Consider the following 144,179-nt stretch of genomic DNA (forward strand, 5'->3'; position numbering starts at 1 on the left):
TCTCAGAGTTCGATGGACAGGTATTGGGACAGTCTAAACCCCGACTCCTGAGGATCAAGCCTTGTTCTAGGGATGATTCTACGACTCATGATTGGACCTTGTTATCTTTTATCAAGTATCTAGGTGTTCTATCTAGATCCTTGAAGGTTAAGCTTCATTCTGGAAATAATCTTCTAAATGCTTTTAATCTCGGGTATCTAGGTGTTCTATCTAGATCCTTAAAGATTAAGCTCCGTTCTAGAGATAATCTTCTAAATGCTATCAATCTCAGATATCTAGGTGTTCTATCTAGATCCTTGAAGGTTAAGCTCCATTCTGGAGATAATCTTCTAAATGCTTTCAATCTCGGGTATCTAGGTGTTCTATCTGGATCCTTGAAGGTTAAGCTCCGTTCTGGAGATAATCTTCTAAATGCTTTCAATCTCAGGTATCTAGATGTTCTATCTGGATCCTTGAAGGTTAAGCTTCGTTCTGGAGATAATCTTCTAAATGCTTTCAATGTCGGGTATCTAGGTGTTCTATTTGGATCCTTGAAGGTTAAGCTCCATTCTGGAGATAATCTTCTAAATGCTTTCAATCTCGGGTATCTAGTGTTCTATCTAGATCCTTGAAGGTTAAGCTTCGTTCTGGAGATAATTTTCTAAATGCTATCAATCTCAAGTATCTAAGTGTTCTATCTGGATCCTTGAAGGTTAAGCTCTGTTCTGGAGATAATCTTCTAAATGCTATCTATCTCGGGTATCTAGGTGTTCTATCTGGATCCTTAAAGGTCAAACTTCGTTTTGGAGATAGTCTTTTAAATGCTTATCAATTTCAAGTATCTAGACGTTCTATCTGGATCCTTAAAGATTATGCTCCGTTCTGGAGATAGTCATTAAATGCTTATCAATTTAAGGTATCTAGGCATTCTGCTTGGATTCCTTGGGAGTAAGCTATGTTCTAGAGATAGTCCTTAAAAGTTTATCAATTGGTCTTCATATCATCAACTTCGGAACCAATCTCATCTTCGCATTTTTCTTTCTGATTTTTTTCTTTGAATTGAATGTGCTACACCCACATTCATTCAAAGAGGGGCAAAATGTAATACCCCAAAATTGGCTTATTGCCATGATCACCAATTCTGGTCTATTTCTGATCGATTCTAAAGTCCTATGTCACTAGGCAATTCTTATTCTGCTACTCGCTACTTGACTTAATTGTCAAATGCAGAAAACCTAAATCTGCATTCATCATACTATTTATTTAATTCCTAAAGTATTGATTCATATTAGTCACATTAAATCTACTTATTACAATTTAATTTAATTTAAAGCATTTACACTTTAATTAAATTAAATTATGTCCTAAGGCTAATGTACTAAGGAATTAAATTAATTTAATTTAATAAATACACCTATTTTTAATTAATTAAACAAAATTATTTAATTAAATGGAAAGCTATTTCTAATTAATTAAACAAAGTTATTTAATTAAATAGGAAGTCATTCCTAATTAATTAAATAAGAAAAGTGTCTCTAATTAATTAAATAGAATTATTTAATTAATAAGAAAAGGTAATTATGAGAGCATATCTCAGTTTATTAAATTAAATATCTCTCCAAAATCTCTCTTTAGTTCAAAAAAGGGAAATTCCTAGTTCACTACTGATCAAATTGGAAATGACTCGGATCACTTACTCTAACACTAAAGTCTATCTAAGTTGACTAACTCTTACACTCAAATCTGAGTCAGTTAACTCCCTTTGATTTGGGAATCTTCCTTTATGACTGAACTTCATCTTCAATCCTGACCGTTGATTGAAATCGATCTCAACCGTCGGAGGTTTTTAAGAAAGTCTATTTAAGAGACCCTCATCTCTTCATTTTGGGAGGATGAATTAGAATTTGCATCGAATTGCTGCCAAATTGCATACTCATTTAAGCTTATCACATTCTCATAGATTTTCATTGTTAGCTTAATTCTCATCTAGATCTAATATGCATACATCTTTAGCATAGTTTCTTTTATATGTTCTTAGACTAGTTTGCATATCTCATTTTATATTAATTTGCACATTCATCTAGCTTAATTGCATCTCTCAAATCCTTCATTCTTAGAGGGTCTGGTTGCTTACACCTCAAATCTGGGGATATTAAACAGGCAAAATCCCTTTAGATAGAAGGCAACAGGTCGGCTTGTTGGATGATTTTCAGATGGACAATCCAATGTTCATTCCGAGTTGAATCCTCATATAAAGACTATGTTGAAGTGTGTGTGTGAAGCATAAGGCCACATTCCGCATATACAGGACCATTCACCTTTAGATATTCCTAAAAACTCTCTGCACCCACTCGCTCTATTTTTTATAAAGCCCCCTCCATGGGACCCTAGCCTAACCCTTATCTCATATTTCTCTCTTATCGATGTAAAGAACAAAATTAATTTGTATGTGTACTATCTCTACTTAAAATAAGCTACTCAATGCACATTTATCTTTATTTTCCAAGTTCACACAAAGTACATATGTTGAAGATATTCAAACAAACAATATATATAGTTGACACCATTACATGGTAAATGAATACATGAGATATATAATTGGTCCATGTTTGTATTACCATCCCAAAAAACAATCGCACTTGTACTAATAGCCAATAGCTGATCATTTTTTTAGTTTTCTTCATTGTTGATTGGTCCATTTGTGCAAAAAGTGCTATTTTTTGGTTCTCTGACTATTGAAGGGTCTTAGTAGTGGGTTTCAGAGGAATGTTTTAAAATGACACTTGTAGACCACCTTGCACTCTATGAGTTCCATGGAGAGCTCTGTAAATGCAAGAAAGCCTAAAAGTTAGCTTTAAGCTCTCCACTCACCTATGGAAGTTCACCGAAAAAATTGACATACAAATTAGGAACTATAAATGTGTGAAATCAGTCTGAACAGCTACTAAATCATTTCCCTATTCATTTTCTTTAAATATTGATAAATAAAAGATAATGTCCACAGCAAGTCAAATTGTGCTATTCTTTAAATATGTTGAACTTCACGTTGATATTCTACCCCAGTATCCTATTTTGTACAAATACGTGTTTTATGAGAACTTGTTTACTTTGAAATACATGTTTGATGACATTTCATAGCCACTTCATAGTGGAATCGAAACGCAATGCTAAGATATGCATAACCAATATAGGTGCATTAATGAGTCGGTCGGCCAGGACTTGACCTCTCTAGAAGAGGGAGAGGAAGCTTTTTTCCTAAAGCGCTGCCGCTATTCTCTTTGGCTATGGGCACTCTCTTCCTTTCGGCATTCGACCTTTTTATTGATTAGTTAGGACCGAACAAGCACTCCAATGGTTAAATAATTTACAAGGGCTCTGGCACCCGTCAGTGGCAATGGGAAACGCCCACGTCACTTGCCTCTACTTTTCGAATAATTTTGATGGAGTCTTTTAATATATTGATGAATCTCAATCTTATGTGAAGGTCAATTCATTCTCTGATTCAATATGCATTCCCGGTTACATATATGCAGATTGTCCGAACTGATCCTTATATGCATATATTTCTCTACGTCTACCATTTATTACATCTATTATTACTCTCTCCCCATACACCTCCTACATTAGCATTTTCTTGTTACAAGTGAATCCAAATTTTGGGGTGGACTGAAATTTCAAATTTCAAATTATTCATCTTTGCCAACTCTCACCTATTCCACTAGCTATTTTGAGCCACTAAGCCTACCTTGTACAACCAATTCGTATTTCATTCAGTATTATTCATTGCCATCTAATTCATATTTACACATCTCTCTCCTATTCCACTAACTATTAGGAGGCACTAAGTAAAATCTTGTACAATCAGCTGCTATGTCATTCAATGTTATCCATTACCATATAATTCATATCTGCACATCCAAAGCACTTAAAAAAGAAAATTCTAGATATATTTCAATTTGGAGAACCTAGAAGTAATACAATTTGCAGCACATGCATATAGCAACCCTGCATCCCCAATTGCTTTGTTCAATATACTCATGCAACCGCAGAGTTGTGATCCAATCAGAGAGGTCAACTTAGGATAAGAAGACAACAATTTGCTCAGGCATTTGTCAGCACTACTGGTCCAAACAGAAAACGCAGCTGACTCATAATGTGTATGATCACTTAAGTGGTTCACTCGTTGCTTCCGCATGCCAAATTGTCTCAACCAAGGCCAAGATTAATCCCACAATGCGTACTCCACCCACGAAGAATTGCAAAGAATTTACAAAACGAAATGTACCTATTTTCGCATTATAGATAGTTGAATTCTATTTGGCACCAAATTTTATCAGCATTGTTCCACAGACGGAGTACGTATTCCCCATGTTACAATTTATCGTTCCATCTATTTACCCAGCTCTGATTACATAAGTTACATGTGTTCTTTGGTAGTGCAGTTATGTGCCTGGTCTTTGGTTATTAATCACTCTCAAGTAACAGAAGGGCAAGTTTATTTCCGTTTTCTGTATGTACGAATATAATTGCCTGGGTTAACTGGATTGTGATAGCATTTCATAAAATGCCCTGATTATATGTATAAGAGAATTTGTATTTTCTCTTGATGTCTGTACGAGGGCTGAGACTGTGAAGCGCCGGAGAGCTCAAAAAAATTAGGGGACCAAAGAAAACAGTTTAAGTGGTTTGTTTTTTAGCCTTAACTCAGAGGTATCCCCATGTATCAGCCCAGCGTCCAACCTGCCTTTGGTCTAACTAATTAGTCTTTTAATTACTCTTATAAAATGAATTGATGACTCAAAAATGTTTGAAGAACTTGTTCAAAATCTGTAGAGTGCTAAAAGGCCTATTATAAAGTTCATGAATCTCTGGTGCTACTCATAGTTACTGTCCGTTTTAAATTCGAATTAAAATCATAGAATTTTGTGCATTCAAGAACTAAATATGTTTATTGAATATTAGTTTTGGATACAAAGACAAGGCCACATTATTTGGCTCCCTCTCCATAACTGAATACTTTGTATATTTTGTAATTTACACCTCAGAATATTGAGCGTAAATTAAAACCACAGCAAGTTTGTGTGGTTATACTACATCAAGGATCTAGAAACTAAATGTTGGTTTAGGCTACATGGACATAGAACTGGAATTGGCTCCCTATCCTGAACTGCATCAATGTAGTATATTTTATAATATTACACACCTCAAAGATATAGGTTTGTTATAATTAATGATGCTTAAAACAATTTACTGTATTATTATATTCAACACATGGTCAAATATTACAAGAAATTAAAAGACTGACTTTGTTGCTGCAAACCCAAAAGTTAGTCCCAAAATCTGCACAATTGAAGGAGAGAGATGGACTCAAACATATTATTGTTGTAAATACAAAGCCCCCGGGGTTGAGATGTAGCAGTAAATTGGTGGCTTCCGACCCCAATTATCCAGGTTCAATACCAAGCAGCCTTGTACAGCTTTGTCTATTAAAAAGAAATCTGTCAAGTAATTTTGAAAAGCTATACTTAAGTTACAGCATAGTGATCTATTTTTGCCAGCCGATTTCCCCAGCATTCTTTCAAATTCATAAATCAACAGATCAGGGTTTACTTTAGTGGCGAATATTCGCCAAATGGTGAATCTCACTCATCAGGGACCCTGAACTTGGCAAATTTATTTGCACTTTTGTGGTGGTGACATTGCCCGCAATTTATGAAAACTAGGTCCCATGCTCAGACCAATCACCAATAATGATACATAATCATTTTTATTTTGACGATGACATGGCCAATGGAATCTAATCTTTCCACATGGTAAATTAAATATTTTCGACCACAATTTCTGAGGCATGTCTTAATAGATGGTCACATTCGCCAATCTATAGTAAAACTTTAAGTCGGGTTATATGTAAAGTACATAGATTTGACAAGTGTCTCTATTTTGGAGACTTTCTAAGGAACTTTTTATCCTTCTACTCTTTGGCCCGAAATAGATTATACTGTGGACAAGTGTCATTATTTCAGAAACATTCTCTGAAAATCATTGTACTTTAACTTTTTAGCCTGAAATAGGATTTATACTGTTAATTTAGGATCATCTAACGGTCATTAAAAAGGGTTATTGTATCTTGGATGATACAAATTTATGGTTTCTAGATATTTTTACTTTTGGTCGTGATTTTCTGAAATAATTTAAGATTCCCCAGTCTTACAAAATTTTCATACAACGGAAAAAAATGGCCAATAAAATTAAATTTTTCCCTATTTTGAAAAACAAAATCACGAATACAAATTAATTTTTTGCCCCTAAAATAATGTTGGATTTGCCACGATTTTATACATTTTTCCAAAGGAGGATTTCTTAAAGTTATCCCTGCAACAGATTAAAGGTCAACAATATCTGACCACGTACTCATTATCTGCATGGATCTCTGGACGTAAAAAATCCAATATTTGATCACTCTTTCGAATTGAAACTTTATACATCATTTGTGAGTTTGCAATAAAAGGAGATTTGCATAGAGACTTGCAAAAGATTCTGCAAGTAATACTGAGAGGTTGCTTTATTATGTTTCCATTCTTTAAGTTCATACTTCAATACAGGTTGCAGGAATAATCTAGTTATCTAATTCGGATACAATTTACCAATAGTTATTGCAATCAAAAATGTAAACTCTTGATATCTTTTATAAAACAGCCATACGTTGGTTATTATGATACAAAATTCTCAGAAACAAGAGCACACATTTCAAGGTTGCTCAACACAGCTTTAACTTCTGAGATGCCTCTGGTTACTGAAAGCTAACCACCATGTGGCAACAATGAGATGGGAAATTCTTGGAACCCATGCAAAGAATCTGGTGCTTTGTTGATTTCCTGAATAGAGCAAAGAATCAAATGATAGTCTTGGTCAATGTGCAAGGTCAGTGATCAGTTGTGTTGATATCTGAAGGTTGTCTCTGAACTCTTCCAAGTGATTTCTGTTTATACCCAGATCTTAAGCGTTCTAGAAGCTTTTCCTTGCTTTTCCTTTTCTTTTCCATTTTCAAGCGGTAGCGTTCTTCACGTTCCCTGTCATATATCCCTTGCCAGTAGACCTCTCCCGTTAAGGGCCATAGCCACCTCCTGTTTGGATGATCATCATCTGCCTCTTCAGCCAGATCCTCGTCCATGGTCTTTAACAATGTAAAATTGAAATATTTTTCCCACATACGGCCCCTGCGATCTGTCAAACTATGCTGCTCTTCCATTGACCCAGTCTGAGGATCAAGATATATCATTTTTCTGGAACTGTGATAAGCCCAGACATTGACTAGAAGTTCCAGCAGACGGCAGTAGCACTGTTTTTCCTACCATACAACCAGAAACTATTTAATTTCTCACAATAGAGAAAACCTACCGAATCATGATGATGAACCTATAAAAAGCTACACATTGCAAGAGAATTGGTTATTTGATTCCAGAAACCAGAAATATTAAAAAATGTTTTCCAATATTATTGGCCATAAAACAATTGAGAAAGTAAGAAGAAACAGGGAGACAACTTATGTTTTTCATTTACGTTGAACATATCCGTAGAACAGTCAGATATTTTAATTAGTTTTTTTTCTTGAACTTACATGTCAATTATTCATGGAAGTAAAGACGAAATGATAATGTCAAACTACAAACAGAGGAGGGTCAGAGAGATCAACTCTTTTAAATGTAAACAATCAACTTTTCTTTCTTAAAAAGAATATAGTGTCAGTTGCTGGAGTACAAATTATAGTGTCAGTTGCTGGAGTACAACTAATTTGTGTTCAATTGTCAAAAAAAACCATTAAAAAAAACCCTTGTGGATTGATTGAGTTCAACAAATATTTGTATCCAACATGTGTCAGCAATAAGATTGCAGACTTGTGCAATTATGACAAGGAACCATCAACTGAGCAGCTAAGACCTTAAAACAATTAAAGCACATAAGTGCAGAAAACAAAAACCTTGGGCATGTGATTGAAAAGAGTGCAAATGTTGATCATGGATAAAGGGTGTAAATAAAATTGACCTAGAAAGCAATGTAATCGCCAATATGAAGTGGGATCAATCTAGCTATGAGAAACATTCTTAAAGTGGCGTACTTTTTTTGTATGCAAATTGTGGTGATATATTGAAATAAGTTTGCAAATGCATCAGATGCTTGCGTAATAATCTTCCACATTCAAAATCTCACACTAACTAGGTCTTCTTATAGCTCATAGCTTTTCAGGAAATATGTACCTCTCTTCTCGAAGTTCCTAAAATGCACGTGCCATTTTCATGATGTTTTTCATAAAGTTGGGCATCCAAAGCATCAACAAACATTCTGCAATGCAACACATTATTAATATTTAGATTCATAAATCTGATAAACATGTTACAATTTTCTCATGCATGAAGATATTCTTACCTGGAGAACATTACAAATTCAAGAAAAGAGGGTGTTGGCATGGCCCAGCTATGGAGCACAGACCAAGAATCTCCATCATGAGGCATAGGTGGGAGCGCAGTCCAGTTTGATGGGAGATCATACATTTTCCTAAATGTATTCTCAAAAACAACTCTGCATAAAAACATAGAGTCAGTACATTAGAGATGCAAACAGGAAATAGTACACAATCTCTTTATTTAGTAAAGAAGTGACAAATTTAGCCAGAAGCATTTCAAATAACGTCATTGTCACCTTTAAGGGTAAAAAAATAGACACAATCTCTATTTGTATGAACACTAAAACAACTTCCAATTCAGTTGTTTTGAATTATTTTCTTAATGTTTTCTGCCAGCGGCTAAAAGGCTTGGCTGGTAGAGGGATGGGCCAAAATCTCTATTAATTACTAGTGTTTGTGCCTTCTGTAATTTTATATTTGATTTGCATTCATAGAAACAACAGAAACTGATATTACTATTTTTTGTGATCTTTAAACTTGATCACCATGTCAATTTAGAGATTTACTCTTCTCACTCCTCACAAATTTCATTTGTGCAAGAAGTTTATGATGGAACAACATAGAAGCAGAGATGTACTGTGACAACAGGAGGAGACAAGTGTCAACTAATCAAAATCGAAAAGGTGAAACTGTTTAACTAACATGACGATTACCTTGATCTTTTTAGCCTCATATTTTCACCAAGTCTTAAGCTCCACATTCATGATTTAGATTCTCGTATGGTGCTTGTCAGAAACTTTCAAGTTTGTTTGAAATGACAATGGCATAAGAAGACACAAATTCAAGAACCCTCTTGTGAGTTTGAATTTATCAAGACTTTGCACCTACGTTACCCGGGGCCATGTCCTGCCCAAAAACCCGGAGTTTATGGAACAGGGAAGTCCCCAGGACAGGGGAGACAGGTATGGGACATCCCCCCACATCCCAGAAACTGAAAATTTTCCCAGGACATTTCAGAAAAGCTGGGACATTGCAAGAAAAAATGTGGGGCGGCTGGCCATCCCTGGTACAGGCGGGGAGGTCATAGACGTCTGTCAACTATACCAAGTACAGTTGGCCGTCCCCGGTGTAAAAGCAAACAAATATTTAAAAAAATTATTTTAACCTTATTTTAACGCAATTTATCTGGCCATTTAGTGAGGCCCGCCTCCCCACTTGCCCTTAAGGGTAAAATTTTAAAATGACCCTCATATGCCATTGTTTGTCATTTTTTTTGTATTTGGAGTTTATACTAGCAGACTGGGGTTTCCATTTTGCAAGAAGAGAAAGTGATTTTTTATTTTTTTTTATTCCAAGAGCTTGTGTAGCGGTTTGAGCAAAACCAGAATATGAGCAGCAGTCAGCTTCATTTTTCTATATTTTGTTTTTTATGTTGAACTTGAACATGATGGAACTGCATAGCAGCCCTCTATAGCTTTTGGGCATATTTAGATTTTCAGATTTCTATGATATTTTTCACTACTAAACTTATATATTTGTTCACATAGTGATATGCCTACTGACAATTGAAACTGTTTTATGAAATGCATAATGGACTAGAGTTAAATTTTAATACATATTGAATATTGAATTGGTTATTACTTCCTAAATGACATTCAAATGGTGTATGTTAAGGTTCTATAATGTTTAAATGACATGTTTCGTGCTAAGTTTCATATGAATGACATGTATATTTGCAAATTTCAGTGTATATTTTAAAATTTCCCTATATTTATATAGTCGTTCCTGTTTGCCATCCCCCTTTGTCCCCAAAATCGGCAAACATATTTGCTGTCCTGGAAAACTGTCCCACTGTTCCATCCCCATCCTAGAAACTCAGAGTAATATAGCTACGCAACATTCAGATTTGAATCTCATATAATAATCAACCTTCAACAGAAAGATTGCCAGATTGAAAAAGATGAGAAGCTGACATTGTTAGTTAATTCAAAGTTGGGAGATCCATATTTAGTCACTTCTATGCTGGGACACTTGTATTAAAAAGAATGCAGTATCATGGAATATGATTATTGTGAAATATTTTATACAATGGTGATTGAGAGTTATTAACAAAAGTAGTAGACATGAAAAACCATAGAAAAAATTTGATTTCCACTAAAAAATAGCATACACCATGACAATTTGTGTAGTTTTGAAAGCTATTATTTGAGCATGGTGGTAGTTCCAGCCCTCAACCCTACCTCTGACCATGACAAATGTGCCACACATCATATGGCCAATTAGAAATTTCATTACTCTACTCTCAATCTTTGTGACACCAACAAAATATTTGTTGGTGATAATTATTCTTTAGATGTTTCAGAGCAGGCAATATTAAGGTAGATATGGGTTGATTTGGCAATGCTTTTTCTGCACATGCATTGCCCAAAAAATGTCAATTTATCAATCACCAATTCGGGAGATGTAAAGCCATTGAGTTTTTGCCAAATGGAATTTGCAAATCAAGACTTGAAATGTGAAATTTTCAATTCACCTACATTGTCATCGTATATTTTGATGATTGATCAAATGACCCATTTAAGAGATAGCCATACCATATAATTTTTGCTAGATGGAGTTGTAATTTGAGATCTGAAAGAGCACACAGCGACTGCCACTAGCAGGGTTTATGATTTGTCTCACTGTACAAGTTTGACAACTTTGGGCCTTCACCATCATCTTGGGTCACTTTGATCAAGCTCCCATGTGTACCTCTTCCAGTTTTGTCAATAAACATTTTCAACTCTCAACTACTTTTGAGGATGAAGACAGATTGAATAATAAGTTTTTGTGAGGATGCCTCTCTTCCTCCATCTTTGAGCCATCAACTCCTGTATCGCTGCCTACTTACAAGCCACTGTGACTCTATTTGTTGAGACCATCAATGACACATAATAGGATGCACTAGATCTTCTCTTGCTGACATATGATTCAAGAGGTTGATTAGCACCCAAGGAAAATTGATTATTTCAATTGGGTTCCAAAAACCAAGTTTGTTGCGGCACAATACTTCATGAACCTTCCAATGGCCTTGTTGGAAATTTTCTGTGATTTACTGAAGCGAATAACCTGCACCTTAGATCTCAGTTTGGGTAGAAAAAAGTAAATTCTTTAAGGGGGATACATTTCTGATTTCTCATTCCTTCTTTCATTATCACGAGTCAAATTTAAGGGAGAATGTTGATGTGTAAAATTTACACACCATAGTGTTCTAATTTTATTTAAGCTACGTAGGTAGCTTAGATTAGATTATTTGATTATGCAAATAATTAAATTTGTAATTCACACCTCATGAAGTCTGTCCTTGTTGGCATCACTAATTGCCACTCTTGATCCCTCCTCAGTTGATCTAAGCATCAAATTAGATGAGTGAGTTCACTAGACTCATATTGTGGGTTGATCTCTCAATCACCTTCAATGGCAGGGGTTAAATCTCATTAGATGTAGTCAACGATGAGTCAGAATCTCACCCTAATCTCTCGCATACTTGTATATGCTTCAACTAAATTGCAAAATGCTATAACTCTAAAATCAGCTCTGTCTATAAGAAGATAGAATGAGTAAGCAAAAACAGATATTATTGCTATAGATATGATAACATGAAAACAGCAAGGATTTGTCAGTAGAGCCTTTATTCATCACGAAGAGAAAGTACCTGCAAATCCCAGAATTGACTGTGTCACAAAATGACCAGAAATCATTATTATCATCATGCCCTGTTCCCTGAATATTAGTATTCGTGTCTCTATCCATTCGGGCCCAAAAATACATTGTGTCCTCATTGCTCGCTGACTGCACTGCTTCTGCAAGAATATTTTCAGCTTCAGTTGACAAAGAAACCTGCATCAAGACATAAACTAGTCAGGCATGATCTATTTGTTCCTTCAGGTCTTGTTGGCACTCCACCCCTTTCAATAAAAATGCCACCACAATTTGAAACTAACAAATGCTAATAAATCAATCCCAAACATACACCACCAGAAAAGTCAAATTTTGCAATCACTAGATTGATCTAGCAAAGCCACCCTGTTAAATGTCACATTGAAAAAGACTAGCTTTGTAAATATAGTATAGTTTATCCTCCATGCAAATTCAAGTATAAATTGAGATGACAAGGCATTCTTTCGGAAACAGTGAGAAACACCAAAACAGATGCCAAGTAGTTTCAGAATGGCTGTGCAATACTTTTTTCAAAAATTGAAAGACTTGAAGAAGTCTCCTCTGTGATAATGGCATTTCAAGTAGTTATCAAAGGACTGTTAAACATAGTAAACTAGATGTCAAATCCATTAAAGATGTAGCTGCAGTGGGGAAATCTTCAGAATATTCCTTTATCTGTACATTAAAGAAGCCGTAACAAAATGCAGTCTGTCTAGGTTCTCTAAATACAAATTGTATTCAATATTTGCCCGTGTTTGCATGGAAGAACATTCAGCTCAAAAGGGGTTGTAATTATGAAGGTTTGTGACTCTTCAAAAGGGCTGTGATCATGAAGGGTGGGGACTCTTTGAAGGGATTGTAATTATAAAGGGTTGTGACTCTTCCAAAGAGGGAAAATTATGAAGGGTCAAGACTTTTGCCAAAAGGCGGACATGACAAAGAGGTGTGAACTCTCCCTCATATGGGAAAGGATTCATTAGAAATGGGCATCCAAAAAGGGTGAAAGAAATAAAAAGGAAATAAGTGCTTGTTCTGTAATCAGAAAAGGAGGAATCAGAAGTATAGATCCGATTTAAATAAGAAATGTAGATCTGATTGTGAAAGTTGTGTCCTTTTCAAAGGGCAGAAATGATAGAGTTGCCCTCTTTCAGTGCTAATGGTGAAAGGTTGTGTCTCTTGCCAAAGGGCATTTATAATAATAAAGTGTGACCTCTTCCTCACATTGTGAGATATAAAAGGTAGAGAAGGTTTCATTTGAGGACATCCAAGGGAGAGAAATTTAGTTAATAATATATAATTCTCAAGGCAACAATGAAAAGTGGTCAATCAAAATTTTATGAAAGGTGGTGACCCTTCCACCAATAAAGGAGGATTCATTCCAAGCATTCGAAAGGATAGATTGTGTTGTGAATCAAAGGGTAAATAATCAAGACTCAATCAGTAATTGGTACTCATTAAGATCAGATAAGAAAGTAACTATAAGCAAATCTGAGTCTAGGGTGTTACATAATTCTATTACCAATAGTGTAGAAACAATGATTTATTTATCGATGTGATTTTATAATGCATCTTGGTCTATTAATAAATATAAATACATGAACTTAATCTGACAATTGTCTGATAGAGGGACTGGGAGAAAGTCTGCAGCTAAGAGAAAACCACTAGAGGCACCCTATTGCAGTGACAGTTAAGGGAGAAGCTAAGAAGGCACCCTACTGCACTGTGATTGCAGGAGAAATGCTAAGGGCACCCTATTACAGTGCCAATTAGGGAAGGAAAGCTACGAGGGCACCCTATTGCGTTGTGATTGCGGGAAAACAACTAAGGACACCCTCTTGCAATGGTAGTTAAGGGAGTACAACTAGGAGGGTACCATACTACACTATGATTGAGGGAGAACTGCTAAGGGCACCCAATTGCAAGTAACTCCCCAACCCGTAGGTCAGCAGACTAGCGGCAAAATATGGTAAACTCTAATCATAGGAGAATGTTGGAGGATGTAAAGAGGGAAAAATGTGATTGTAGGGCACCCTACTATGCTTCCTTACTCCACATCTTCTATAATTGAAATTCATGTATAACTTATGCACGACATGACTATGACGACTGATGAGGCCAATTTAAGGCCTATCTGGTTCATATTTTTATATGTTTTTATGGCTAAGACTTGGGATCTTTATGAGTTTTTGATGGACTTATTCAGACTGCTTACAATTATACTGTTATATATGTGTGCACTTTGACATTTCTGAGATTGGATGAATATGCTATATATATTATATGGTTGCATAGAGTGGATGATGTATCTTTCTATCTTGCATTGATTGGGTAGTTCTTCTTGTAGTATGTGATAAGAGCAAAGCTAATATAAGAAAACTTATTATGAATTTTATCGAGGATATGTATTGCAATGTTTGCATGTGCATGCTAATCTTTTGCAGGGAAATGGCGAGTCAGCAATGGAAGAAATCAACATTAGAAGATAGTGTTGATAAGGAAATGGTTGACTGTTTTGAGTTCATAATGATCCCATGACTTTTCAGTTATCAGCAGTTATTGTTTCAGGCTGAGTCAAAGCAGTTATCAATCAATATGGCATAGATCTAGAAGCCATGAACTCCTGAATTCATATGCAAATTAAGCGCAACCTATTCCTGTATTAAATGGTGTTGTTTTGTATCTTCAATGGTGTCATATCCCTGATGTTGGAGGATCCTAGATTTAGGGCATTATGTTTTATGTTGATGTTATAAATAAGCTGGAGTTTAGATTCCTAAGTTAGTTTTATCTATGGGAAATTCTCTTGTAATCTAGTAGTAGTGATAAATACAATTTGTTGCTACAATATGGATTAATGTGTTGCTCATGAATGAAATGATATTTACAAGTTTTAATCTCTGAGTTGTTATTCATTCATTCTTCCATGGGGGCCCACGCAGGAGGTGAACTTAGTTCATAGCTAGGTAGGAATCAATCTTCCATTTCAATAAAGTAGAAGCATTTTAGACCTCTGTTGCTCCTGCAGCCATCTAGTAACAGAATTGTTGGTTGTTTCTTGCAGTTTCACGCTTGTAGCGTTATTTCTAAGTGCTAGGTTAGATTGTTATTTCATTCCCTAGCTTAGTATTTCTTTCAGCATTTATGTTGCATAGTTACAATGACATATCAGATGAATTAGAGCATATACTTTGCGGGCATCATTTCAAGTTTACATCCCTAGTCGATAATTTAATGAGTTCAGCGTGTTATTCTAATATGATACTTGGCATTGTTGAGATGCAGAATCATTATAAGGATGTAAAATCCTTAGTTACAGAGTCATTATACTAACCAACCATTTTTGGCGCCGCTGCGAGCAATGGTGTCAATCTAATCCATTCTTGAAGTCATTGCCATAGTTTAGTTTGTGCATTTTTATGCCTAGAAGAAGAAGAGATCATCTTGGTAGATTCCTTCCCCAGAGTATTCAAATTGAACTAGAAGATATCTTTAATCATAAACCTGAGGAACCCCAAGTTGAGAACAAAGAAGAAGAACTATTTGAAAATCTATTTGCTAATGCACAAGACCAATTACCTCCACCATCTAAAGAGTCACTACACCTGAATGATCTTTTTGATGAACCTGAGTATCAAGATAATCCATTTGCCCTTGTTATTTATCAACTCCGACAACCAGTTCCCCCAACCAAGGATGGCTCAACCTACATTTCCTTTCCTCACCCTGATTTGCATGATAATAATTATTTGAGAAACATACTTGCCTCAGCGCTTCCGAAGTTTTATGGCCTTATCACCGAAGACCCTAAAACCTTCCTTTTTGAATTTGATATACTCTGTAGGAGCTATGATTATACAACGGATGCTCAGAAGCTGAAGTTGTTTCCATCTACTTTCAAAAAGGCTGCTCTAAGATGGTTCATGGGATTAGGTGCCAATGTTGTAAGAGATTGGGATGCAATGAAGAATATATTTCTTGCTAAATACAAGGAGTATTGTAGGGGTCGTGATATGAAGGGAGATGACATCTTCAAAATGTCACAAAAAGAGGCTGAGACCTTGGAGGACTATGTCTCAAGCTTTATGTTTAACTTGCAGTACAATACCCAACACTAGTTGAATGAGGAATCACAGAAACATCTTTTTCTAAAAGGTGTAAATGATGCAAGTATAGAGGCTTTAGACCTTATGGCGAGAGGAGACATTACTTGGAGGAACTGGACTGATATCCAAAGTATATGCTTGAATTACTCAAGAGCTACTGTGAAGAAAGGTAGAGGACTCAGGGCCATGCCTAGTAAGTCTAATGGTTCAGGAGTATCTAAGGTGGAGTTGTCCAATCTTTTGTCTAATTTCAAGCAAGACATCATTAATGATGTTGCCACTCAGCTGGACAACATGCAAGCAAACGAAAGAAGGAAGAAGCCGAAAATATGTTAGTTGACTATTGTTCACATTGTTGAGAAAGGAAGAGGACTTGCAAATGCAAGACTGTTGCAAACTTGAAGCCACAATCAATGCCTACTAAATTCAAAGCTATTGATGAAAATGGAGAAGTGCTTTATGTTGCTCAATGAAGGCCATAGGCCCAAAGACCAAGTATGCCACAAGAACCTCTTCAAAATTATGGTAACAATAGTCAATGGCAAAATTATCATAATATAGGTCCTCAAGGCTTTAGTGGGAATAACAATTCGCAACAACCTCAGCAAGGTTGGCAGCAACCCCAACAAGGTTGGCAGCAACCTCAACAATGGTCTAACCAACCCAATCAGCAGGCCTTAATGCCAGCTCCTCAACAGTAGGCTATAATGCCTCCTCTTGCAGCCAATAATAACCCGACTAAGCAAACCCAACTACCAGCTCAGCCCAATCCTAATCCTAATAATAGCAAGCCACTAGCTAAGCAACAAAGTTACGCTATCTCTCTAAATGGAATCCATTTAAGGTTATGAACCATTCTTGCTTCACCTCAAGGTCGTATAATCACAAAGGTTGAAGATCCTTCTGCTGAAAAGGCGGATGTGCCCACACCACAAACTTCTCCTGCAGCAAAAGGTCCCTCGTTTCCTCAAAGGCTTGTAGACCCAACTGTGCCAATACAAAACCAAGCTGTAACGGATTTGCTTGATCAGCTGAAGCATATGACTATGAAGATACCATTACTAGATGCTATAAAAAAAATTCTTGTTTACACTAAGGCCATCAAAGAAGCTTGCATAAAACAACCAGGCAAAAGGAGGAAAGATCCTAAAACTATTCATGTCTTTGGACAATTGTCTAACCTTATGTTAGAAAAGTTGATAGTACCTAAATATTTTGATCCAGGGAGTCATGTAGTTACTGTCACTATTCATGGAATTCAAGTACAAAATTCCCTGGTTGATTTAGGCGCACTTATCAATGTAATGACAAAGGAAGTCCTGTCTCACTTGCATATTATTGGCCTTAAAGAAACACCAACCATTTTGTAGCTCATTGATAGTTCTACTATTAAAACAAATGGAATGATAGAGGATGTTATAGTGTCACTAAACTCTTGGGAATATACTATAGACTTTGTTGTCCTTTCCTCAAAAGCCAATATGGGCGGGTATCCTCTCATCCTAGGGAAACCATGGTTAGCTACTATAGATGCTTATATAGCTTGTAGGTCTAGGAAGATGACAATATCTAATGGGATGCATACTAAGATCTTACCCCTATACTCTCCTGCTCAGGCTTTGTTACAAGATGACCAAGCAGTGTGGCCTGATCTAGGAGATCATGAACCAGAAATTAATTCACTCCACCAGCTTATGATGATAAATAGAGATCCATTTGTAACCCCTCAAGAAGATGATGATGTTATCTCATCAATTGTCACAAATGAATATGGAGTCAATTCTCAGTTGTGTTCACATCGGGACTGTACCTTGGAAACTATTTTGTGGTGTAGGGCACCTCCCCTTCTTAGCTTGTTAAGCTTGTTATGTGTGTTTCTTGAGTTGGATTAGGAATTTTTTGGTGTGTGTTTGAATAAACAATGGGATGGATGCAAAGGTTAATCCCTTTTAGGTTGTAAGAGCCTATATTGCTCCCTAGGCCAAATGTTGCTATTTTTGGCTTAGGACAGGGGAAGAGTGTCATTGTGGGGTAGGATAGGTTGGAGTGGTGTTGTAAGGCCTTCTACATCCTATCTAAGGTCAAGAAGGTCATATCCAACCACCAAGTTGACACAAAGAGCCATAATGCTCTAACTGAAAAAAGTTGTCAAAAATGTTACAAAGTTCCTTGGGCAACATTTGAAACTTTTGCAAGATTTAAGATCAGTTGTAACCGAATGCAACCACCCCATGCTTGGATATAAGCGTGGAACTAATGATTGGAGAAGATTAATGAAGATTTGGATTGCTTTTCATATTTTTGCCATACTTGTATGGACGTTGTTTACAGAATTCTAGAGTATTTTGTTTAGTTCCTTGTGGTGTACAATCTGGTACGGATTGGCAAGGGTGATCTAACTTCATGGCAATGTAGTGTAGTTCAATACTTTCATTTGTGTTGATTTGTTTGTTTTCAAGTGTTATGTGCAATAGTTAAAGAAATTTGAAGGTCTTTGTCCTAGTAAAGGTGTGACAGTGTTGACAAGCCTAAAAATGGCTCTAACCTGAGAACCCACTAGTGGAAATGCATGAAACCATGGGAGTAGCAGGTCTAGAGTCTGTACATAACATTTTGATTTTTCTTTTGAGTGTTGCAATCCTTTTCAAGGGCCAAACAGCAAGCCCTATGGCTGACTGTTAGGAACAGGTGAGCCAGGACAAGGTAAACAATAACTTGGTGCAAGCACCCATAGGCTAAAACAAGTTGTTGAATGGTCTGTGGAGATGCCCTAGGTGATTCCTTGACTCAATCCATGAGTGGAAGGAGTGAGAACAAGGTGGGAAGCAATTGGGAGAATTATTCATGCTGACTGGTCCAGAGGCCTAATTAATAGGCTTGAAACTAGAGCCTGATGGTAAAGGGGTTTGTGGGTGTAGCTAGAAGCTCAAATTTGGAAGGAAGAAGGCACTCACATGTACCTTGAAGGTTTTCAGGGTCTTGTATGTGGTTGTTTGGAAAAATTGGGAGCTTGAACCCAAAACAGTGTGGGTAGACCTAATAGAAAACTAGGCAATTAGGCCTCCTAGTGCTAGTAAGACCAATTTGACTTGGTAGATGGTTTAGAAGTGTGGGAAGGGATCCAAAATAACCAAGCTAGGCCACGAATAGTAAGAAGGACCTAAGGAGATGTGTGGAAGATCATAAGGCAGGGGATTGGGATTCTAGGAGAATAACCTAGTAAGGAAGGCTAGGAAGTTTGAGTGAGCTAGTTGGATTAGTGTCACCTTTTGATTGGGAATCTTCAGTGGATCAACTATACCTAGGAGTAGAAGTTGATAGTGGGGGTCTTGGAGATCCTAGAGGAAGAAGAGCCCGTCATCACTAACCATTGGAAGGTTGGAGTAAGGACAAACTAGAAGCCTAGAATCCTTTGCACCATTTTGCCAACTCCAAATGCACCTCAATACCTAGCATCCTCCCAATTCCTTCATTCATTACTCCCACATGAGATGCATTGAGATCCAATTGCTCAAATATCCATGATGGAAAAAGTAATTAGGGTTGAAGTGAATCTAGGAAAAGAACTGGATATTAGTAATGTTGTCTCCTTCACATCAAAAATGTACACTAAAGTTGTTGCAAGTGTGAGGCCTCACCCCGACCCATCATAGCATAGATATTGTATTTTCATTTTGTTACCTAGATTGGATATCTCGACATATATTTTGATACTTGATGGACAGTGAATTTTGCTACTTAACCGATGATATTTACCTTGTGGTTTTCCATTATGATATGTATTAGGACATAATTGGCATAGTGGATGAATTAATGGATATTTATTCAGTACTTCATTATTATGTTAGAAATGAGTTTTAATGTTATTTTAATGCTTAATGTGATCTTGTTAAGGAAGTTAGTAAAGTACAATTCTTGAAGGCTAATGATTATATGTAAATGATAGAAAATAGAGAGTTGATAATGGAATGTGTTATATACAAATTGTAGAATAACAAAGTTATCATGTACTTTTACTTTCATATATATTTTATATGTGGCTTTTCATTGGACTGTTGATGCTCAAATTTAGTGTGCAAGAAAGGAACCATGGAACATTAATGAGGAAACAAGGTATAAACACATGTAAATATGACTCTGCCAAGGTGAATCTTTATATGATTCGTAAACCTCATTGTGATGTGTCTATTTTGTAAACATGAAATGTATGTGTGTAGTATGTGTTTCATGTGTAGATTTTGAACGTGTCGGGTAATGTATAGTGAATTTTGTTTGTGTCACTTGACACTTGTACTCATTATGTGAAGATGACATGTTCTTTGATGATGGATCATGTAGCCACCTTACCCCAAGTTAAATACCTTAGTTGAGAAATTTGACTTACTGTCTTAAATTAGTAAAGAGAACAAGGTTACCACCATACGGAAAATTGAAATTTGAACTTACCTAGCATTGTGACGGCCATAAAATAGCTCTAAGGTGAATTTGTGATAAAAATAAACCGTACCCATGTTAATACTTTAAGTTAGGGGGCTAATAATGACCACTATGGTGCCTAGAAGACCTAGGAGACCCCAAAAAGAATGCATTTTATATTGAATCCGAAAATGAGAGTGATATATAGAGGCATGGTCAAATTAGAAACTCACTTGGCCACTCTCTATCTTTAAAGACAACTAGGGTTTGGAGGAAGAGGATAAGGAGCTCTACTACAACTTTCATTTGCCATTTCTTAATGTGAGGTTGGTATCCGTGATTCATGATATTCTTCATTTGCATGATAAATTTGGTATATTGTAGATGTGGTTTGTGGAAAAAGATCCTTTGTTTGAGTGTTGCATGAGAGAAGTTTATGTGATTTCTTCCTTGAATCTTGTTTGTTAACATGTTGTGTGTTTGTGTAATGGGTGTGAAGCATCACTCACCCTTGGGAGGGAAGAGATGCTTGGGTGAAGGGGTTAGTTGGGCTCACTCATGGAGTTGAGGAACTCTCCCATGTGTAGAGATGATTTTTATGTGTTCAATGGAATATGGACTTCTTGTTTACTTGCATTTTGGGAGGTATAAGGAGGTGTGTAAAGAGGGGAGTCATTGTAAGTCTCGAAAAAGCATGTTGATAATGAAAATATGTGCATATTTGTGAATCATTGTTTGGAAATCCTCCTCATGGAGAGAGCCCACCTTCACCCTATGACTTGATTCAATTGTTGAATCTTTGTGTGAGCCTTGGGTTGGGTTGTCTTGTAATGTATTGTGTAGAGTTTTGTTATATTGTTGTGATCAGGCATGATGTGTGACTGTGTAGTATGCAACTGTTTGTGCCTTGTTTCCCCAAGCTCGGTAGGTGGCCTCCTTGAGGCCTAAGTTGGGAGGTGAGCCTCCATGGTTCTACATTTGTCTCTTATTTGCAAGTTTTTGCTTGAGGCCTTGGTCATTTGGAGATTGTGAAGTCTTACCTTTGCATAGAAGAAGAGAATACTATTGTTTTTGTATTGAAATGGAGGACAACTCCATCTTATTATGTGAATTCATTGTATTGTAGGAGTGTTGTTATTGATCTCATGCATATGCCAAATAGAGAGAGATTGTGAAACATCTTGCTTGTGAGGTCCTTCCATTGTGTATCTTGATATGATGATTCCACCACCCCATTGCTTGCTTGATATTGTGTTGAATGCAATCTTGAGAGGAACATGAAGGAAAAATCTCATTGTTTTGATGTTGCCTTATCATTACTTAAAATTAGGATGTATTGAAGAAAAGAAATTTGTATTATAATATACATTGGAAGTATGAACAGAATATTATCATTTTGTTATTCTTATCTCCTCAAATTTCATAAGAATAATTTAGTTGCATTGGTGTTTAGTGTTGATTTTGAATTAGTTGTAGAATATGCAATTGACAGCTAATGGATTTATAGATAGCTTAATTATAAAATTCGATATCAATTATGTATATTGAATAAATGATGTTCGTGAAATTATAATCAATGGATTTCATTTAAGTTCCATGTTAATGTATCTTGCAAGTAGATTTTGTTGGTAATTTGATAGTTGTTTCACATTAGATTTGCTTATTAGAATAGAAATTATAATGCATGATGCAATGTTAAAATATCACCATCTCAAATCTAAACAATATTAGAGAATACATGAAAAGAACTAGACAAATAAGTTAAGCTCAAAAAAGAGGACCTATAGATGCATATTCTTTTTGGAAAATGTATGGGTAAATCCAATAAGACCCTTGCTATTACAGTCAAATAAAATAATAGACCCTAATTAAATATTAGTATCATGAAAATTGATGGGTTAGAAATAAATCATTTTCAAAATCTTCTCCATTAATAATGTCAGACTTCGAAGGAGAAGTCCTTGATTTATGATATGACCCTATACAAAAAGAAATATACATTAAAAAAAACAAGAAAGGAAGAAATCTATTATAATCCTACTTGACCTAACATAATAAATAAGAAAATAAACTTTTATGTCTTAGCTATATCCTCCTACCTAAGCGTACCAAATCTCATTCCATCAAAAAAAGAGTAATTCCAAGTAATTAAAAGGAGTAGGTGGTCCCTCTAGGCGGCTAGGTAAGGGAAAGAGTTGACTTGAGAGTTTAAAAAAGATTATAATTATTGCCATGATTTGACATGACTGAATCCCATCCTAGGCGCCTAGTTTTGGGGCATGGAAAAAGGTGAAAGTTGAAGACTTCAACTACCCATTCCAAGTTGAGAGAGAGACATACACTTGCAAGGAGATTAGGAGTTGAACATAGAAAAGGAATGTGCATTTAATGTTTACCCATTTGAAGATTTGATGCAGCCACATAGACAATCATGATGGGACCTTGTCCACTCTCATGGATAAGTGTTGGGGCACGTGAATCTTCCTCCATAGTAATTCACATGGGATGGATGGAAGTTTTATTGTTTTCTTTTAGAAGTGAATAAGTTAAAAGGGGGGAGTGGGGGGGTGCAGTCTTAGGTATAGGTTAGAATTAGTTTTTAAGTTTTAAAAAAAAAATTCCTTGATTCATTTATATTATTAAGTGTGGGAAGGTAAGTTGGAAATTTCACAAATGGGATGCCAAAACAAATATAAAATAGTTTTATGTGAAGTAAATTTAAAGGATGTTGAGTCTAGGATAGTTCTAGGAGGATTAGTTTGGGAAGTGTCATGTAAAACTGCTTTAGATTAATAAATGTAAGGGGAGCATAGGTAAGATAGATAGATAGGAAATTTAACCTTAAATTTTTTTATGTTAGTTAATTTATTGCTTCTTCTTATTATTATTAGCCATGGTAGACGAAGATATGTGTTTGAAGTAAGATGGTATAGGACTAGATGATAGTTCTGATCTGATAATCAATTGAACATTAATTGCAATTATAGTAACTTAAATTAAATATTAAAAAAAAAAAATGTTAACAATTGAAATAAAAGATGAATATATATAATGGAAGGGTTAGGTGATTATAAAATAATAATTATAATAATAATTAAATAATAGTAATAATAAAATATTAATATAAAGATAATCTTAATGTTAGTGGAAATAAAATGATTAATTGATAAACATCTTCTCGTTGCAATCCTTAGATCTTTTACTACCGCTTTGACACACTTTGAAATATACCTTCACATTAGAGTGTCTCTTATTGGGTGCAGAAGATTAAGGGCTCATAACCATAACACCTTAACGTAGTTTTGCATTCCGTAACTAGCAATTAGGTGACTCCCCGTCATAGGCAAGTTGGAATCCAGGTTCCGAGTAAAACAGACTTCATTCCATCATCTTACTTCATCACCTCCAAGTTTTAGGATAGGTTATGTATCTTATCTTTAGTTTTTTCCTCGTGAAAAAAAAAAAAAAATTGTTCTGTTTTGACTTGTAGGATTTTGGGCATGACAGCATGAGAACCAACGAGCATTTTCCTAGGATTATACAAACATGAAGGGCATGGATCCTAAGCTTTGTACTCATAGGATTTGCATTAGCCCAGAATATAAGCTTGTGAGACAACCTTAGAGAAGGGTTAATCCTATCTTAAGAGACATAGTGAAGTCTTAATTGCAGAAATTGTTAAATGTTGGTTTTATCTACCCAATCTTTGATAGTCAGTGGGTTTCCCCCTAGTCATCGTGCCAAACAAAGGCAGAAAATGGAGAGTTTGTGTAGATTATAGAGAACTGAACTTGGCCACTAAAAAGGACCATTTTTCATTGCCATTTATTGATCAAGTCTTTGATAATTTAGCTGGCAAAAAGTATCTCTTTCCTAGATGGTTTTAGTGGCTATAATCAGATCCAAATAGCTCTAGAGGACCAAGAGAAAACCACTTTCACATGCCCATGGGGAACCTTTGCATACTTAGTCTTACCTTTGGGTTATGTAATGCACCAGCTACATTCCAAAAGTTCTTATCAGTGTTTCTTCAAACATATCTGTTGAATGCATGGAAATATACATGGATGATTTCACTGCTTATGCGACCACTTTTGAAGAAGCTAAAATGAATTTGGAGAAAGTCCTCAAACGATGCCAAGAGTACAATCTTTCTCTCAATAGTGAAAAATGTTTTATGATGATGGAGGAAGTTGTTGTCTTGGGTCATTTCTTTTCATCACAAGGTATTCAAGTAGATTCAGCAAAAATTGAGGTAATCAATACTTTGCCTACTCTTGAGAAGCTGAAGGATGTGAGAAGCTTTCTTGGACATGTTGGTTATTATAGAAGATTTATCAAGGATATCAGTCAAATTGCCACCACTCTACAACTTATTGAAAAAGGACTCTAAGTTCTCTTGGGACTCTGATTGTGACAAGTCTTTCCAGCAGCTTAAAGAGGTTCTCACAACAACACCAGTATTGAAAAGTCCCAATTAGGGATTGTCATTTCATTTTCATATCAATGCTTCCTACTATGCCATAGGAGCAATGCTAGGACAAAAAGGAGCAGTAGAACATGCCATTTATTTCATCAATAAAATTTTGCAAGGAGCAAAATTTAATTATACTGATAGAAAAGGAATTGCTTGCACTTATTTATGCACTGAGTAAGTTCAAGCATTACATTACTAGTTATAAGATATTTGTCCATACTGATCATTCAGCTATTAAATACTTGATGGATAAACCTACCATATCAGGCAGGCTAGCTAGATGGTTGCTACTTATGCAAAAATTTGATATCACCATTGTGGACAAACCTAGAAAAGCCAATGTAGTAGCTGACTTCCTATCTCATTTACATGTCCCTGAGGATCCTTCAACCATTGATGATAGTTTTCCCAATGAGCATTTTTTCCTACTATCAGCACAGAATCCATGGTATGCTGATATTGCAAATTATCTAACCACAAGAAGGACACTAGCTCATGTTTCTCCCAAGCAGAGGAAATTATTAGCAGAGAAAAGTTTTAATTTTTTTTGGATTGTTGGATTTATATTCTACACTGGCCCTGATCAAGTGATACGTAGATGTGTGAGAGAAGATGAAACATATGATATCCTTTGGGCATGTCATAACGAACCATGTGGAGATCATTTTGCTGCCAAAAGAACAGCCTTCAAAATATTGACCACATGATACTACTGGCCAACACTTCACAAAGATGCAGCTAGGTACACCAAGAAATGTGATAAATGCCAACACATGAGAAGGCCTACTAAATCAGATTAGATGCCCCTACAGCCATAGATTGTTGTAACACCCTTTGACAAATTGGTGATTGACTTTGTTGGACCTATTGAACCTACTTCACAAGGTAAATCTTGTATTCTAGTTTGTACTGATTACATCACCAAGCGGGTAGAAGCCAAGCCTATGAAGCACCTAGAGATAACAATGTTGCTAAATTTTTATATGAATCCATTTTCACTAGATTTGGTGTTCCTAAAGAATTGGTATTTGACCAAGGTGCTCAATTCACTTCAAATCTCATCACTGCTCTAATGGAGGAATATAAGATTCAACATGGCAAATCTTCTCCTTACCATCCACAAGTTAATGGTCAGGTGGAGGTAACTAACAAAGAGCTTGAAAAAATCCCTACCAAAAGAATGTCAGTTTATCAAAAGGATTGGGCTACAAAACTTCCTGAAGCACTGTTGACCTACAGAACTACATGGAAAACCACCACTGGATTCACCCATTTTCAACTTGTTTCCCCACTAATAAACAAACCATTGGGGCCCTTTGCATCTTCTCAATTTTTTAAGGGGCAGATGCGTAAATATTGGCCCTACAGGTGACACCCGCCCTTAGGGCCCAAAGGTAAGTTAGCTATGATGCATGTGGAATTTGAGCACAGGACTTTAAGAACAGCATTGGAATTAAATTTGGATCTTACTACTGCCCAAAGGGAGCACATTTTAACAATAAATGGATTTGATGAATAGAGGAAATCTGCCTTGCATAATACGGAGATGGTGCAACAACAAAGGAAATAGTGGCATGATAAATTTATCAAGGATAAACAGTTTGCAATTGGTGGTTGGACCCTTCTTTATGATTCCAGATATCAGCATACCCCTGGAAAATTTCAAACAAGGTGGTTGGGACCTTATGAGATTGTTTTTTTTTTCCCTAATGGTGCAGTTCAATTGTCCACCGTTGATCCTGTGCATTTTAAATTACTCGTAAATGGACAAAGGCTTAAGCTCTATCATAAGCCACAAAGCAAACAAGAATTTTTGTAGCAATTTCAATCAGACACTGATGAAGAGCCTCCTATAGCATCTGGACTCGAGCCTTTTGCTCATGACTGTTCTCTTTAGAGTTCAAATCATTTCATAATAAATACTTTCTTTTCGAAAGTACCTTCTCCATAATAAATTCCACATTTCTACCTCACAATTTCCTCACATTTCATCTCTCGACCTCATCATTCTCCACAAAAGGATGACAACTTTTTGCTGATGTCAGCACTTTGTCAAGTTCGTACATACTATCCACAGTACATATTCCATCATTTGTTTTTCTTTATTAGCAGCACTCTTGTCACATGTGCAATTGTGAGACCAATTGCTCAATTAAGTTGGTCGGGTGGGAGGATATTATTTTTGTTTTATGTGATTATCATCGTTGTATATGCTATTTATTTTTTCCAAAATCTTCACAAATCTTGCCACATATCCAGTTTTGTGTATGACGTGAAAGCTCTAAAAAAATATTTATTTCACACATTTTGCTAAGGTGGCTAGTAGGTGAAGTCTAAGGAGATAATTATGAGAAATGAACTCGAGATATGTTGAAGATTTCCAATTATGTTTCCATAACAGCTCAACATCTGAGCCTTTTTCATTTTCTCCTGTGATTGTTGCCTTTGTCGTCTCCACATTTTAAATTTTTCTCTGCTACAATCCCTTGTTGCGACCTTGAATTTCATTTGTTGCTGCAAATTTCTTTGTCTTGCACGTGTTTGATACTCTGAGAGGATGGGAGGAGGTTTGCTTTGTCATGAACCTACATTTCATAATGTCTTATTGGAGGACCAAGCATGCATGCCGATTTTTCAAGCTAGGGATTGGCTTGACTACATTAAAAAGCTTACCATTTGGGATGATAAAGTGGCTACTCTGTTTTTGAGCACATTGAGGAAAGTTGTAGCTATGGTCAAAGGGTGAAGGGTGTGATTCACAGAGGAAATTGTAGCAAATGTCATAGGATTGCCGCAGGAAGGGGAGGAGTTTTCAAAAAGTTTTGATCCCACAATAGCTAGAGCTCAATTTACATTGCATATAGACCCACCATTGGACATTGACAAGAAACAAAGTATGAACAGATTGTCATTGCTAGACCCCTACAAGGATTGTGCAATATATATCATAAAATATTTTACTTGTGAAGGGCGGCAAACATTCCTGCATTCTATTTATTTTAAGTTTTTTAAGTTGCTTACACCATGATAATTGGTCAGTGAATGTTCCTAATTTTCTATTTCATATTCTGACGAGGGCTTCATTCGTATAGGGAGGTAAGCTTAGCATTGTTTCTCAACATTGTCTGATTAAGCTAATAGTGGAAAAGGCATTAAGGGAACAAATGGACATATCATAGGAAGATTTTTTTTTTAGGAGAATTTGAAAACCAAATACAAAGTCCTATGGGGTAGAGAGTAGGAAAACGGGTTCACACTGAACATGGGGTTAAAAAGATAATTGAGGAGATGGAATCAACATCTTCCTCTGGGAAATCTAGAAGTTCTAGGCATAAAAACCCTAAGAATTCTCCTAGGGCCTCTACATCTAGGTCAAACCAGGCTAAAGGCAAGAAAGTTAAATTTTTTGAAGAAAGGACTACACCCTCGTCTATAAAAACTAGGGCTTCAATGAGGAAGGAACAAAAAAAAGAGAAATGCCCTCTTGTTCTTGTCAAAAGTCAAAGGAAGACATTCCTATAGCCTCACCCATTTCCAAAAAGCAGAAAATGCCTATAAAAGCAAAAGAAACACTAGTAAGGAAAAGTTGTAGAGAGAAACAAAATTTGTCTACAAATGAACCACAAACCAGGTCAACAATTAATCTTGAATCTTCTGAGCCACTTGAGCAAGCACTAAATGAACCTAGTAGTCATCAACAAAATTTGTCTGATTCACCACCTGAGATTGAAATAGAGCAACCTTCTGTAGATGGAAAGAGTGAAGAACGAATAGTGATTGAAGATGATTCTAGTTCTGATGAACAAAAATGTAGGTTTTAGAGGAAGGGTTCATCTTCACAGGAACCCCACTTATTTAATGACTATGAACTCAGAGAACGATAATGTGTCAGAAGGAGACTTACGCATGGAAGAAGACATACCAAAATCACCTCCTGTAGCATCAAGAAGAAAGTTTTCTGAAGCAGATTGAAAGTTTTCTAAAGCAGATTTTGGGGTTGACATGAGTTTCGTGAATAAAATGGTAGAACAAATACTTAAACAAGGTTTAGATGCACTAGCCTCAATTGCTCAGTAGTTTGACAAACCTGAGAAGACTGGAGTAAAGGAGAAACACCCTTCAGAGGTTGAGATTCTAGTTAATAATGAAATTGTTGTTCCAAAAACAGCAGGAGGAGACCTTAGCATGAATACCAAGTCAAGTGCCTCTATTTCTATGTCATTACTCTTTGTTATCTCTCAATTGTCCAATCAGCTCACTTTGGAACGAGAACAATGGAAGCAACAATAGAAAAGGTTGAATCAAGTTATTGATAGTCATTATCAGGATCTTCTGAAAAAGAAGGAAGAAGTAGAGCAGCTACTAACCAAGCTTACCAAGGTAACCTCAATGATACCTGAATTTATGAGTCGTCGCTCTCCATCTCTCGTTTACGCATTATTCTTGAAAGAACAGTTCCTAAATTATCAAATGACTTGTATAATGAAGGACAAATCTCCATCCTTCGTTGAACCCCTTGAATTTTCACAAGCTTTCCATAGTTCTCCTACAGCAATACAGTATTTGTTGTGTGAGCTTTTTCTTCATAACCTTGCAATACCTGACAATAGAGAATGGAATCCCTTGTATGTTGGAGATATTCAATTAAGAGCCTTGATGTCATGGATACAAAATGAAATAAGTAGGGAAGCACAAGCTAAGTCTTATAGGGAATTAGAGGAAGAAATTCCGATGTACCTAAGGCCTGAGGCTAGAGATCCTAAGACCTACTACTATGACCGGTTAAAAATCACTCCATCAGATACAGGAAGCCCTGCAATTTATCCCCTCAAAAATGCAGCATTGATGGGTATGATAAGACAGCTAAGACTAAGCTACCTAAGGCTATAAAAGCAATACAGTGGCGATGGGCTAGTATGATAGAGGATCTTAGAAACAAAGAGCCACATTCACCCCTTAATTTTATTATGGCTAACAGAAGAGCCCCTTGGTACATAATGTTGGGCAAAGTTTGACGGAGTTCCTAGATTCCTCTTACCTTCAAGCCACCCATGCTACTTTCTACTTTGTTGGCTAATGCTGAAAATCTGAATGATTATGATATGGCAGGGGAAGTAAGAAGATGGGAAAAAAACCGAGAAACAAAGGGATTTTACTGGAGCTTTGCAGAAGGAGGTATAGAATAGAAAACTATTGCAGATTATAGAATGACGGCCAAGGTTAAGAACTTCATGTTTGCTAGAGAACCAACCAAAAGAAAAGTTGGCGGAGATAATAAGGCCAATTTAAGGCCTATTTGGTTCATATTTTTATGTCTTTATGGCTAAGACTTGGGACCTTAATGAGTTTTTTATGGACTTATTCAGGCTGCTTATAGTTATACTGTTATATATGTGTGCACTTTGACATTTCTGAGATTGGATGAATATGCTATATATATTATATGGTTCAATAGAATGGAATGATGTATCTTTCTATCTTGCATTGATTGGGTAGTTATTCCGGTAGCTATGTGATAAGAACAAAGCTAATATGAGAAAACTTATTATGAATTTTATCTTGGATATGTGTTGCGATTTTTGCATGTGCACACTAATCTTTTGTAGGAAATGGTGAGTCTCCAATGGAAGAAGAAGTCAACATTAGAAAACAAAGTGTTGATAAGGAAATGATTGATTGTTTTGAGTTCATGATGATCCCATGACTTTTCAGTTATTAGCAGTTATTGTTACAAGCTGAGTCAAAGCGGTTATCAATCAATATGGCATAGATCTAGAAGCCATGAACTCCTGAATTCGTGTGCAAATTAAGCGCAACCTATTCCTGTGTTAAATGGTGGTGTTTTGTATCTTCAATGGTGTCATATCCCTAACGTTGGAGAATCCTAGATTTAGGGAGTTATGTTTAATGTTGATGTTATAAATAAGCTGGAGTTTAGATTCCTAAGTTAGTTTTATTTGTGGGAAATTCTCTTGTAATCCAGCAATAGTGATAAATACAAATTTGCTGCTACAATATGTATTTATGTGTTCCTCATGAATGAAATGATATTTAAAGTTTTTAGTCTCTGAGTTATTATTCATTCATTCGTCTGTGGGGGCTCACACGAGAGATGAACTTAGTTCATAGCTAGGTAGGAATCAGTCTTCCATTTCAATAGAGTAGAAGCATTTTAGAACTCTGTTGCTCTTGCAGCCATATAGTAACAAAATTGTTGGTTGTTTGCTGCAACATAAGTAAATAGTGCAGTTTCATGCTTGTAACGTTATTTCTGAGTGCTAGTTTCATGCTTGTAGCATTATTTCTGAGTGCTAGGTTAGATCAATATTTCATTCCCTAGCTTAATATTTCTTTCAGCATTTATGTTGCATAGTTACAATGACATATCAGATAAATTAGAGCATACACTTTGCGGGCATCATTTCAAGTTTACATCCCTGGTCAATAATTTAATGAGTTCAGTGTGTTATTCTAGTATGATGCTTCGCACTGTTGAGTTGCAGTCATTATAAGAAGGATGTACAATCCTTAGTTACAAAGTCATTACACTGACCAACCAAAGACATATTCTCTTTATTCTAGTCCTTGATCAATTAATGAATAATATTTGCATTATTGAATTTATGTATGTATGTATGTATATCCATATATACATATATACACACACACATATATGTATATATATATAGAAATATGCATACATACACACATACGTATATATTAGTGTTCCACAAGGGCACGTCCCCTACAATTTTGGGGTCATACCCATCCCAGGGAATAAACAGAGACGTGGGGAGGTATTTTTGCCGTCCCCACAGCCATACCTTTTTTGCTAAATTCAAAATCAATCCCAATGTTGGTGTTTTTAATTTACACTACCAAATAATAAGATACATGATACCATGACGATGAAGATCAAAAAAACCTAAGGATTAGCTACTTCCCATAATCAGCTAGATGGTCTTCAAATCTAGACCCAACTTCAACAAAATCATAAAAAAATTCTACTCTTTTGGCTCTGCAAATCCAAGGCGGGTGCACCCGAGGGATGGAAAAGATTCAAAACTTGATATTACCTTCACATTTCATTTATTCAATGACATTCTGTTACAATGTTCATCCCCTACAGCAGATTGGTCATTATTCTTCTTAGATTTACAAGTACTTCTGGGTAACAGCAGCTAACTATAACTCAAAGATCAAATGCAAACAAGTATTGACCAGCTATGATATTCTTCATGCATTTAAAGTAAAATTGATATTGATTTTAAAATTTTGCTTGATGTTTATCCATGATTTCTTCATATGCAAATTGAACTAATTGATCAGTGCCTCATTCATTGGGATTCAGAGTCTATCCAACTACTTTGACCTAACTGATTGCATTACAATCAATATCGTCGGCAATTATCCCTAAAACTCATTCTTGTGCACATCCTTATTACTAGCTCAAAATCGTATCATATTCACTAAAGCATTTACTCAAGTCATTGAATTAAAAGCAATAGTGAACTGACATACAACCTATCCTAGTTGCATTAAATTGAACAAGCTTTGCCCATGCAATTTCGAAATAACCAATCAATAACAATGGAGACAAGATTCAAAGAGAAAAGATATGGTGACAGTTCATCTTTGTATTAATTCTCTTTGAAAATTATGTAACATTGGGTAATACTCAAAACAACTCAAAACAAGACACCATGATCTTGGAAAATTAATGTATTCTCAAAATTGCAGTGAAAATACATCACAGAGTTGACATCAAGAAAACTAGACCGAAATAAACTAGCAAAAACTAAAAGTTATACAATAGTTCGGACCCCCTTCTCTAGCCTTGGAATCTCACTTATATAATGTGAGATGCAACAAGCTTCAGGCTTAGAGAGTACTGACAGTTGTTCTTAAGACAAAAAGATATTTACAAGGTTGCTGTCACAAAAGAAAAAAATTGGTGCAACAAAATGATTTACATCATGAATATTCTTTTGTGGGGACCACTTGTACTACAATTTTTGCTACTAAGAGGTTCATGATTCGCTTTGTTGTTGTTCTTCCTCGGAAGGTGTAACCAATGGCCTTGTTTATGATGGACCTAATTCTGATGTTTGTAGACTTACTTCAACTTGAGGTTCTCCATCCACGTCATCATGCATTGACAAACTAACAGTTACAATCGATTCTCTTGTTGCCATGTCATCAGTTTGGACTTTTGTGCTTGATACTGCAGTTGATTGTTCCTCTTTGTCTTCTTTTGCTTGAACTGATGCATCAGTTGTTTGCATCTCATCTTGGTCCACCTCATCTTCTTCAGTCTCACCAATCACTAACTGTTTTGAGTGCAGAAAATCTTCCATCCACTTGTTAAAAATTGTGTCATCCGGCCAATCAAAAACCAAAACCTCTCGTTGCTTCTTAATCACATAATCTCCTAACTTATTGATTTCAACAAATTCTTCTCTAATAGAATTATAGAATAATTGAACTTTAGCAATTTCTTCAGTTGTCATTGCCCACAATATATGCCTCTTTTCACTTATAACCCCATTAATTCTAAGGCATTATAACCCATTCTTCCTTTTCTTTTAATTTATCTATCTTTTTAAGTGCATTGGGAAAATTTTCAAATTTCTCAGCAAGATATTTTGAAAAACAAATTATTATCCTCTTTTGTACAGCAACCCTCTTCTCATCAACATCAGATAAATCATTAGTTATGTCAAAAGTTTTTACTATCTGTTCTCAAGACAGACTAATAACTAAAACACATAAAAGAGTGGCATCCTTGTCCCTACTACCCCATTTACTCATAATGGGCTTCAAAGCATCTTCACCACCTTTTATTTCATTCCACATTTCCATTATTTTTACCAATTGTTCATGAAATGTTGATCATTCAGTCTCATCCACCAAATACAAGATTGTTTTTTCTGATTTTGTCCTCATATAAGTCATTTAACTCCACATGTAATGTCCAAAGTTTATTCTTCTCCTCTTCAAATTCCTCTTTGCGGGGTATCCGGTAGCTCTACAATGGGAGTTGATTTAAAGGGCTCAACTAGAGGACGAGAATGAGCAATCCTAGGCTGGCTGGATTCTCCTACTTCTCTCTTTCCAAGTTGCTTATCCATTTGGGCCACCTGAGCTTCTAGATGATATATCCTATTTCTCCTTTCCTCGTATACCTTGAGCATCTCTTCAAACTTAGCATTGAGCTCGAGGAATTTGTTTTTGTCCTTTGCTGCAACAACTCCAAAGTCCACCATTTCCTTGGTCATTCTACATACTTTCTCACTATACACTTCCTCTGCTTTGTAGACCATGAGATTGTCTATATGCTCAGCATCTAAAACTTCTTCTATCCTGGTCTTATCCCTTTTTGCAATGGACCATTTCACCAATCCCTGATGATCATCACTGTATTTCAATCCTCTATGTGCCAGCAAGACCTCTTCCTCAGTTTTAAACCGAGTGGCCTTTGCTTTCCTCACGACATCAAAAATTATAGCATTGGCTATGTCTCATTCAGGTAAGATTAAAATTCTTGAATCCTTCAACAATCTTACCCCTTCAGGGGTTATTTGTGCAAACTCTTCCATAAAATTAGCTTTAATTCCTCTTCAATTTCAGAGTCCTTTTTATTAGGTTGCTCTGCTTTGACTAGTTTATACTTAGCCTCAAAATTGTCAATATTTCTCCTCCATAAAAATTGAGAAAAAGCTCTAGATATTACAAAACTTTCATCATCAGTAAATTTCTTAGCAGCGTATGCTATCATAGGATCTATTTCTTTACCTTTGTAATCTCCCACAGTGAGATCTAGTGTTGGCACGAGAGGTTCTTTAGGTACTCCTTCAATATCTGCAGTTGTGACCATAATATCCCTCTCCCCTCCAATTTGTCTCAACTGTTCTCTCAAGGATATTTCATCATCTATCTTGAGTGGAGTATGGGTAGGTGAGTACTCTTCAACATTAAAACATGATCCTAGCTCCAACTTTTGTTTCTTGGAAGCATGTGTATCAGGTGGGCTCTCAGGCCTTGGTCTTTTGTATGGAGGAACATGTTGTACACTCCTGGCCACGATATACCCGGCTCTTTTCTGCAATGTATACTACCCTGGTTCAAAATCATTTTGCTTGTCAGCCTCCTCTCCACCTCAATGGCCTTGTCTAGTATATGCTTGTGTCAAAATTTCTTTCTTTTCATTCATTGTTTGCATAACCCCAGCAAAATTATCCATCAGCATATCTACTTTCATACCCCAACATTTTCTATTTGCTAGAGGATCATAATCTGGCTCAAAAGCATTTATGAAATCTAGGACTTTACTATATACTTTCCATTTCTCCTTCCTAAGCTCTTGTTCTTGTAATGAGAACTTATTTCTAACTATGTCCTCAAGAAAGTATACCATTTTCTTATGAGCTTTAGCCTTTGTTCTTTCTCTGTAAGAGGTCATAAAATCCTTCTAAATCTATAAGATGGGCATGGGATTGAGCCATTTGATATCTATCCAGAAATTTCTCCAAATTCCTCCATCCCTTCTTGACAAAAACAAAGTTATGGACAATAGTAAGTTGCGGAAAGAATGTACCTTTAGATTTACCTAGAAATTCTCTCTCCTCAACTGATCCAATTTGCCACAAAAGTTCAACAATCCCTACTTTAAAAGGAACTTGGTAAGGTAGCACATGTGGTTTTCCCAGAAAACCATAAACTCTAAAAATAGAAGACACTGCATATGGGATGATATCTCCCCAATTATGGCTCACCATCAGCTCTTTAGCATGGCCTTTAGGTCTAATCAATTCTAATAGAGGTTGTGGTATTCTAAGGCTATCCCCTACTAACAACATTCTGAGCCTAGAAGCAAAATATCTGTCAAACCTGACAAAATTGGCATCAATCACCTCGCATGTCATATCTACACTCCATAGTTGTACAGGAAGCCCTTCTCCATCTCTTTCCAGTTCTAACTTCATTTCTTTGGAGAAAAAGGTGACTCCTTTGTACAAACATATGTACATTAGCATGGAGTACCAACAGATGGGCTTATCAACCTTAGCCTTTGCAATTCCTATTAAGCCATTATGAATTTCTTCAGCCAAATGAGTAGCAAAATAAAAAATTGAACTCATACCATACTGAAAAGTTTGAGCAATAATGAAGACAAGGGAGCCTGGGATGTGGTCTTGCTCATCTATGCCAAAGATCTTGCATGGAGAAAAATACAAGCCCTGTGCTCTAGGATTGAAATATTTTTTCAACAGAGGCTCAAGAGTATTGTAACCAAGGCCAATGATCCAATTTTCACAAAATGCTCCTGCAATGGTTCTCCCCTTAGATATACTCTTTTGCATCATAACTAGCTTGGAGGTCTTCCACGTCTATTTTTCCATGAACTGCATGGTTAGGGTTTAGCTTAAAAGCTTCTCTGATCAATTCTGGTGAAACCCTAAAGAGATTATCACCAACATGATTCTTCACAATTCTAGTAATTGGGTCATATTTCTTCGCCATTACTACCAACAAATCATCATCGAAGAAAACTCTTGGAATGATCAATTTACCTAAATCGAATTCCAATACATTGTTCAAAGGAGTATCTAATTTTCTTTCTACAAACCATTTTCAGAAAAGCCCTAATCCTCCAACAGATACTTCAACACCCCTTAACCAATTTGCTTTATTATAAAAACCCTCACTAACCAATAACCTAGGGCTTTACAGAATAAGCTCTTTTCCCCTAGCTAATTCATTTATAGACTGTGGCATTTGTTCTAGGAAATCATCATGTACTACTCTCTTCGGATTATCTACTTTTCCCAAAAAATCCCTTTGTGGAGGCATGTTTGAAAATTACCCTTCTGCAAATACAACTTCTCAATTTTCCAAAAGCTCAAAAGACTTACCCGTTTTTCTGCTTTTTCTTCTCTCGAAATCGCTCAGCAATATATCAAAACCCTTGGAAAATTTCACCTTTCGCTCTGGAAATCTTTGTGTTGGATGGATTCTGCGACCTTATTGCTCAATAATGGAGAATTGGAAGTTTTATTATAGCATTAAGCTCGCAGGAAATAGCATTGATCAAACTTAATGCTTCAACAGTCACATTATGTGTCGTGCTGTGAAGTTTGAAATTCCACTGTCAATCTTCAAGAATCATTTGGCTTAATTTGAAACTAAAAAGACAACATTAACCCCCTTTTTGGATATGGTCACGATCAACAAGGTGGTTCCCCGCATGAGTTAATGTTCAAGCACTTTCATATTGCGTGAAAGCGTTGATCGTCGATCTTCCAAAAATCAACGATCATAAAAATCCTTATAACTTCATAAGTTCGACGTCAATGTTTCAGGCCCACTAATACAATCACCTTCCAACTCACTAAACACATAGAACGCTCCACCAATCAGTATGAACCATGTTAGCATGCGTTCCAACTCAAGGTGACTAGGCGACCCTTTAAATGACTGGCCCCACTTGTCCACATGGCAACCAGGCACTTCCCCACTTTAGTTAAACTTCCATCACTTTTATAAAGCGGTAATGCGCCTTCCGTTGATCTTCCAAATGATCGACAGTCTCATATATCTCACCCCTTTCACAATCCAGTCAACATAAACAACCAATAAAATGTGTTACCTTTTCCAACGTGTTTGACATTTGCCAGTTGTTCCAACACCTTTTTAGAACTGGGGGCACATGACCTCACCAAGTACACGTGTCGCTAGGGTGCTTTCCCACATTTCATAAACATCGCACATCTTTACATTGTGGGGAATCGTTCACCGTAGATCTTCCCAACATCGATGGTGCAATGTTGTATTATGTTAATTCTGTAACTTGTTATCATACCGATCTGATAACAGATCGATTTGATATGATATAGCATGATAAGTATAGGACAGTCTTTGCAATGTTCCCTTTATAAGATTGACGTCTATCCTTAGGCTTTGGTTTAAGACTAATCTAAACTGCATTGTTTATGTTTGTAATTAAACTTAATTATTCTTAGAAAGTCGCTGACTTCTAGAGGTTAGGCAAATAACTTTGGAAGAGACATGTCCTTTCTAAGGACATGTCCCTTGATTCCTATACATATAGAGGGTAAGGATGAAATCTAAGAGCACACAAGAACAAAGACAAGTCTGCTCCTTAGTCATTACTGCCCTCATACAAATTGCAGGATTAAAAGATAGAATTCTGAATTATATTTCTAATTTCTACGACTGAATCTAGTCTATATTCAGTCGTAGAAATTGCAGAAACTTTACATGGTATCAGAGACTGGTTCCTTCATGGGAAGCTTAACTACTTGAAGGTAGATCCATTCAGATTCATTGGTGACGTTTATGAGGTTTTGAATCTAAATACTGCTGCTGAGGTAAGAAATAAGGTAAACCCCTATAAATTAAAAGAGCAGACGCAGGGCAGCAAAAGCAGAAAGCAATGTCGGCGGCAACTATTTCCAGGATCGAACTGGTTGGATTGGCAGTCATGGGTCAGAATCTGGTGCTCAATATTGCTGAGAAGGGATTCCCGATTTTTGTATACAACAGCACAGGGCTGCTAGATTGACAGCACAAAGTCCTTGGGGTTGTAGAAACCCTTGAGAGGCAAATGTCCTTCCTCCTTTGCGTGCTCAACTGCTTGGACTGAGAAGCGTATTTAAATCCAGAGATGAGGTATTGTGGATTTGGGTGCTGAGAATTTTTGTACTCTTTCAGTGGCCATATTTACAGTGGTTGGAGGACATTGTGGCTAGTCATTTGTCCGTCTGCTATTTGTGAGAAGTTACAATTGGATAAATGTATTGGTGGGTGTTTGAAATTTATTGTCAAACGTTGAGGCTCACTGCTCACAAACTGTCTGTATTCATTGTTTCTTCCTTGGCGGTTCTTTCCTCTACATATTTGAGCCAACGTGGCTGAGTTTTGGGCATCACTATTGGTCGTTAGCGTGGGATTATAGCCCACCAACTTGCTGCTGTCGACCGTGTGAATTGGATCAAGCCCTGTGTGTGGTCTTTAATGGATGCCAATAGCAGCATCGATGGGCATCCTGGTCCTAGCGTGAGCATTATCTAATACCGGCATCAGTATTATTGACGCACGTGGGTGGAGTTCTTTGGAATCATGGCTCCGTTGGGAATGCAGATCCATCACCAAAAGTTGTGTAATGATGATATATTTGAGAATACTCTTATCTAGTACGGCGAGAGATTAAAGATTCAATCATTTATTTGAGAAGGTGCATCGACGAAGCTCACATAGAGGGTGTTATCGAATATGATTCATATATATTATATTACTGTCGTCTTGAACCGGACAGTTCTCTTATGAGCATGGGTGATTACAGTTATCGAGTTTATACTAGAAGTTAATTGTATTTGGTGGTGTTTATTTTTATTTTTATAAGCCACTCTCCCATTAAGAATGATACAGCTGAGATTTAAAGAAGATGTATATGACTATGGATATGGACAAGAATGATTTGTGGGACAACAGTCCAGACCATTGTTCTGGCTATTACTGTCTGTTGACGTGATTGGGACATGGAGGCTGTCCAAGCCATAATTTGAGTTAGTTGATAACATAGGATATCATGTGTCCTAAACCAAGGCAAAATCATGATTTTATTCAACTAAGTTGAATCAGCATCTCAAAATAATTTTTTGATTAGCTGCCATGGTTTGTTATGGAATTGTTAAATCAAAGTGCACACAAGAAGCCGCCAAATGTCAAAGGGAATTATTTCTGAGTGCATTCTAAACATTGTAGAATTTTTTTAAAGTTTGAATGTCAATAGGGATATTACATTATATTCATTTCTGAGTATGTGTTAAGGAATTAAACCCCGCGAGGAGTTCTCTGTAAACTTTGGCTAGATAACAAGAGGGGATCTTAGTGTACACATTCAGAGGGAGACTTACCAAAAGTAGTTAAACCTAAACTTCAGAGGAAGCAGATAAGAAACTTGTAAACTCTTCACTAAGAAAGAAGATCACATTAAGTGTCAAGGACTTCAATTACTTCAATTTGGTTTAAATACAGTCGTGGATAAATTGATAACTTGCATACATGGACTGAAACCACCTTAGAGATGATCAAACCTAAGAGGGAGTTTATATATGGGCCTACTTTCACCTAATTTTGCATTATAAACTCTTCCTTTGAGGATTCGTATGTATTAGCATTTCTTTTCAAGACTATATTTAGCCTAGGCTACATTGTTGGTTGTGTTTGTTATAATTATTGGCTATGTTATAGCAAACACTAACCTCTTTTATATAGTTGAGTCTATAATTGAGATATTTGGATATTTTGCATGATCATTTCTTTAATATGTAAATATAGCATAGACTATATTATGTGGATACATATGTGGTTAAATTCATCTATGTGATTATACTTTTATGATTTGTGGATAATCCATGGTTTGAGTCTTCTCAACTCAAGGATTGAGTACTTGGTGGACTTAATCTCCGGATACTAGTACTAGAAGCACTTGGTGAATATCATGTGCTTGATAATAGTATACTAGTACGGGTGACATCATAAACCTGATGTCAATTGAGTCCTTGTGACTCGTGGATCTTGGATCCACAGTTTAAATACATGGTGACATCATGGACTTGATGTCGAGAAGCCATTACTCGTAGCATTTAGTGAATATCACGGACTTGATATTCGGCCAATGTTTTTGATATCATGGATTTGATATCTACTGAGTTAGTTAGACTCAAGAGACTAATACTTAAGAGCATATGATGATAACTTTGAGATCTATATGAGTTTTACATCAAGAGATGATGTTTGGAAATTGTTCCAACGCCTGAAGGAAAATTTGTTGTTTCCTCTAAATGGATATTTTAAAATCAAGCATGCTAATGTCGGTAGCATTGAAAATTATAAAGCCAGATTCATAGCTAGAGGATTCTCTCAGAAGGAGGGAATTGATTATGAAGAAACCTTTTCTCCAGTTGCCAAATACACCTCCGTAAGAACAATCCTAGCTATTGCAGCTTCGAAGGGATGGAAAGTACATTAGATGGAAAGATTACAGAAGAGGTATATTTAAAACAACCTTAAGGATTTGAAACTCATGACCTTAAAATCTTTGTTTGCAAGTGCAAGTATGAGAGAATTGACTTGAACCTACATGGATTCACTAACTCAGATTGAGGTGGAAGTGTTAAAAACAGAAAAAGTACTTCAGGATGTTGTTTCAGTCTAGGACCAGCAATGATATCTTGGATATGCAGAAAGCAATCTTCTGTAGCACAGAGTTCCACAAAAGCCGAATACATTGCAGCAGCGATGGCCTCTCAAGAACCATTTTTGCTTAGAATGTTACTTGTGCGATTATTTGGCCAAGCCATATATCCTACAATTTTTTATTGTGATAATCGAAGTTCCATCAAGCTTTCGGTGAATCTAGTTTTTCATGATAGGTCCAAACATATTAAAATTCCTTACCATTATGTAAGAGATATGTTAGACAGGAATTCAGTAAAATTAGAATACATTTGCACTGCAAATCAGACAGCAGACATACTCACCAAACCTCTATCTAGAGTGAAGATAGACCACTTCAGGAGAAGACTTGGCATGGTTGAATTGTAATCCATTTGTATTCTTTAAATTATTAATAAAATAATTTTATCTGTCAGGCTATTGACTATTATGGGCTCCACCATTTGTATTCATTATTTAAGAGGTGACAATCTCTAAGATAATGAACACTTGTATAAAAGACATTATGAGAGATGACGATCTCTTAGATAATGTGCTAAACAGTAGAGTTCTACTGTAAGATCTAGATGAGTTCAAGATCATATTGTGATGTTGACATTGCTATGTCAATTAATCACAATTTGGATAAAGGAAGAATTTTATTATTCTCGAGGTTTATCCTGTATTCTAGTAGATCTTAAACTCAGGATCATGTTGTGATATAGAAATACCAGTATCTATGAGTCACAACTTGGATAAATCAAGAAATTAAATTACTCTTCAGATTTATCCTGTAAATTGTATTCTTTGCAATACTATTATCACTAGTAGCAGTGATTTGTCATACTACAGGTTTAGTAATATGGCATTGTATCATGTGTCTATGATACCACATGCTAAGGAGATTTAGAAAGATATAGAGTATCAATTCTTGCTTGTTCATCTTTATTGATGTTGCTAGATATGATATCTCTCAGTATGATTATCAAGTTAAGAGGGAGTGTTAATTCTGTAACTTGTTATCATACTGATCTGATAACAGATCGATTTGATATGATATAGCATGATAAGTATAGGACAAAACCTTTACAATGTTCCCTTTATAAGATCGGCATCTATCCTTAGGCTTTGGTTTAAGACTAACCTAAACTGCATTGTTTATGTTTGTAATTAAACTTAATTATTCTTGGAAAGTCATTGACTTCTAGAGGATTGGCAAATAACTTTGGAAGAGACATGTCCTTTCTAAGGACATGTCCCTTGATTCCTATACTTATAGAGGGTAAGGATGAAGTCTAAGAGCACACAAGAACAAAGGCAAGTCTGCTCCTTAGTCATTACTGCCCTCATATGAATTGCAGAATTAAAAGACAAAATTCTGAATTACATTTCTAATTCATTTGAAGGCAATACTTTGAAGTTATTCTCAGCAAATCCAAAGTAGAAGAAGAGGATCGAATCTAGTCTATATTCAGTCATAGAAACTGCAGAAAATTTACATATTACAAAAAAGTAACTCCGTTGCTCAACTTGACCAATGAGATGGCTCGAAATTCCCAACGTGTTCTGATGCCCATCTAACAATTTTGAAACCGTTTTGATACCTCCAACTTTTGCGACGTATTAAGGAGCTAACGTCACAAAGGGCTACGTAGCAATCAAATGCTTCCCACATTTGCTAAAGGTCGAGCAAATTCATAATGCAAGCAAGAGCTCATCATTGATCTTTCTGAGATCAACGGTTAGCAAATGTAAACCCTGCAGTGGTTGAAACGCTTCAGAAAATATTAAGGAATTAACAAAGGGTAAAACCATGGTTAGGATAAAGGTTTACGACAAAGGATAATTAAATTCCAAGAAAGTAATTTTAAAATAAATATGGGAAAAAGGTAAAGATAAAACCTTAAAGCGAAAAAGCTTCTCGCCCTATTTTCAAATAAAATACTACTTTCTGAATTTTTGAAGACTAGGACATAACAACAAGGGTTTCATGAAATTTTAATAATTTCATCTAGGGTTTTTTAACACGTCACATTTTAAACATAATACCATTGGTTCTTTCACTATGGGGTGTAACAAAATTATGCAAGGCGAAAAACCAGGCCAACACCCAAAAAGAAATTGCTAAAAACTTGGGGACGACCGATAGTACCAGGGACACCTTTGTCATCCCTCGTTCGCCCCCTATACTGCTGGCCGTCCCTTTTTTCCAGCCAAACAAGTAACGTCAAAACATCCCAAAAAAACTTCTTTTTTTGAAATTTTTGTTGCCTGTGTGGGCCCCTAGTGGTCTTAAAGACATAATAAAAATATACAAACCCTATTTGGTCCATTAAAACACAAATACAATAACTCCTCTACTCATTTTTAGATTTGGCATACATGCTAAGAGGAAGAAAAAAACATAGAGCAGCAGCAGCAGTGAGGAAAGATTGCATTTAGTATTTACTATTTACTATTTTGGATGGACTTTCATTATTTCATTCTGATTTGATGCATGATACTTGGAGCATTTAGGCATTTTGATTTTTGCTATATGTACGAAATATTGTTGTAATAGAAGCACTTAGTATTTGTCATATGATAATTTTCCATGTATTGATCTTCTAAGATGTCTATGGTGAATAGTTTATCAATATTATCATTATGATATGCATATTTGAATTTTGTCTCGAAATATCCAGCAATGTGCACCTACTATGGGTAATAATCTTCTTTGTACATATTTAGTTCATGTCAACAGATTTTAAAGGACCATAATTATTAAAAAGCTTAAAATTTTGAGGGAACATAGTGGAAAGTGGTTCAGGCTGCATTTTTTCACTCGTCATTGGAAATTGTTCATAAGACTGCACTTTCCAAAATTTCTAAGCTTTGGCATCCACATGAGAAAGCAACAAATCTACAAAAAGCTTTCCTTCTTTTCAAACCACTTTCAAGCATATTGGTTGTTTAATCTGTTTTTAAGAGGTCTTCAATAGTTTGGATTTGTCTTCTAAATATCATATACTCAAAAAATGAAAACAGCTACCCTGCTCCACTAATCCAAAATGGTGCATTAAAAAGGTCCAAAGTTCAAACACGAATTGAATGGGCAAGTTAAATGCATTCTTTTGTAAATGAATGAGTGTATAGAGCAACCAAATTGAATTTCCAACATTTCATGAGTTTTATACATTGTTACTGGAAGACATAAGGATACCCGTATGGGGATGGGGGTAACATTTAAATTAGGGCATGAAGTAAATGAAAAAGGAGATGATTGTGTTACATATGGTAAGACATGCAATTCATGTTCATTTAATGGAATTTCCTGGCAGTAATAATGTTCTAGTTTGTCCAAACTTTTGCATAGTTTTGGCACTGAGATTATCCAGTTTCTAATCAAACTTTGATAAACGTTTTTTCTAAGTGTGAGTAGAGTTAAAATATGGTGGGCTGCAACGGACAATACTGTACCTGGTTGGATACACAATGTGCAGTTAGCTTGCCAAGTACCCCTTATTACATATCATAAGGTGGGATTCAATACACTAAAGAGAACCGCCCTGCACCTGATGGGCCACATATTTCCAAGTTCAGTGGGATTGAATTGTATAACTTGCTCTACTTCTAGTTCTGATGCTTTGTTGTTATCGTTAATCTAGAAGACACGCTTCCTATTGTTGAGGATGATCGCTGCAAATGTAATAGCACTGCTTATGATTTCTATGTTTTCCAAAGGCAGCAACCTCTCTTGTATTTATCTTGTGGAAGACAAAAGGAGAAACATGTCCCTTCATGAGACATGTCTATTCATTAACATGTGCCTTAACCAATCTTTTCATAATACCATATAATTATCAATAATTAGTAATTATTAGACTTCTTTTATATTAACTTTATTTATCCTACCATTTCAGGAATCAAACACAAGATCTTTCCATTACAAAGAGAAACAGCAACTGCTCCACTGCAGGCCGATGCCTGCAATTATTAGACAATTGTTAATTTTATATATATATATATATATATATATATATATATATATATATATATAAACACGCATTAATTGTATAATGATTAATAAATTAATAATCAGACTGATTAACCAGGAATCCTAACAATGTATCTCATAATCAAATTAATCTGACTGAAGCTACAACATTAACACCTATCAACATTTTTATTCCATATTTACGAGGCCAGGTTGCTCTCAACGTAGACTCTAAAGCTATAACAACATATTGATAGGAGAATTGATTGTTTTATTCACATTGTAGCAAACCTCATTTGCTTGGCTTCAGAATTTTAAAATTTTTGAAGGCTTGGAAAAACCAATAGTTTAACATCAAAAGAATGAAAAAAAAAGAGTAATTATACACATCCTGAGATGACCAAAGTAGGTTACAAGGAGTAAAACATTACAACCCTTTATAATAGAAAGGTACAAGGGCCAAAATGCCTGTGATTAAGCAATGTGATTAAACACGATGCACAAACAAAATTATAGATAAAACCAAAGCAGCAAACTTGAAACTTTATAACTCAAACAAAAAGAACTTGAACAAACAGCCACGTGAGAGGAAAACCGCGTGATGGATCTAAAATAAATTAAATCAAGGGGCAATCACAGGAGATGAGAACACCACATGATAGTATCAAAGCTTGAGCCAAAAAATGCCAACATCATCATCATTTTTAGTAATCATCATGATAGAGGTTTACTAAGGGAACACGATAGGGTTAACAAAGAAGCCCTCACACTAAGCCCAAAAGCGGGCTTCATACCCCCTTGGCCCACATGTCAAAGACACATTAGTCATTCATCATGGGGTGTCCTATGTAATATTCTCCCTTAAATTTATATGAAAATAGTCAAATCTCTAACCAAGGAATTTTATCAAACAGTTGGTAAACTATTGTCTGCTATTAATTAAGATGTCACTGTAGCATTAGCTCATGATTACAATCAGATTAACAGTTAACTGATCAACACAACTATTTCACTATTTGCAAGAGTTCACTTGATTGGCCTATTGAAATACATAAAGTGTCAGCCCAGTTATGAAAATCAATCAAGCAATATCTACTCCACTGTCTGAATTTCAATCAGACTTCTACATACTATTGAAGTCATACAAATCAACTAACAAATATGAAACTCATGATTAAACAACATACTGATCGCTTTACAGCAATAGATAATGGGCTATTAGGTGATGTGAATACCCATACTCCTTGGAGGTATAAAGCCATGCCACTGGTGGATGGAGTCCCTTATGCTGCTACCGTTTGAGAAACCCCGTCAGCCCACCTGGAAGTCTCCTCCCGCGATCACCCTTGGTCTCTGCCTGAGCCTAACTGTTACCAGCGGTCTGCCTGCTATTGCTGCGTAGGGAGTCACAGCCACATGAGCCTGCTGGAGAGTGTAAATGAATGCCAAACTGTATCTCTCCCAACCCCACTACCTGCCGTCTGCTTGGTACTAGGTTACTCCCTTTTTGGATATGAATCAAAGAGCTAATTCCAATGCAGTATGGCCCCCTCTTCCTTGACTATGGAGTGTCTATTCTTTCTGCCTGACGTTCAAGCACAAAACTGTTATATGATACCCTGTACATGCCAGTACCTTGACTACCTTCAATCACCGGTTCTTCCTACTGCCAACATGATCTAGCTATCACTGTAGGTGACTACTGCTGCTTTGTTGCATTTATTCATACAACTTCGAGTATAATGGCCATCTGATCATACTCTATCTCCAGCTGGTATAACCAAGGAAATTCAAACATACTTACAACACATGCCTTGTATCAACATAGATCTTCTGAGACAATGTACTAGTCTGTAATCTCCTTACTTGCAGCTGTTGAAATCTCCAAGAGGGCTGGGGCTACATCCAGCTTCTCCAACTTTCTTAAGTGTTTTCGTCCCTAAGAAGGCACAGTCACATTTAAGCAACCGACTAGAATTTGAATAATAAAGTATATTCCAGCCCTCCATCCCAATGTAGCTCCACGCTTTTATAACCTCAATATGAGGGGGACACAAACAACTAGGCAATGTGGGATTAAAAGCCAATTTCATCTTTTAGTCACTTAAGTAACTTTATAACATTAAAATATTTAAATAAATCACTTAATTCCTATGCTCCACGGGGACGCGTCCCCTGCCTCTGTACCCTAGTACCCGTACCGGGTACGAAACGGGGACGCGGGTACGGATTTTGGCCGTACCCTGCGACGTCCCTTTTTTGAAAAATTCAGAAACGTCCCCGAAACGGCCAATTTTTTTGGGCAGGAAACTTGGGGACGGCCAGCAGTATCGGGGACAGTTTTGCCGTCCCCTATCCGTCCCCGAAACTGCTGGCCGTCCCCTTTTTTCCAGTCAATCTGGTAAAGGCAAACCATCCCCAAACAAACATTTTTTCGTAATTTTTGTTGTTCGTGTGGCCCCTAGTCATCTTAAAGACATAATAACAATATGCAACCCATATTTGGTCCATTAAAACACTAACTCTTCTATTCATTTTTCGATTTAACATACTTGCTAAGAGGAAGGAAAAAAACATAAGAGCAGTAGCAGCAATGAGCAAAGATTGTGTTTAGTGAGGCAAGACTGCGTTCGGTATTTACTATTTACTAACTATTTTAGTTGGACTTCTCTTTATTTCATTCTGATTTCAGCATGATACTTGAAGCCTTTAGGCATTTTAATTTTTGCTATATATGTATGTGATATTGTTATAATGGAAGCACTTAGTATTTGCCATTTGATAATATTCCATGTATTTATCTTCTAAAATGTCTATGGTGAATGGTTTATCAATGTTATGATATACATATTTGAATTTTGTCTCTATATTAAAAAAAATCCCCTATGTTTTTAATCGCCGTCCCCTGATGCCCCGTCCCCTAAATTTTGGCTTCGACCCGTACCCGTACCGGAAACACGTCCCCGTCCCCTAAAACGTCCCCGTCCCGGAAACTCCGTGGAACATAGCTTAATTCACTTGAATTTTAATATCTCTTGAAATACTTGTCTGATTGCCATGTCGTCTGAAATAGGAATCTCTCCTCATAATTCCCCATGTGACCAAATACACTTTCTAAAAATAGAAAGGGTCCATCTCTATTACCCCTGACTTACTATACATAGTAAGTATGGCAAATGGAGTCCAAATGACATCGAACGAAGGCCAACTCCACAAATCGTTGAACATTGGAGATGAATGAATCCTCAAAAGACCCTCTAACCATCCTCATTAGCCTACAAGGATCAAATATTAGGCTAATCCCTAAAATTATGATGTTGGCAACCAATGGGGACATTACATCCTACCTAGTGGAGATGCTCGTCTTTGCCATGACTATTTGTATCACCTTAATCACTCACTGGTGATTGTGATTTCTCCAACAATCAACCACGTAGAGGTTGGAGAGGAAACCACAACAGGGTGATTAGAAATCCTCCTATCTAAGCCAAGGAGGGAGTAGAATACCCCCTTGGCCCACATATGGCAGACACATCGGTCATCCATCATGAAGTGGCCTAACTAAACAGCAACCTCATATCTGCTCCCCCTTCTTGCATTTCCTTCTCTTCTCTATACGATTGCTTGTCAAGTTATGGTTATAAGTAGTTTAATAATTAAGGATACAAATATGCAAGTTAAGTATCAATTCTAATATTTGGTTGCATACCACAACACTTAAACACAAGCTTATTTGAAGGTTATTTAACTCCCACTGCTGTTGCAAATTAACTAGACCTGATCTGTTGTGATTCCTTTATTGAATGCTGACTTCAGCCTTCGTCTGATAAGTGCAGATGTTGATCTTGTTCAATCTTCCTTGATTGATGATTGGAGGAGTTGGTGAGTGATGATTAAGTGATTGTTGATTAAATGATTGATAAGTGATAATCTTAGTTGCCAATTCGGAATTAGAATCCAATTTGGGCATGTGATCGGATCTATGGATTCGTGAAAAAAAAACCCATTATGATTCGTAAGGATTCGTGTGTGCATATATAAAGATATATATACATATATATATACACACATACAGAAAAAAAAAGAGAGAAATATACAAGAGGTGAAGTCCACAATCAATCTCCTTCAAAACCAAGCACTTCAAACTTGCCGCAATGAGAGAGTAAATGAGAGAGCAAATATATATATACACAAACAAAAATAAGAGAAATATACATGAGGTGAGATCCACAATCAATCTCCTTCAAATCCAAGCACTTCACTTCAAACTTGCAACAATGAGAGAGCAAAATAAAAAACAAATGTGAGGTGAAATTTATTTGGAGGCTGAATAAAAAGTTTGTTTTAGGGATAGGAGAAAAAAACCATTTAAAATGGTGTTAGACCCACTTAAAACATTCTCTTCCAGTAGATCCTCATGGATTCCTGTTGGATCCTCAAGGATTCACATAGATCCTTGTGGGATCCTCGTCAATTCGGGCAAAGGTCTGTGCATTTACCCAATGGATTCAGGCAGATCGGTGGGTTGTGGATCAAGGCAGATCTGTGGGTCATGGATTTGTCTGAATCCACAAGGTAAATACACAGACCCTGCTCGAATTGGCGCAAATCCAAGCATAAATTTGGATCTGGCCTCAAGGTATGAATCTGACAATTAAGGTGATAATGCAATGAATGTTGTTTAATATAATGCATGCTGATTTGATAGAGTGATGCTTGATTGTTGAATTGTTTGTTTTCTTGATCCCAAAATGAAGTAATGATTGACATAGATTTGATGATTCTTTCAGTGATCTTTGCTGATTGATTGTTTGCTTGAATTCTTGAGGAATTCCAATTGATGAATGAATGAAGCATTTGTTTTGATGAATTCATAAGTGATGCTTGACAAGTGATCCTTTGCTTGGAGTGAATTCTCCCTTATACTTTATTAGTGAAAATGTCACCGTCTTTCATAAGAATTAAGACACTACTTTTCTTTGTTCCCTATAAGAATAATAAATTATTCCCCAAATCAATCTCCCTTAGATCTCCTCCTCAAATTAAACCTTCTCCCTTTATATCCTTTTATGTGAGGGAGAGATGTGCCTCTTCAACATTTCTTCCCGTTACAATGTTCACGACCTTCAAAACTCAGACCCTTTGAGAGGATCACGATCTTTCATCATTTATACCCTTTGAGAGAGTCACACCATAATACCACTCTTTAACAAAGTCACAACCGTTCATCATTGTTGCCCTTTGAGAGTCACAACCATTCATAAGTGTCGCAACCTTCAATTGTTTTCGCCGTTACGACCTTCCACAATCATCACCCTTTCAAAGGGTCACAAAACTTCCATCATTTCTACTTTTTGAAGGAGTCGATTTCTTACTTTCTTATCATTCCACTTTCATCTTTCATTAACTCATTATTCATTTGCATCTTCCATTCTTCCTTCCTTCCTTCATATCTCCCTTTCAAATGAACTCTTCTCCCTTCTATATCTCAAGTTTGAAAGAGTCACAACTATTTAGTGTGTGCCTATTGACCTTCCATTAAATTCAATTAACTTGTAATTTCATTACATTGTATTATATTATTTTTATACATTTTAATTGTTTTATCATTTATTATTAAATACTATTTCAGAAAGGGGATATTAAATACCTGTACTAAACCATTTGAGTAAAATAGGACCACTTACATCCTCTTTACTACAAATTTCCTTTTTCCACAATGCAAGACTAAACTCCTTAGGTATACATATGAAAAAGCATTGATATTTACTTATGAGTCCATGACCCAAGGGTTAAGCATCCATTTGTACAAATTATAGTTCAAAGTCAAAGAAACAAGGCTCCCTAAGACTCCTAAGTACTTAGCGTATTGGGAGGTCGAGAAAGGCGGGTGATTTTCCCTGGGCTCATACTCAAACTTTGCCAAGTTTTTGGTAGACTTGCCAAGACTTATTTTCAAATATTCTATTAATTACTAAAATTGTTACATCCCAAGTTTTGCCCTAATTTTTAATTTGACCATAACCGTTGGTGTAACAAACTATTTCTTTTCCTGATCATGTAAAATGAGTTAGTTATTTATATAAGTTGTATCAACTGTTAACAAATTATTTCTCTTCTTGATCATGTGAAATGAGTTAGTTATTTATATACGTTGTACCAATTGATAACGAATTATTTCTTTCATGATCATGTGAAATGAGTTAGTTATTATAGACGTTGATGAAATAACCAGTAACCTATAACTATTATTAGATGATTAGCAGTTGTATGAGTTGAATTAACGATCAATATATTTTTGAATTAATGTGTTGGCAAAAATGTTTTACTTGGGTGATTGCAAGAGAAGACTAAAGAGAGGGGAAGCATTGCTAAACAGGATCATCGGAATGGGATGGTTGTTTGGTTCAATCATCAGGATCGGTAGGTATGACCTAAGACTCCCTTGGAAAGGATATGACAACTTGACCACAGGTTACATTATGGGACAGTATGAGCTATTAGGAAAACAATATAATAAAAACATAAAGTAATCTAAATTAAAATATAAATCATACCTTAAAGATTTATATTAAATCTTCTTATTTTATCATTATTATAAACACTTAAATATGAACACATAAATATAAAAATGAAATGGCACCAATAAATTATATTAATATAATCTAATGATGTCACTTCATCAATATACATACGTGAACGTATATAAGAGCATATAATAATAATAAAATAAAATTTAAACTCTTCAACTCCTTATTTCTTTTCCCTCTTTATTTCTCTCCCTTTTAAAATCGAATTTATAATGTATTCGAATGGTCTTCTTGATAACTGATGGAAACCGAGGAGTCTCGACAAATCTTTATAACAGGTTGTGAATCAGCCCAACAATATCAACCTTTCTCCATGTTTGATACGAATTCATTCTAAGCTGTGAGTCTTTTTCTTAGTCGAAACTTCCATTTCCGTCTGCACCCGTATCATTATGTTTTCTCCTGCTCCGCCAACACTTGCATAGCAAGTCTCAAAGCTAGCGGGTAAAGCAACTCGCCAACAGGGGGTTCCAGCAACGTCAATTGCAATCGCAACTCAGGTCATGATTAAATGCCAACATAATTCATAGAAATACCTTGTTTGCTGTGCATGTGCCCGACTATAGTCGGCTATAAGAAATATACAATATGCATTTGTGATTCATAGTTCTTATTTCTTTGATTGCTATCAGATACATATTGATAGAGTTGAAAATAATTCAAAAAGGATTTCATATTCATAACCTTTTATTTCCTGATCTGACTGTTCAAACCATAACCAGTTATACAGTGTTAGGTTGAGACTAGATTATAATACCTTGTTGATGGTTTCCGGCTTAATATAGAGTTCATTGAAGATCTTCATCAAATATCCTTATGATTAACATCAATTATGAAATTCAAATGATAACTGTAAAAACTTGAATGTATGAATGAACCAACATCAATGACCATGTATTTATAATCAGAATACTTATTGATCCGCTAACACTGAGGAATTCACCGACAAGATGCCATAGAATGGTGAAGAGGTGTAAATAATATCAGAATGCTCATAATCTTACAAACACCGAGGAATTCACTGGCAAAGAAGCCATGGAATGGTGAAGAGGTGTAATGATAACAGAACAATCATAATCTTCAGGCACCTAAGATTCACCAGCAAAAAAGCCATGAATGGTGAAGAGGTGGAGTTAAACTGCAAGAATCAAGAATGGAATCAGATATGAATAACTATGTAATGAAAACACTTAATAGCTCATGCATATCCTGGTAATGGAATCTGTTGGCAAGTCGAGTGGTGGTGATCGGGTTTACAAACCCATATTGAAATCCTTGGCCAAGGTAGTTAATGGCATATGTGCCAATCATGAGATCATTTTGTTTGCCCATAGACGTCAGTTATATAGGTATAACTGATGCGGCACTCAAACCACTAGGTAGCTCGGATGGCTGGACTTAAGAACATCCCAAGCCCAATCCTGAGGTAGGGAGGGTCATTCTATTAAGTTAGGATGTGTGGTGATAAGTATGGTCCGAGGTTGGGAGGTTAAGCCTATGTCAATGCTTCTCCTCTCACCAATGCCGAGGATTGTATAAAAAGATAAAGGGATTCTTTTGTTATATATGCATGTTTCTTTTGCAGTTTTACCTTTAAATCCTTAGAAGAATAATTCAATAGATTAGTCTTCTAAATAGTATACTTTGACTGAATATATTTGTTGATATAGAAGTAGTCGTTACTTTATTTTCAGCTGAATATGTTATCAATTAGAAATGGTTAAAATGTTAGTAATGTATTTATTTATCTATCTCGTTATATCAGTTGAACATGAAATACAGTTAGAATAGAAAAACAATTACTTTATCTTTGTTATATTTAGTTTATGGAAGTTATTGCCATATGAAATGGAATCAGTTACTTTTAAAATCAGATTATTAGGTGTTTTAAATTAGTTATGAAAATTTGTTTGTTACAAAAATATATTTGAAATTTTGATATCTCCAAGTACCCAGGATCCTATTTTGAATAATGATCATTCTAGTACTAGTACTAGTCTTCTAAGTTTCCAAGTACCCTTGTCTTAGTGCAACATTGGTTAGAATCAAAGATTGAATTGTTGAAGCATTTTGTCATGAAAGCGAGAAAAAGTATCAAGTACTATTGTCAAAGCAAATGTGGATTCTTGTGTTCCCTATGGTATATGGGAGATGCTTTAGTGCATAACCAAGCTCATAAGTAGCCTTGCAACTACAAGAATCCATGGAGATGGCCTAGGTCTTACCACAAGTACTTAGTATGGTAAACCCTCTAAATATTAGGTCCCCATGCTTGTAAATAAATAGTCCTAATTGTGTTGATCAAGAAGCAATTGTGAAGCCTTGGCATATGGTTGCTACTGGGTGAAATACTTTACTTGTGGTCAAAGTTGACATTTCGTTACAACTCCATATACAAGCATAGTAGAGTTCCAAGTGAACAAGGTGTCCAAAACCATATCTAATTTTGCTGTCATAGACCCTTCTTCAATTGATATGAAATGTGAAATGCTAACTATGTATGCCTATATGGCACAATCTTTCTTTGTGCCAATGCAACAAATGTTGAGTATGAATGCACTCCTAGAATCTACTGTCACATATGCCTATCCATGTGTGGATGCCCCAGGAGTATTTTCTAAGCCTCCATTGGCTCTATATCATTAACTAGTTTTTCTTAGAATGGATGAATGGAATTTGTTCAGTAGCATCAAGAACCTTTATGTATAGCTTGAATGTTATAGTAGCCAAGCCACCCAATTTGTCAAATTTCAAATAAGGCCTGGTTGGTGGATTCAATATCCTAACGATTTCTAAAGAAATTAGATTCTTCATACTTTCGACATTAATCGTAATGTTTGGAGGCTCCTCTACAAATGACTAAAATACCCACACTTATTAATCCTCCTTAGATAAAAGGGTTAGTGATTGTGCAATATTGACTCAAACATTAGGTTCTAAGCAAATAATGCAACACGAGTGCTTAACCTCAATTTCTCCTACATCCACTACCATGAGCACTTTCTTTTGTGTATAACATTCCTCGTTAATAGGACAACTCTTATTCTTGTCACACCACTTAACATTCTTTTTTAATACAAATGTGGTAGCTTTTGTTAAAGATCTCATTGTATGTATATTATAATTAGTTGTTGTAACTTGTAATAGCACTTATTTTATTTCTCTGTGTTTCAAGTTACCTTCTCAATGAATATGTATATGATATTAAGAGACATGTCTCTTTAATATTTTAACTCGCGTTAGTTTATACCATAGTAACACGGAGATACGTTCGCCCCCTTTTGCCTCACATGTGGAGACAAGGACGCACCAGGGACTTGGGGACTCCAAACCCCCATCCACAGCAGCGCTACCAGATTCTGCCACCTTTGCTAAGGATGGGGGGATGTCCCGATGTTGAATATTTGCTGATTCAACTATTTATGTTCAGTGTTTGATGTTCCAATTTGATGCGAAGTTAAAGTATTTACTCTTTTACATCTTTATATATTAAATTGCAATAAATCTTTTCATAACTAGCATTTTAAGTACCATATGTATAGAATATACAACCCCCCTTGTCCCTCGCCATCGTCCCTTCATTGTCCCCAAATTAAGGCCCCTCTGTCACTATGTCCCAAAAACATGTCCCCTTGTTCTGTCATCCCCCCGTCCCCCAAGGTGGTGTAACTGTGGTTATTAAAAATAATATTTGCTCAAGGTATTATCACGATAATAATTTATATATCTATCTATATGTGTGTGTGTGTGTAATATATATATATATATATATATATATATATATATATGCTTTATTATCAATGGTACTAATGCTCTATGATAATAATAGTGTAGGATAGAAATCAAATGTTTAAGGCCGATAGGCCACTCAATAATTTGATTTCATCGATTGGAATCATCTCATTGAAGCTACAATCATTAACACTCCCTCTTAACTAGGGAGGATGATTTCTATCCAAATAAACAACATGGTGTACAATTATTACCTCATGGTAACATCAGGAGTATGGTATGCCCAAGAATTTCAACCATATGATATTCACCATACTTATATCTTTTCTTGGTATGCGCACTAACTTCACATCTCATGATGTCCTAGAGAAGATATTTTCTTTTACGTTCTAAGGTTGACTCCATTCACTCTTTTGTTTGAACTCCACAATTTTGGTCACAAGATTCAATCTTCATTAGTTTCAATCTAGAATGGACTGGTAAAAAGGCTATTGTAGTATCTAAGGACTCTATACTGCTCTAATTCAAATGGGCCCAACCTAGCTAAAGCTCATAAAAGGTATCAATATAAACCTAGACAAACTAGTCACATCACTACTCCCCTACATGTAGCAATCATAAACATCCTCATGACTAAACTCATCCTTGATAGCTTCCATGGATTGGTCTAAAACAAGTTCAAATGATTGCTCATCTTCCTAGGGTATGTGGGCTTGCAAATACATGTTGACACAAATAGAGGCCTACAACAGGGAAATCTTCATCTTTTCCACATTGGCAAAATATTTCGTGGAAATGTAAACTTATATGTGATCAATACAATTATCTATAGAATTTGCATCAATCTTACCCTTGAGTATTGGCATGTTCAAGTTTACCTAAAACCTCGAGGGAACTCAATCACCAAAAGCTCCATGTAATGAAGGGGCTGATGAAGTCAACCAATTGAACAACTCTACGAATTGGCTCCATAGGCATTTTTGCAGATCTATGTGTGCTTCTTCAATCTCACATTTATCCATATGCACACTCTCTTGCACAATTCAGCAAACTTGACACAAAATGTAAAGTATTCTAATTGATTCTAGGGTTTGATGTCAAGATTCAAGTACTCTAACCATGTACAGAAGGACATGCAAGGTGCAATGATAATCACTCTAATATTGCTAACCTAAGGCCCATGGTTATGATCTCGATGGATAACTTTCAATGAGAATCCAAATAAGTCATAGCCCATGCAAATCTTGTTAATCAATTAAAACAAGTTACCATGCAGACCCTTAACACCTCCCACATTCATACAAGGTACATCTAGGTACAGGTTCACCCATGGTACACTTGAGGTATATACCTAAGCATATCCACATTACTAAAAGGTGCTAACTAACAAAAAAGCTATTAACTTTTAGTTTGCATCCAAAACCCCTAAAAGCATCATTTCACCCAAATACAAAGATCACTTTTCTCTCATCACTCTCTTTTTACCCATTATACTATTTTGAAGAGCGGTTGATGATGCAATCCAAGATCAGATAATCTCCCAAGGGAAATATCTAACCTTGCAACAAGAGTACAAAACAACGAAAATACACAGACTTCGAACAAAGCACATTATATCGATAAAATTACTGAATTATCAAGTTGGCATGCCAAGAGCAATGTCATTACATTATGATCAAACTCGGTCAGTAATATAGATAGAATTACTGAATTATCTACAAGCATTCCCTAAATGCTACCATCTTATTCTTAATAGCACTCCATGACTTTTGCCACACAACTTGTGCAATCCTTCTTTGAACATCTAGTACTACTAGCCTTCTACCTTGCACACCTAGCACTACTAGAACTAGAAACCCTACGCTACTTATATACAAGATCGCTAGCCATAAGTCGACTTATCCAATCAACAATCTCCAAGACAAAGGAAAACTATTACAAACATATAGGTCGGGACCCAAATTATAAAAATAACCCTATTTGAATACATCGTGTCTTGCATTCATACAAGAGGGTCAATAAAACATGTTACAACATAGAAAATTGCGCCAAGGTGCATCACAAGTCGTAAATTTCCATCACAAGTTGAATCTTGCCAACCTGGATGTTAGAACAAGGAAGCCAAAATAGGACTGGACCAAGATATCTTTATCTGGAAACATCCAATCATGATGAGAGCCTAGAATCATGATGAGAGCCTAGACATAGAAAGTCCACGATGCCTAGATCACACCATAAGGATTGCATAATGAAATGAACCAGCTAGATAGATCACAAGCTAAAACAACGGAAAATTGTCCTAGTGAATAGTGAAACGACTAAATAGAAAGGAAATATTTTTGAGTGATGCAAGATTGCCAAGGATGCTCCTGCATCAGTTGATATATATTATATAGCATATTGTTGGAAGCATGAATGCCGATGATATTTCTATGGGGGAGTATTGTAGATATGTTACATTCATGACTGTATTTGTCATTGATGACAACAAAGCAATTTTTTGTGGTATCTAATAGAAGAACAGCGAAAAGATCAAGTTGGTACAGACAGATCGTTGAGTACTATCAGGGAGATACTACTAAGTGTCTAGTATATGCAGCTAACCTCGGAAGCACAAGATATTAAGTCTGGAGGAAATTATGCAAGTTTCAGTAAAGAGTGTTCAGAGATAGAGTTTACAAAGGCATGTTCTGGTAAACTTGCTATATCTCTTAGCAGAGTTGTTATTCAAGAAGGCGAAGTTAAAGATGTGAAGAAGACATGTTGGTGATGACGTGGTTAAGTTCGCTTGTCATAATGATACATGTACGGAAAGATATTCAAGTTGCAAGGCGAAACATTAATGTTATCGCTAAATGTAACGTGTTGTTAATGTGGTCCTATAATAATTAAATGAGAAGGTGTAACAACCGACTCAGGGAATTGTTTTATGGATTCGGCATAAAGGAAGGACATTTTCCTTTATCATATATGACATGGAGAAGTGATTGTAAGCAGTATGAAGAGCAGAATGCAAAGTTGAGTAGAGCAGAGCGGAAGTGAAGGAAACTTCATTGCCGAGGTTTTATTGTGTGATTCGAAGTTAGATACTTGGATCCAAGGTTTGTGACTTGGTCTACAAGGTCTAACAGTGATTGGTCCGGTTGACAAGACAAAGGAAAGAAGTTTGAAGTACAGTACACACAATTATTTTGCAAGGAATAGTTGAGAGATCAGTTGGACAGTGAGTTCAGTGGTCTTACCCCGGATGCTATTTGGATAGTGGGTCCTTTTGTCTTCTACAACTCCTAATAGGTTTGGCACAACTCCTAACAAGGTAGGAATCTTCTAACAAGGATTCAAAGTCTCCTATCAAGGACGCATATGTACTAAATGTTGTAGTAGACTCCTAATAGGATCCATCCTCTAACAAGGAATATTAATATTAGTACATCATCTTGTGGGCATCATTCCCACCGGATTTTTCCCTCTGATCAAGGGTTTCTCCAGTTAACATATCTGGTGTAATTGTCTATGTGCATCTTGTTATGGTTGTTGTTTACTTTGGTTGAATGGATAAGATTGTTTAAGGTTGATAAATGTTTTAACAATTGGATAACTAATTCACCCCCCCCTCCCCCCCCCCAAGTTATCTTGGTGGACTATTGTTTCTAACACATATGACATAGTGTTAATATTTTGAACTATCAATTAGCATTTAATATTTATCTTTATCCCCACCATTGTGTCATTTGGCATGATCAATGATGATGTATCATACTATCAAATGCATTTAGTTTTACAATTTTGTATATTTTTTAAGTTTTTTTTGCATATATGTTATTATATACTATAACCAAGAAAAACAAATTGTCGCACTAGCATACCTGTATCTAGTACTCGTACCGACAACTTAGCTGAATTAAGCTAGACAAGGATATAGATATGCACCTAAAAATAGGATGTATTTTTGTGCATCTATCAATCACCTACATGGCATATCTTTGAGAATGATGTCTAGTTGTGCATCTTCTCCCTCTTTATGATGTCTAAACTATGTTACAAAAATATGATTGTATAGTTTATAATGATTAATGTCTCAAAGATCAAATGGTTGCAAGGAAGTTGAACCATTTGCTTAATGAATTCCTAATTAGTCGATGGTTTTATAATTCAAGAGTAAGCAATTGCTAACATGTCTCGATGAGCTAGCACATGGATAGGTGTATCATAAGCATTGTGGGCATTGCAAAATGACAGGTGGGATGCAATGAGAAAACCTATGAGTTACTTTGAATTAGGTGTTGTCATCTTTCAAGATGTGCTAGACTTTGGCAAAGCTCTAGTAGAAACCACAAGTTGATTGGTTGAAGCATATTTCTTGCAAAAGTGTATGTCTCTCTTCAAACTTCAAATTGTGATGTGCTGTTTTTGGAGCATTTTCTAGAGAATGGATGTGAATCTCTATGTTTGCTAAACATTTAACAAGCTCTCTTATATACCAAAATATTGAGAAGCAGCCCATAGTTGATGCAAGGCATGAGAACAACATAGATGCTAGAATGCACAAAATGCTATTGGGATGTTTGCCCATCCCTGCAACTCCTGTAGAAGTCTAAGACATCCCATGACCATCACAAGGATGTCTACATGTCCTCTACATGAAAACATTTCCACCTGCTTTCGGAAATAGATATGGATTGTAATGTCCCCTTTCTGGAACTTTCCTAAATCTTGCTTTTTACTTTGTTGTTGCATTATTGACAGATCTGACTTGACGTAGATTCCCTCCTTGGATGTTAATCGCTGCTCTTTGGATGCATGCTTGTGTTGATTTATAAACTGATCCCCTGCTTATGAGTATAAATCCATTTTTCTTTTGCTTTCTTTTTTTATCTCTAATTATTCAGTTTCTATTCCACAATGGACGTCTTGGATGGTCCCTTTCCCAATGATTTCTTTTCCCTTTTTATACCTTTAGAATTGGAGGGAGAGACATGTCTTTTCATAAGGTCCAATGGTTTTTCAAGAATCACATCTTTACAAAATTGAGCGCGGACCTATATTCTTCAATTATAATTTGTTTGAATAAACTCAGTTGGCTCTCTTCAAATATTTAACTTTTCCCTAATCATCTCTCTCAATTTATTTGAAATTGCCCAAGCATAGTGACTATTTAAGGCTGTGATTTAGGTGGGGCATGAAAGGATGCCCTTCCCAATATCACTTGCCCTCAACAAATGCCAGTTTAACCAAGTCTTTTCAATGTGAGGGTTACTAGACTAATTCTTGGAGATTTGTATTCCTTATTCAATTTAATTGACCCATCGTTTGCACAATATAATGAATATCTATTTGTGTGAAATTAAGGGTGATCTTAACATATATTAAGACAAGGATTAGAAGCATGACACATATCTTTGACCTCAATTGCAATTCATATCTCTTTACTCTAGTTATTCTCATACCTAGAACAAATCGGGTATGAGCCAAACACGGAGTATACAAATATAAATAACTAAGTATACAAATGAATATATGCAAATACAAAGCATACACATAAAAACACAAAGTATACATATGAACATATGCAAACACTGAGTATAGACATAAAAAACTCAAACTATGCACATAATCCATAAGTGGACCTAACTCAATATTGCTGCTCACAGTCCATTTCAAATCAAAAAGTGGACCTAACCCAATCTTGCTGCTCACAATCCATTTTAAGCCAAAAAGTGAGCCTAACCCCATCTTTCTACTCTTAATTCATTTGGAGTAAAAAAGTATTTTGACCTAAAAAGTGGACCTAAACCAAAATTTATTGCTAAAAGTCCATTTCGAGCTTCTTGCTCATAATCAATGTTGAGCTAGAAAGTGGGCCAAAGCCCACCTTGTTGCTCATAAGAGTTTAAAGCCTAAAAGTGGGCCTAACCCCATTTTGCTGCTGATAAGCCATTTAGAGCCATAAAAGCGGGCCTAGCGCAATCTTGTTGCTTATAAACCATTTAGCTAGCAAGTGGGTATAGCCCCAACTTACCACTCATAATCCATTTCAAATTTTCAAGCTATAAAGAGGGCCTAACCCCATCTTGCTGCTCATAATTCATTTTAAGCCAAAAAGTGGGCCTAACCCAATCTTGCAGCTCATGATGATTTAAAGACAGCAAGTGGGACTAGCCCTGGATTTCTACTCCCATATGCTCATTAATGAGTCATACGATTGCTACAATATGCTTTAAACATTTGCTCAATATGTCCAATGGATCTACTTCAATATGCATCAAAACAAATGTGAAATGATCTTGATATTTCTCTAGTCTAGGACTACTCTAGATCTACTCTAATATGCCTTGAGGGTCTTCTTATAAAGTCTCTTTTGATTTCCTTGTAACTCTCTTTTACATCTGCTCTTAACTATTGGATTTGTATGCTTTTCTTATAACTTCAGCACGGATAAAAGGATTAATATACTTGAAACAATGTCATGACAGCTTGTAGCAACTTCATTACTACACCAGCTGCAGCAGGAAGGCCCCACCATGGCACATAATGAAGGGAATTAGTTTAGATTTCTGGCTTGAATATCTTGACACCCTAAATTTTGAAATACAACAATTCTTCATGCCTATACTCCATAGCACTTGTCTCTTCCACACATTATATGGCCTTACTTTCATGTATGAGGATATGAATGTCTTCATACTCATACAGGCTGCTATCTTTCCCTATGATCAATATCATACCCTATCCATGGCAAGGACCACCATCCAAAATATCCTCCTCTCAACCCATCACAGTCCTATGTCTTCCTAACTCAGTTTGCATTTCACTTTTGTAGACCTTTCCCCATATGCTCTCCATTGTCTTTACGTGCCTTCTGAATTCGCTTCAATCGTCCACTATTAACTTAGGTTTGCGGATAAGATCAATTTATTAATGTCCAACAAGAGACCACAAAGAGGGTCTAAGGGACTGCAACCATACAACAAAAGACAAGCTAACAACGGGTACACCAAACGGTGCTCAGTTAAAAGAAAAACAAAGAAAAGTCCAAACAAAAGAACGGAAGAAAAAGCCAACAAAAGGCTAGCTAATCACTGTCGAGAATAAGTCTAGAACCGAAGAATATAGCCTGAGGTGGAGGCCTTCAGCCATTTCTAAGAACTGCTAGAAGTGGAGGGTTGTTCCCATGTGTAACCCCTACGAGGCCTCACGAACCTAGTGTGTCTAGAAGTCAGAGACCTAGCGACTACTTGGTAACCTGAGCCGGAGAAACCAATGTGAAGGAGGTGACAAGTTGATTTGTGATGTTTCTCGAAGGGAACTGAGGCTGCAAGGTATGGTCCCAAAGCCTCGGGGCCTCCTACAGATAAAGCACAAGACACCACTGATCAATGTGTCTGAAAAGAGATGGGAGAGACCGACACTCTCTAAATAGGTAGTAAAACCTCCCTCTTACCTCATAATAGATGGGGCAACGGATAAAATAGTGTCTCTATCTCAACCTTCCCCATGTCACAAAGCCAGCAAATTCGGTCATCTCTTTCGATCTAGTAGTTTTTCTAGATACGGTGTCAATGAGAGCCCGGCCTAAAAGAGCCCAAGGAGATGTGAAGTCATGTGTCCAATGTTAGGCAAGGACAACACTCTCGTGGTTATTTAAAAATAACCATATGACTGCCCTCTGAATCTTGTTATCCATCATCTTATCTTTACTTTGCAAGTTGGTAGGATCAAAGCTCTTATACCAATTGTAATGTCCCCTTTTTGGAACTACCCTAAATCTTGTCTTTCGGTCTGTTGTTTTAGATTATGGTAAAAGCAAGTTTTGAAGGGACTCAAAACCCTTTACAAAAGACTAAAGATAACCATTAAGCACTACCAGGTTTTACAAGGTCCTAAAACCTAAAGTTTTAAACAAAGAAACTAGGTTTTACAGGGACCTGAAACCAGAAGTTTAAACCATAAAAAAAAACTAGGTTTTACAAGGCACTAGAACCTAAAGTTTTAAACACGCTGAAAAACAAAAAGCCAAAAACCAAAAAAACCACCCGGACCAGTAGCAAGCACACCCACTCCAAGAACAGTGGCTATAACAACTCTTTGATGATATTCACCACCTCTTTACCTGCTTTTGCAGTACTTTGGATAATGTCTATTGAAGCTAAGACAAGAGCTTCAAGAGCCTTGGTGGCCTTTTTCCTTGTGCTTTGCCTAGTTCTCTTACTAGGACCACCTGGACTCCCCAACCCCACATTACCAGGAGACATTATCTCCTCATTACTCTTCTTACCCAGACTAGCCGCCACAGCACTCAGACTAGATGTAACCTGTTCCATTCTTTGACCACTTTCCTTAATAAGGTAACAAAGCTCCTGCTCGTATTCTTTGATCTTTCCAAGGATGTTACCAATTTGTATTTCCATCTGAGCTCTCATAGTGCATTCGTAGTCCACCTCTTTCTACATAACCCTCATTTTCTTCTTGAGAACCATTATTTCATTATAAAGTGAAGAATCACCCTGGAGGAAAGCCTCCGTTTAAGCTTAGCATTGTAAAGAAAGGATAATTTAGCCTCATGAGAATCTTCCCTACCATCATCAATAGCCCTAATCTCAGAGTCAATGGCAGTAGTAGCAGTATTGATCTGGATATCAAATTCGATATCTTGCTTCTCCGTCCTGTCCTCCTTTTCCTTGTCCTTAGCTACAAGGTCTTTATCTTCTATATTCTTGCCAATTTCCTCCTCCATTTTCTCCTCGCTATCATTCCTTGTCAAGTGGGTAGGTTGAATATTCTGTTTCTCTTCATCCTCCCTGAGGGCTTCCAAACCAACATTACAACCACTGATTCTATCCTGGCTACCCTCCATATTATCTTTACCAATCGACACCCCTTTACTCCCAAAATAACCATCCAAGTTGGAACTAAGTTCCTCCATTTCCGTCTTATCATCATTGTCACAATCTTTAGATTTAATGATCTCCTCCACATTAATCTTTTTCTTCTCCTGTTTGATAACCTTCTTAGTCTCACTAGTACCCTCCTCTTTTTCAACCTTGATCCTCTTAGAATGAGAATCAATACCAGACCCTTTCCTCTTCTCCGAAACCAGAGAGGGCTTAATACCTTTACTTTTACAGAAGTTTTCTATAAGTAAAATTAAACCTTCATGAAGCACAAGGCGGGATTTTTTCTTCCTATGAGCATAGAGGGTTTGAAGCAGAGAATATTTCAGATGAAACAGAAAGGAAATCCTATCTTTGTGCCTAAAATGATTTAGGAAAACAAAGTGAAATTTATGGACTCTCTTGGCCCTACCATCAAGTATGAAGTACTCACAGATACATGACAGCACATCCCTCTAGATGACCTTAATTTGTTTCAGGTCATAGAGATCATCGTTTTTCTCCAAGATTTTCTCTTCAACTTCCGTCTTTGGGAATTTCTTAAAAGCCGCATTCAAGATACTAATCTCTTTACTGAATTTTATAACTGCCATAGGAAGCCCCGTAACCTCAGAAATAAACCCTTCAGTCAAGTTTATCATGACCCCATGCAAAGTGACCCTTTCTTCAAACCGATTTTTGAAAAAGGCCTCTGTAGTGTGAGGTTTATACCCATGGAGTCTCTTAATGTAAGGTGTTTGTTTCCCTTTCTGCAAAATCTCCCACACAAACACATTTGCCTTCCATTCCCTGCAATTGCTCAGTTCTTGCTTTCTAGATTCCCCTCCCATCTCGAAACCTTGTTTTCCCCTACAATTCACCTGAGAAACAAAAACCAGAAAAAAGTCTTTCGATCTGTTGTTACATTATTGACAAATATGATTTGACACTGATTCTCTTTAGATGTGTACTTATGCTGATTTATGAACTTATCTCCTTATTAATATCGATTTGTATCTTAACCCTCTTTGTAGTTCTTTGTTGAACATTAATAAATTTATCTAATCTCCTCTTTTTAAATCTCCACTTATTCAATTTCTATTCCAAACTGAATACCTTGGATTATAAAAGTCCCCATTGATTTTATTTTCCCTTCTTATATATTTTGGGTTGGAGGGAGAGGTGTGTCATTTCATAAGGCCCAATGCTTTTTCTAGAGTCACGCCTCTTCAAAACTGAGCACTGCCCTACATTTTCAATTTATAATTTGTTTGACTAAACTCAATCAGCTCTCTTCAAATATCTAACTTTTCCCTAGTCAGCCCTCTTTATCAATTTGAAAAAAGCCCAGGCATAATCCCTATTTAAGAATGTGCTTTAGGTTTGAAGGCTGCAATTTAGGTGGGCATGACAAAGATACCTTGATTACATGCAAACAACAACAATTGTTCATTAATCAAATGGTCGATTAAACAGAGACTTGTCATTTGGACTGCAAGTTATAAATAACAAGTCAAGAAAGGAATAAGGAGTTGTAAACAAAGAAGAAAAGTCATGAATAAAAAAGTCCCCGCCTACCCTCTGCATGCATGGTGCAGCAAAGAGCCTACCTGGCACTTTCTGATTGAACGGACCTACATTGCCAAGGGCCCGAGGGCAGGGCAAACAACATGGGCTGTTGAGGATGAAGTGAATAGTACAGGCTCCCCCGGTTGTATGGTTATAATGATCTTCTGCAGGCACAATCAGGGTGGTAGTCCTTTAAAAAAACCATTATCAATAGTTTTTTTATCATCCTTTTTAGAGAAAAAAATGATTAACCACCAAGTATGAACTATTGGAATATTGTGCTTACCGATTTGGTGTAAGATCCCAAAACTTCAACTTTAGTCATAAAAAAAAATGCATTGAAGCACATACACATCAATATCTGGTGCATGTGTCAAAAGGCATCACACTACCCCAAGTATATATAAAATGGGACTTGATAGTAAAATTAACTAGATTTTACTATATAAATGTACTTCCAACAATTGCAAATAGATGAGAGAAAATGAACTCAACAACATGCTAGATTCAACTTTTAAAAATATATAATATTTTCAAATAACATATAAATGTGTACATATATAAATACAATCAGCAACATAGTATAGTTAGTTTCACACACACAAACATATATATATATAGGGCAACTAGTTATATGGGATATAGAACCCCTATGTTGATAGGTTACTCCCCTAATATTTAATAGTGGGAAGTGTTTGACCCCCTAGTATAATAATTGGTGTCTCCTAACCAAAACCCTCATTCTTAAATGGCAACTTTCATGTGAGTGATTATTCCTTTGCCTATATATATATATATTACTCCCCTAAGATTTAGTAGTGGGAAGTGTTTGACCCCCTAGTATAATAATTGGTGTCTCCTAACCGACACACTCATTCTTAAATGGCAACTTTCATGTGAGCGATTATTCCTTTGCCTTTATATATATATATATATATCCACAGTATGGTAATTGGTGTCTTGTAACTGACAGCCATCATCCTTAGGTGGTGTCTTATTGATGAGCAAATATTATTTTATCTCTCTTTATATGTATGTGTTTAGTGTAATACATACATACGTAGATACATGCATACCCATGTAGGTACATATATATGTGCATATGAAATACGTTTGTACATGCATACATACATACATACATACATATATAGACATACATATATATATACACACACACACACACACACACACATACCTATCTGCCTACGTTCATACATACATAAAAGACATACATACACACATACAAATGCATGCACACAAGCGTATGTACACACAAATACACATACATAAATACATTATTAGATTTACACAGTGTCACGAGATTTGTCACAAGTCACGTGAGTAGCCCAGGTCAACAAGTCAAGTTGGCTTGGGCAGGTTTAATGACTAGGCCATATGACAAGGCAGGTCATAGACCGTGGCCCACATGACTCCCGGAGTCACATGGGCCATCAAGTACACAGTCCATGACCTGGCCGGCGGCAGCAAGTCATTCGACTTGCAAAAAAAAAAAGATTTTTCACCATGACTGGCCGAGTGTGTAGTCCATGACCTGGTCAGTGGCAGCAAGTCATTCGACTTGCAAAAAAGGAAATTGTTTTTTCCTTTCTTCTTTTTCAAAATGTTTTCTATTTTCCCCTAAAACGGATCTATTTGCTTGTTATGAGAAGAAAGGAAAAGTGTGAGAGAGAAAGATAGCAACTAGCATTGAAGAAGAGCTAAAGAAATTCCACAAATTACATTGGGGCAGAAGTATACTTGCATTGAAAGCATCAAGGAGTCCATAGCAGGTGCTCCAAGACTTCTCAACTCATTTGAAAGAGGTAGGTGTTAAATTTTGTAGATTTTGTTAGTTTTTTTTTTATGTTGAAGGATTTTTCATTTATTTGTTAAATTTTTAAGAGCTCGCCAAATCTTGAGTGTTTTCTATTAAAATATAAATTGCATACTTCAATGAGAGAAGTAGAACAATAGCAAACCTTAGATTTTTTTAGAAGAAAATGTAAACATGCATTTATGAATTTTCTTTAAAAAATGTAGGGTTTGCTAACTCTTCCCTTTTAAATTTGAAAATTTTCTAAGATAAAAAAACACAATGTACAAAGGTAGAGATTGCTGATTTTTTATATTAGTTTATAACTCAATTAGATACAATACACAAATGGTAATTTGTTCGTAAATTTGTCCTATTGCAGCGGCCTTCACATTTTGGAAACATTCATTTTTTCCAATACCTAAAAAACATGAGGCTTGGAAATATATTGAAGACTTTCATGGTAGACAAAAAAAAAATCAAACAAAATGTTATTTTTGTACAGAAATTAATCATGGTGGCATCAATAGATTTAAATACCATATTGTTGGCATACGTGGCAAAGATACTTGAGCCATTTTTTAAAGCAACTACTAAGACAGTTTCTTTTTGTTCTGTCTAGTTAGAAACATATGTACAAGAAAAAGAAACTACGAAGAGGCAATAGGAAGAGTTAAATGCTATTGGTTCACATACATCTATGGGTGCAAGTGCATCTACATCTCTAGATTCTATTGGAAAGGGTTCTTCTATGCCTCCCTTTCATCCTAGTGCTTCTCCTAGTGCTAGTGCTTCTACTTTAGCTCCTAGTAGCAGTGTTACCCTTGATCCTCAAGTTTGGAGGTCCAAGTTGGACAATTATTTTGTAATGATCCCATCTTTTAGCAGTTGACCAAGTGTGTGTACGTTAGCCTTGTTCTACATGGTCCCGAGGGCTAACGAAGGGTTTAATGGGATCCTGGAGTGTTTTGGCAAAGTCATTTCCAGTTTGGGCCAAAACGAAGTTGATTTATTCAATTTCGGGCATACTTACTATTTTTAGTAAATCGACAGGACACAGTGCAGGTCAATTTTGGTGATTGGATTTGATACTCCTCGGTGAGAGCTTTCCGATGAACTATCACTCGCATTATTCGGAGTCCGACTGCTAATACATTTTAATGCCTGAAGTTTTATTAAAGTAACGTCTAATTTAATTGTAAAATATTAAAGTGTTACTTTAATATTTATTTTATGGGGATGTGTAACCAAGGGAGACATAAGGGGTATTTTAATATATGTTTTATATACTACACATCTTTTATCCCACATTGCCCATACGAGTTGAGCGGACCCTTGGAAATAGAATAAAAGGAAGCATTTGTGGCTTCATTAGCAGGTGGAATATGAGAAGAAATTGGTGTGTGAGTTGCAACTCCGTTCTTGGCATTTGAGGACGTTTATCCTCTTTTGTAACATTCTAGACATCATTCCCTTGGGGTTTGGCCTTTGGAATTCTTTGTTATCGGCTTCATTATCAGGCAGTTTAGTTGCATTTCCGGCTACAGGCAGATTTGATATTTTGCTCATATCTTCTTCACTACTTGTCCGACGCTTATGCCGCTTGGAGGGAATGGTATTATGAAGGTAGTGGACTGATTGGAGGACAAAGTATTGTAGCAGCAAGTTCGTAAGCATGGGCTGGAGTATTATGACAATATTGCTGAAGTAATTAGTGAGTTGATAAATCTGCCATGTATTTGGTTTTATGAATTTTGAAAATAACATTTTATTAGCAGCAGTTCATTTCCACTTTGCATATTATTGTAGTTTCTTTCTTGTTTATGTTGTATGATACCAATTCCATGCACAAAACACAACAAACAAATAAACATTTGATTTATGAAGTTATAAGGGGTTTAAAACATTAAACGGAGAAATAAGAGGTTGAATGCAAACTGTTTGACATAATTCCTTTCAGCAATTTGGTTTAGTTTTTGGGACATCCAGGGGTATCCATTACAGTGGTATCAGAGCTATTAGTCCTGCCATCCTGTGGAGATCATATAGATAGCTGGATAAAGGGAAAAGTGTTTGAAAAAATGTATATTAGTCCAGATCAAGAGGTGATGTTCAAACAGTTATTGGGTACATTAGAGAAGGGGCAACGTATGCAACAGGAGCAGAATAGGCAAATGGATATGATGTTTCAGCTTATGGCTAGACAGATGGGCATCAACATTGATGATTTGTATGTTGCTCCAGAGCAGAAGGTAGTTGATTCCTCAGGTGGGATCGAGACACGTATAGAGCCAGCCAGTTATGATGTTGGTGATGTGGGCATTTCGGCAGAGTCAGTAGAGACATGCGTGCAAAGTCAGGAGACCACATATGAAGCCTTATCAGGGGATGATGATGTAGCAATAGTGGAATTAGGAGAATGCAAGGGAACTGTCATATCAACAACCACTTCTATGTCAGTTGAACCATCCAATGAGGAGTTTGGTAATAAGCATGTAGTTGTAGATGTGTGCTCTGATGATAGTACACTTGTTATTGCTAATGAGGTGAGCAATATAGTGACAGAGTCATATTATACTATCGATCAACAAAGTGTTAATGTTCACTCTTGGGATAGTACTATGTTCAACATGGATGCAACATTGTCTTATGACAATCTGATGTTTGAGGCTGATGTTGATCATTCACCTGAGTGGAGTTGGGCTCAGTTTTCACCATCTACAAAGATTCAGTTTTGTGTTGCAGCAATTGGGAGGAAGAGGTTGCATAAATCTTCTATGGAGCCGCCTTCTGGTGACATCCAGACTTATACTTCATCAGCACAAGTTTTGGGAGCTAACTTGCAGGACATGTGGTTGGTCCTAATGATGTTCATTTGCAGTTTGTTTAATGTCTATATGGATATCACACATTACTTCAATTGGGATCCAAGTGGAGGTTGGAGTTCATTATGTTACTTAATTGGTTGAGGACAAGCAATTTCAAGGAGGGCGGATTTGTAATGATCCCATCTTTTAGCAGTTGACCAAGTGTGTGTGCGTTAGGCTTGTTCTACATGGTCCCGAGGGCTAACAAAGGGTTTAATGGGATCTTGGAGTGTTTTGGCCTAGTCATTTCCAGTTTGGGCCAAAACGAAGTTGATTTACTCAGTTTCAGGCATACTTACTATTTTTAGTAAGTCGACAGGACACAGTGCAGGTCAATTTTGGTGATTGGATTTGATACTCCTCGGTGAGAGCTTTCCGATGAACTATCACTCGCATTATTCGGAGTCCAATTGCTAATACATTTTAATGCCTGAAGTTTTATTAAAGTAACGTCTAATTTAATTGTAAAATATTAAAGTGTTACTTTAATATTTATTTTATGGGGATGTGTAACCAAGGGAGACATAAGGGGTATTTTAATATATGTTTTATATACTACACATCTTTTATCCCACATTGCCCATACGAGTTGAGCGGACCCTTGGAAATAGAATAAAAGGAAGCATTTGTGGCTTCATTAGCAGATGGAATATGAGAAGAAATTGGTGTGTGAGTTGCAGCTCCGTTCTTGGCATTTGAGGACGTTTATCCTCTTTTGTAACATTCTAGACGTCATTCCCTTGGGGTTTGGCCTTTGGAATTCTTTGTTATCGACTTCATCATCAGGCAGTTTAGTTGCATTTCCGGCTACAGGCAGATTTGGTATTTTGCTCATATCTTCTTCACTACTTGTCCGATGCTTGTGCCGCTTTGAGGGAACGATATTACGAAGGTAGTGGACTAATTGAAGGACAAAGTACTGTAGCAGCAAGTTCGAAAGCATGGGCTGGAGTATTATGTCAATAATGCTGAAGTAATTAGTGAGTTGGTAAATCTGCCATGTATTTGGTTTTATGAATTCTGAAAATAACATTTTATTAGCTGTAGTTCATTTCCACTTTGCATATTATTGTAGTTTCTTTCTTGTTTATGTTGTATGATACCAATTCCATGCACAAAACACAACAAACAAATAAACATTTGATTTCTGAAGTTATAAGGGGTTTAAAACATTAAACAGAGAAATAAGAGGTTGAATGCAAACTGTTTGACATAATTCCTTTCATCAATTTGGTTTAGTTTTTGGGACATCCAGGGGTGTCCATTACAGGCAAGGCATGGTAAATGTTGTAACCATTTGTTGGGGCGAGATTTAATGCATGTATTGAGACTGAGCTAAGTAGCCCCCTCTTGTTAAAAATGGTTGATGATATCAAAGTTGAGCTAGAGGACCATTGACGGTCTTGGAGCCAAAAGGGTTGCACCATAATGACAGATGGTTGGACAAATAGGCAAACTAGGACACTCCTAAATTTTCTTGTTTCTTGTGTAGGTGATTTATCATTATACTTCCCTAAATGCATTGAATAATTTCAATTTTGATTAACTAATTGATCAATGATCACTAATAATTATTTTGCTTTCTTTTCAAGGATCCACCATGTTCTTGAAACCCATTGATGCTTCCTCACATGTGAAAAATGTTGTACAAGTGGTGATGGATAATGCAGCAAGTAATGTTATTGCAGGTAAACTTTAAGTTTTGATGGAGAGGCATCCATGAATTTATTTCAAATTTTCTTATCACATCTAAATTTCTAATTAGTTTAAGAATGTTGCAAGTAAACTTTTCACGCATAGGCACTCGAAAAAAATTGGTCTCTACATGCAGCTCATTGTCTTGACCTCATTTGGAGGATATCGGTAAACTTGGATGGGTGAAAGCATACGTTGAAAGGGCCAAAAATAGCTGCAAATTTCTCTGCAATTGTGCATTGGTCCATAGCATTATGAGGCAATACACAGAGCAAAAAGAGTTGGCTCTTCCTGGTATCACAAGATTTACCTCAAATTTCACCACACTAAAATCCTTGATAAAATCAAAGCCAACTTTAAGGCGCACGTTTGTTGGTAAGGAGTGGACTTCCTCATCCTATGCTACAACCACTATAAGAATGGATGTGGCAAATTGCATTTTTTATGGAGCGGGTTTTTTGAACCCTTAAGCAGAGATCATGCAAGTAAATATATTATAGACTATTTAATATTTAGTATTTATTTTTTATAATTTTATATGCATATTTATGTTTTGTTTGTAACTTTGCAACCTTGCTTATTTTAATACACACTTGAGACTTAATTGCTTTTGTTTATTATTATTTGCAGGTCATTGAACCCCTAGCAATTCTACGATTTGTTGATGGGTAGAGCTCCCCTTATGGGCTACATATACAAGGGCATATACAGGACCAAGGAGGCCACTAGATCTATATATGTAGGAGTTGAGGATAAGTATGGCCCCATTGGGAGATAATTGATAGGAGATGACGGAACTAGCTTTACAGATCCATCCATGCAATAGCTTATTTCCTCAAACTGACATTGTGTTTCTGCAATAACTTCAAGGCGGATGAGAAGGTTCTTAGCCCATATACAATGATGCAAAATATGTATAGTGATGGCACAACTACACTGCATGAGGTGGATGCATATAATAATGCATTAGGGGTGATTTTCGCAAGCAAGGTGTGCAAAGACGCTCAAACAATTTCGGCCAGGAACAAATATATGTTAAGATTCTTAAGTTTATGGCTTAAGCATTTTGATTTGATAATCTAGCCTTGATGTTGGAAACTTGGAAATGGGACTGATTTTTTTTTCATTTCCTTACTTCAAATAGATGGTGGCACAATTGTTTAGGCCTACAACCCCAAACCTTCAAAAAATTTCCAACTATATTTTGAGTCAGCTATGTAGCACTTTTGAATGTGAGTGCAATTGGTCCATGTTTGAGCACATCCACTCAAAAAGGCATAACAAATTTCTATGGAGATGTTGAATGATCTTGGCTTTTCTCATTACAACCTCTGTCTTACACCTGTATAGATGTTGGACACTAACTCCTCTCTGATCACTCTAGCGGAGGTCAATCCAAAGTTCAAGTGGCTCGCTAAGCCTACCAATCAGATCTTCACTAAGGACCATGAGTAGGTTGACTAGGTAGACAAAGGTTGAGGTTTTTGCTATGACAAAGGAGGATAGAGCACAATCAGGCAAACATGATGCTGATCATTGTAGCACCTCACAGGCGGAGACTATGGTTACTCGAACATCCAACACCTACCTTAGATGCCTTTGTAGGAGGCAGACAAACTACTCAAAGGTTGAGGCTGAGCCATAGATTTGATTTTGCTTACACATATATTTGGATATATTTGATGTTATAGATTTCATGGATTTAATATGCATTTCACAAACTGTATAACTCTATATGTCTATGTCTTCTATTTCCTTCAACTACAATTTGTGTTTGTGCTTATGTAATGGATGTATGTTTATGTATGTGATCAAATTTGCTTCTATTTGATGATGTTATAATATCTAAGATTTACTCGATAATGGGTGCATGAAACAAGTTTTAAATCATTAAAAATTTGTAAATTTCAAGGGTTTTTTTCTTTTTGCTAGGTGTTGTCAAGTCATAGCCAAGTCATGAGTCAAGTCGGCCTTGACATGAAGTTGAGTCTGTGTCTTGGAACTCTATATATACATACTGACATACATATATACACCCCCTCTCCCCCCAACCCACGGATACATACATATTATATATTTTGTGTGCAGTATAACACAAACATACCTACATAGGTAAATACGTACATATATAGACATATTATATAGGTATATGTAATATGTATATACACATATACATACATACATACACACATGATATATGTGTGTACATAGAATTTATATATAATACAAAACAAGTCCAAGGGGTTTAGCTTAGTTAGTTGAAGCAATGAGTTCTCATTATGGAGACCCTTGTTCAAATCCCAAGAGGGGCATCTTTATGGAATTCTAAGTTGTGGCTATTGGTCTTCCGTTGGTTGTATTTGTCACATTGTAAAAGGTAGATTCTAAGTTGTGACTCTTGATCTTCCATTTGTTGTTTCTAGTATGGCTGGTCAGAAGGAGCTCGTATTTGTCTTAGTTTAATAATTAAATAAGCTTGTAATGGCCTGATCCTGTTACTTGAATGAGGACAAGGTCTGTAAACGATCTATAATATAATAGTAAAAACATACATATGTGTGTAGTGTAACACATACATGCGTACATATTAGACATGTACACATATCCATATGTGTGTGCCTACATACGTACTTATATAAATAAAGACATGCATACACACACAAATACATAAACATAGGTGTATGTAGACACACACACAGACAAATGTACATACATATATTATTACATATACATACATACACACACACCCCCCAACCAACACATACATACACATACTGTTGTGCATGCATGCATACATTCATAGATACATATATAGTACATAGGTGTGTACACATTATAATATTATCATCCCTCCACCATCTTAAAAAATACACCACCACAGATACCAGCACCCCAAAATTTGTCATTCCCCAAACATGTCCTGCCATCACCTACCCTAAAATATGTCCCACTGTCTCCAGCAACGAAAACATCAGGGAGCATATACATAATATATAGCTTACCATGAGCATAGTAACCCTGTGTATATAGCTTACCATGCTGCATAGTAACCCTGTGCCTACTACCTATTGACCCAAACACAATTCAATGTGTTAAGACTAGGATATATACAAAGTAACAAAGGTGAGGGCTCCATGCAGAAGACATGAAACCAAATCCACATCAATTGCTAGCCATGAAAATTCCAGGGGCCAAGCAAAGTGTACAAACAGCATGCTTTCATTCCATAAAACTTCCTTGCAATAGTTGTTATGAGACCTCACCTTGAAACTAGCCATAATCAACATGTGCTGAATGCAACAATATTTAAACCTTTTTCAGCTTAGCACATGGGTCAATAAGTTTGACTCGAAAACTCCAGAGTTAAATCCTGATAGCATTATCACAATAAATTGGGGATTGCTAGATTAGTGTGATTGTGAAATCAAATTACATTGACAGCAAGCTACGAAAATCTTTTGTGCACTGGCCATAACTTTGTTGCCATACAGGTATTTAAAGAAGCTCTTTACAATAATTAATATTATACACAACCTTGAAACCAACAATAGTATGTGTCAAAAGAAAGCAGAATTTATATTCCTTTTTGCACTTGGGCTACAAACAGTTGCAGCTGTAAGACTCTCTCACGCAAATTGATTCAAACCTTAGGTAACTACTTCCATGGAACTCAAAATCATTTCAAGAATACCACTTTCCTGGAAGTGTAGAGTATGGCTGCAGACAAAATGAAGGATTCAAAATTCACAAACAAAAGCTTCCTTAAATAGTGCATAAAGCTCTTGATAAGAACATAGAGTAGCAGATGAGAAATACTGCTCTCTTCATGAATCCACTGTTTAAAGAAAGTGAAAAGTGAATTTGAGAAATTGTGATCCGGGTAAAATTGGCATTAGTAAGCTTCTAGAGAAGTACAGATTAAACAGACATGTTTTTATTGATTATAAATTTGTATCCTATGGATTTGAGTTTGGTTTTTCTTGTCATATGAATCTGCAGAAATATTGACTTCAGTGATTCCCATCAGACTAATATTGACATTCTGATATTCATGGCATAGGATTTTGTAAGATTGGATCCATGACATGGAATTGGATGAGACCAATATTACCCGGTATAAAAGTTTTGAATGTTCTCAGACACTTGTACATAAATTCATGACTGTGTAGCAACTGTTTGTCACCTAAAACTATTGATCACCATCTCGGCAGTTAAAGTAAACATAGAAGTCTAAGGTCAGTTTTGGAGATCCTTGAAATGTTTCATCCTTGCATACTCTCCAACAATGATCGTGAAAGACAAGCAATCGACCATTTAAATTTCAAATGTCAGAACAATTAGCATATGATGGAGTATGACAAATGCAATCTTGCAAAATAATACATAAAAATTTAAATCCACAGCTTTTTTTCTAAATAGAACAACTAAGCTTTAATATGATAAAAGAACATCTAAGGTGTATGCTATGCTCCATTTTCTTAAGCTGTATCTTATTTTCTGATATTGAGGCCTTAATGTGAGATGATTTTACTCATTCCCTGAAGATAGAGAAAAGGCAATGCCCTATCCAGCCCCTATTATATATTATGTAAATTACAACTCCATTACCAAAGAAAATTAACCACCACTTTATTCATACCTTTCTTCCAGTCGCACGCCAGGATTGAAACCCAATCCATGGATTCTTGTGGATATTATCAATCCTATTTGCAATAGCCAAAAAGCCCCCAAGCTCACAAAGAACATCTTTATAATAGCTGTCATTTAGAAGTGGTAGCCGATATGCTGCCTCAAGATCATCTGCTGCTAAGCGTCGTCCTCCTACAGACTAACCAAATTTTACATTGTAATTAGATTTGAATACTTTGTAGAGAAAACTTATATTTAATAATGAGAAAATGGCAATATTTTGTCATTGCTACATGAGACAAATGACTAAACTGAAATTTCATTATCATGAAATAGGCTCAGTTAAGAATCTAGTGCTTTCGATAAAAATCAAGAATCAAAACATGAAATATGTAGAAAGAAATATCCAAGGACTTTTTTCTTCAGTACCCAAAGTATAAACCTTTGTAAAATACACTGCACGCTTCCATATATCCTGTTGTTCCACATTAATTACTCTACAATTGTTTTAAAAAATAAGAGATTCAACATCATTTAAATGATTTTCAATATGCATTCAAGACAAGTTTAAGTGCAACAAAAGATATGCTCCATCAGGAGGTAGCAAAGAATAGAGTAATAATCTTAGCAGACAGAAGAAACACAGAACACCTAGATGAAAATTCATCCAAAAACTATAAAATGACACTTAACTAGTGTAGATAAAATGAAAGCATGTTTTACCAATCAAAATGTACCAATTTATCGAGTGAATGAATTGCATAATTATATTTGAGCCAAAAGTTAAGCAAATAATAGACATGAAAGTGTACAAGTCTGAGATCTCACAAGACTTAATCCACGGTAGAGAGCACCAGTATGCAGGAAAGGCCAAGTACCGGACCCATAATAAAGTTCATATATGCATAACGATTGGCCAGTTCTTTCAAGCTCGCCTTCATCTCTTTCATTAATCTCAAATTTTATTCTCTCGGCCTTCCGTGCATTTCGATACACATCTTCCCATGTGCCTCTGAGTCTCTCCATTCTTTCCTCCAGCTACAAAACAAATTCAGTGTTAATACTCTGTAACATTTCTACACCTCAGACTTTGCTGTAAACTGGAATATATATATATATATATATCAAGAATATTTACAATATATATCTATTGAATTGTCTTAGGCGAATTCTATACCTCATCTTCCTCTCGCCTCTCAGTCTCTTCAACTATTTCCATGGACTTCTGCACTTCCCAGTCAATTGGACCAGGGAATTCATCTTTTGCACTCATGCTCTGATATTGTGAGTTATTAATGGAAAATGGACTTGATTTCAGTAAACCTTCAATAATAAACACTATACTAGAGTTTACCGTTGGCTGTTCCATTCCTGCAAATATATTTCCAGCCACTTCATCATCCTTCACTGACTTTGCTTCTATGAAGTGATCCCATTGCCACCCATTTTTCACTTTCTCTGGGATACTTGAAATTGGTTTAGGAAGCATGGACTCAGAAGGAAACTGAAGAATCTTCTCAAGAAGCTCCACATAACCAGTAACAGAATCTGAAGCTAGAAGATCTTTAGCGCACACCTTGCCAGAAGATGCAATCTTGTGAGCCAAGTTAGATAGTTTGCCATTTGATATTGCACTAGAAACTGCCCGTGTCATCAATTTTATGTTTCCAGCAGGAAAAATGAGGCCATGTTCTCCATCTACAATCTGAAAATATTTACAGTCACTATAGAAATGAAAAATAGAAACAACAAAAACAAATAAAAATATTAGCAGAAAGAAATACTAACAAAAATGTCAGCATGTACTTCCTAATATCATATGCGTTGAATCTTTTATTCTTACATGCTTTTTAACAATAGTCAGATTGGGGGCAACAATGGGGAGTCCAAACGACATGGCACGAATAAGAATCGGTGGGAATGCTTGTTCCTCTCGCACTGATCCATAAAGAACAATATCTGCTATCCTTAACAGAGCATTTACATCATCATCCATACTGTAATGCTGAACAACTCCATTCGGAAAATTTATATAAGAAGCAATTGTCTGCAAGACAAAATACAGCTAGTTGCATCAGATCGTGCATTCAACATTCCTTCAGTAATGAAAGCCCTTGGAAATGCATCCATTAAAAACAGAATCTGAATTAAAAAATTCACAACCTATAACAGTTGAGAAATTAATTTCCATCAAGAATCTTGCATCGCTCAAGCACTTCCTTGAGTTCTCCCAACAAATAGTGAAATGGAAATCTCTATTATAATTTTGAAATTTTCTTTAATTAACAAGAGTGTTTGACCAGGTATTAAAAGACAATCGTCTGACTCTCATAATTTTAATAGCATTGTTATCATGGAATCAATTATATACAAGAGAGTCAAATTATACACCTTCATTACCTTTGTTACATAGACATTACAATCAAGAGTCCTTTTCAGTGTATTTAAAAAGCACTAAAACCTAATCTAGTTTTATAACGTAGTTTAAAATTCTAGATTGGGAGCAAAAATACATTTAAAGACAGCAAAGGCTTCCACAGGCATTCATAAAGTAGTTAGAAGCTTGTGGAGCAGCAGCTCCCCCAGATGGTTCTAAGGCAGCTCAAAGAGGAAGAATGATCTGCAGAAACAAGCATGTCCAGCGTAGCTAAAATACTGAATCAAAACATTTCTCTGCAAAGGGAAAAATTTGGAAATAGGACAGAGCCTAGAGCCCCTATTCAAACACTATCAAAGTCTCTCCTCCCAGCCACCCCAAAAGCTTGATGACCAGCACTAATATTCAAATATTGATACTGCACATTTCATCCCAGCATCTCAACATTTCTACAAGTGTCAAATACACCTAATGATTATAGCAACCAACACAATTAAATAACACTTGAAAGTGAGTTTCAAACTAGTGATACTATCCCTCACAACTCCGGTCATGTCTTGTGGCAGTCTTCAGGCAAAGCCATGCATATTTCTTATATTGCTGGTTTCAGGATGGGGTTGGGTTCAGATACAGGGTTTAAGTATGCCAGTAAGGTAAAAAAATATCTTGCATATAGGACAGATGGGTATGGCTGTATAATATATATTTTAAATCTAAATAAATTATGAAATGTAAAAACAGGGATATGCATATGTCTCAGGCCAAAACAATGATGCAGATCTGATTTTTAACATTCCGCAAACACTTGTAATTTGAATAACAGTATCAAACCTAGGATTCACTCAGCTCTTAGACAACTCAGAATTATTTTACCAGTTTACGCATCGACAATATTGTTACATTCTGAATGAAAAATGATAGAAGAAACTCCAGTAGTCTCTAGTTCCATTTTTGTGATGATTGAAGTTCTTCTGCCCAAACGAAATTCTTTTTCAAATTGGACTTGCCAAGGTGTCCATTTACAGTAGAGGTCATTAATCTGGTGTGGTGAGCAGTTGAAAACTAAACAACAAATAATTGAATCAAATGACAAATATCACTGCTATCTACAAGTTTTGTGATCTTTGAGTTCCGTCCACTTCTGTGGTGATAATTTCCAATAATGCTCTCATCATGTTGTTTGATTGACATTTAGTTTTATCTTTTTGAGGTACTGCTCCCAAAATACTTGTACTCTATCAAAGGAATATAGTGGTCACTGAAAAATATTAAACCAAGATCTTTTTTACTTTATCTTGTTTGCAATTCCTTGAACATTTGAATTCATAGAATAGTTGGGAGCATAGTTGGAAAACTCGCCAAGGTTTGGAAAATAAATTCGAGGAAAACTCGGCCAGTTTTGATACATCCAATGAGTCAATTAATGAGAACACAAAACAAACAAGTGTAATCTAGATATATTTAAACACAAAGTGGGTACAAAATCATTCTCCTGAGGAAGGCTTGTGGCGGGAAGCAAAAGAGTAAATAATTTCGGTAAAACTAAAAGTAAATACATCATTCCAATTACATCTTCCTCTTCTCAGTTCTAATAAAAACTAAGGGAGAGAGAACTAGAGGGTCTAATCTTAGAAGTCTGCATTGGCCACGATTGCCTTCTTGCTCGGTATGTCTAACTCAGTTTGTGGCTTGTTGTCAATCCTAGATATAGCTCTGCCTCTAGCTTCTCCTGGCACTAGCAGCGACTACTCATTCAACTCAATGTCATCCAGCGTGAAACCAAATCCACACCTTCCTCCATAGCCTGCCTCTTCAAATCATTGATGTCATCCTCTTCAAAAACTCTGCTCCAAACCCACTGCAAATGTGCTTCAAACCTGCCTCAAGTCCGCTTCAAATCAATTGAAATCAGTTTGCAAGTGTTTCAAAGACTTTTCCCCTCTCAGCAAAATCCAAGTGAAGAAATGAGAAATGAAACTGATTTGGGCCATTTTTTGCCTTTAACTGCTGTTATAAAACTGCAACCAAGTTTTTAACAAAAACTCAGCAAGTACTCGACAAGTTCTTGCCAAAAATTCTGCAAGATTTTGGTGCCAGTAAAAGTCATAAAAACTCGCCAGGCCAGAAAACTCGGCCAGTTTTTGCAACTCAGAGAGTACTCTGCCAGTAGTCCATCTATGGTTGGGAGAATCGATGAGCCGTAGATGAGAGAATCGATTAACCATTAGATTTCCCCTAATCTTCTCAAGATAGTGAACAGCTACATCTCAAGAATGCGGTAGTCTGTATGAACGAGAAAACTTTGCAAGGTTCACTAGTTGAGGTCCTTAAAATCAAATACAGCTTCGTTAAATAACTGAAACCATGATGCATAAAACTAAACTTCTGATACCCTGCATCAAATATTATAATATTAGGAATTTAACTTTTAGAGTTCAAACTCTTAGCAACTATATTTCTGAGTTGCATAATACCTAATCTTGACTGCAAAATGGTACAGGGAGGTTACTCACCTTCTCATCATTACTATTTTATTTCCATTCATAACTTCAATTATTATAAGATTTTCTTCATACATTATGAATGCATCTCAGCAGTCATGAATGTCTTTTTTATTTGTCATCTAAACAAAATGCAAACAAGCTGAGCATAAACTACTTTACACTGGTGCAAGAGATCTGTTGAGTAAAGGTTCCAAGTTAAACGAAACAAAATTCTTTCAGATCTATTTTACAATAAAATAGTCATGAACTCAATAAAGCAATCTAAAACAAGCTAATATATGCATAATGCACTAACAAATGAAAAATAACTCTATGTGAACCAGCCATTGCTCTAATGCCACAAGTCTTTAGCACATAGAACAGACCAATCTGAATTATCCACCAAAAATCTAGAAAATCCATACCTGTAAAGCGATAGCATAGCCACCTGTTGAATTTCTGCTCAGGATAAAAAGTTTAAATGATTTATGATGATGCTTGATAAACTTCAATGCTATTGGTTGGAGGGCCTGCATAGCCATGGTATGTTCCCACCACAAACCACTGTAGAAGAAAGGACTACCAACCACAAGTACAACAAGATCCTCTTTATTGAGTCCTAAACTCATTCGCAATTCCTCTTTTCCATGTAACGCTGAGAACCTTTCTGCAACCCAAGCATCATGTGGGGAACCAGGAATTACGAAGAAGTTTCCCGTATCAAGCTGACTGTACATCATCTGTAAAAGACATTAAAAAGTTCAGCAGCACCATTCTTTGTATGCAATCTTTTATGTTTTATGCTATAGCAATTGAGATTATAACTATAAAAAGATTTGGATCCCATTAGCATTTCAAGGTAATGCACCTCAGAAAATGTGCCCACTTACTGCCAGGGTATAATCTGAAAACACCACAACATCTGCTCGTTGAAAGGTACGCTGCCACTCCAAAATAATGTGCTTCCAGCCATTTGAAGTATAAAGTCTCAGACGTTTTCCAAGAGTATCCTCCTGAATAATCCATATTACAGGAACCAAGCTAAAAGGCTCTTGCATAAGGCTGCAAATATAAATAAATACAACTAAGTTTTATGTCCTTGCATGATTGTAAGAAACAGAGTGGAAAAATAGTCAAGAAGGCAGTGTATTTGAAATGCTAGCTTGTTGCATATAATAGAAACAAAATTATAAGTTATAAATGCATAAAATTAAAGGAAAAAAAAACCCAAGATTTGTGAATCACAATTAACTGTGAGAGGAATACAGAATGTGTACTATATCGAGAAAGCTATTCTGCAATTATATTGAACTTATAGTTTTCTAGGGTTCAGATCTATAGCTTAAGACCTACTATGCTTAGTATCATGGCATTGTAAAATGATTGCGAGTATGTAACATTGATGCAAATGCTAGACAGTAAAAGAAAGAACAATTAATATTAGATTTGTTCCAGTAATATCAAGACCTTTTCAAATATTCCCTTGAAGCAAAAAGATATTGAGAGATTGTTTCAATGTGAACATAACAAATGTTGGCTATCATGCAGCATGACACAGGACAGAACAAACCACAATTACTGCGTCAGTCAATAAGTAAATTGCAGTAGCATCCAGCAACGTGTGATACCTCTTAACAGCTGATAGCTAAAAGACAAACAGAGAGGTGTCCCTGCAACTTTATTAGCATCTTGTTACTGAAGGGCATATATATGAATGACTGTATTGCTATTAGCATCCAGCTATGCTGCAAATAAAGATAGAGGAAAGGAGAAGGGCCCGTGCAAATGACTGTGTTGAAAGAATTAAGAAATATATCACCAAAGCATATTTGATGTATAAATCTATGCTTGTAGCATGAATATACATACTATACAAGAAGTATATGAATGAAGTCTCTTATTAGAGATGTAATTGTGTCCAATATTTCATTTGCCGATATGCTTATCTGCCACACCTATCCTAGTTTCCTTTATGTCACTCTTATCCACATTCAGTTTCACTGCCAAGACTCCAATTTGTCGCTCCATGGGATGAAAACTACAACTGCAGGGAAATATTCAATCTAACACTTGGAATGAATAAAAACAGACTAAACATTGATAAAATAAATAAATTAAAATTGCGCAAGGAGTGATGGTAAGAGAGAAACTATTGCTCAGATCATGATTAAGTTGGAAGAAAGCCAAAAGATTGTCATGGCTGAGAAGAAGAGAAAAGAAGAACAAAGGGTGAATAGACACGAGAAAGGGAAGAAAGGTATGAAAAAAGATAGAGCTGTGAGAGGCATCTTGGAGAGTGCCCCAGACGCACTGCAATTCAAGAAAACCTTAGAGAAAAGTAAGGTGAATACTCAATGGACATAGCATTCACCAATAAGTAGGAACCAGAGTGGTCCATAACCCTAATTCAAACACCTTGGGAAACTTTTGCCAAATGATAAAGTGGTTAAAAGAATAAGAGGCATCAAAATGAGTGATGATATACAACCTTGTATTAAAGTTACTGCAAATACAGTGAAGCATCCAATATTATATATGGTACACAGGGTCATGATGAAAAATAGGTTTGATAATTTGATAATCCCAACCTCCACACTGACCATTGGAATTGCAAAGCAAGCAAGTACAACTGGATGCAAAGAAGAAGAGAAGATTCATATAACAAGGGTCAAATAGTGGAAGTACACCACTGCAAAATAATAAAGGTAGAAATCAAGGATACAAAAACAAAGAAATAAGTGGTTCAAGAAGAACTGCAGCAAGAGACAAGATAGTACGAATACAAAGTCAAGAAAAGAAAGCAGCAAGAAGAAGAGCCCATTCTTGTAGAACATGCCCTCTCACCACAAGGAATATATTTAGAAGTAATCATATAAACCTTCTTACAAATATGTTCAGTAAAGGAAAGAAAGGACAACCAATAGCAAAGAAAGCCAAAGCAACAGAAACAATTGGCACGCAAGTGGTTAGTGCAATGCTAGCTCATCCGAACAGAAGGCAGAAACTAAGAAAAGACTTGCAACAGTTCTACTGTTGAAAAGAATGACTGGGCGCCAAGAGGCAAAAGAGAAGGAAAAATCAGAAGAAATTGTTTTAGATGCTCAAAAACTACTCAAGTCTCTTTCTATGGCTGGGAAACCGCAAGGTCACAAAAACATATCCTCCTGCAGAACTAAAGAACAATACTAGAAAACCAAGTGACTGCACAATGGGAGCAAGCATGTAAATTGGCAAATCACTCAATATCTGAGCAATGGGGGAAGTAGGCATTGAAGTGAATCTCTCATCAAAAACGCTAAGTCAAGATCAAGCTCTTCATGAACAGGAGTTGAGAACTGCCAATCAAGTAAATATACTAGGAATTAACATATGAAAGGACAAAATGAAACAAAATCTACATGAAGCAATTTCATTAACCAAACACGCTTCTGACACAGTTCTTCAATAAACACAGGTGCAACACAAACCCAAGAACCATGCATCACCGTCATCTCCACTGCATACAACAAACACACCCTAGCAAACAGTTGTAGAAAAGGAAGTTCAACTCAAAAGTCACGAGAAGGGAAAGGACATCAGGTGGTACACACAAAGCAGTCACCAATAATCAAAATACTTGACACTGGGACTATTTAAGAACTTCAAAAAAGAAACAGGGGAGGAGAAGGTAGAATAGGAGAAAGAAAAATATTGCAAAACTAGTAGTCACTCCAGCCAAACAACCATTTGGTGATCCTATGAGCAAGATATGGGAATTCATAGAAAGACACATATAGATAGCTCCAGTGGTGGCCATGGTCTTAAATATAGATAGTTTAATTCACTCAGATTTCTACATTGCAAATTTTAGGAGTTAGGGAAGCTTTTGGCAGCAGCGCCAAGAAGGACTTAATAACAAGCATGTCACCGCAAAAGAAGGCATGAACAAGATACTTAACACAACAAAAGAAACCGCAACTCTGATTTGATCCCTCTATACTGCTATAGCCATGACAAACATGTTGGCATAACTAATGCAGTGATGGTAGGAGTTGTCTGGAGTTGTCATTTTACAAATTTGGTTGCATGATGATCAGTTATTGTGTTGTCATTGTGTTGCCATCAATGGCAAGTATTGACCTAGCATTCCTAGCAATTTGTTGAGTATAAATGTGAAGAATAAGGTGTTACAGTGAGTGTTAGTGGTTGCTATCCTTAAGGGAGGCTTAGGGGTGTCTCTGCCAATCAAATGTATGGCTGCTACTCTTGATGTAAAAGTTTGAGTAAGTTTTAATCTAATGAAGGATTGGCAGTGCAACTGCTAGAACAATTAGTGACAAGCAATCGGTGATTTGATTGTTTTGTCAAATCTACGAAGAGCTAAGTGGCTTGGTCATGGAACAAGGGAAAACATGGTTCATAGATGCTCTAGTTATGACAACTCATCTGGATAACTGGTGAGCAAGTATTGTGGTGATCGACAAAATTTCTAGAAAAGTTGTGTGTTCTTGAGTTACCCATGGTAGAATGAAGCTCGGTGACCAGTACAGATGTTGTGGTGAATTTGGTCTAGCTAGATACGATATGGTGACGTGTCTTAATGATTAAAGGTGATGATCTAGTATTCCAGTGATCGATGTAAGCATGTCATGAAGATTCCAGAAGAAGAGTTTGTTTGGTTAAAATGTATTTGACTGTTCTTCATGAATTTGAATGTAAAGTTAATTGTGGCACGACAGGGTATAGGAAATTTGTTGTGTGCATCAAGATGTGTGTTTGGGTGTGTGGTATGCGATTGACACGTTTGAATTTCAAAGTGAACCGTGTTAGGGCAAGTTTAAGGCAGTGGAACATTTAGGGTTTTGAAGAACATTATATATTTGATCAAACTGAAAGAATTGTGTGTTGATCATGGTATGGTCGTAAGTTTGAAGGTGCAATCAAGCCAAAATATAGTTGGGCATGAAGTGAAGTGTTTGTGTGCGCTACATTTGATTTGATCGGAAAAAGGTGTTATTCTACAAATCATTCTACTTGTTGTTCCCTAATAGTTGCAGCGGTAAAATCCCTTAACAAAGTGGATCCTAATAGGTCCTTTATTGTAAATCCTTTAGCAGGGTGGCACTTTAATTAGTGTTTTAAGTTCTCTAACAAGGCTACTCTTGACAGGATAAAGATCCTAACAGGGCTAGAGGTAAATCCTTGACTGGGAGGTACTTAATAGTGTCTTTGTAACTCCTAACAAGATTAAGCTCCTAATTGGGCATACTTCAAAAGAATGCACAATTTGTGGATACTAATTACCACCGTGGTTTTCACCCAAGTTGGATTTCTACAAGACCAAAATATTTGTGTCAAGTGTTGCATTATTTTGCAGATGTGCTTATATGTTTGATGTTTTCATTTGTTGCTAATAAGCTTATACTATGATAAGGGTTTGAATTTGAGTGGTTGAAAAGTTGTTCAATCAATTGATTATTGGTTCATCCCCTCTCAGTAATCAAATCCCTTGGGACTAAAAAAACACACATAGACAAAGTAGTACAGAAAATAGTAGACAAAATGATATTTGATAATAGGAATAGAAAACAACTAAAAGATCATGTAGTCAAGGATTACGAGGCAAAGAAGATAGCTCAAATATGAATGAACTAGAGAAATATAAGGATAAAATTGGATAAGCAGGTGAAGAAATGAAATATTCCCAATAGATATTTACCCAATTTCTCCCTCAATATAATATTCAGAGCTCAAACATACAATGTTGCATTATAAGCCAATGATATAAAACTGGTAGATTCTTATAAAATATCTTAAAACATGTTATTGCATTATACAACAGCAATACAATAACTATTATTCAAAGTCCAATCTTAAACACAATTTTACAGTTAGATTGGAATGCCAAGAAAAGAACCTATAAGTGCATGCGAGAAACCTAAAGTGACGTCTCCACGGACAATGGGCTTGCATCCACTACCTCCTGACACAAGGGTTTTCGTCCTCCTACTAGATGAAAGCTGAAGCTTTCCGAATAACTTTCGCAAGAGAGAAACTATAATCTGGATCATAAACCAAGCATAACCAAATGAATGAGCTTTTCTCCCTTTTAATCCCCAAAGTTGTGACTCTTCGATTCTCTACTTGTCTTTTCGTCCTATTCCTCCTTGTCAACTTTAACCCACCTTATAATATTAAATTGCCCCTTGTTATTCACACTCTCATAGTCAATTTTAATATTATATGAATGTCGATAAGTAGGAGATAATTTCCACAGCAAGTCAAATTGTGATATTGCTAACAGGATTTAACCGTGTGATTTTGAGTCAAACTCATTGACCCATGTTTCATGACTAGTGATTCAACATGAATCCATCTCTCATGAGAATAAATGGAACACTTAGCACTCATTGGATCTAGGTGATGCTCAAAGGGGTGAAGCAACGGGACTTCCCGAGAGCACGAGTTAATCTGATAGGTCTAGCTTCCATCGTTGTTATCCTGCTACACCCAATAATTTGTATCCCTACTTGGCTACTATGATATCCACCTTTGCAGATTAAACTATCCCAAACCTATTTAACACTACAGACTTCTACTTCTGCATATAAATACCTGTTAAGTCTAATCCTCCAATTGGTGTTAACATTACCTCTCCTTGTAACCTCTACATCACTTCACATATAGCTGACTGTATATTCTTCTACTCCCTTGCGGATGGTGATCCAAGCCTCTAGGTTAGGCCTTGTGCTTACGCTGTTTTTTTCTTTACCAGACTCACAGCTTGGCCAACCTGTGAATCGCATGCTGTCAAATCTTCTCAAAGAAAGATACAACTATTTTTTCTTCTTTCTCACGACCAAAATGTTTGTAGCATTAATGATTGCTTGATGCAAATAGAAATACTTTTTTAGAAGTAACAACTCATGTGAAAAGCTTCTGACTCAAAATCAAATCAAGGCTTTGTTCTTTGAATATGGACAACACCACATTTGATTAGTATAACATCTTAGAGTAATCCATACCGTCAAGTTTGTAATCAGTGGCAATTGTAGCATTTGCAGTGAATTCTTGTAACTCCTATGGAAACATTCCTCCACATCCTCGAAGCTTCAAAAATATTAAGGAAATTTATTTCTCAATTCCTCACGGAGCGATAGATGAGTCATTTGTAGAAACCATTGAGTTACGCCTAGAAACGGTTATGAAAAACCTTTGCGTATTATGCAAATATGCACCACCTGTATTGTGGACTGTTGGTTGTTCACGTGTTCATGAGTGTTTTTGCCTGAGAGTCCTCGGTTCCTAGTGTGTTGTGGAGGAAGATGATTTGGACACTCAGAATTGTGATGTCTCTCACGCTGGTTGGAGAGGATGTTGCTCCTTGCGGACTAGGCACGAGACCTTTGTCTATTCCTGTCTGTCAGCACTCCCAACTTCCAACGGACCTCTGTGCTATCCAACTTCACCTGCAACCCGGTGTTGACTTAGCACCCCCACAATATAGGGCATGTTACCCATGGTAAGATGATACTAATGTATCAGTTGCATTCCCTTTCCTCCTACATGAGCTATCTCAAATGGCTTCCTCTTGCGGTGAGAATGGAAGACTCCTAATAACATGAATGCCTTGTTGCTATCCACACCAATTCATGATGCTCACTCTACTAATAATGCTCTTGAAAGGAAAATACATTTGATCAATAGCAGAACTTCTTGCAGACAGATTCTGAATAGCAGTGTCATCTTACCAAGCAAAATTTCTACTGGTGTTGCCAAGAATGACCTCCTCATGCTTCTACCCGGCAACTCGTACTAGACTAATGCTACCATTTTCTCCTTCGATGGTGGAAAGGACAGTCGAGTCCGATTGCTGTGAAGGTTTGTTCCTTCACTCACGTCATACCTTGGTTGAAGTCAAGTCTTCTACTACTCCAGACTTCTGATGACCGATATCAACACCCCTGTCACCCGTGGCATGCTATGCGATTACATGGGCCTATTAGCTCCTTATCATACCTACAGATCACACGTGGCTTCTCCAACGTGCCTATCAATCTCTTCACTATTGCTTCCCTGCGGTGAAGATTTCTAAGTGTTGTTCCTCCCACCTCCATGTTAGAAGACCTTACTTTGTCTATAATCTTAGTACTGACAATTGCTCTACTGAGAATAAGTTGGCCACTAGTTGAACCCAATTCAGGTGCCTATATTGTCACCCTTAAAATCATTGTCTGATACAAATGACTTACTTGAATGTCATCCACCTTACTAAAACACATCTTCCGTGTGCTACATTTGGAGATGAATGAGTCGTTGACAAGTTGTTGGGGCTACATCCAGCTCCTCCACTAACTTAAGGGATTTCATCCTTAAGATAACCAGTCACATTTAAGCAACCGAGATTGTCTTCAAGATAAAGATATATTTCATTACTTTTAGACTAGAATTATCAAGAATGCAATGTAAAACCTGCAGGTTGGCAGGACACTAAGCTCTGCTACCACTAAAATATCTCCAATAGATATTTACCCGATTTCTTCCTCAATATAATATTTAGAACTCAAACATACAAAGTTGTATTATAAGTCAATGACATAAAACCGGTAGATTCTCATAAAATACCTTAAAACATGTTATTGCATTGTACAACAGCAATACAATAACTATTATTCAAAGTCCAATCTTAAACACAATTTTATAGTTGGATTGGAATGCCAAGAAAAGAACCTGTAAGCACATGCAAGACACCTGAAGTGACGTCTCCACCGACAATGGGTTTGCGTCCACTACCTCCTAACACGAGGGTTTTCATCCTCTTGTTGAATGAAAGTTGAAGTTTTTTGAATAACTCTTGCTAGAGAGAAACTGTATTGTGGATCATAAACCAAGCATAACCGAATGAATGAAAACCTCTCCCTTTTAATCCCCAAAGTTGTGACTCTTCGACTCCCTTCCTGTCTTTTCGTCTTATCCCTCCTTGTCACCTTATAATATTAATTTGCCCCTTTTTATTCATGCTCTCATATTCAATTTTAATATTATATGAATATGTCTTGAAATCTTCAAATGTCCAAAAGGGGACATTACAAGAAAGCACACAACAATTATGATCATGTTTCTGCTCTATATTAGAACTACATGAATCGGCTGCAAATCAATATGCAACAAAAGTTTTAGATAGACAATATGAAGAGCCTCTTTTACAACTAGCTAGGAACTACAACATTATCAATGACTTAGATGCTTCACAACAATAGAAATTATCAAGCCTCCAACCACAAAATAGCCAAATGAATATGTGAAGGGCACAAATAATTGGCTAGGCAATGGAGTTAGGTACAGAATGTAATATTACCTCTCCATAATGTCAAATATCCTAGTAAACATCAAAAAGAAAGTTCCTTCTTTCACAAAACCCACTATCTTGACATCCACCAAACAATCCTATATTGACATCTCAATGTTGGTGCAATGTATTTACAGACTATCTTACACTAGAAAACTTCTTATGTAAAGGTGAAGAATGCATACAAGAATTTATTACTATAACCGATTTGGCAAAAGATAAACTTTGAGATATAAAAGGATTTATTCTAGTATATTTTTACAGACAAAGGAATTTCCTTTTTACCAACTCTGAGTCAGATTGTCTTGAGGACAAGACAATGGCCTAAATTTCAAAAGGATGTTGGTAAGCATGGAACTCAATATGAACAAGTGATAGGAACCACAGGACTCAAGAAGTACATTGCAGTAGCATCTAGCAATGTGCAACACCTCTTAACAGCTGAAAAGACACAAAGAGAGACAGTGAGAAGGACAAATAGATGAGTTAAGCTAGCATCGAACTATACTGCAAAGACAGACAGAGGAAAGGATATATAGATGAATTATTGTATTGTAAGAGATATATCACCCAAGCACATGTTGGTAAGCACAGATTGTCTTGAGGACAAGACAATGGCCTAAATTTCAAAAGGATGTTGGTAAGCATGGAACTCAATACGAACAAGTGATTGAAACCACAGGACTCAAGAAGTACATTGCAGTAGCATCTAGCAATGTGCGACACCTCTTAACAGCTGAAAAGACACAAAGAGAGACAGTGAGAAGGACAAATAGATGAGTTAAGCTATATTCGCATCGAACTATACTGCAAAGACAGACAGAGGGAAGGATATATAGATGAATTATTGTATTGTAAGAGATATATCAACCAAGCACATGTGTCATATACATCTATGCTTGTGGTATGCATGAGCATTGCATATAACACAATATGAATACATGAACGAAGCAATCTTATAATTTGTATGAATATGCATAATCTTTCTTTTTCTTACATGATTATATGCCACAACTAGCATGGTCTCCTTATTGTTAACTTCTTGACTAAGTTACCCAATTTGGCATCAGGAGCCCAGATGCGGGTCTGGATCTAGCTTTGCAGCAAGAAAAGGAGTAACATTTTACCGGAAAGATAACAGACTCCTAAAAAAAATTTAAGGCAGCTACCATTTTTTCTGGTAGATTAAAGTTTAAACGATTGATGACACTATCAAGCATTTACATAGGTCAAGAGAACATATAATATGCAATAAAATTTGAAATTTAATTATATATAATTTCAAATTTCCACACTTCAAAAATATATGTGATTTTTACATGGATTTTGTACTAACAAATCCAAACCCCCAAAACAATTTAGCCAAATCAGCAAACTGAATCCCTTAACCCGAACCAGCAACTTAGCTTTTTAACATAACTTATCTGGATATGTATTTATTGTCAAACCAGAATTAAGGACCCTTGGTGCCATTTGGTATCATTATAAGAAACAGACATGCAATTAATGTGCAGATTTGAGGGCATATTTTCCTAGGGCACTATTTGGATGGTGAAAACAATTTAGAATTTTAAATATATATATATGCGTGTGTGTGAGTGTGTGCATGTGTGCGCACATGTGGATTTTACATAGATTTTTTACGAAATCCAAACCCCCAAAAAGATTTAGCCAAATCAACAAACCAAATCCCTCAACCCAAACCTGAACTGGCAACCTAGTTTTTTGACACAACTTATCCAGGCCTTGGGCATGTGTTTATTGACCAAGCAAAATTAAGGACCCTTGGTCCCATTTGGTATCATGGTAAGAAAATTTCATGCAATTAACACACAGATTTGAGTTCATATTTTTCTAGTGTACTATTTGGATAATGAAGAAAATTTAGAAATTGTTTCACAAACATAAACAGCCAAGAGAAGAATCCATAGTAGAGAAAAAGCATAGAGCTATGAAAACTGGCATAGGAAAAAGGAAGAAGGGAGACAGAAAATTTATCTCTTTAGACATTTGTAAGATAATTTAGCTTGCAGATAGGTTCCAAATGATTTACAGACTGTAGAAATGGGAAAGGCAAGTTCAATAGTACTCAAAGGTGTCTGCACTGTTAAACTACAGTAGCTTGCCAAAAAACAATGTACGTCTGTGCAAGGAGAGAATATGCAAGACAAAGGGAAACAGAGTCGACAACAAAGAGATACAGATTCAAAAATTGATATAAGGACAACCACAGATTGGGTCATAATAGCAGAAATTGAATCATGATCAATCATAATTACTCGGGAATTGCACTGCCAATCTAAACAAACAAAAAAATGTTTTAATTTAATTGGTCAATTTGAAAACAAAATCACTCAATATTTGGACCCATTAAATCTGCATTTTCGTCATTTTCACTCATTTCAGTATATATGGAAGATTTTTCCAGAGCAACTCCAGATGAAATTTGATTGTTTGTCTCAATTCAAGGGAGTAATATTATGTTTGATCAAAACAGGTCAATTAGAATCTTCAACTCTTCAGCAAATTCACATCTTGCACATGCTGTTATTATTTAAACTATAGTGAACCACACATTCTTATAAAACTCTTTTCCTCAAAAACAAATATGGGGCACTTCTGCAAATCCATTTTCTTCCCCTATAGGCTTGCATTTCAGACTTGTAACGCATATTCCAGTCTACAGCTGTATTCCTGTCTCTACACCTTTCCTTTCCAATTTATTTACCGCACTCGATCATGATACAATTTCCCTTTGTGTTACTCATTATGACAATGTTTCCAATAATTATTATGCCAATGACTGCATTTCCTTGTTTTTCCCAGCCCTCTCTTCTCTCAGTATCAGTGAAGTATATGCTCTTAAAATTTGCTACTATGATTTATTGCTTGTTTGACAGAATTATCTCATTGGCTCCCTTCACTTTTTGACATTTTGTTACTCTGTACTTCACAAGTAACTTTAACATTTGTATTTTTTAATTTATTTTTTATATTCAAACATTGAAGTCATGTAATCAGCAATCTCAATATTAATGGAAAAAAATCGAGATGCAAAATTCATGCAATCAATTTGGTTTTAATTTTAAATAAAAACAGCAAAAGTTATTTTTCAGATTTTTCAGTTAATCCTCAATCTTGATCTGGGCATGTATTTTTCATGGTATTGAAATATCTGTTGATTGCACAAGGTCTTGCAATGCTGAACATGGACCTATGAAACATTGACCACAATATAATTCCAGAAACTCCTAAGAAAAAGGTCCACAAATAATAGCTATTACCAATCACTTGTCCTAAAGGATGATTATACCCACTATTTTAAGAAGAATGATAGTGTTAAGGTTTCCAAATTAATTAAGAGATTTGATATATAAAAAGGAGAAGAGAACAAGAAAGTTAAAATAGAGAAACAGCAATTAAGCACAAACGATTTACCAAGCAAATGAGAAGATGGTTACCTTGATATTGCATTTTTGGATTCGATTGAAGTCACAATTACACCTTCAAAACTGCAAAAGCCAGCAACATGCCATAGTATTAAAATTTACAACTCCTTTCTGCTTCAAATAGGGATGTACCAAATAGAAAAAATCTACAATACAATGATCATTGATTAAGTGTAAATATTCCTTCAACAGCTAAAGTTGTTGCTACTTATTAGATCTGTATGGATGAACCAAAATCTGAACGTTACCCTGTCGCTCTTCCAATTAATTGCATGTAGCTAAATTTAGCTGTTCGGTGCACAAAACGAAGAAGGCTGAAGCTACAAAGGTGATATTATAATCACAACACAAAACTCTATAAAATTGCCATAAATCCTATGTTAGAAACACCAGATTGAATAAAATATTTAAAACTTGAAACTTTACTGCAGTACCAGGAGATCTAACTTATGCAATAGAAAGGATCCTAGCTATTTGGTTGCTTGTTTTGTTAATGTTTTGTGGCAACATTGTGTCTTGTTGTATCCTTCTCTCATGTGGGAGCTTTGAGTTTTTTTGTGTTGTTATTTTGTTGTTTTGTTATCAATGGGTCAAGACTTATTTCAAAAATACTTAGCTACCATTAGTCAAGAAAAAATCTGCTCTTGAACACTAATAAGGCTTAGTCAAAGACCTATAAGCCCTAGTCAAATACGGTAAACCCTAGCAAAATATTGAGATCAAACAAACAGATTTGAAATAACCAAAATGGAAAGTTTTTCATGCATAGATATTTATAGAATTGAACCCAAGGTTATCACCAATAAGTGTGAGTTTTTGCCAAACAATTGCTAAACTGACAAGACAATGAGAAGTTGATCAACAAGTCAGGAGCGATTTAGGCTCTCAAGTTATACACCTATGCTTCAAAAAGTACAAAAAAACCCAAACAAATAGGTCCCAAGATGGAGAGAAGCCATTTATATTAACGGGTGCCACCTGATCCTCTTCCATCTCCATCCCATTACCAACAAGTTGATCTCATAGCTCAATGACCTTTATAAGATAAGAAACCACTATGTCTATATAGCTCATGTGTGTGCCCCTAGCATGCTTTTTCGCAAAATCTAGCAAGAAATTCACACTTTGGTATAAAGTGATCCACTGGTCTGCAATAATTTAAACCTAAAAACTACAGATTCGTGCAGAGAGGATTCTGGGAGCTCAGAGCTCCATTTGACTTTTCTGTTATGAAATCACAAAATCCTTGGAGGAACTTTGAGAAGGTTTAGAATTTATTTGGATGGTAGTTGTAGCAATTGAGTGCAAGTCAGTGCTTGATGAAGCCCATCAATGACACCTACGACCTAACAAAAGGTCCACTGTCTGAATTTAGTTCAAAAACTCCAAGGAGGGTCTTGAGTGACTTAAAGTACCTCGCATATCATGTCTAATGTGTTATAAGGCCTATTCTCTTGCTTAGCTGAGTTTTGTGGCCTTAAGTCTTTTGTTCGTGTAGTGTTAGGCTTAAATCTTTCGTTTATGTAGTGTTGTTCATCAATAATTTGACCAAGTCTTAAGGTTTGAGGTTTAGAACTTCACATGTTGCATGTGAATTCCATTCTATTTTATGTTTGCTTAGCTCTTATCCTTGAGGATTCCTTGGCAGGGATTACATCAGGTATTGTACATCTCTTTTGTTTGCTTCTTATCTATGATGCCAGAACAAATGGCCCTTGACCAAATCTAGGGTGATTTGCTTCACTATGGCCAACTTTTTAATGTTTGAACTAAACAAGGTTGGCAGGAGCTACAACCTTCATCACCTCAAAGATCAAAAGCATAATATCCTCTAGCAGCATATGCAATCCACATTTCCAAGGTGAAATGTTGGAACCACCCTTTGGACAATCAAACTTTAAAATTAATCATACCTATAGCTTCTCGAATATGATTAAAGTAAACAAATCAGTCGTGAATAAATTAGATAAGCAACTCGTCATAGGTGTGGACAAAAACTCCAATCATTGGAGCAGTTAGGGTACATTACACAACAAGCTCTCACAAGCTTAGACTGCTTCAATTTCTGAAGCAAGGGATCCACACCCACAAAAATCCTACTTAATACAAAGATCTAGAAGATGTCAAATTACATGCTCTAATAACATGTTAATTGTTTTGGCCATGGCAAGCAAAGTTGCACTCAAAATATCTAATCCTAAAACTAGGTAGCTTGAAACATGAACACTTCAATCAAAACAGTAGTCTCTAAATATGCTAATAATAGATATACCAACACACACGCACACAATATTAACCTCTAAAACTCGCAACTATCTCTTAATCAAATGGAAAAAAAAAATATCTTACTCACACCCATATCTTTCTTTATAGATGTAGGGGGGGGGGGCGGGGGGGAAGAAAAATAAAATTCTAAACATAAACTTTTAAATATTAAAGCATTCTAGTGCTATAAGAGAATAAGAATGACACGTGCATGTTAGAGCATGTGTGAGCCCTCTCATACATAATTGGCAAAGAAGACTAGAGTTCCTCCTCTCCATAATGATCTCTCTACTTCACACGACTCTTGATCCACTATTGTCACTATATTGAGACTATGTATTATGTTGAGACTAGAATGAATATCTTACTCACACCCATATCTTCCTTTATAGATGTAGGGGAGGGGGGGAAGAAAAACAAAATTCTAAACATAAACTTTTAAATATTAAAGCATTCTAGTGCTATAAGAGAACAAGAATGACATGTGCATGTTAGAGCATGTGCGAGCCCTTTCATACATTATTGGCAAAGAAGACTAGAGTTCCTCCTCTCCATAATGATCTCTACTCATCCTGATCATTTGTTGTCACTATGGTGACATCACCATTAGAAGTCCTAGCAAAGAAACTCAAGGTGATAACTCTTCACAATCTAAAGAAGTTGAAAATCACTCAAAACTCAACATAGCCATACAACTTCACAACGCACACTAACAATTGTTTTGTATTCCACTTCAAAGATAGATTACACTATAATGTCTCAAAATGTATTAGGCTAGGAACAACTCTTAAGCCTAAGTTGAAAATATTGCCAATAATAGTATAAACTAAACCAGCCAACTCAGATTTGTATACTTGTCACCCTAAATCCACCTATCCTTTAATAGAGTACACCGAAGGCAATAGTACATTCCACATAGCACCAAAAGCACATGCTTTACTTAGGTTAAAATCTAAGACAAACAATCATCCACAAAACAAAGATTTGGTTGTACAGATGTAAGATATATCGCATTGCCCACCAACGACAATAGTAAATTCCACATACACCAAACAAAGCACATGCTTTACTTAGGTTAAAATCTAAGGGAGATAGCCATCCACAAAACAAAGATTTGGTTGTGCAGATGTAAGATATATCACATTGCCCACCAATCATCTATAGAGTGACTCATTGAATAATGACAAGATATCATAGCTTCAGCCAACCTCCATAACGGCTAGTGGAAGGACTACAATCAACTATTTGGAAGTGTTCCAAAAAAATCATTGCATACTTGAATTAATATGAAATGAAATGGTTATGTTGCCAAAACTCTACACCCAAGAAATATGGTAGAAGAACTAGATCATTCATGTCAAAGGCAAAACATAAACCAAATTTTACACATTGCAATGTAATGGCCCTACTTCCTATAGTGGCAAGACCTAGACCCTACCCTACTTACACCTATACAAAGACATACAATCTGAAAACGAAAATAACCACTTCAAAGTACCTAAAATCCTTCAAGGTGCACCATATATACCTCCTTCACCAAACTTGCATTCAAGAAAGCATTATTCACATCTATTTGATAAGCCTTCTAACCAAGCTAGGCTAGTATGGAGAGAAGCAAATGAAATGTGACAATCTTCATTCAAGCAAAACCTTCTCATTATTGATCGACTATTGCCGTAAATAGACTTTTGCACTAAGATGAACTTCAGACAAGAGGAGCTTTGCAACTTGCACAAACTCTAAGTAGGTTGATGTTTTTCCTTCCTCGCGGTTTGTGCGAGGGATGTGTGGCAACCTTGTGTCCTTTTGGTCCATTGTGTTGTCCTTGGTTGTGTTTGTTGAGTCTTGTGTCTTAATTGTGGGCTTCCTTTTGTTTGATTTGGTTATCTGCTTTTACTTATTGCAATTTGTGTTTGTTTGAGTTGGGCTTCCATTTCCCCCGCTCTAGGTCACTCATGTGATCCTAGGGCATGGCAGAAAGAAATAAACATGACACTACAAGGGACGTTGAAATTATCATGCCAGAGGAAGAGCCGAATGATGATAAAACAAAGTCTAAGAATAATAAAGTGGATAAAGGAAATATTGGTCTGGTATTCTAGAACAAGGGAGACCTTTATATAAATCAATTGCTTTTGAATTTTCCATGTCAATGTGTCTTTCATCTACAGGATTTGATGGAAAAAAATTTAGGGCACCCACTATCGGCGGGAGTGGAGGAATGGGAAGGGCCACAGCCACTAGATGTGGATGAGCCGAAGATCTAGATGTCACCATTTGAGACCCCAGAGGACATGATGGTAAGTCTTCTTCTCTAGGTTTGAAAACCTTGCCCCTTTCGCCTAACCAAGACATGGTAAAGGCCATTAGGGCAGAGTAGGCAAGATTGAAGCAAACTGTTGTGTTTTTTGTTTGCATGGATAAGGATTCTTTACCTTCACGTAAGTTTTTTGATGATTGGTTGGCAAACGTGCGGGGTAAGAAATTTGAAATACATTTTAGTTTCTATAGAATGTTACAAAAGAGCATGTTAGTTGTTTTCTTACAAACCCACAAAATGCAGGAAAGAGTTTTTAAAAAAGAATTACTAGAGTGTGGGTCATTCCTTGTTTTGTACTTTTCCATGGTCTCCCAAAGGTAGCATTGAACACGTCATTGCAAGATTTTCACCTAATTGGGTAGAAATTAAAAATTTGCAAGCAAAATTTTGGTTGTTTGTTTCACATTTATTAAAACCCCTGGGTTCTATTTTGCGGGTGGAAGCATCTAGGGTTGCCCTCATGCGTTTAAATGCAAGGGTTTTAATTGCTCTCTCTCCAGAGATTTGATTTCCCTGATGTTATTCAGTTAAGTTTTGATGATGAAATTTTTTCATGAGAATTATCTCTATTGGGAAACTTGGGTTCTTGTTTTCAATGCAAACGTAATGGGCATAATAAGAAGGATTGTCCTTGTTGAAGAAAACCCAAAATGTAAATTTTGATATTTCTCAATCTAAGGTTAAAAATGATGTCATGGGTGCCAATTTGCAAGTCAATTCTAACCCTATTTTGAGTTGTTCTGGTTTGGCTAATACTGTTCAAAATTGTCCTCACAATTCTATCCCTCAAAGTGTCCTTGGGCAATCCCTTGGCCTTAGTTCTTTGTCCTCCCTTGCTAATCCCCTAATTGAAGAAGATTGTGGTACTCCATGTTCCTTGCCACCTTCTGCCCCTACTATTACCCTCCCTACCTCTTCGAACACGGGTCATCCATCAAGTCATCTTATTTCATGCTCTGAGAATTGTCCCCCTAGATTAAAAGCTCAACAAATCGCCTTGGTTGGCATCAAAGAGAAGGATTCTAAACTTAAAAGTAAAATTTTTTATGGAGAAAGATAAGTCCCCTTCACCTGAGGCTATGGTTGTTGATGATTCAGATCAATTTATAGAAGTGGTTGCCAGAAAAAAGTAAGGCTATGGATAAAAATATCTCAATTAATGTTGTTAAACCCAAAAGCAGTGAAATTCCAGAATGTTTTAATAGGCTATACGAGAACCAAAAACCTTCATCTAAGTAACCTATGATGACAAACATACATAGTTGGAATGTTCGGGGATTGGAGATGGCCGATAAGAAATACCGAGTCAAAAATGGTGTAATAATTTGACAGATAAACATTTTGTTTGTTTGCAAGAGATTAAGGTGGTGGGCTTACAAGCCTTTTCTATCCTCAAATTCCTTTGGGATCAGTATGTGGGCTACCACTCAAATCATGAGAAAGGCAAGGGAGGTGTTGTCATTCTTATTGGACCAAGATGGAAGGACAATATTCTTGATCATGGTAGCTCCCCATGTCACAGGGCTTTGTGGGTCTCTGTTAAGATTTACTAATGACATTTTAGGCATATGCAACATTTATGCTGCAAATGACTATAGAAAAACAGCTAGCACTTGCACATTGGCCATTTGTTAGTGATTTCAATGTGGTGGAAAATAATCATGACAAACAAGGTGATCTAAAACAATGTTGTAAAGGAAATGAATCCTTTTTTGGCAAAGATTTATTAGGAGATTCAGCCTGTCGGACCCTCTTGTTAACAATAAATCACAGTATTCTGATATATGGTTTACATGGTGCATCAATCAAAGTGGTCATCGTAGAGTTTACTGCAAGTTGGATAGATTCTATTGCAACTCTATTTAGTCCTGTCATTCTCATGCCTACCTCTACCTCTCATCATTCTCCCATTTCAGATTCTGTGATGCTAGAGTCCGCATTAAATTCTCCTGTGAGACCAAATGAAAAATGTCGCTCTTTTAAGTTAAATATTTCTCTGCTTGAAGATGAAGACAATAGAGATGCTATTAGGATGGTCACTAGCCTAGCTAAACTTTGCAATCCTCACCTTCAACCAAGAGAAACGTGGAATGTGTTATCAAATACTTGGCAACAAATGTTTCAGATTATTAGCAAAAAACTTGTTATGGACAGAAATATGGAATCGACGTACTTGCAATCTGAATTTAATATGCTAGAAAAAGAGATTAAAATGAGGGGGGCTGGTACCAAGATTGAACAAAAACTAGTTAATGTGAAGCACCAACTTGGAACTTTTCAGAGATATAAAATTCAGGGGCAAAAAAATTAGAGCTAGAATGAGATGGATACATGAAAGAGATATTGGCTCTAAATAGTTTTCCAATATTATAAGGGCTAAGAATAAAAGAGAACTAGAGCATATCCAGTGTGATTCAGGTACATTTAATGATCCTACTGCAATCAAAGAAGCATTCTTTAAGTTTTCTAGTGCTCTCTTCTTCCTCCAAGCATGATAAGAGTAACCAAGATGACCTGCACAAGTGTCTTAAAATCATACCAAAGAAATTGTCACCTACAGAGATTGATGCACTAGATAAACATACTTCCTCAATTGAGATTCATGATGCTATCAACTCTTTACCCAATGGGAAATCTCGTGGGCTTGATGATCTCCCTGTAGAGTTTTACAAAATGAAAATTATAAGGATTGGAAGTGAGTTGTTGGAAGTGTATAACGATGTTTTTGAAACGGGGTCTTTGGGAGTAAACATTAATAGAGGGCTGAAAAAGTTGCTTCCCAAAGGTGGTGACAAGTCACATGTCAAAAACTGGCGATCTATTACATTGTTGAACATGTCATACAAAATCTTAGCTAAAGTTTTAGCTAGGAGATTAGTTCGCCTGCTTAATAAGTTCATTTCAGTTACTCAAACTGGTTTTATTCAAGACATATATATTAGAAAATCTAATCACTAGTTGGGAGGCAATGCATTGGGCCAAATTTGATGCTCAAAATGTTGCCATGGTGCTGTTAGATTTTGAGAAGGCATATGATAGAGTGGAATGGCCTTTTATCATTGGTATGCTTCAAGCCTTTGGGTTCTCAGAATACTTTTGCAAATGGATTTTGATTCTCTTTCATGATTCATCTATACAGCAATTGATGTCAATCGTGATCTTACTGATCCCATTTTCCTACAAAGATCCATTAGACAGGGATGCCCTATAGCCCTCTCTCTTTTTTTCATTGTTGTTGATGCTCTGCACTATATTCTCCGAGCTGATAGCATTGGCCCTCCTGTTAAGCGAATTTCTCTCCCAAATAATGACGACCTTATCAATACCCAAGTTACAGTGATACCTCCAACTTTCTGATGCCAATTTTAATAATGCCCTTTCCAGACTGCAATTATTTTGCTCAGCTTCTGGTGCCAAGGTGCCCCCCCCATAAATCCACTGTTCTAGGTTGGTCTGATGTTGCTCCAGATTGGCTTGTGAGGCTTTTGGGAATCCTATTTCCAATTGAGCCTAACATTGATGATGTGTGGAAATGGGTTTTTGATAAGATTAACTCTAAGCACTTAAAGTGGCAGACTCAATCCCTTTACTTAAACAGGAGGGTCCAAGTTGTTCAGAAGGTATTGTCATCTCACCACATCTACTTTGCTTCCACTTGGTTATTTCCTAATTATCAAATCAACATGTTAGAGAAAACTCTTAGGGATTTTCTTTGATCTGATTGGCTGGACAATAGCAAAAGACACTGTTAGTTGGGATTGATGCAGCAGATATAGGAAGTATGGGGGACCTGGCCTTAGAAATATCAAAGCCCATGGGGTTGCTCTTGCTTCTAAGTGAATTTATAGAGCTTTGTGGGGAGATGAACCATGGAAAATCCTTATCAAAAACAACATTGCCTGACCTGTTATTAGGAAAGGGAAAACATGGAAGGATATTCCTATGTGTGATATTGTTATGGGAGATTTCACAATGAAGTTGTTTGGTTCTTGTATTTTCTCTACTTTCTGGGAAGCATCATCTCAGGTTAGAGGGCTTATCTCCTCTCTTGCAACAATGGGAGGCTAGCCAAGACATTGTGTTGTTGACTGGTCAATTTGGTGGGGGCTTTACTTAAATGGCAAGCCCTTAGCTTTAACCCAAAGTTGTTCAGCTAAGACATGGAATTTGAAAGATATAATTTTGACTGGAGATATTTTGATTAATGGTAGGTTTGGCACTTGGGAAGAAATTGCAGGCAAATACAACATTCTTCCATCCCAAAAGAAAACATTTACTCTTATCTCTAAAGCACTCAATGGATTAATGGTTGGTAAAAGAATGATTACATCTAATTTTCTTCAACAATGTAAGTGGAATGATGGTACCTTTTTGATGGAATTGTCTACGAAACAGGTTTACAGCATGCTTAAGAATGATGCCTCTATTTTCTCTTAGGTTACTCGGAGTCGGGGATTTGAATGCCCTTTCTTAGATTGGCACTTTTTCTTCCATTATTGTTGGCACACACCTTCTGAACCTAAGAAAGGTTGTTTAAAATGGCTCCTCCTCAAGAAACTTGTTGTTGGAAATAACCTGTCTTCTATGGGTCTTGAGACAGTTGTGTGTAGTTTGTGTAATGAGTCTCAGACTTTGAGAACCTTTTTTTTGACTGTCTGTATGCTAAGAAAGTTTGGTCTATCTTTTTTGGTCTGCCTATTAGATGGAATGTGAAACCTGGTCTTTCATGGAGTGAAACTTTAGCAGGATATGTAGAGTCCTTTGATTTTAAACTGAATAGATTCTGGTCTGCTCTGTCATGTAAAGTCCTTTGGATGCTTTGGAATGATAGAAATAGAGAAGTGTTTCAAATGGAGAGAAAGCAGCATATTCAGTTTAATCTTAAACTCATCCATTTTTCAATAATGAAATGGGTTTCTTTGGAGCTAGAGATCCCCAAAAGTAGATTCGTGATGTTGGTATGAGCAGGTTCATTGCAGATTTTCAAAGAGGGTGTTTGAGCTGCCCAATATATTGAATCATATCAGAGTTTTTTGAGCCCTAGTGAACAGGCTGAATTGAACGAGTTGCTGACTAGAGACCACAGTGGTAATGAAGGTGATGTTACTCAGCTTACCGAGACTCCTGATGTTCAAAGAGCTGTTTCCATGGATGCATGGCAGATTCCCCTCATAATTTTTATAATGATTCTAGTGCTTCTGTTACTCAGTACCCCAAACCCAGGATGCATGGGATTAATCTCTGTTGCTCTTATTTGGCACGATGACTATTGTTTTGTAAGCTGCAATTTTTTGTAATCAGCAAGCAGGAATATACATATACAGTGATCTGATGGTGACAAAGCTAGTATGACATAACTATACTAGCTTCTCCTCAGTCCCACATTTTGTAACTGTTGTTATTCTTATCTATGCTGGTTATCTTGTTGCTCAGACTTTGAAGCCATATGTGGCAATTTTCTATTATAATCTGTTCTAAACTATCTTGATTGAAAATAAGATGAACTTCATACTTGGCTGAAGTACCGTCAACATTACATTGATCTTATACACCAATTTGCATCCCAGGGGACTATTTACTTAAAGGCAATTTGGACAGTCTTAGGTACAATTTTTCATTAAGACATCATATTTAACCTAAATGGCAGCCTCCTGTTCAAGTTTAGCATTCACTATCACATGATTATGGTTCAAAGCACCTTAAAAAGGTCAAATGAGAGAACAGAGATGCAAAATGAACAGACTAGTCCAAACCAACAATTTGTTCCCTTGCACACCAAAGTCAAGTAAAAGAAGGTTACCTTCCTACGCATCCTAAACAATAAAATATGCCACTTTGATCATCATTGTTAAGCGATTTGAGACTTGAGGCAAAGCAGCCACATTTGGAATCGGGATTGAAGTCAAGTCTTCAACTTTGAAATACCAATATTGCAAGAGAGACCTCAACCAAGGGTAAACATGTTATGAAACTATATAGTTTGATATTTCAATATTAAACAATGAGACAAATTCTCCTTAAATATAAATGCACAAGACAATGTTTCTAAACAAAACAATCACTAACTGAATATAGAAAAGGAAACTAGCTAACATACTAAACCTACTAAAGATGACCATTAGAAACATTACGTTATTATTCTAATACCCTTCTTCAATGGTCATCGTACATAGGAGGCTGCTCCCATCTCTTCAATAGACTAAGCAACATGAGCCTGTTGGTGAGACCCTAAATCTGCAGAACTTCTGGAAATGACTCCAACCTGATTTTGGATAAAAAGCTATTCCTCCAAGACCAATTGTTGAAACCAACAAAAACCTAAAATAACAATTTTGAAGAAAAAATGGCAAAGCCTCCAAACCCAATTTTGTCAAAAACCATAAAAAAATCATTTGCAGATGTTTGCCCAAGGAACTCCAAGTGCGACCCAAAATAAACTACAAGAAACCACGATTTTTGTGGAAACGATTGGAAAAGATTGCCAAACCCTAAAATTGAAATTTACAAAGCATCATTTTTTTGAGAAAAAACAATAAAATATTGACATTATTTTTTGTGGAAAACTAAGAAGTTCATGTTTTGTTCCTTATGCTCTCTTGTATCATCCTAATGTAATGGATCATGGAGTGTGGACCAAAATGTTGATGGAAAAAATTCTAATACAATCTACCTAGAAGAAATCTCCAAAAATTCTAACACAATCTACCTAGGATTACTCTCCTCTCTAGAGACTTCGAAAGCAGCCTTTTAAGCTAGGCGCTCTTGCTTATTTGCAACTTTTTCTGCTGAAGGATTGCACAAGTGGGCGCGTTTGAACATGGAGGACAACTTTTCACTAAGCACAACAGGTCAAATTCCAGCTTTTGAAGGCTCGGTAATATGACTTCGAAATGTGTTCAAATATGACGATGAGCCTTTTTGGGAAGCCATGAAATTGATTTTCAGGGAGTATTAGGATTTTGACTAGAGGCTAGGATTGAATCTCAATATCTCTTCACTGTTCTTGGCAATTTCCTTAATGGTCGCACATTTCAAGCCGAAGGCTCTAAGTGTGGCTTGAGCATGCATTGAACCATACTGGGCAGTGGGTTTGGTGAACATTGTCAACAGGGTTGAATTGGGGATTAGGCTTCACATGGAGGGTCATCTGTGAAGACTGATTGGCAGTGGCCCTGGGGAGTTGCAAACCCTTTTGCCTTGGTCATCCAACACCCCACCAGAGGTGCACATGTCGTTGGCCCATTGGGGATGGTACAAATTGGATTTGTTCCTATGGACCATTGAGATTGAACATTGCTATGATTGGTGGCCATATGGTGCATCTGAGAAAATCGAAATCAACACCCATCAAATCAATTGCATTGTGGATGAGGAAGGGAGGCCACTAGTCTATAGACAAATTCCTCCAAAACAAGCAAGGCGGGTTGAGCATTGGAATGCTATTGAAGGTGTTGGCTTGGGAGAGGTTCTAGGTGTAACTTGTGATGACGTGACAGTGGAGTAGCAGGCGGAGAAGTTGGTTGTGGTAGGTGGTATTACTTTGGGGGAGTTTGTGTCGAGAGTTGACGTCTCTTTACTTCTTGACCGCAAAGCAACTCCTAGGGCTACAGGCGAGATGCTAGTGCTCGTGGTGGAGGTGGAGCTAGCAGCAGTCGCTCGACGGGGGCATCTTCCAATGTCATTCCCAATTTCTCCCATAATGATGCCACTAACTAGTTCAAGTGAACCAGAGATCAATGCTTCGGGTTGTGTGGCAGCTTTTGTGATTTTTGTAATGTTTTGATCACATTTTATGACTTGTGATCTTTTTAAGCTAGCTCTTGGCGGGTGGAGGTTGCTAGTTGGGAATAGGAATGGGAATGTCTTTACTCAAAATTCCCATGATGGAGCTTTAATGATGTATTTGAACTTTTCAATATGAATAGAATTACTTTATTACTAATCAAAAAAAAATATGGGACAAAATCATAAACCCAAAATATAACTTTTCAAGCAAAATTATAAAAAACGCACCAAATACATTTTATTTTATGGGGAAAATTTTAAAAACCCTTTCCAACCCAAATTGTTTCCACAAATCCTAACTGCCAAAAAAACTAAGAACCCATAGATTTTTTGAAATCCTAAAAAAACACCAAACAACAGTGTTCCAATTGCAAGAGATAAATTGAAAATGCCAAAAAATGGGAATTGAGCTAAGCTCCCCTAAGTTGAAAGTAGTTCACAACAAATGCCACAAAAAAATGGCACACGCATGTCCATAAACAACAGAATGCGCCCATAAACAATGTGAGCTTCAAAAACGCCATTTTGAGTTATTTAGTCATGTGAGTTGACACACAGACAAGTCGATGGAAAACAAGATGTTGAGAATTTTCACATGCATGAAATGTGGGCTTTAGTGAATGCAAAATGCCCACGAGCAAGAGGAAAAAAAAAAGGGATGAAAAATGTGTCTATAGGAAGAAAATGATGCAAAGAAACCTCCATCAAAGTGAAATAGTAAAAGACACCCTATCAGAGCCCTTTTTCATTAAAAAAACAATTAAAATTCTTTTGGAAAAAATTCTAGGAATAGAGGCACTATTTTTTTTAAAGAATTTGCCAAATCTTAAAGAATCTCGTCAACCTACTTTGATACCATATTATAAAACTCGATAGTTTGATATTTAATATTTTAATATAAAACAAGGGAGACGAAGTCTCCTTAGATAAGTACAAGATGATGCTTCTAAATCAAACAATCATTAACTACTTACACAACAAGAAATAAACTAAAACTAAACCCACTAAAAATGATAATTCAAAACACTACATTATTATTCTTAAAAATTACACTCAAGAATATGACAAGTAAAAACATATTTGGAACATTCATCTTTCAAGGAGAGTGCTACAAAACTAGTTCCAAACTGTTCAATTGCAAATTGTAAGTTACAATCAATGAAAGAGTTTATTTCTTTAACATCAACATCACAACTAACTATGTGATTGTTAGTAGAAATATTACTGAGTTCATAGATTGCTCACTGCACTCAGCAAAGAAATATCTTAAGCTCTTAGACCTTCATTTAATATTTTGCTTATCAAGAACCAAAAACAAGGACCAACTTATGTCATGGTTCTACATGTGACACCCTACAAGGCATGACACACTTATTTTTAGGAGGTATTCTGCCACATTCACTGCTTCAATTGAATATCTATGCAACACATCACATCGTTTTGTGAATCATGCATGGATTCATTTTCATGATGGTTGGGATTCTCCTAACAACCCCATTTGTTAAAGCATGTAAGATGCATCGAACTCTCTTTGAATGCCTACCCCCTCACAACAGTACCAAAATCGCTTAGAAGGAAACTAACATCCATTATCAGACCTCAAGGTCTTAAACTTCACTTTTCTGATTTTCAACCAACGCTTTGACTTGTAAAAGACATTCCTTGCCATCAATTTTTTTCTTCAAAAAGTGTACCCGCATTTACTTGAGAAATTATCAACAAAACAAACTTGCACCAAGCACTTTTATGCCCTTTGAATCTTATGCCACTTCAGTAGAAAAAAGCTTCTCTCCCCATTTACCAGCCAAACAATATACACATGGATCCTACTCCTAGATGGGTGGCAATTCAGGGAATGTATTAGTTCTGCTCAGTTTAAATAAATATGGAAGGTTGAAATGCTCAAAACTCTCAACACAAAAATGGAAGAAAAGGACTGGATACAGAAGAAAGAAAGTCGAAAGTTGAATACACAATTGTATAGTGGAGTTTCCTACCAACTATGCTTTATATAAACGAAGGAGAATAGGGTAACTTGAGGATGCAACTATAGGTGTAGAGGACATGTATGATGAATTCATGAACCATTAAGAACTGTCGGTATTAACAAAAGTTCAGAAGTACTCATCTAACAAAAAAAATGGTTGGCATTTCCTTAGTTATTCATCCTTGAGGAAAAAAAAGATAATGGGCGCCATTAATCTAACAATCAAAGTGTTTATTTATATTCATCAGCCTGTGGTGCAAACAAAACCATGCTTTACCATCGATGTAGATCATGTATACGTAGAAGTAGAAAGAAAATGGTTGCGGCACCATTGAAATTGGTTCATACTACACAAATGATGAATCTGTCTCTAATACTCTATAGTCTCTAGACCCTAAGAAACCATTAATGTTAACAAATATAGTATAGCCTTTCCTCAAACACACTTGTATCTGTGATAAAACCCACTGGAATGGTTGTATGCTTTCTCACTTATTTAGACTCGAGCCAAAAAACAAGATAACAAGAATCTGTTTTAAGAATCAAAGTGTCTATTTATATCTGTCACCTTGTAATGCAAACAAATGCCTAGTTTACCATCCATCGATATGAAAAAAACATAGAAGTAGGAAGGAAATGGTTGTGCTGCTATTGAAATTGCATATGTAACAGAGGAGATTAAAAAAAAATGAGGAGAAAGAACTTGCTATAAAGTTAGAATTGGAATTTTGAACAAAATTGAATTTTGCATTAGTACATGCTTTCTCATAAAAAATTTATTACTATCAACTAATGTTTCTGTAATTATTATGTATATATACACACACATAGTGAAAATTAGGCAGTATAACACTGCCAACCCCATACCCGTAGGCTGGTTTGCACATTGATAAGGTATTTAGATGCAATCAAATTCTAAGTCATTGACTAGGACACAAATATCAAATAACATATAATGATTAATCACTATCTTGTGCCATGATTGATAACTAATTGCTCAACAAGTGCTACAAAAGGGTTGGCAGATTCCTATACTTCCAAATAGTAGGAAAAAATATGGAGTTTTCCAAGAAAAATAAAATACAATAACTGATTAGAAAATACTCCATGAGATAAAATTATATGAGAACATATGACAATATCATGGCAGTTAGTTACTCCAAGTCCAAACAAGCATCTACAAGTGTATGTGATACATCTATCATACTGAATTTTATAGATAAAATGACTACAGAAAAAGTTAGCAAGAAGCTCACTTTGACCAATCAACAGTAAAACCCTTCGTGGAATTAATATCTAGAAGGTTGACATGACAACCCATTTCTTCCCAAACCGAATGCAAAGGCCCTTCTTCAAATGCGTAAACCTGTTCAAAGATGAAAAACGTATAATTCAATCATCTTTGATTCTATCCATATCATTCTACAACTAATAATCCTCATTCTTCTGATAATCTTAACTTCAACAAAAGATGCAAAGATTTTTTTGGTTGAGAACTAATATGTCTCTCCTTGCAATCATTCACAAAAAATTCAAACACAGCAGTTTTAGCAACATTTCTCAATTTTTTATAAGCATGCTACTTTTAGAATAACAATAGAACTATGAAACTGGCATTAAGGTTAGATTTAGCTTAATGACATGGCCTTCGCTGAGTTGAGAATTTTCACTGGTTTTTATCTTATACTCATAAAGAATAGGTAGTGGAAACCATTATTGCAAACATTGTAAAGCTTTCACTTGTCAAATCAAAACTCTGTTGATTAATTTCTTAAGGTAATTCTACTTATATCTATAAATACAATGTTCACTTGATCACCCGTATTACAAAAACAGTGTGCATCACACGCCTGGTCCAATTGCCACTGCAGCAATGTCATAAAACAAAATTACACACCTGGAGATGATATCCCAGCACCTGAAGAGCTTTTGTAATAGTTATTAACATGAGAGATGAAGGTTCATTTTTGAGATTTGGAAAAACCTGAAAATGAAGTGAGCTTTAAGTGTGAGTACAACAGATACACATCATAAGAGGAAAACATTCAAAAATTTCTCTCCTAACGAAAGGAAAACAAATGTCAATGATAATTAGCCAACTATTGAAAAGGTATGAAAAATATATCAATGCCAAATTGGCAAGAACATCAACTTTGATTCTAATTTATGCTGCAAAAGGACATATTCGTTATAAAGCCGCAATTTCGAATATTTGAAAAGCATAAATTAAATTGAGTAGGCCTTTTCCTCTTTTAAGCTCATAATCAAATACTATATAAACAAGGAGAGTTGTATCACATTGAGCACTAAGTCAAACAAGAGATCACATAAACAGGATAATGATAGAAAAAGTGTACCCACATTGGCCTAGTAAAAATATATTAAAAAATCCAAATAAGACAGAACAGAGGGCACCCTTTAAGGAGACTACAAAAGATCAAAAAGGCCAGAGAAACGATAAGGAAAAAAGACCGTATATATCTATTCACTTCAAAGACATAAAAGTTGGATCATTTGCAGTGCAATAACAATGAGTATTACAGTTGAGGCATTATTTGTTTTTGCATTTAGCTTATTACCATATTGCTTTATATGCACCCAGTTACGATAAGCTCAATCAGTTGTTTGTGTGAATGCGTCACATGAACATATCTTATGCACTTGATTGCCACTTCTCTAGATAGCATCAATCAGTTGCATGCTTATTTCGTTGGACCTGATTGCCACTTTTCTAGTCTTAGTTGACTTATGCTCCTATCACTAGTTAGCTCCACCTATTACGTATCTAGCTTTAGTAAGCCCCATCTATTGTGTGTGGTGAACCTTAGTCAGTTATCACGTTTTCAACATAACCCTGTTCTATATAAGCACAAGCCCATTATGTATTTTAGTACCTTCGTTTATTCCTTGATTAGAAGACAGTTTACTCTATCATATTGGATTAGTTGTATCATAGTGATTTCCTCTAGCACTATTATTATTGTGCTAGTATTATCACAATAAGGAACAATCAGCTAGGCTCGTTCAAAGAATGATTTCCTTCACGAGTATTATACTGATGATGATGATGAAGACTTCCTTCACGAATATTATGTTGATGATGATGAAGACCAATCTGTACATGAAAGTCTTGTCTTTGGAGATAATTTTGTTTAGTCTTTTAGATCAGATGAAATATGATTTATTTTGGATTGTACGATTTGGTTTGAATGAGGTTGTGTAAGATTAGTTGAGATTTGATCTAAATGATCGGACTTTGATATAAGGTAAAAAGGATGTAAATCAGGTGTTGGCATAACTGATTAATGCTGCTGATTGGGTGATGGAAACTGTTGGTATAATGTTAATGATGATATAGTACAGATGGGAAGATGATTTGATGACAAATCAGTTATATTGTTGTCACTGATGTCAAGCTATTTGATTAAGTGTTTTGGCTTGTTACCACCTATTCATTAGATAAAAGAGTAAGTTATGCAATGGTTCAACTGTTGCTATCGTACAAAAATGTTAAGTGATGGGTTAGATGCTAAGTCTATGATAGCATCCAGTTATGTAAAGATTTGAGTAAGTTATGAAGACAATAATCAAACCGGTTAACAGTTGAGACAGTCAATGATGAACAGTTGATAGATTTGAATGTTTCTTAAAATCTGTAAAGGAATTAGTTGAATTTATTGTTGGATATGATTCATGAAGATGTTGAGGAAATATGATTAGGATAGCACCCTATAATGAATACAGGTAAAGGTGATTTGATCAGTTGGAAGCAGAGATCCCAGAATCACCGCGATTCTGGCGATTCGGCGATTTGATTCAAGGCTGCTGAGTAATGCTAACTTGGCGAGTTAGCCAGCCAATATTTGGTAAAAAATTGCCCACCTCAGCAACTCACCATAAATCACCTAAAATCGCCATTACTCGGGGGAATAAATTGGCTATTTGAAGAAGTTTTAATGTTCTGTGAATGGATTTTATGAGTGGAACTTTTCTGACAAACCAAACACTGCATAGAAAGGATTTGTAACTAATTAATCTGATGATTCTACTCTTGTAAAAGAAAGGTTTATTTTTCAGATTGCCATTTGTTTGTATTTGATGATTGTAATGAACCCTACTGGCTCACACTATTGAACTTATGAATTCTTCAAGAAATTAAGCACAATACTGATATGTGCGAATGACTGCTCCAACTAATTAGTCTAATTAATAGATTTCAAATTATTCTAGAATCGAGTTCTCACAAATTTATTTTCTCCACTTATTTCAACTCCTAATTTGTATTTGCAAATCAACAGAATGCAACTCCAATTTAGTGATGAAGCAAATGAGATACTGAAGATAACCACAGTTCAATGCCACACTGAATATATTGCAATTTGAAGATTTTCACAAATTACTACTGCAATGTGTTTAAGAGATTTGCAATTTATTAGCCACCAACTTATACTGCAATGATAGAAAAATTTGCAAACAATTGTTGAAGAAACCTGATTGATGACAAACAGTTTCCCAATTTGCAGCATAAGACCATGCTCTGGACTGAACACAGGATTCCACCATTCAATCAAACATGGCGTTGTAGAAACCAGTATCTCCAACAGTCAAACGGGGACATTAATTACGGATGCCTAACCTGTTTCCAGTTCCATAGCAAGGCTGAATGTTACGTCAAGAAAGGCCCTGAAATTAATCTGTAATAATTACCCAACTGTAATAATTTTCAGTCACCTGATAGGGCTTGGAATGCCACCCGGAACCCCAGTTAACTGTGATGCCAGAGCTGGAAATCTAGTGCCTCAATTGCAGATTTATTTTTCCCTCAGAACAGAAATGATAAATGCCTAACAATAAGAGAACTTAGGCGCTCGCTGCAATCACAGAATCACTCAAAATGCAAGAAAAATTCGCTCCAGAATTTCCATTTAAATCAGTCACCCTATATCCATACCAAACCCCAATTCTGAACACTACAAATTGCAAGTTCGAACTCCACAGTTTGCAGGAACAATTGTAATTAATTTCTCAATCACTAGCAAAGTCTTCCTAGTCACAGCAAATATAGAAGGAAGACACTAAAATTCAGATTTAGCAAGGCTAGTAATAACCTACTATACCTCAGCAGTAGATTCGATACAGAACTCTGATTCCAAATTCCTCATAAAACGAGTGCCTTTCAACCACAGTAGATACAGTAAGAGGAATTTCTAAATTCAAACCCTCAAATCAAACCACTATACTTCAGCAGTGGAAGATGATCAAAATCAAACCCTTATACTTCAGCAAGGGCACAGATAATCAGAACTCAAGAAAGCCACAAAGGCAACAAAAGCAAATAAATATTGAAGAGTGCTTTTTCCCAATGAAAAGAGCTCTCATTTATAAGCTTTTTGTTGGCAAAAGTTTCCATAAAATTCCACTTCAAAAAACGTGGAACTTTCCCAAAAGAACTCAACTCTAGAAACTTTCCAACTTGCTTTTTAGAAATATCTCTTTAAATCATTATTATAATAATATAAAACATTATTATAATAATGTAACTTAATAATAAATAAATAAATAAGAGTTCATTAAATTAATAACCATGTTTACTGCAGGTGACGACCAACTACCGAAGCCACCCACTGCTCTGCCAAAAATAGCAATTGCCAAAAAATAGACCTACTAAAAATAGTAAATCTACAGCTGGGACCCCCAAACTACCCTGTCAGCTCACGAGGGTCACTATGATGAGCTAACTCCATCAACTGCATAGAACTGCCAAAAACGGGGACATTACATCACCTAAAGTCGCCATTACTCGAGGGCATAAATTGGCTATTTGAAGAAGTTTTAATGTTCTATGAATGGATTTTATGAGTAGAACTTTTCTAATAAACCAAATGCAGCACAGAAAGGATTTGTAATTAATTAATCTGATGATTGTATTCTTGTAGAAGAAAGGTTTATTTTTCAGATTGCCATTTGTTTGTATTTGTTGTTTGAAATTTGATGATTGTGACAGAGAAACTTTTGTAAAGATCAGATTAACATGATTGAAGTATGTCTGACAAGATGTAATCTCTGGATTTTCATGTGAGTAGATTGTATGAAGAAACAAGTCTTCTGCAGACTGATTAAAACTAAACAGCATGCCAATGTTTTAATCCTGTAGATTGTAGACTGTGTGGAATATCCTTACACTTTACACTTTACAGTTACACATAAGTTTCATCATCATGGATCTTACATATCTTTATAATTTGATGTCATTGGTTTTACAGATCTTACATACATTTATGATTTGACAACATTTATAATTCTATATATTTATGTCATATGATCCATGTTTTCTATTTACTTCAGCTACAATTTACATTTTACGTATGTTATGGAATTATCATTTATATTTCTTGTTTATGTATGCTAGCTTCTATTTGATGATGTTATAGTGTTTTTGAGTTATATTCAATAAATGTGCATGAAACAAGTTTAAAATCGTTTAAATCTCCAAATTTCAAGCATTTTTTTATTTTGCCAAGCCATAGCCAAGTCATAACAGAGTCCAAGCCAAGTCACAAGTCAAGTCAGCCGTGCCAAGTCTGACCTGAGTCTGAGTTTGGTAGCTATGGTTGGAAACTTCAGTGTATGCTAGGAAATTGAAGAACTAAAAAAATACAACAATGCAGGTAGGAGACACTCATAAGCATTGGCTATTGTGGCCAAAAAATTGTGATCATGTGCAATAAATTCTGCAAATATTATTTTGCGTCCCAAATTCCGCATGTGAAAGCAAATTTGTTCAAGAAAAAATCTCTCCTACCTAGCTCAACAACCAAGGGCTCAAAATTTCCTTCATTACTGAAAGTACTCCATCAAGGACTTGTCCTTATGAGAGCAGATTTTACAGGAGTTGGGAGATGTCAAATAGTAAGAAATGTTGAAGATTGTGATAGCGCCTTCATTAAAGAACAACCTCAAACACCAGGGAACATTTGCACGCAAAGGTGTATAATCCATAAATGCTATAGGAAGTCTCAATCTCTCAAAGAAATTCTGCTCATGCATGGAAAATCCATTACAATCATAAATTTCCACCCCAAACCACTGATTCTTCATTGGAAAGGAAATTTGTGCAAACTTTCTGAACTCATCCTTGTCTTCATTACAAGGCCACGTATATCCATGGGAACAGATGATACACAGGAATGCTTGAGAAATCTAAAATCTAATACAAAGCCTAACAGGACAGACTGAGAATGTCTATAATCTGTTAGCAGAAATAACTCAGGTGACAGTCCAGAAGCATAGAGGAATTTCGCCCAAACAATAAATCTCTGTCAAAGGCCCACAAACGCACCCAAAAAACTCATGTTCTATAGTTAAGGTCCTCTACATACCCAAAGCGCATTTTCATATATGTCGAGGAATGTTGAAAGAGAAGAAAGTCCAAGGAAAAGCCTAAAACACGCCCAAGGAATGATTTGCACTCAGTTGACGAATCCTGCTTCTAACAGAAAGTCCTCTGGTATGCTCCATATGCACTCGCAGCGCAATTCCAATTAGGTCATAGTCTTCCACAATTCCAATTAGGTCAACGAAAGACTGTGGGCTGCATTTGAAGCAGCTATGCGATAAAATAGAGATGGAGGACAGAAAGCTAGTACAAAGAAAAAGAACAGGGGAAGCTCACAATGACAAAATGAGGACAGAGATTTCATATGAACAGTTTAATAAAGAGGAAAATTGGGGGAATTATCGGAGTGTTTGTGAAGGTAAAGCATTTTACAATATAATAGTCTTGTGATAATCAAATCCACTGGTTAAAAGAGTTCATTTACAGAGGATAATCTCAGAAGAAGACAGAGAATGGAGATTCTGAGTATATAGATTTAAGTTTATTGTAATTTGTAAATTGATGTGAGTTTTATGTAATTTGTTGTTATTATAATAGTATGGAAATCAGTTTTCAATATTAGTCAATTATAATCCCTCTTGCATCAGCTACATTAGGTCAAAATTACCCTACCGAATGGTGGATGTGGCATCGCAAGGATGCACAAAAGTTGAGAATACTTACCACTCACCTTCTTGCATAGGTTGCTAGTTTCTATACCGCTGAGAGGAATTATTCCACATATAATATCATAAAGCCAATTAAAAGGAACAGTCCTACCACTAGACAATCAAAGAAGTTGGTGGCCATACATAGTGGCATGCCGCTATAGAATCAACAGCACCCTCAATATTTCCAAACTCTAAGCTTCATTGGGATGTTGACCCCAAAGATGCTATATAAATTGATCAGGAGACAAAAGAGGGATTGACTGATGATCCATTGCTCAGGCAGCCCCTCATAGTGGTAGTGACCCAGACTTGAGCTCCAATTTTGATATAAACCTAGCAAATGCATCTGCTGATTAGGGATAGCTATATATTCTTGATGATTTCATCTTTTTATAGTTGAGACTGGTGTAACACGGGGACATGCCCCCCCCAACCCACCCATCCCTGGGTCAAGGACATCCTCGGGACGGGGACATGTCCCCCCACTTCCTTCCTGACACCAAGTTGCCGCCGAGATGAGGAGACAGGCAGATGTCCCCAGGACATCTGGGGAAGACCGTCTCGAGGATTTATGCATGCACCGCCTCCCCCTCATCCCCAGTCAGGACTGAGACTGCAGCAGCTAGAGATGTAGAGCCGGTTAGTGTTCCTTTGGCAGATCTTCACCATGAGAATTCCAGTAGTTCCCACGATGAGGAGTTTCCCTTGGGGGATGATTAGAGGCCTCCCCCTTACACTAGATTTTGTACTTGATTTGATATCATACTACTTAGTTTAATCATCTTTATGATATTCTGATATAATATATATCAGAATCTTCTATTTGCGGATAATTGGAATTTTTTATAGTAATTGGTAAATTTGATATTCAATGTTCAAAATGAAGTCCCTATTTCCCACCACCATCCCCCTGCCATCCTCAAATTGAAGCCCCTATTTCCCCGTCCCAGAAACCCATCCTGACGTCCCCCAGTACCCATGTTAGATAGGTTGAAACTTGCAGCTGTTGGACATTTTGTTTAAATTCCTATATAGTATATACACATTGGCATTAAAAGCATTCAAATTGTGTTAAATTATCATGTGAAATCTCAATTCATGTCTGATTTTAAGCATTAAGCTTTTATGATGTCTACGATGAATGCTTAGTCAATTTTATGATATGAATAATTGAAATTTCTTTATAGTTCTTTTAAATTTCCCTGTATTTTAATAGTTGTCCCCTCCCTCTCTTTGAAAATGGCCAAATAAAACCTCATACTACAAACATGTCCCACTATGCCCTATTGTTCCCATCCTAGAAACTTGGGGGAGCATATCATGGAAGTGGAAACATGTGTAAATCTTACACAAAAGTCATTAGCAGTGGATGACAATGTACCTAACCTTAGGGGAGTCTTGTCTAGGAGGTTTATGGGAGTCCTCGGAGTTGTGCATCATCCCTGATCTGTCAATTTAGCAAGCATGCCAACTGATGGATAACATAACCCTAGGTCTGAAAAGAATTTGCCAATATTCTACTTTTAATTTATCATCCTAATCATTAGACTCTTGTTTATAATATTAGACATAACGAAAAACTTGTCTCAATACAATACAAGTTAAATCTCTGGCAACATATGTTACTAGATTATTGCAGAAACCAATCCGTGCTCACAAGAAGAAACTACTTACATGAAACATCAATGTCATTTTCTGTAAGCAATAAACAGACCATTTCGTTGGATGTTCTATGCATAACTCATTTTCCAACATGCTTTGCACATTAAACAAAGGCAGATAATGAATTACTTTATAGCTACCCTGTTAAGTTTATTTACTACAACATATAATTCTGTATAACAAGCTATACTGCTTTTCTAAAGGAATCTGCGAGTCCCATATATATAACTGTCTGTTCATTCACCGTGACAACTATTTTGGGCAGACTATTAAATCCTTTCAAAAACTAAAATACAGGATTCTATTTCTCTTATGATAATTCTTTATAAAATCTGTCAAGCTAGATTCTAATCATACTCGGAATGAAAGTCCAAAAATTAACCTGATAAAGTTTATCAATAATGACGTTTTTTGTCAACTTTGTACATCTTGAATTCTGCCAAACTAGACTTGCAACAAATATTTTCAATCACCTCAAGACTATGACACATTGAAATGTTAAGCTTCTACCCGATTTTGCTAGTTGCAGTGAAGGTGGGACTCGTTAGAATAGAGGTGAAACTTACATCTTTGCCATTAAAACTGCTCATTTATTTCCCAAACGTAAAACATGCAAAGATAAAAAGCAAGCATACTTACTATTGCTAGTTGTGGAGGACGGTTGGGATTTCTCATTTGCTCCCGCAATTCATCAATGCTTCTATGGCTCATGAACCGTTCTTCAAGCTTAGATGAAACAAATCTAACATTTGCCCCAAACAATAACTGTTCAGCTAACGGCCTTCTCTCTCCAAATTTACCAAGAACTTCCCCTGTAAGACCTGGAAAGAATTCTGTACGCCTAAAAAGAACGGACATGGAGTTCTGTAGCATCGTCTCTATGAGAAAACATGCGGCAACAATGGATATCAATATGCTTAAAACCAACGATCTTCGTTTCAAATTAAAGCAACCACTATCACCTTTTTCTCCTTTACTTTTGAACAAAGGAGATTTGCTCCTCCACCCAAACTGCATGCTATTACTGTCTGAATGTAACCCGTTTGAATCAGATTTCTGGTTTTCTGTGTGATGAAACCGCTTTACGGGATACCCGCTTCCTCTAGCAAGAGATCCATCGCCCCTCCAAGCAGAGGATCCTAACTCTTGGGCAGCAGCGTCGTTGTCTTCCAACGGTGTTTCTCTCATCATGATCGAATCATAGCCATCCCCTCTGAGGTCAGCAGGATTAAGACCCATCACTAAAACTAGATTAATTTTTCACTGATATCGCAGGCCTAAATTTGCCCCTGGAAAAATATTCAACTAAGCTCGTCACAATAGCATCGCCAAAAAACACATACTCGTGAATCTCGCTTAGTGCTATTTTCAGCATTCAAAGACCCACTACGGCTTGATCGAACATTCCTCGGCTAATACAAGACCACATTAAACAATCCTCTTTTAGCGTAGTAGCTTCTTGATCTAGCTAAGTACCATTTAATAAATCGCAGGAGCTCGCTCCAGTTAAAGCAGAAAAATATCAAAACCTGTTTGATCTAATATGACCAATCACTTCGACCCATTTGCTCCAATTGTCCAACCTAGTAAGACCAATCACTTGTACCCATCAAGGTATATAATTCCCTTCTCAAAGTACCCACCTATTTAATGAAAAATGATATTTCAAAAGATAAATAGTCAGCGAAACCCACAATACTCAAACGAGTTTGATAACAAAGATTAGTTGAACTGTGCAAATATGCTTCGTTCATTACCAGAATTCAGCAATATGTGTCCTCCTCGAACGCAACGAGTACTCCAATTTCTAGACCATTACCTCGAATACTCAGCGGCCCAAGAATTACTTTAGAAATTACTCGAGTAATCCAATATTTTGTTGAGTGAGATTTAACTGACCTATTGCTCACCTATTGCAGTGAGCTTTCCCTGATTGTCTACGCGGCATTCACTCTCTACATACATTTGAAGCAACACCTCTGAAAAAGCGAGCTCGCTCTTTATTTGCTTTAAACAACCTGTCTCGGATCAACTAGTAGTCAGCTGCAAGAATTGAGAAAATGAAGATGGGTTTGTCATATATTTGTGGGCCAGTGCTCTATGAAATCAAGAAGCGTCGTGGATTTCACTTTCAGTTTCGAGCGGGCTAACATAATCGAAGTGAGAGAGATTGCAAGGAGAAAGCATTTTGGCATGGGGCAAGGGAGCAAATTTCAACTAAATAGTTCATAGCCACATTCTTGACAACAGCTCGCACGCGTTTTAATTTGGCCGTTCACCAAATTAAATCGGCATATATTTCATCCCAATTTGAGTAATCGAAAGGAAGGAATGGAGACAAAAACTAGATCGAATGAAATTAATGATAGGTTGGTGTATAATTTTTGTTGGTTTTTCTTTCTTGAACTAAAAATTAATGTAAAAAATGTTGAGTAATGATTTCAATTTTTTTATTTAAAAAAATTATATATAAAAATTTATATTTATGTCGAGAGGCGTTCTATACAATCACAGCACAAATACTTAGTACAAGAATATGTCAAAAAAGATTTTTTGTCAATAAAAAAAATTGGGAGCGGTTACAAACTTCCAAATTAAATATTAAAAAAGAATTTCTAAAATAATAGATGGCCGAAATAATAGGAAGCCAAATGGAGGCCAAAATAATAGGCCCGAAATAATAGGGCCCAAAAAAGTAGGGCTCGAAAAAGTAGGACCCGAAAAAATAGGGACCAAAAAATAGGGCTCGAAAAACTAGGGGCGAAATAATTTCAATATGATTTTTTTTGTTAAATATAATTTTGCATGCACACTCATGCTTATTTTTTTTGGGGAGTGGGGAAATTTGAAACAAATTCGTGGAATGTGAAGAGATGTCTGTTGGAGGATATGAGGAGCCTCTCAGAAGTTATAAAACCAAGGCTCCTCATTTCATTTTCATTTTATGTTTTTGCAGGAAGGAAGAGGTGGAGGTTATTAGAGGATTAGATTGGAGTTTTTGAATAGGAGTAGATTGAAGTTTTGGAGTAACATTTTTGTAGGTGAGATTTCTATTTTTTATTTACATTTTGATTTAGATTTAGATGTAGATGTAAATTGAAATTCAAAATTAGTTATAATATTCTACTTTGATTTAGATTTCAATTTTAATTAATTTCATTTAGATTTAGAATTATGTTCATAACTATTTAGGTTTGCATTTAATAGTTTAGTCTCTTACATGTTTGATTTAGATTTAGATTTGTATTTAAAACCTATTTGATTTATATATTTTATAATACTTTTCATTTACATATTTTAAAAGTGCATGTTTCAAATTAGTTTTATATTTGCATGTTTCATATTAGTTTTAGATTTGCATATTTCAAGATAGTTTTGGTTTGCATGTTTTAGATTTGAATGTTTCACAATAGTTTTACATTTGCATGTTTCTAAGTATTTATATTTTCATGTTTCAAAGCATAATTTTATCATTAATCTGGATGAGAATGCCACCATATCAATACAATTTATATTTTATTAAAGTTAATGATTTATTTAAAGTAGATAAATCATATATTTAGTATATATTTTATAATTATTGAATTATAAAATTAAATTAAATTCTTGAAATAATAGCTAGCCAAATGGATGCCGAAATAATAGGACCTGAAAAAATAAGGCCAAAAAAATAGAACCCAAGAAAATAGGGTTGAAATAACTTAATTAAAATTTTAAATATAAAACATTTTCTTTTTGTTAAATATATTTTTGCATGCACATTCATGCTTATTTTTTCTGAGGAGTGGGGGAATTTGAAACAAATTCATGGAATGTCAAAAGACATCTATTGGGGGATATGAGGGTTCTCTCATAAATTATAAAACAAATGTTCTTCATTTCATTTTCATTTTGTGTTTTTGCAGGGAGGAAGAGATGGAGATTATTGGAGTAATTAGAGTTTTTGAATAGGAGTAGATTAAAGTTCCATATAGCGTAGTCTTGTATGTTTGATTTAGATTTAGGATTTAAAAACTATTTGATTTAGATATTTGATAATACATTTCTTTTGCAGATTTTTAATGTGCATGTTTCAATTTAGTTTTACATTAGTTTTAGATTTGCATATTTCAGAATACTTTTGGTTTCCATGTTTTAGATTTGTATGTTTCATAATAGTTTTATATTTGCATGTTTCAAAATATTTATATTTTTAATATTTCATAATTAAATTTAATCGTTGATGTGGACAAGAAGGTCACCTTATCAATAAAATTTGTATTTTATTAAAGTTAGTGATTAATTTAAAATTAAAAAAACCATATATTTAGTTTATATTTTGTCATTATTTAATTAGATTATATATAAATTTTTATTAATATTTATGTTTGTAATGTTTGAAAAGTGGAAGACAATGCCACCATATTTCAAACATTACAATCTAACTATTTCATTTGAAATAGTTTTGATTTTTATCTATGTTATTTTGAACATTATTCATTTGAAAGAATTTATGTTAACTATTAATACTTTTTCATTATGATTATTTCCATATGTTGATTTTTGTTTATAAGTTTGCAGGTTACTATTTGAGTTATGGATACCTCGAATAGAGAATCAAACATTATTGGATACTAAAGCCTAACTACTTCAATGATCTCAAATGATTTCTTCGAGATTGAGTTTGAAAAATGCCTACAAATCATTAAAGAGGCGCACACAACTATAATTAAGGTTGTAAAGAAGCAATATTTCCAATTGACTATGTTAAGGAAATGGAAGAAATGCATATGGAAGATGCATAAAAATTTCTATGTGACACATCTACAAAAGTGGATGGGTTTCCCTCAATGATGAAAGAAGTATTTCACTATCATTGTTCAAATAAAGGTCACAAAAGAATCCTAATCATTGAAGAATGTGACATGTATTTACACCATCGCAGATATATTTTTTGTATATAGTTCATTCTTGTCTCCGATTTCAAATTTTTACTTCTAATTAGTTGTATTGGCAATTCTATTTCCCCATTGTTCAATGTAACTTTCATGGAGAAGAGAACAAGACAAAATAAATTTATTGTTGTACGAAAAATTTCTTCAATGAATGTGGCTACTAAATATATTAATTAAGAAAGAAAATCATAAGTCTAAATAGATTCCTTAATGATAGGGAGATTTATTGATTACAATTCTTAATCATTGCAATAAAAATTGCATTAGCATTATTAAAAATTCAACAATATATAATGTTCTCACATCATCATGGAGAAATATTTTTTATAAAATTGACTCTTATATATTCTTTCACACTTTTAACATCATTTGAATTGTTGTGTTGGGACTTATAACTTCCCTTTCATGAATTAATTTTTCCACTATTCGAGTCATTTGTATAACATATATCCCAAATTTGACCATAGTTGTACTCCAAATACTCCAACACTACACCTAAATCTCATACTTCCCTTAACCTTGTCCCTTATTTTAGTGTAACATTTACCACTTATTAACCCTAACCATAGCACCGAGTGTCATATAAATGAAATTGTAAAACTTGGATCCTAACTTTAACTCTTACTCTATATATGATTTTACTAATCATTTAGTAAATTATATACCTTAGCCTAACCCTATATGTACAAGTAACTAGAAATAATATTATATTTTTTTATAAGTGATAATATGTATATACACACACCCACAGAGAGAGAGAGAGAGAGAGAGAGAGAGAGAGAGAGAGAGAGAGAGAGAGAGAGAGAGCATATCTGTAGACAAGAAGGAGCTCATATTATGTTTCTTATAGAGGCATGTTTTATGTAGAGAGAGAGAGAGAGAGAGAGAGAGAGAGAGAGATAATGAGGTGTATCTAGAGAGAGAGAGAGAGAGATATTAGGGGTGTATCTAGAGAGCATAAAGGGAGAGAGAGATTAAGAGTATCTAGAAAGTAGGGTGGGAAAGATAAGTGGGTGTATCTAGAGATTAGAGAGACAGATTAGGGGGGCATTGCTAGAGACTACAGAGAGACAGGGTATATTTAGATAGTGGGGGGAGATATTAATGGGTGTAGTTAGAGAGAGAGGGAGAGAGAGAGGGGGGATAGAGAGAGGGGGGGAGGGATTACATTATTAAAAAGGTTAATAACTTGTATCACAATAGCACTCATCATGGGCACTATAATAGAACTAACCCACATTAAAATTTAACATGTCATTTATCCTAACACCAAGGTAAAGTGTAATAATAGCACTAACATCAGCTATAATATGATTAGTAACCCAAAAATTATCTTAACCACAATAATAACACAAACCCTAACTCTAACTCTAACTCTAACTAGATAATTCTAATTTTAATCTTAACCCTAACCCTAACTCTAACTCTAACTCTATCTCTAACTTTAATTCTCCCCCTAACCCTAACCTTAACCCTTTATAATCCTAAATCTAATGCTAATTCTAACCCTAAATCTAACCCTAATTTTAACCCATATTCTAACTCTAACCCTAACTCTAAATCCAACTCTATCTCTAACCCTAACCCTACCCCTACCCCTAATTCTAACCCTAACTCTAACTCTAACTCTAACCCTAACTATAATTATAACTCTAACTCTAATTGTAACCCTAACACTAACCCTAACTCTAACCCTAATCTTACCCATAATCCTAATCCTAACACTATATATAATGCTAATCCTAACCCTAACACTATATGTAACTCTAACTCTAATCCTAACCCTAATTCTAATCATAAACCCAATCTTAATTCTAACCCTAACTCTAACACTAAACCTAAATCTAACGCTAACTCCAACCCTAACCCTAAATCTGACCCTAACCCCAACTCTATCTCCAACTTTAACTCTAACTTGATCCCTAACTCTAACTCTAATTCTAACCCTAACCCTAACCCTAACCCTAGCCTCAATTCTAGCCCCAATTCTAACCCTAACCCTAACACTAACACTAAAACTAACACTAATTATAACCCTAACCCTAATGTTAACCCTAATTCTAACCATAACCCTTATGCTAACCATAATCCTAGCCCTAATTCTAACCCTACCTCTAACTCCAACTCTTGTTCTAATTCTAATTCTAACTCTAACTCTAGCTCAAATCCTACCTCTAAATCTAACCCTAAACCTAACCCTAATTCTAACCCTAACTTTATTTGTAACCCTAATTCTAGCCCTAACCCTATTTGTTACCCTTACCCTAACTCTAGCTCTAACTCAATCTGTAACCCTAATTATATTTGTAACCCTAATTCTAACCCTAACCCTAATTCTAACTCTAACTCTAATTGTAACTCTAATTTTACCCCTAATCCTAACCCTAACCTATATAACCCTAACTCTAACCCTAATTTTAACCCTAACCCCAATTCTAGCTCTAACCCTAACATAATTCTAACCCTAACTATAACTCTATTCCTAACTCTAACCCTAACTATAAATCTAACTCTAATTCTTACCCTAACCCTAACCCTAACCCTAATTCTAATCCTAACCCTAATTCTAACCCTGATTCTTACCCGAAATCTAACTCTAACTCTAACCCTAACTCCAACTCTAACTTTATCCCTAATTCTAACCCTACCCCTAATTCTAACCCTAACTCTGACTCTGACTCTTTTTGTAACCCTAACCCCAATATTAACCCTAACCCTAACTTTGACTATAAACCTACCCCTAATCCTAACCCTAACACTATATATAACTCTAACTCTAACACTGACCCTAATTCTAATCTTAATCCTAGGCCTAACTCTTACCCTAACCCTAAATCTAATCAGGTAACTTTAACCCTAACCCTAATCTAACCCTGATCACAACTCTATCTCTAACTTTAGCTCTAACTCTAACTTGAACCCTAACTCTAACTCTTATACTAACACTAACACTAACACTACCTCTAATTTTAACTCTTACTCTATTTGTAACCCTAACCCTAATGCTAATCCTAACCATAACCTTAACACTAACCCTAACCCTGCCCCTAATGCTAATCCTAACCATAACCCTAACACTAACCATAACCCTAACTCGAACACTAATTCTAATCCTAACCTTAATTCTAACCCTAAATATAACCCTAACTCTAACTCTAACTCTAACTCCAACCCTTATTCTGACTCTAATTCTAACTCTATCTCTAACCCTAACCCTAACTCTTATTCTAACCCTAACTATATTTGTAACCCTAATTCTAACCCTCACCCTAATTCTTACACTTACCCTAACCCTAACTCTATCTCTAATCCTAACTATGTTTCTAAGCCTAACCCTAATCCCAACTCTAACTCTAATTTTAAACCTAACCCTAACCCTAACTGTAACTCTAACCCTAACTGTAACTCTAACGCTGACCCTAACTCTAGCTCTAATTGTAAACCTAACCCTAACAAGAACCCTAACTTTAATTCAAACCCTATCCCTTACCCTAATTTTCATCCTAATGCTAACCCTAACTCTAACTCTAACCCTAACCTTAACCTTAACACTAACCCTAACCTTAATTTTAACCTTAACCCTAACCTTAACTCTAACTCTAACCCTAACTTTAATCTTGGCTCAAAACTTTTCCCTAACCATAACTCTAGAACCTTAACCCTTACTCAAGCCCTAACCCTAACCCTAACCCTAACCCTAACCCTAGCCCTGGCCCTACTATAACCCTAACCCTAACCATAACCATAAGTCTAACCCTAACCTTAACTATGAGCATAGCTCTAACCCTAAACTTAACCATAAACATAACTCTATTCCTAACTCTAACCCTAAATCTAACTCTACCATAACTAGACTCTAACCATAACCCTAACCCTAACTTTAATCCTAACTAAAATCCTAACCCTAATCTTAAATCTAACCTTAACCCTGACTCAAACCCTAACCCTGCCCCTACAATAACCCTAACTCGAGCCCTATAATAACCCTAACCCTAACCATAACCATAACCATAACTCTAACCCTAACCTTAACCATGAGCATAACTCTAACCCTTAACTCTAACCCTAAATCTAACTCTACCATAATTGGACTCTAACTCTAACCCTAACCCTTACTTTAATCCTGATTGAAACCCTAACCTTGACTCTAACCTTAACCTTGACTCAAACCCTAACCCTAGCCTTACTATAACACTATCCCTAACCATAACCATCTAACCCTAACCTTAACTATGACCATAACCTTAACCCTAACCTTAACCATAAACATAACTCTAATCTGAACCTTAACCATAACCATAACTCTAACCCTAACCTTAACCATAAACATAACTCTAACCCAAACCTTAACCATAACTCTAACAATAACCATAACCGTAACTCTAACCCTGAGCTTAACCATAACTCAAACCCTAACCCTAACTCTAGCCCTAACCCTAATGCTAACCCTAACCCTTATTCTATCCCTAAGGTTAACATTAACTATAATGGTAACTTTGTCCCTAACCATATATCTATGTTTAACTATAACATTTTACATTACAATATGCCAAAAAGAAAATTACTTTTTTAAAATCATAATCCTACCCCTAACTCTAACCCTAAATATAACCCTAACTGTAAATCTAACTCTACCATAATTAGACTCTAATCCTAACCCTAATCCTTAGTTTAACCTTCACTGAAACTATAACCTAACCCTAACTCTAACCTTAACCCTTACTCAAAGCTCTAACTCTAACCTTAACCCTTACTTTAATCTAGACAAAAACCATAGCCCTAACCCTAACCCTAACCTTAACCCCGACTCAAACCCTTACCCTAACCTTAACCCTTATGTAACTCTATATACAACCCTAACTCTAAATATAAACCTAACCTTAACCATCACCCTAAAACTAACCCTTTCTCTACCCCTTTCTCTAACTCTAACCGCAAATCTAATTATAACCCTAACCCTAATCCTAATTTTAACCCTAATTTCAACTCTAACTCTAGCCCTTATTCGAGCTCCAATTCTAACTCTACCTCTAACTCAAACCTTAACTCTAATTCTAATCCTAACCCTGACTATATTTTTAACCTAAACCCTTATTCTTACCCTCAACCCTAACCCTAACTCTAATTCTAACCCTAACTATATTTGTAAGCCTAATCCTAACCCTAATCCTAACATTAACTCTAACTCTAATTCTAAACCTAACCCTAACTATAACCCTAACAAGATTCGTAATCCTAAAAATAACCCAGCCCTAACCCTAATGCTATACCTGACTCTAATTGTAACTCTATTTCTGATTGTAACTCTAACCCTATCCATAACTCAAACCCTAACAATAGCCCCAACCCTAACACTAACCCTAACCCTAACTATAATTCTACTCTTCAATATAACATTTTACGTAACAATATGCTTAAAATAAAACTGAATTAAAGTGATACAAATAAACACCATATATAGAATTAAAAAATAAAATATTCAAGAATAATTTTATAGTAAGTTTACACTATTACATTTTTATAGTAAGTTTATACAATTGTATTTAAAAAGAAATAAATAATTCAGCACTAACCTTAAAAAAATAGAAAAAAATTTAAAAATACTTTTCCTATTGCTGCTGCGATTGCCACTAGCTTATATATACCTCTATATATATTACGTCGAGAGTAATTGTTCTCGAGTCGCCTATTTTCATTTTCATAAATTCCAACTGTGATTAAAATAACCTTGGGATTAAATGAAAATAGGTGCCTCGAGAACGATTACTCTCGGCGTAATATATATAGAGGTATATATAAGCTAGTTACAATATAAACTAAAATTGCAAATAATTAAAAAAGGTTAATATAAGAAGAGACAAATATGGTTGGAGTACATTATATTTTATGCATAGAAGGAGTAGAGGGAACATAATGGAGGTAATTGGAAACTTCAAAACTGAAGGCACAAGCACAAAATTGCTAACACATTGGGGTGTTATATTTAATGTGCATAAGCATTGTGTCATGTATAACTATTAATACCTTTTTTCAGTGTTTCCATTATGGTACTGATAAGATATGCATTGAAAAAGATTGTCAAATTTGGCTTCACAATTGCCAATTGTAGTTGCTTGAAAGTTCCATAAATCATTCACCTACTCCAATTTGTGTATATCTTATGAGCATTATATTCCACAAGATAACATCTACGAGGCATTTTGTCAAACAAATGATGTTTCCATATTTTTTGTACAAATTTACCAAAGCATACAATGTACAACTATGTGATGGGACTAGTTCTCACTTTGTAGGTAATTGTTGAACAATTGTATTGTATAGTGGTTGATTATTTTAGTCAAGCCAAGTTGCATTTTCTAGCGTAGAATTAGCTAATTCTCCTTTTTGGCACAGTGCTTGAATTCTTGGGGGATAAGACAAGAATTCATTATGATTCATGTGAAACATACTCTGATTATTGGGACCTCAATCAATCTCCTTCAGTCTTCTACATCTTTGCCTTTGATAACTTGGAATGCCTTTACTTGGAATTAATAGTTATTATAGCATTCGTCTTACCTACATCAACCTAGGTTTACAGTATTCAGGTGTTTTGACACTTATGTTTAATGACCAAATCCAATCAAAGAGACACAAGCACATTTGGTTATGACAGACAAGCACTATAATTGTAATTACATATATGGATATTGGAATTTTTAACTAGTTTGTTTGTTGATTCACAGTAGGTGTTGGAATAATTTAGAATAACTGACAGGAGGGGTGAATTAGTTATCCAAGGTCTAAATATACAGATAAAACTTTTTAGTACTCAGCAAATACATGTGCATGCATTGATTAGATCATCCAAAATCTCAAACCTTTGTATATTATTGTCTTGGGTCAAATGAACTTTGCATAAATGTAAATATAAAATATCACAAATTCAATCACACAATTTGACACAAGGATTTAACATGGAAACTCAATTTGGGAAAAACCACCAGTAACATGCTACCAATTCTCACTCTTCTGAAGTGAGCTCTATGAGGAGCAAATTGTCATGCCCAAAAAGCAAGGGCAAAAACACATTTAAATTTTATTTTATTTTTAAGTTAAATCCACTAAGTTTTAATATTTTTGTTTTGCAAGTGAAAGTATAGGTTCGCTACGTTTCATCTTAAGTTTATAATCAGACAATAACTATATATTGTTAAAATTTAAACTCTCGTTATTAAATTGATAACGGCATTCATTTTGATATTACATTAATTTTACAACAATATATTTAAAATTATTCGAGTAACAATTTAAATGAATACGGGTCTAATTATTTTGAAATATTAAATCAAATAACTCATTAAGATAAGTGTCACATCTAATAGACACATAAATATACTTTATTTAACTTTATTAAAATCACAATTTCATTTAAATCCATGATCATTTTTTTTTTCAAATAAAACTTTCCTAATATAATAACAATATAAATTAAACTTAAATTTGACTAAATGATAAAGCAAAACAAATTAACATTATCTATTAGTCTAACATATGCAAACATAATAAAACAAGATAATAGTTCACATGAAGTTTACTAACACTTTAAATATATTCATAAAATTACTACTAAATTAAAACTAATTTCTAAGTTAATCTACAATCTAAATACTTTTAACTAATACTAATTAATAATAATAAACTAACAAATACAAATAAGCAACTATATTACTAAACATATTAACTTTTAACTAAATTTAAAACTTTAACTAAAAAAATAAATAGCTATAATAAAAACATCCTATACTAACATCTATCTTAAAAGTAAATCCTAAAACTAAATTCTAACTAATCTAACAACTTAATTAAAATCTAACACCACTGATCCTAACCTACCCCTAAGTCCACACACTTTTCGCCAACTGTCATCCCTCCCCATACTAAGCCTATGCTCTTTCTTAAGTGCCTAACCTACTACACGTGGGGTTCTCTGCTTGAGGGTCCTTCCCCATGCACTAACCCAGACTGCAGACAAAAAGGCGATGTGGGTAGCTAAAAAGGATGGAGGGTAAAGTTTTTTTTAAAACAATCTCCTAAAAACTTATAACAAAACTTACACTTTCCTTGCCAAACCACATGGCTACCTAGGGCTATGAAATCCTATGGAAGGGTACAAGGGTGATTTCACCCAATAAATGCATTTGACTTTGGTTAACACTTAATCATACCCTTTTTAAAAAGCTGGCACCTAGAAGGATGGAGGGAGGAGTAAATACAAAAAGTTAAATTGGTAGAGATAGATATTTGTTTGTTTTATGTTTTATGTCATTTAAAAATAAATAAAAATCAATTGTTTATCCAAATTTTAATTTATGTATTTTATTCAAGGCAGAATAATTAGGAGAATCCTTAAAGAATCTATGTTTTAAAAGAGGGGATCAATTCTTTCCCCATACAAAATCCAGAGAGCAATATTGCTCTTGGGGATTTTTTAAAATTTTTTTTCTAAGTATTGGAATTGCTAAAAAAGGACTTTGTCAAGGGGGGGTATTTGAGACCTATATTAGAATAATTTTCTTTCTTTGAAATGAATTAATACCATCATCTCTATCAGACCAAAGGGTACGTTACAAGAGTTGATTATATTTTCTCGTTGGATTTAAAACAGGATTACAATGTATGGTGTGTACAATAGTGTAGGGTTAGTTTTCCATTCAGTCAAATATGAAAGAAAGCAAGATGAGATGTCTATTCGTGAAACTTCGAATTTACTTGACAAGATTTGAGTTTAAATTGCTTACTTATATAACATGATTCATTTTAACAACAATGCAAGATTAATTTTATCTCCCAATAATCACGAACATGAATCTACGTTCCAAACATAACATAATTTTTTTGCGTTAACATACTTGAACTTGAAATTTGCATAATTGAACATCATCATTTTATCTCATTTTTGATACACATACATAAAACTAAAAATACAAAAAATTTCATAAGCAAGGATATTACTCAAACATTATTTTATTGACCACCTGATTCAAAGGCTCTGTCGGGAAAGAACCAGTAAGAAAACTCGACATTGTTGCCACTTCAACAATAAGTTTAAATTACATTTGTACACAGGATTTCAATTCCCGAACATAACTAAATTTCAATAACAAGTTAAATTTCCTTCTTGGCCCTTAACAAGGGATTTATTTCGAATTTTGCAATATATTATGATGATCGTGGAGAGAATGAAAACTGACCATGAGACAATCAAACATATCATGAAGACAAAATCAGATATTCATTCCCATACCGGGTTTTCACGACAGATCCAACATTGAACCAAAACTAGGGAGAAGGTGGATTCTTCCAACAGGAGATATCAGACACAACACCAAAACAGGTGCCCTATCAGGGCTATAACTCAAGAATTTTCATTCTTCCATTCTTACATGCCAAAACTCATACATGGTTTGTGTTGACAGGTAGGGGCTGATAGCACCCTACCCTCTCTCCCTCTTCTCATTCTAAGAAGAGACTCTACATTGTTGGAGTCCAACTGAAGACCTTTCCCCGAAAATGGCCACTTATGCCCTATCTGAGGGTGAGTAATGCCAAAACACCCATAAAAAGAAAACTTCAAAATTCAAAACAAAACACAAAGGAAAGACATTTGAGAAAACCTGTTTCCAATCCCTCCCAACATACGAACATACATAAGCAATAAAACTGAAACATGAAGCACAACATGAAACCAAAAAGAGGTGAAGTATTCCTACCTTCAAAAATCAAGTTATGGAAAATGAACAAGTTTGAGATGAGCTTGCTTTCCTCTCCTTCTCCTTCAATTATGAAAATCCCTCTAAAACTAGAGGTTGGGTGAACAACCCAAACCTCCTCAAAATTGCCTCTAAATAAGATCCTAAACTCAACCACCTCTAAAAGCAATAACTCCCCTCACTTGCCCAAAAGTTCTAGATGTTTCTAACTCAACTAGACCTAAGGCTAACCTCAAGGTGGAGTTAAAGTTCCCAACCCATGATGAAATCAATCAATTTTTGCAACAAAGCAAAAATTGGATTTTTGAGTGACCATAAAAGTTAACAAAAGGGGCTAGTGGGGTGAAAAATGCCCCAAACCCATACCCATACCCATATCCCTTGGGTATTAAGATTTCATTTTTTTATGCCTCAAGGATTAATTTGGGACCTAACAAAAGCTAGAAATTTTTAGGACAATCTAACAACCTTCAAAAAGTAGATTAAACACTAATCTAGATTAGGGGTAATTAATCTTAATTATAAGATGATTAGCAATAAGGTCATTAACTTAGCCTAACTTAGATTTTACGGTTACTTAGTTAACCCTATATATCATACTAGAATGCATATACAATTCATGAGTGTCTTGAAGTGACACTAAAAAAAAACACTGTTATGAAACATTAACATTTAATGATCACGGAATGATACATTCATACATCTCACAATACAAATAAAATACATACAACAAGGTTTCCACAAATGGTACATAGGGTTCAATTTCATTTCTCTATTAGGTTTCTCGGCTAAAATATCCTGCACACTCATTGCACCCATCAGTAGCTCAAGAAAATCACATGCACATATGCATATATCATATCAAGGAAATCTCATAAATTAAAACATTCATCTTCCAAATAATTCAATTGTTAATCTTGTTCTACTCATATTCTCAATCATTAGAATTGCATAATCAAAGTGTTAATTTTGCATTCACTTACTTCAGTATACATGTTCATAAAGCATTAATTGATGAAATCAAATATCTGTAAGTAAAACATCACACAACATGAAATGACATAACATAATATGTTCAGTGTATCCGATAGTGTCTCGACATATCGAGTCATGAGTACCAAAATAATAAAGTATCACTATGTTACGAAGGGTTGGGGCGAGGCCTCACACAAACCCTATTTAAGGTTACAATGCACATTGTTAAATGTGACCTTGATTAAAGGATTTCAATCACCCTAGTAAAAATGATCCTTGTTAGAGGACTTTAAAACATTCCATTAGAATGTCACATGGTTAAAGGATTTACTCATGACTGTTAGGTCAACCTTAATCTAAAGGATTTATCTAGACTAATATAGTTGTTAGAAAGTAATAGCAGGACTTGATCTGATAACAAAACACACTTGCAAATTTTGGATCTCCCATTTAGCTCTCTATTCAACTTGGCATTCATTCCCCTTCGTCTCTAATTGTTTGTTTCACCCTTCAAGCCTTCACCTCCTTAAGTCTTTTTGCTTAGTATGCCAACTGCAAGTTTATTCCCTTGGCCACCATATGAAGCAACACCTCCAAACTCCTTCTCTTTCTTGCTCACTTCAAACTTTTCTTATGGTCTTGTATCCCCTTAAATAAATTTTTTTGATCTTTTGTCACTTAATCACAATCGTCCATCTTAGGGTTAGGTTAGATTCATTGAATCCTCCCTTCTTTCCATTATGTTCCCTCTAGAAACTTCTCTTACAAACCTCATCAAATTCATCCTCAAATGGTTTATCTTGAATTCTATGCCACCAGCTCATCATGCTTATCTTCAACATGCTTCACATAATTCAAGAAATTAACTTATGTCGGCTCAGATTCATCAAACACTTTATGTTGTCACTCGGCAATAAATGACTTCTGATGCTCGGTCAACACTAGATTTCTCACATACACATAATCTTGCTCGGTCAATACTGCCATTTTTTGACGCTTGACACATACTAAATTTTGCTAACTCTCGACACATACTAAATTTTCCTCAACTCAGTCATAACCATCTTTCTGCTGGGCTTGAACTAAATGCTCGACTTGCACTATTTGTTCAATCAGGATTGGCAAATACATACTTATTGTATAGTCTCCTTCTTGTCTTTGCTTTAGTATCTTTTCATTGTAGCCTTAAGTAGATAAAAAATACACTGTATCATCAAATTCTTAGTTGGTTTTAGGGCTTCTTTTATACACCATATAACTCAACCTTTCTCTAGGTACTCTTGTTATCCTTCCTTTTCAAATCCTCTTCATCAATCAATCAAATGATAGCATTCTAACCAAAATTAGCAATGTCTTACCAGCAAGTAGCAAGTTTGACATCAGTGAAAAAATAATGATTGTTCCCATGATAGGTTTCTATACTTCAACAATCGTCTTTTTCAACAGTAGGTACCCCTAAAATCTATTATCTTCATCACTACAAATGGCTTTCCAACAAATGTTCTATGCTCATTTATTCTCTTTAACTGCTACTTGCAACAATCAAATTTCTAAATAATCTTTATCGAGATATCTTGCAAAAGGATCATATTGATGATTGATATGTACATTGCTCTGTATTATTATATTCTCAACATGCATCATTATGAATGTATAAACTAAATAAAAGTGTAAAGTGCAACATAGGAATTAATGTAGCATTACAACTCAACCTTGATATGGATGTCTTCTAGATAACTATAGGCACATGGTGGAATAAGATGTATAATCTTGTTAGGTAGTAACATGCTCATTGCAACCTAGGAAGTGTGGGGAAAGTTTCATATTTTCTACTTCTTGTTTGAATATTGTATATATTATATTTAATTTTTTTATATTGAGAAATTTGAATAGAGTGTGATCAAATAAAATTTGAAGTTTAAGCTAATCTCCTCAATGACTAACCTTATCTCCTTGGTGACTAAGAAATAATAGGTGATGCAGTTGGCTTAGGACATAACATTTTCTACGCACTGGAGTGTGTCAAATATAACTATGAATTACCATCCCCAAATCTTGTGACTTATGCATCTTTTTTCAGCTAGAGTTTACAATCTCGTGTTTATTTTAATATATTTTTTCAAAGTACATTGTTTTCACTTCTCATGGATGATATTTTGATGTAAATGTTAACCATTGTAGACTGGTAAATCAAGCCTTGGGGATGCTTTGTATAGAGCCATCACAATAAAATATTTATCTACTAAGAGTATGATCTTGTCACTGGATTTATCAACTAAGCATAATGCTCTAAAAATTAAAAATCAATTTGAGTCAACCATATATGCATGAAAAATGACACTACAACATTAGGGGTCAAATTGCGACAATAATGTAATTTGTGGTGATTTTCATGTTTTTTTTGCAATTGTTCCTAATGTCATCGCAATACTGACATTGGCATCATAATTGTGATATCCACATGAGTATAAAAATGACATAAATCATTCCCCATTTTATTTGATTTTGGAGAGTTGCACGTAAAAGAGGGTGAAAAGCTTTGAATGAGGGTGGAGAGTTTTGGACATTGTCGTGCCCTTGTGATCTCTGCATTTTGTTGTCTTGCCCTTGCTCTGTGATTTTGTTGTCGTGCTCTCATGATCTTTGCATTTCATTGTCGTGCCCTTGCTTTGTGATTTTGTTGTTGTGCCCTTGTTCTGTGATTTTGTTGTTGTGTTGTGCCCTTGTGATCTTCGTGCCCTTTCTCTATGATTTCATTGTCATGTCATGCCCTTGCTCTATGATTTTGTTGTTGTGTCATGCCCTTGCTCTGTGATTTTCTTCAATGACTATGTAAATGTTCTTTTCTTTTCCTTCTAAATAGGTATCTCTTTATATTTCCTTCTAAACATGTATATCTTAAAGATCTTTTTTAAAGTGCTTATTACATCTTAGCACAAAAAAAAAATTGATCCAGTTGCATATATATTCTAGAATCCAAATAATAAAACATTAAATCTCACTCAACTTGTGCTACGTGACTTACCTCAAGATCCTGCACAAAAATAATGCAGACCAGAAAAAGTGGGTAGAGTTCACAAGAAATTTTACAAAAACATATCATAACAGATATTTTTAGAAAGAAACTAACCATAACCTAGTTAAATGGGTCTAGTTGTTGATTAGCTGGGTTGATTACAAAATCTAGTAGAACTGTCATTAGATTAGGTACAATAAAATGAACAATCAATTATTCCCAGCTAGCAGGATCAAATACAGTTTTCCAAGGTGATAAAATTGCATATGCAGATGCATCACTTGCATGCCAAGCATGAAGTGCATTCCATAATTTATAAGGAATGGTTGGATATAAAGTCTTCATATGTTGGCCCAATAATGGAAGCCAAGGATGTAACCATGCATGTATTGGCACACTCTCCTTGCGAGGATCCCAAGTATCTATTGATGTTGTTAATTTGGGCATCACTATATGATCTAGAATGATATGAAGTACTAAAGTCGGTAGTAACTTATCCCATGTCTCTAGAAAATGTAGCATAGGGTCAAGGTGCCTTGGCTCCTAGGAATTTGTAACAATTATTCTCACTGTTGGAAAAATAACTTCGGTAAAGAGTTGAGTGTAAGGAGTTGAAGAAGCAAGTTCTGCTTTTGTGTAAATGTTATAATCACGAGGCTCGTTCCCTTGCAGAAGCCTCTACCATAGTAGCATTACCTCTAAACCATGAAAAGGATGTTGAAGTGGTTCCCAAACTTGAAACACTCTTATAAGAAATTGATACTTGGGATCATCGCAAGGAGACAGTGCCAATACTTGAAACACTCTTATAATAAAATGCAGATGCAATACATGAAAAATTGCACAACTTGTAGTCTTCCCAATATTTGGACTGTAAATTCTTAAAGAATCTTGCAAGTGATTCCAATGTCATAGTACTTACCACAACACTTTCCTAGATTCTATCCAGTGGCTCCCATAATATCCTCTATGTTGTCTAGTTGTTGTTTGTGTCGTGCAGTCTCTTTCTAAAGTTGGTCCTTCTCCTTCTCTTTCTAAAGCCGATCCTTCTCCTTCTCTCTCGTGCCTTAAATTTTGATTATCAAAATTCTGAATATCTGCCTTTACCATAACTAAAATCAACTTCACATTGTGTTGTAACTCTAGCATAAGTGTTTGATCATCTATAACTTTCATTTCAGCATTCAAGTTTTCAAGATTGGTCAACACCCTCACTTGCAGACCTCTCATGTCAAGCACTTTCTATATTGTTTCAACACCATATTCTTACTTCTGAGCTAATAGTTCTTCAATTGCATTTTCTTGTAAAACATTAATTTTGTTGAACAATTGTAAACTCTTAGAAAGTGCATTGTTGTTTTCATGTATGTATGTATATATGTGTATGTATGTATGCATATATGTATGTGTGTATGTATGTATGTATGTATGTATATATGTGTATGTATATATATACACATATATATATGATCTGTATATGTGTATATATACATACATACATAGACACAGAGATATGTGTGTCTATGTATATATGTGTGTGTATAGACAGAGTGATCTTGAGGATTATGGATTATAAAAATAAAAATAAAAATCACGACATTAATCATTCCCTATTTGTTTTGATTGATTGTGGAGAGTTGTGTGCAAAAGAGGGTGGAGAGCTCTGAACATTGGTGGAGATCAGTAGAGATCTAGGATTGTGTTATCGTTCCCTTGTGATCATTATATTTCGTTGTCGTGTCATGCCCCTGTGATCTGTGTGCCCTTGTTCTGTGATTTTCTTCAAGGGGAGAAGAGGTACCTATGTAAATGTTCATACTTTTTTCATTCTAAACATGTATCTCTTGTTGATATATAATAGCTTTGGTCAGATTTGAGGATAACTAATTACGATGATTGAATGCATATGTGCATGTATGTATGTATATTAGTTCACTATGTGAACTGCTTTACATTCATACATACAAACTTTCATAGTACTTGTGGTAATTAAATTAAATTCATATCTTGAATTCACACAAGCAATTATCCTTGCATTGAATCAAAATTATTCATACCAAACTAAGTATGCAGAAATATGTTCTTACAGATTATATTATCTCTTGGTAATTGAGTAAAGATCTCGTGCATAATATCATCTAGGTAATGATCGGATACATTCACATTAAGTCATAATAGGATCAATCAGATCATCCATTTATGTCTATACATATCAACAACTTAAAATAAATCATGTTTGGTTAAGCATTAACTAAACTAATTAGTATAAGGTTAATAATTGTTTATATCAACAGTCATGTCATGAGTGGTGGTGCAAAGCACAAAGGCACTATTGTGGATTTTGGTTTAATTTTTTGGTATCTCACCCTATCAAGCTAGGATAAATAAGTCTTGGATGAAAAAATTATGGTTATAATGAAAAGACACCTTCATGTATGTCTAGGTCACTATGGGCAAGTTATAAGCCAAAGTTGCTAGTTGAGCAAAATTGGGTCTTTTTTAGATTTTGGTTAAGATAGCCTAGGATTAGGTGTTTTTAGTTGTTTTTGAATAAGTTGGAACCTTTTCCAAGTCTTAGAATTGAAAATTTGAAAAATTGCAAAAGCTACACTTTTTGTGCAAAATTGCTAATTTGCAAAATTGTAAAAGTTGCTAAAAAATGCAACTTAGTTGAAAAGGAGTTGGAAATATTCAAAAAATAGTGGATTTTGGTTTGGATGGATGTAGGAAGGATATATACCTCATTTGTGAGGTCACAAAGGGAAGATTGTACAAATTGGGAGAAGTTGCAATAAGAGATTTTTCAATTTTGAAGCAATTTTACTAGTTTATTGTAATTTGTTTGTATTGTACGGATTGGTAGGCATGATCAGATGATCATTTGAAGAAGAGGCTTGTCTTACCTTTCCATTTCTTTTGGTTTTATCATTTTGTGTGGAGTTTTGTTCAAGTTATTCCATTTTTTTGTACAGGAGGGTTTGTAGGACAATAGTTTTGTGCAAGCTTCAAAGATGGTCCCATAGTTGTGACTCCCGTAGTTGTTTTTTAATGACCTCTTGGTGAATGATAGTTAGATGGGTCCTCTCAATGATTCTAGGGTTTTAAGGCTGGGCAATGTGTTTTGCTATTTTTCCTAGTCAACCCTAGGTCAAGTGCCTATGAGGATTTGACCTTGTGAGCGTGTTGTTTGGAATATAACAAGAGAAGGAGACATGTTGGAGGGATGAGTATTTGGATGGAAGTTGGAGGAAGGTGAATAGACATTTGTGAGTGTTGGGTGTGTTTTCATTACCCCACTTTCCCATAGTTGCTTTGTAAACCATCTTAATTAGGCCAATTAGGATTGTGTTGCTTAGTGAAGGAAAGGGAGTGTTGGAGTGGAACTGAGTCCCTGTGCTTTGGGATTGGATATAACTCTAAAAAGGGTTTCTAGAACCTTGATTTGTTTTAAATTTTTGTTTGGGACTTTTGGAAGTTAGACATCAAAAACCTTATAAGGATGCCTAATAGGGCTACTAGGTGAATTTGGCTTTGATACATTGTGGAAGTGTGGAGATCAAACTAGTGATGTATTTTGTGTTATGTGGATGCCCTAAGTCCATTTCATGCCTTGGAACCATTGGAGAAAACCATTTTTGTGTTTTCCTAATGTTGACCTAGTTGTGGGGATTAGGTCTCGAAGCCATAATTTGGATGAATTTGATCCTTAGACCATGGGTACTTGAAGAAGTTGGTAGTCTTGTTTTCTTCAACATCTAGAGGATGAAATGATTATGACCTTGCAAGAAGGTTGGGGATTTGGTTACTTGTTAATCTGGTGTTAGAGTGGGAAAGCCCATTTACACCTTTCTAGTTGTGCACTCAACATCAAGTGGACATGAGACATGTCCTCTTGTGACATGCTTTTTGGCTTTGTGTCTTTTGAAACAATACTTATACCTAGCTAACCAAGAGAGGTATCAAAATCAATAAATGTCTTTCCCTTTGATGTTCAATAACTTTAAATATAAAGATCAGAGATTACTAATTATTATTTTCTAAAAATAGAAAAGACATCCATAGTCAAATATGTAAGAAATCTAATCACCTTCAACATCTCTTTATATTTCCCTCAATAGGTAAATAGAGAAGCTTCTCTTTATGTATATGTATGTGTATATATACATACATACACACACATGTAAAACAATAAAACTCACTCAAACAAATAATAAAACAATAAAACTCACTCAACACGTGCTAATTGAATTACCTCAAAATCTTGCACACAAATAATGTAGACTAGGAAAAATGGGTAGAGTTTGCAAGAAATTTTACAAACACATATCATAGCAAATATTTTTAGAAAGAAATAAGCCATAACCCAGTTGAATGGGTCTAGTTGCTGATTAGCTGGGTTGATTACAAATTCTTGTAGAACTGTCATCAAATTAGGTACAATAAAATGAACAGTCAGTTGTTCCCAGCTAGTAGGATCAAATACAGATTTGCAAGGTGATAAAATTGCATATGCAGATGTATGTATCTATGTATGTATGTGTATATGTATGTATGTGTATATGTATGTATGTATATATGTATATGTATGTATGTATGTATGTATGTATATGAATATGTATATATATGTGTATGTATATATGTATATGTATATGTATATGTATGTGTATATATACATACACACACATGTATGTGTGTGTCTATGTATGTACGTACATACATATGTATATATACAGAGAGATCTTGTGGATTGTGGAGATTAGTGGAGATCTAAGATTTCATTGTCGTGCCCTTGTGATCTCTCTCTCTCTATATATATATGTATGTATGTATGTATATATATATATATATATATATGTATATATATATATATGTATATATATATATATGTATATATATATGTATATTATATATACATATATATACATATATATATACATATATATATATATATACATATATATATATATATATATATATATACATACATACATACATATATATGTGTATATATATATACATACATACATACATACATATATATGTGTATATATATATATATATATATATGTATATATATATATGTATGTATATATGTATGTATATATATGTATGTATATATATATATATGTATATATATATATATATATGTATATATATATATATATGTATATACATACATACATACATAAATGTGTGTGTGTGTGTGTGTGTGTGTGTGTGTGTGTGTGTACATACATGCACACACATGTGTGTATGTATATATATACACATACATATACATAAAGAGAAGCTTCTCTATTCACCTGATAGAGGAAATATAGAGAGATACATGTTTAGAAGGAAAAGGAAAGAACATTTACATAGGTACCTCTTCTCCCCTTGAAGAAAAGCATAGAGCAAGGGCATAGAGATCACAAGGGCACAACATGATAATGGATTCATATAGCAAGGACACGAAGATCATAAGGGTATGATAACAAAATGCAGAGATCATAAGGGCATGACATAAAATACAATGGTCACAAGGGTACGACAACAAAATCCTAAATCTCCACTGATCTCCACAAGGGCACGTCAATGAAGAGTAGAGATCATAAGGGCACAACAATGAAATGCAGCAATCACAAAGGCACGACAATGAAATATCCACCAACATTCAAAGCTCTCCACCCTCATTTGGATCTCCCCACCCTCTTTTACGCACAACTCTCCACAATTGATCAAAACAAATGGGGAATGCTTTATGTCGTTCTTTTTTTTTATACTCATGCGGGCATCACAATTGCAATGCAAATGTTGGTATTGCGATGATGTCGAGGACAATTGCAAAAAAAAAAATGAAAATCCACAAATTACTTCGTTGTTGTAAATTGCCATCACAATTTGACCCCAAATGTTGTAGTGTGAACTTAAGTGTTTTTAAGACTTTTAGTTTGAAGATAGAAAAACCTGTTAGATGTTAGGGGGGATGAAAATGAGCTTCCACCTTCATGTGGTTGGCCCTGATTAGTAAAGAATATTAAACTATTCTCAAAACCAAGTAAAGCTCAACATTAACCTATGATTACATGACAACTAACTGTGTGAATCTATTATTATTCCTTAGACTCGTATTGCTTCCTAAATTATCAAAGTAAACATAAGAAATATTTTAGAGCTCATTATAACTTGAGAAGTTGGGTGCCATATCCATGATTATTAAAGCCATAAAAAGATGGCATTGATTTCACCTATTAAGGAGGAATATCTCGAGACCAAAGGTAAAACCATGCCATGACTAATAAATCCATACAAGAAGGCATTGACTTCACCTCAATAACCTACTTTAGAGACCAAAGGTAGTATGGCGGCTATCTATTTGTAATGTCCCTCCCCATGTCCCTCAAGTGATTGTGCATTCTTATCTAACCATCTTCGTCCTCCTCAACAAGACATATGTTGAAAAGAGTTTCCCAACCAAGTGTTCTGTAAAACTCAACATCCCATGTTGCAATGGCCGAACTTCTTCTTTTGCCAATGAAGAAACATGTTGCATCCAAGAACATCTCCTTCTCTTACTCCCCTAGAGCATCATAGTTGACTTTGAGCCTCTTTGTGATGTCCTTGTTGGAAATATTTTAGAATAACCGAGAGCGGGGGTGAATCAATTATTCAAGGTCCAGATGTACAAATAAAACTTTTCTTAACTTAGTGAGCCCAAGGAATCTAGGAATAATTATTCAATGTTTACCACCAATTTTTT

At 35.6% G+C, this 144,179-nt stretch overlaps 1 protein-coding gene across 3 annotated transcripts; it reads right to left on the reverse strand.

Moving 5' to 3' along the window:
- Positions 1 to 6,416: 6,416 nt before the first annotated feature.
- Positions 6,417 to 121,033, reverse strand: LOC149578319 (UDP-Glycosyltransferase superfamily protein). 3 transcript variants are annotated; one of them, XM_089828240.1, is made up of 15 exons: positions 120,518 to 121,033; positions 119,400 to 120,403; positions 110,950 to 111,036; positions 110,309 to 110,418; positions 94,708 to 94,758; positions 82,809 to 82,980; positions 82,344 to 82,658; positions 78,902 to 79,105; positions 78,236 to 78,763; positions 77,887 to 78,096; positions 77,069 to 77,257; positions 12,075 to 12,259; positions 8,404 to 8,556; positions 8,235 to 8,319; positions 6,417 to 7,327 (listed from the first exon to the last, which is right to left on the reverse strand). In XM_089828240.1, the coding sequence occupies exons 2-15, from the start codon at positions 119,997 to 119,999 to the stop codon at positions 6,902 to 6,904; spliced, it is 3,315 nt and encodes a 1,104-aa protein (XP_089684366.1). In that variant the 5' UTR covers positions 120,000 to 120,403; positions 120,518 to 121,033; the 3' UTR covers positions 6,417 to 6,901. The 3 variants fall into 3 exon arrangements, with proteins under 3 accessions (XP_089684366.1, XP_089684369.1, XP_089684364.1); XM_089828243.1 differs by having other exon boundaries at positions 6,417 to 7,318; positions 120,518 to 121,017; XM_089828238.1 differs by having other exon boundaries at positions 119,400 to 120,766.
- Positions 121,034 to 144,179: the final 23,146 nt, after the last annotated feature.

The sequence above is a fragment of the Cupressus sempervirens genome, chromosome 1 (genome assembly GCF_028749045.1).
Source record: "Cupressus sempervirens isolate cs-2001-9-10 chromosome 1, ASM2874904v1, whole genome shotgun sequence".
Taxonomy (NCBI): Eukaryota; Viridiplantae; Streptophyta; class Pinopsida; order Cupressales; family Cupressaceae; genus Cupressus; species Cupressus sempervirens.

What these genes read in the sequence shown, in the direction of transcription:
- LOC149578319 (XM_089828240.1), bottom strand. Translation starts at nt 119,999, where the DNA reads ATGGGTCTTAATCCTGCTGACCTCAGAGGGGATGGCTATGATTCGATC. An exon ending in TGACTATTGTTAAAAAGCAT is followed by an intron (nt 78,764 to 78,901) that starts GTAAGAATAAAA and finishes AAATATTTTCAG; the next exon opens with ATTGTAGATGGAGAACATGG. An exon ending in GTCAATTCTGGGATTTGCAG is followed by an intron (nt 8,557 to 12,074) that starts GTACTTTCTCTT and finishes GTTTTTATGCAG; the next exon opens with AGTTGTTTTTGAGAATACAT.